Here is a 144,179-nt window from a genome sequence, read left to right as displayed (position 1 = left end):
GTTTACGCACTACAAAAATAATAATAATAATAATAATAATAATTCACTAGTAGAGGAAGCTTTAGTTCTAATAGTCCTCATCATCATCAGTCAAGTCAGCCTCAATGGTCTCATCTTTCTCTTCTTCCTCCTCTTTGCTATCTGCCTCCTTATCAAGTAGGTCAACCAGAGATGGGGGCACGATGGGTCGAGTACTCCCTCCTCATTCCTCTCCCATCCCCAGTGAAAATCAAGGTGTAAATAAAAAAGCAAACGCAAATAACAATTGAACCATACTTACCTGATCACAGGCAGTGCTGTGGCTCTGGGGAACACTTGGTCTCGTGCCGTCTCGCGCGAGCTGCGCAAGAACGCCAAGATGGCGACAGCCACACTAGGCTTCAAAACGGGAGTCCAATGGGTGACATCCCGGGACCTACATCCATATCATCTACGCTCCATGACATTTACAAATATAAGAACTCTCTCTCTCTGTGTGTCTTGTTGTGTGTCTTGTTGTGTGTCGTGTGTGTGTGTGTGTGTGTGTGTGTGTGTGTGTGTGTATGTGTGTGTGTCAGGGCGCGGCGGCGGTGGACGGGCGTCTGAAGCGAGGCGACCAGATCGTGTCGGTGAACGGAGAGAGTCTGCAGGGAGCCACGCACGAACAGGCCGTCAACATCCTGAAGAAACAGAAAGGAAGCGTCACGCTGGACATCCTGTCCTAACACACACACCAACACACACACACACACACTAACACACACACACTTACACACACAGACCTACAAACTCTCTCATGCATAGATCCGCACACGCATAATATGCTCACTCACATGCATGCACAAATATGAATTAACTGCACATACGCACACACACACATATATATATATAGAGTGCCAAAGTCGCTCCCTCTTCCGGGTTGGGCATACGCACCAAGGGATTTTCCACCATTCATTGTTTCCATAGACATTTCGTAAACTGCTTATAAAAATGGTTTTACTTTAATCAGGGGAGACCATATAACATTTCACTCAGACCAACAACAACAACAACATAATTTGTAATCAGTTTTTATTATTATTATTATTATTATTATTATTATGATTGTTGTTATTGTTATTATTATTGAATGGCGAAAATCCCTTGGTGCATATGCCCAAGCTCTCTATGAACATAAAAGCCCTTGTGTCGTATAGAGATACTGGTACATTGACAAACACACACACCCTTTATACACACACACACACACACACACACACACACACACACACACACACACACACACACACACACACACACACACACACACACACACACACACACCAACCACAGACTGGACTCCTGGACGAAGGACCATGGATTGTGAACTCTGAACTTCCCAACATGCAAAAAAACTAGAACCGCATCAGACGGTGCCAACACACACACACACACACACACACACACACACACACACACACACACACACACACACACACACACACACACACACACACACACATGCTGTCTAAAACCAGTTTAAGACAATTTATTACCCTTCTACCAATACACACTGGTCTAATAACCAGTAAAACCACCCTACAACACAGACTGTCATCTAATGCTGCGTTCGTTTATGGCCGGAAGTGCGTCGTGTTCAAGCTTCAAGTCGAAAAAAACCATAGATGCTAATAGCATCGGCTATTAGACAGCTAACAGCTAATAACAACATGAACGTTTAACTGTATGGGTTTAACCAACTACTGTATCGGTATGCGGATTGTCTGAAAGCTTACTATTGTGCTCCATGTTGAAATGATGTCAAGTGACCTGCTGGGACCCAACTAGGGGTTGAGAAATCATACCCGAGTTTGCGAGTAGGAACTCCGAGTTAACATGGCGTTTTATTTGATTTTTGTTAGTAGCAAGTGGCAATTTGCGACCTCCCAGTTATAATCGAACGCAGCATAAAACCAGTCTAGTTAGAAGTTCCTACTTACATTCTACCAACACACACTGCTGCGCCTCGCCCCGGTGCTCCACCTCCTGATCGTTATACATATCAATCAACTGCAAATACTTTAAGTTCAGCTTTTTTTTCATCATTATTGTCTTAATTCTTGGTACTTTATTTGTAGATGAGATGAAATGTAATTTATTTTTTGATGACAATGAAAATCAACATTGTATTTTTTTTAACGAGGTTCTGTTATGTTTAGCCAATGTGTGTCTGGAGTGACGACATGTTGCCAACTGTCACGCTCAAAAGCACCTCAAAGCCGTCACAACTTCCCCATAGCCAGTGTTGTATTACTTGAGTTCAGGACTTGTGACTCGACATGGACTTGAGCACTCATGTATTCAGAGTCACAAGTTGGATTTGATTTACTTTTTCATTGTTTGTAATAGGCCCCAATAATCTGGCATAAGCTATTGATAGCTATATTAATACTGTAGATTCACGCTCATGTTCAATTACTCCGGACTGGGACTCAGGTAACGGGGACTCTATTAGGACTCTTCTTTGGTGACTCGGACTTGGACTCGAGATATAGTCAGTCCCTCCAGGATTTTGTGGAGTTTTTGTGATTGAAAACTCAGCTACAGCTATAGGAACACGTAGGCTAGCGCCAGTGGTGACAAAAATGCAAGTGGTCTCTTTCTGTCTGTAGTGCGTATCGCTCATTCTGCTGTTTGATTTGTGGTTATAATCTTTGTTTTATTAAAATGTACAGAGAGCACAATCTACCTGCTGTGGGATTCTGGGTCACTATCTGTGGGCCGTCCCGTCCTGGAGAGTCCGAAGTCTCTTCCTGAGTGGCTGGAGACAGTCGGATGCCGAGTGAAACCCAGAAAAAAAATCTCCACTTCAGTAGCACTTACATACACCAAACTTTCCAGTTTTATTCTTATCTATATTCTGAAAGTTTTTAGAGAGGGGTTTCTCTTATATATCATTCATAGCCTGATTTATAGAACATTTTATTCATTTCTTTCTCAAAATCATTTTTCTCAGAGTCTGAGCCAGAAATGTCCACTTCAGTGGCACTTACACACACCAAACTTTCCACTTTTATTCGTATCTATACTCTGAAGTTTTTTTTTAGGTTTGTTTATGTTGTTTTTTTCCAAAGGGCCATAGTGTCACATAAAGTAAGCGAAGGGCCACACATTGGACATCATACATGCCAACACGTGACACGCGGGAGTCTCCCTATTTTTAACCCTCTCCCCCACTGTTATTGGTATTTTCTCGTTAATCTCCCGATATAATAGTGATACAAATCCAATGGCTGTAGCAGATGAGATTTGCTAACATAATTCTGCCTTTTATTGAGTTTTTGGGGGTTGTTTTGTTTTTCTTTGAGGATGTTGGGGGGCCGGATTGAGATGGTCCAGGGGCCGCGGGTCCGGCCCTGGGGCCGCATTTTGTCCCTTGTATGCACTAGAAGTTCTGGTGGGATGCCGTCTAGTCCTGGTGACTTTGCTTTTGGCATTGAGTCCAGAGCATCTTTCAGTTCACATAAAGTGATTGGAGCCGACTAGCTTAGATGGCTGCTCTGCCGAAAGTGCAAGTAAATTCAGAGAATGTAGAAATGACAGCATTGCATAGTTGTCCTTCTGAGACTCAGATGTGTATCGCTTAATAGAATAAAAAGAGGTAAAAATGTCATTAATCTGTGAAGGAAGAGTGCATAACTCTCCATCAGAGTTTTTGATCATATCTATGCTAGTTGTTCAGACTGACTTAAGTTGCTTAAGTTTCAATGCCAAACGTCTACTTGGTCTCTGCATTTTTGTAAGTATCTTGGTGGGTTCTGAGATGCAAGAATTCAGCTTTGGAGGTAGTTAGTCATTTATACTGTGATTTTACCGTAGAAAGTTCCCTCTGTCCTCAGATAAACAAGATTTCTGAAGAGAAACGGGGCATGATATTTCATTCTCCAGAAGTGAAGATTCTGCATTGCGTTCTTTACTCAAATGAGAGGAGAAAGAAGTGCATATACATGTATCTCTCTTATGCACCACTGTTTTACTTCCCAAAGAGTATGGGGGTTAACCCACAAAAAATTATCTGACTTCATTGTTAATTTTGCTGAGGAACTTGGCATTCTGAAGTAGAAGGGTGTTGAAACGCCATCTTTTTGACCGAGAGGGTCCAGGTGTGGATTCAAAAGAGATGAGAGCGGGGGAGTGATCAGAGATAAGCATTGGTAAAATAGAAGTATGAGAGATACATTTGAGAAAGATAGGTGAAATTAATATGTCTATTCTGGAGAGTGAATGACGAGAAAATAAATAAAATAAGAGGATGCTGTTCTGCGGGCAGAGGTCAGGGTTGGTTGAGTCCATGGAATTGAAATGGCCCCCTACAATATGTACAGAGTCAGCAAGGTCCAACGGTTTCAACTTCACAGCATCAAAGAATGTAGGGTTGGGTTAAACACATTTACACACGCACACACACGCAAAACTTGTCCCATTAAGAAATAAACTTGCATTAGCTATTTACTCGCTGCAGTTTGGTGTGACAGGTTGAATATATAGCTGCATTGCCGACTTCAATGGCTATATTGTAAGATTTAACCACTGCCTCTGTGACGCAACAGGTCTTACACGATACAGAAATATATTTTACATCATGTATGTTAAACATTTATGGCACAAACGTGTTTTTATATTTAAAAATGGGCATCAAGTATAAGTCTGTGACGATGTTTGGTGGGGAAAGTCAAATGAGGTAATAATGAAATGCCTTTTGCACGTTTGACAACGTTGGCTCATAACCAATTTCCACGTTGTAGCTACATTTGGTTTGAATTCCTTATCTTATGATGAAAGACAAAGAAAAAATACATAGCCTATTTATCTAGGCTACATACATAGTCAGCACTACCCACGGTCAGCACTATTTCCTAATGCTTCCAAATGCAAGTCAAGCTATTAAAATAAATATATGTATGTATATATATATATATATATATATATATATATATATATATATATATATATATATATATTTGCAAGTCATTTAGTCCACACTCCATAATATCAACAGGTAATGAATTCTTGATTTCAGAAACTTAAAATTTGCGAATTAAGAAACCAAACAACTTGTCTCAAATCAAATGTATTATTTATTAAACTAATAAAGCAAAACAAGATTAAATTAATTCAGCAAGATGAAGCATTCATATTAACCACCAGAATAAATCAATGGCATTTATGAACTGAACTTACACATGAATTGCAATGAATTGAATGACAACTAAACCAGCATGATATGTACTGTAATGAACAGAAATTGGTTTCAGTCAGTATGGGAAGATGTAAGCTGGGTTAAAGATGAGAAAAACGAGAAGCGAACTCGGGATAGAGGTGCGAAGGAATTTGGGGCCAGATGCACTTTCGCAAATCTTATCTTAACATATTTTAATAATTACTCTAATAAGATAGATTATGCTTACACACATGGGTGCTGACGAGAATTATTTTGCCTGAATTCATTTGACTGGTGTCCAGGTTGTGCAGTGAAGCTTCGTTGCACCCCTCACTTATCGAAACTCCTTATCTGTTCAGTTCTTTATCAATACTACTTATTGGTTATTTTTCATTACTAAATAATTGCTTTTAAAAATTTATTTAAATAAATTCAGAACATTATTTGAATACATTTTATATTTTAAATATAACTAAATGCTTCTAGAGCAGCAGCAGTAATGTTTACAAGAGCATAGTCACATAAACTCAATATCTCACTGGAAACCAATTTAAAATGTCAATAAAATAAATGATATTCTTGACATCACCATACTCAGTAGGCTACTCAGAGTTCCAGACTAACTTTTCCACCTGTAGCACAGTGCAACTCAATGTTTAGACAGATCACTCGTCCTGTTTCAAGCAATGAGCGTTGTGCACATCGATTCTGCTGAAGTATAACCACACTTTAAAATGTGTAACGTTACTTATCTGTCGCTTCGGTGTGTGTATCCGAGGCAGGGCTGGGAGCCGCAGCCTGTCTGACATAACTGTGCTTTGTGAGGGCCTCAGCTGACATGAACTAGGGTCCTTGACATAGGAGATTATCTATTAGCAGAAGACTGAATAGATAATTAACATTTAACTCAAATCAGTCTGTAGACGGAGCTCTGCCACCGATGGCTTACATCTTCCCAATTTACTGATTACCAATTGAAAGGAACAACTAATCTTAAGTGTAATTCTTAGGTTATTATACAACACACTCATTAAATCTCATTAACATGTAAGCTTCCACGTCTAATTGTGGGACATACAATAAACCAAATCAATCAAACAAGTAACTTATTTCTACTACACGACTACAATCATATAATTAATCCTAGAACTACTTAAGGAGTGCAATTTTAACTATCTTAAGCCCTATTCGCACAGGACTGGTATTACCTGGGGACCTCATGTGATTTAGAACCCCCCCCCCCCCCAATTTACTGACATCCCCGTGGAGTTGCAGCCTCCAGCTGGCTGGCCCGTGCGAATAGGGCATTCTACAATCTACACTGGAATAAACACAAGTATGCTGTAACTATAAACACCCACTAGAGGGAACTGTTACTCCATGAGAGCGATATGAATGCATCAGGAGATAAGGCAGGAACTGCAAAACATCCAAATACATCGTCTGTGTATATTTATGAGTAAATATTATCACATACGTGTGATCTGTGGTCAATATTCTTTTAACTTCTTACACTACTAGCAATGTCGCGCGCTACGTGCGCTCGCCCGCCCTGCGGCCATAAGCGGCCTCGCCTGCTCTATGACATCACTGATGACATCGTCAGGTCACCCGCACGGGTGCTCTTTACACCCCCTGAAAGTTTCAGCCCGATCGCACGTAAAACGGCATAGCTGTGGCCGGCCGGAATTGTTCTCTCTCTCACACATGCGCGCGCACAGTACACGCACACCTCATTCTTATTATAGGATTCTTAAATGGAAAAACACATTGACACAAGGGAAATGACAGATTAACGGCTTTGCCATTACAGGAAGAAAGGAACCTTCTGGACAGGATTAAAGGAGGCAATTCAAACAGTTCCAAGACAGAGTTCTGTGATCTTTGAATGGCTCAATGGGGAATCTGATGATATTAGCACCATGTTATTCTGCTGGAGTATTCACAAATGAGACACTTGGCCATCAGTTTCACAAGCTCTCCATCCAAATGACATTATTTACTACTACTTATTTACTTGCTTACATTCTAGCAATCCGATGCCAATATATATGGGTGAGAATTAAACATAATTCTGCACAGTCAAAGTTTGCTGCCACTGAACTTATTTATTACATTGTGGTTGGACAGAGAGAAGTTTGTTCCCCCTGCAGACAGTGGGCGGCGCTCTTCAGCAGGTTAGATGCAGCGGTGTGTCTTCAGCTGAGATGACCACGTTAACATTTTCTTACAACGGACACACCAGTAGCCCGTTCCATTGTGAATGCGTTGATGTGTTTTTAGAGAAGCTGAGGTACTGAAGTTGCCCCCACATTGGTCACAGTGATACGGTTTCGCTCCAGTGTGACTGTGTTTGTGTTGTTTTAGGGATTGTGAGTGAGCGAATCTGCTCCCACATTGGTCACAGTGGTAGGGTTTCTCTCCAGTGTGAATGCGTTGATGTATTTTTCGGTGACCTGAGTGACTGAATCTCTTCCCACATGTATCACACCGGTAGGGTTTCTGTCCAGTGTGAATGCGTTGATGTTGATGTAGGTGACCTGAATCACTGAAATTGCGCCCACATTGGTCACAGTGGTAGGGTTTCAATCCAGTGTGAATGCGTTGATGTCTTCTTAGGCCACTTGAATTACTGAAATTGCTCCCACATTGGTCACAGTGGTAGGGTTTCTCTCCCGTGTGAGTGCGTTTATGTTTTGTTAGTTGACCTGACTCAGTGAAACTGCTCTCACATTGGTCACAATTGTAGGGTTTCTCTCCAGTGTGAATTCGTATATGTGCTATTAGATTACTTATATCACTGAAAGTGCTCCCACATTGATCACATGAGTAGGGTCTCTCTCCAGTGTGAAGGCGTTTATGTACTTTTAGGTGATCTGCACGACCGAAACTGCTCCCACATTGGTCACAATGGTATGGTTTCTGTCCAATGTGAAGGCGTTGATGTCTTGTTAGACTACCTGGGAACTTGAAACTGCTCCCACATTGGTCACAGTGGTACTGTTTCTCCCTAGTGTGATTGAGTTTATGTAGTTTTAGGCTACTTGTCTGAGAGAAACTGCTCCCACATTGGTCACAGTGGTAGGGTTTCTCTCCAGTGTGAATGCGTTTATGGTTTATTAATTGACTTAATTGAGTGAAACTGCTCCCACATTCATGACAGTGGTAGGGTTTGTCCCCAGTGTGAATGCGTTTATGTGCTTTTAGGGTATTTGACTGACTGAATGATTTGCCACACAGCTCACAGGAGTAAGGTTTCTCCCCTGTGTGAACTCTCTGATGGGTCTTTAATCCCTTAGCTGTTGTGAATGCTTTGCCACACAGCTCACAGGAGTACGGTTTCTCCTTAGTGTGAGTGCGTTGATGTCCTGTTAGGCCACCTAACTGACTGAAAGATTTCCCACACAGCTGACAGGAGTAAGGTTTCTCCCCTGTGTGAACTCTCTGATGAAGCTTTACGGCTCCAGGTGTGGTGAATCCTTTGTCACACAGCTGACAGGAGTAAGGTTTCTCCTCTGAGTGAAGTCTCTGATGAATCTTCAAGGGTTGAAGTGTTCTGAATGCTTTGTCACACTGCTGACAGGAGTAAGGTTTCTCCCCTGAGTGAATTCTCTGATGATTCTCTAAATGTCCGGATCTTTCGAATGTTTTGTTACACTGCTGACAGCGGTGACATTCAGGTCCGTTGGTGTCTCTCTGTTTCCATAGAGAATGACATAAAGAAAGAATCAGGGCAGATGGACAGAGTGTGTGTGTGTGTGTGTGTTGCAACAGTAGTGATACAACAGTGATATTTTTTCTCACCTCTTCTGAAGAATTAATGTCGACAACGTTCCTCCCCTCCTCTGTCAGATGTCTCTCTTCCTGCCTGTCAACTCTGACATCATCAAAAAGAGACAGTCAGTAAGGCAGCGAACACCCCCCCCCCCCAAAAAAACAACAACAACAACAAACAGCAATAATAACAACAATAAAATAATGTAGTTACAAGCAGTGATTGTAGACACCGGCCCCCTGCAAAATCTGGCCACGGTGTGCTGCTGCTGAATGCACTGGTATTGAACCCTGGGAACATTGAGCCCTGGGAACATTGAGTCCTGGGAACATTATGCTCCTGTATTCCGTTGCTTCCCAACCCTGCTCAGTGTCTCCTTACCTTTGAGAAGACTGGCAGGGGCTCCTCTGGTTGTGTTTTCGACCACTCTCCATCCGTGGACTTGTCACCCGTGCTCCATTTCCCAATGCTGGGCTCTGCATTTTCCTGCCCAGCTCTGTCTTCAGGACATCTGTGAGGATCAGACAGGGCTTCCTGCTACAGGATGGAACAGAGAAGCCACTTCTAAACTTGAAGTCTGGACCATTGTCGGTTAGTTCAGGCAGGTGATTTTCCAGTTTTACCCTTCTAGACATGAGGGATCTTTGTTGGTCAGTTTTTTCTGCCGATTAGAGTAGAGTAGAGTGGGCGGGGGGAGCAACAGAATTGGGCAGACAGGCAGACAGACAGGCAGACAGACAGACAGGCAGGCAGGCAGGCAGACAGACAGACAGGCAGGCAGACAGACAGACAGGCAGGCAGACAGACAGGCAGGCAGACAGACAGTTAGACAGACAGACAGACAGACAGACAGGCAGACAGACAGACAGACAGACAGACAGGCAGACAGGTCGGGAGGAAAAGAAACCATTCAAGCTGTTTGCAGCACTTGAGGAAACCGAGTTTGCTCGTTTAATTCATTGATATAAGCGTTTGCATGAACGATTAATTAATAAGCTACGTGAACGTCAATAGCGGGCACTTATCACCCAATAGCCTAATGCAGTAGTAGGCTATCATCTCCTTGTTGCATTTTCAATGCAGACGGGAGAAAAGAAACGATTCAACTTTTACATGTTTACTGACCAATTTGGCTCCCTTCCAAATAATCCAGCCACGTAACTACGTCCATTCATTACATTACATTACATTACATCATTTGGCAGACGCTTTTATCCAAAGCGACTTACATTAACACATTTTTGTCAGCAATAGAGCAATCAACTATGCAACACAGTCTATGACAACTACAACCTCTGAAGGAACAGTGGTACAAGTTTAGTTTAGTTTAGGTTAGTTTTTTTTTTTTTTTTTTAAGAAAGAGAGAGAAAGAAGTTATTAAATAGCACGGCGACATTAATGGTTTGTAAAGTGACATTTAACCACCCGCCCACTCACAGCATGTTCCGGAACATGAGCTGGAGGTGTTAAATCACAGCCACTTTGCCAACGATGTGGATCCTGTACTAGGGGCTCGGATGGTCTCGATCCGCACTCGAGTGCGCACAAAGTGGCTAATTGTTTCTAACAAGCAGGCTGACCGGCTAGCAGCTGGTAATAGTCAGGACTTCAGTGCATGTTTAGAAGGGGCTAGAGAGAACTATTCTCCTATTTATTTTATTTAACCTTTATTTAACCAGATAAAAGAAGCTTGAGATCAAATAACTCTTTTTCGAGCAACACCTGCCCAAAAATGGCAGCATAAAAACAAGGAACTAAAAAACAAAAATAAAAAACAGACCAATAAAGAACACAGATGGACAAAACATCAGGATGGACAATGAACACAAAAGTAGGGAGGGAAATAAAAAGCAGTAGCAAAATTGGGGGGGGAAGGGGGGGGTTATAGGGGACGCCGTTGGAGGGTCAAGTTGGATTAGCATCGCACACATGCAGCAATCAATACACAGTGTACAATGCCCACTAAGCATTATGTTGTGAAGCAATTATACACTCCCAAGTCAGCTGTTAAAAAGTCTGTGAGTTGTGCTTTAAAAACGTGCACTGCCACAACCTTCCTAGAACTGTATCACCTCCAACCCATTACAGCAGTCCTATTCAACTGGTGGCCCGGGGTCCAAATGGAGACGACTCTATATATGAATATTATTCTCCGGGGTTTACTGTCAGAGAGAAAATGGCCGTACGAGGGAGAAGGGTGCAGACTTCATTCTTCTTTTTCCAAGAAATGCAAACCGATGACTTGCACCTTTTTTTGCGACTGTGCTGCCTTTATTTATTTTGTTTTACTTTTTTTGAGGGACATTACTGTAAGCGTGCCAGCGTTACCCAGACGGCTCATTTTCAACTGTTGGATTTTTTTATAAACATCATTTTAACAATAGCCAAAAACTGACCCACCCTCCTCTGCCTCTGATTGGCTAGACTCGTTACTTTCATCGGTTGGATTGGTCAGGTTATCGCCACAGGATGAAGTAGGATTCACAACACATGACACGCTTGAATATTGATATATCGGACATGGGCATTGTTGTGCCTGGCAGGTGCAGCGCACGCACACAAATTGTTGCACATTCTTAAAATTGGTTTATAGAAAATGCTTGCCTCATGTGAATGTTACAGCAAATTAAACAAAACAAAGTAATCCCTTAATGTAATCTATTTTTAAGGACAGTAACTGTATTCAGAATACCACCCATTTAAACTATAACTGTAATGAATACAGTTACCGTACTCATATTTTCTATTTTAAATACTGTGTATTCTAGATACCTGTATTCCATTACTCCCAAACCCTGCTCATAGTGTCTCCATCCTTACCTTTGAGAAGACAGGCGGGGGCTCCTCTGGTTGTGTTTACGACCACTCTCCAGCCGTGGACGTGTCAGGTTCTGCATTTTCCTGTCCACATACGCCCTGCCCAGCTCTGTCTTCAGGACATCTGTGAGGATCAGACAGGGCCTCCTGCTACAGGATGGAACAGAGAGAGAACCGTTCAATAAACCTTCCTAGAACTGTGTCACCTCAAACCCATTACAGCCCATCAAGCTATTCTCACTTGTAGCACATCATCTGCGCTGTCATTACAGATCAGACTGTATATACCATCAGCTGACCAAGAGGGGGCAGTGAATGGCTGCAGTGAGGAGATGTAGGCAAGTAGACCGGGATAGATGAAGACATGTGGGCCAATGTGCAGTCATAAGCTTGGTCTTGGGGCGTGGGGCTTATAAACAGTGTTTCCTTTTAGCATGGCAGGTTGGAGCACTGTGTGAACACATGATGTACACACAGACAAGAGTGTGGGTGTGGGATGATACATCGATATAGGTACATCAATACATCATCAATATTGTATCGTGTATCGATCCAAAGTGAAGACATCGATATATGTATCGCCATATCATCATACGCCTTGTCAATCCAAGGTGATGAAGCATAGATGTGCACGGCTTATTGTTGATAATTGAAAGGTCATCGAGGGCTGTTTAAGTTAACTGATCAAAATCCTTTGCAAACGTGAGAAGCTTGGTGGCACTTTATAATGAACAACAGATCTATTGCTTTTCATTTCAATGTCTGGAAGAGCTCAGAAATGAAACTGTCAAATCATATTGTTGAATGGGGTCGGGGACACTCTGCTAACCTGTTACAGTCCTGTGGCCTCCTCCCACAGGGACGCTCTGCTAACCTGTTACAGTCCTGTGGCCTCCTCCCACAGGGACGCTCTGCTAACCTGTTACAGTCCTGTGGCCTCCTCCCACAGGGACGCTCTGCTAACCTGCTACAGTCCTGTGGCCTCCTCCCACAGGGACGCTCTGCTAACCTGTTACAGTCCTGTGGCCTCCTCCCACCAGGACGCTCTGCTAACCTGCTACAGTCCTGTGGCCTCCTCCCACAGGGACGCTCTGCTAACCTGTTACAGTCCTGTGGCCTCCTCCCACAGGGACACTCTGCTAACCTGTTACAGTCCTGTGGCCTCCTCCCACAGGGACGCTCTGCTAACCTGTTAACATTGATTGATTGATTCGCCTGACGTAGGTAAAAAGGCTTTTTACCTCCGCTAAATTGACAGCCTACGTTGGGTCTCTTTCGCTTTTGACGGCGGCAGGCACGCTTCTGTTTCTATGCTGCCGTCTTGCTGGCCTCGGCTGAAGTAGGCTACTTGTTGCATGATCTCGATTAAAAAAAGGACTGGCCTAGCAAGGGATGTCTGTTTTGACGTTTCGGTTTCGGTTTCCTTCCTCATGGCGGGACTGATGCTGCTTGTTGTGCGGCTTTTAAACGGCGCTCTACAGTAATGAAAGCGTCTGCTATATTTTTCTTTTTCACAAACACTCAACATACAGGGGGGCAGAAGAAATATGATGTAATAAGTCTCTATTTAAGTCGTAGCTTATTGGCAACATCACTTAGGCTATAGGTCACACAATATTAGGCTATTTTATATAAGGAATTTATTTATTTGGCATATTTTCAGCCGGCCACTTGAGCCGGTGACCTTTCAATTTGCCGGCGCACGGCAACAAATACTGGCTAAAAGCCGGCAATTGCCGGCTAAAGGAATCCCTGGAACTGGGCGAAGGCGAAGGCTGAAATCCCTAGAGAACTGAAGTCCTCTGACTTCATGGAAACTCACAGGTCCCGAGGGTGGGGGCTATCCCGGGGTATGAGACAACGAGCTAGGAAAAGTTAGGTGCTATTCTGGTCAGGACATTTCAATGTCTGGGAGACTCTGTATTAGGGATGTCACGATACTAGAATTTCTACTTCGATATCGATACCCAGAAAATATCGATACTCGATACCATTTTCGATACCACAGGAAGGGGGGGATGATGACACATCAAGAGGCATAAAAATAAAATTAGACAGATGGACAGACAGACGGACACTTCTCCATAGTCTAGTCCTGATAAAACTTTGAACTTGGACAGCATATTACCGCCACTCTAGCCACCAGAACACGTTTAGCTTGTTGAAGCAACAGATACCCAATGATAGGGAGGGGAAAATCAGTGATTTTTCATTAAAAGAAAGCACTGATAGTATTGAAACTGTTGCAAATGAGTATTGTATCTATTTAAATTTTTTAGTATTGATACTTTCGATACTTGTTGCAAATGAGTATTGTATCCGATTCAAATTTTCAGTATCGATACTTTTTGATACTATCGATACTTTTGACAACCGTACTCTGTATACAGATGGATAATTTCATGGAATAAATCCTCCTTTATTCACTTTCAACGAGCAACTGATGTATGAATCAACAAAGCATTTTATTTATTTCCCATTACACCAGGTGTTATGCTGAGTTTTGCACCCCCGCCGCTAAACGCATCCCCACCTCACGGGAGCATATTGTAATGATTTATACAGAAGCATAACTGTTTAAAAATGATAAAATTGTTTGAGGTAGACGTGACCTCCCTGTTTTTAAGTTAAAACAGCCCCAAAATATGGTGGGGATGCAATACTCGGCAGGGGTGCGTAACTCGCCACGACTGGTGCAAGGCGCAAATTGGAGGCATGCCAAGTCATTTGTGCACGGTGCAAACGGGATTTGGGCGGTGTTATTATTCACAGGTGTGGCCTGGCAATGCCTGGGCGTTACATCAATCAAACAAATCAGATTCCCATCTTGCAGTCCCTGTAATATAGTTTGCGTGAGGCATACGTGCTGTAATTCTCCCTATGCGTAATTTGGATAGGCCTATCTCCATTGACTATATATTATCCCTATCTCACAACAACACCATCAGATCATATACCTGTTAAAAACATCTGTGATTTGATGCAATTCGGGTTCTTTTGTTGACTGGAAAATAAAAACGTGTTTGCAGCGGGGAAACCGTGGGAAGATAAAATAAAAAATGGGGGGATTTAGAGTGGACTCAATTCAAACTTGGTGAAACAGTGAGAGCCCTGGTGTGTGTACTGCAGAGTGGATTTGAAGTTCTTCTCACCTGGCTCTGGTGGTCCCGACAGCTCTCGGTGGAGCTGTTGCTTCTAAATCAGACTCCGCACCAGACTCTGAACTGCTCTCCGTCTCGCCCTTCCTCCTCCTCTTCATCGTCTTGCTCTTGTGCTTTCTCTGCTTCTTGCGTTTCTTACGGGCCGTCTCGTTTCCTTCCTCGGCATTCACTTCATCTCTCTCAAGTGCCTCATCCTCACCTGCACAGGGGAACCCAGCATTAGAGCTTACATGAGGGTTTGGCAAAGCAGAAGTCCTACACTTAAACTGGACACATTTAAGTCTTGGCCTGGAGGGATATTAAATAATACTAGTACTTGCCTTGAGAAACACTGTTCAATAACAAAATATTTGATCTGATGCCCTTCATTGTTTGTCCTATGAGACCTACGTTGACCATTCTGCTTAACATGGTATCATTTTAGCAAGAGAAACAAGGATGGTTTATAAAATCAAACATAAAATCTAATATTTTTTTTTTAATGAATTCATTGGGGTCATGATCCATCACTCACCTGAGGGAATGTCCACCACACATTCCATTATAGCGGACAGTCCCAGAGGTGCGTGTGACTGGTCACTTCAAAGCCCCGCTCTCTTCTTGTCCCAGAGGTGCGTGTGACTGGTCACTTCAAAGCCCCGCTCTCTTCTTGTCCCAGAGGTGCGTGTGACTGGTCACTTCAAAGCCCCTCTCTCTTCTTGTCCCAGAGGTGCGTGTGACTGGTCACTTCAAAGCCCCTCTCTCTTCTTGTCCCAGAGGTGCGTGTGACTGGTCACTTCAAAGCCCCTCTCTCTTCTTGTCCCAGAGGTGCGTGTGACTGGTCACTTCAAAGCCCCTCTCTCTTCTTGTCCCAGAGGTGCGTGTGACTGGTCACTTCAAAGCCCCTCTCTCTTCTTGTCCCAGAGGTGCGTGTGACTGGTCACTTCAAAGCCCCGCTCTCTTCTTGTCCCAGAGGTGCGTGTGACTGGTCACTTCAAAGCCCCTCTCTCTTCTTGTCCCAGAGGTGCGTGTGACTGGTCACTTCAAAGCCCCTCTCTCTTCTTGTCCCAGAGGTGCGTGTGACTGGTCACTTCAAAGCCCCGCTCTCTTCTTGTCACTGGTGTGCTGCCCCTTCACTGAAACACTGCATAGAAAACAAAGATAAGCTCATTAAAGCAAATGGAGTATCTGGCTATTTGTTTCTGTATTGAAAATGCCCTCATTTTAAATTACACAGCTGCTAACATGCAGCAAAGGCCCATCAAATACATTTACACATACACACGGGTGTTTTGTGCAGCCGATTCTATTTTATGGACACTTGAACTCTGACCCTAAGTCTTAACCTAAGGTGCTTTGTGCAACTGGGACCAGGGAAATAACAAGGCTTGATGGCAGCTTTTTAATTGGCAACTTTGATACTCATCTCATCTGCGCATTGAAGCTGTGGGTCTTGTAATGGCAAAAAAAAAAGCTTGTTGTTTGTAGGAGCCATATACAGTATGTTTGGTGTTGGCATGTCATATTATTTTGTTTAGATATCTTGCACTATTATTTTTGGACACTTGGTGGCAGTCACGAGATCACATAGTTGTATAAGATGGTGTCGAGAAGGTCGCCACCGATGAAAGGTCAGCGACCTAAGATTACGAGGTCAGCTCACTGGGCACCTGATAAGAACCGCAGGTCACCTGACAAGGGTCGCCACTCCGCGAATCGGACGGATCCTGTACGCCATGTGATTAAAAGGAGATGAACAATCCCACAAGAACGGCCGTATGGTAACCAAATGCTTGATGCTAGAAACTAAAATATGAGCGAGTGATTAATGGCGATTAAACAAATGTAATAACCTTTTAAATAATTAACAAAGGTAACATCCTCTTATAACCAATGTATTAAATATATCCTGAGCAAATGTAATAGAGAGAATCAACTGTACTATGAATGAAATTCAGAGAACAAGGTTAAGAGTCAGGCCGTGTGATTAGTCCCAGATATGGGGAAACTGCATGGAGGTATATTCGATTACTGTGTTGTCATGTAAACTGTAAAGACAGTGTCTGAGGAGCTGGGCGGTGAACAATGGAGTTCAGTGTGCTACATTCTCAATGAATGATTCTCCTATGTGGGGAGAGTGGGAGGAAGGACGTAGCCATTCCCAGTAGACCATGACTAACAAGGCAGGATGTACAGTCCATAGCTAACAAGGCAGGGTGTGCCATACGTGAGGGGGATGAGTCGCACAGGAATCACGTAAGAAGGAAGAACATAGTACAGTTGATTCTCTCTATTACATTTGCTCAGGATATATTTAATACATTGGTTATAAGAGGATGTTACCTTTGTTAATTATTTAAAAGGTTATTACATTTGTTTAATCGCCATTAATCACTCGCTCATATTTTAGTTTCTAGCATCAAGCATTTGGTTACCATACGGCCGTTCTTGTGGGATTGTTCATCTCCTTTTAATCACATGGCGTACAGGATCCGTCCGATTCGCGGAGTGGCGACCCTTGTCAGGTGACCTGCGGTTCTTATCAGGTGCCCAGTGAGCTGACCTCGTAATCTTAGGTCGCTGACCTTTCATCGGTGGCGACCTTCTCGACAATGGGCACAGTGTGGCACAGGTAACAGGAGATCATTATTAGGCACAGGTGAGGTGGAGCTCACACAGTTCTCACCAGACAGACAGACAGACAGGCAGACAGACAAGGCACAGACCACAGAGACAAGAACACCATTGGAAACTTGTACTGCAACCAACTGGTATGCTCATCTATCTACAATAAACCACCAAACTAAACCACATATCACTGTCTGGAAAATCTGTTTATTTTATTGGGTCTGCGTAAGATCACTCCAACCAACCTACCTGTGTATTATGGCAAATGGACAATTAGGAAAATTCAAAATGGCCATAACATTGTTTGAAACAATCAGTCGCTCGTTGAAATGAACAAAGGAGGATTTATTTCCAAGTAATGGTCTGTCTGTATACAGAGAGTCACACTCGATTGGAAGTTTCAGAAGAAGTGCCCCCAAAAGCTAACTCATATCTATATCTCATAACGAGCAGTGGCTGGCCCCCACCCTCCAGAGTCTGCTGTAAAGTTCCATCACCTCACCAGGGAGGACTCTCACTCTGGTCAAGCAGACCTGGACGTTATCTCCCTCACATGCCTGAAGGCCTTTGAAGCTCACCAAGCAGAGATGATTCATCTTAATGATGTTTTTAATGATGTTTTGGAACTACAGCATATCTCAGATGGGGAAAGCCACTCACCAACACTGAACACAGACAATAATGATCAACAATCAATCGATCGATCAATCAATCAATCAATAATTTTCACACAGTCTCCTCCTGTGCATGCGTAATTTAAGTGGAAGTTGAGCTGTTGCAGCCCCGAATCGCTCACTACAAACCGAGAATATTAACTTGTATATTGCTGTAACGCTCATTATTAACAGTGCGTCAGAATACATTCGCCTCGGCAACGTCGCAATAAGACAGTATCATGTTTTTTTTTTTCAGTATCATGTGTTGTGCCCCTGAAAATGGGGATAAATGATCACACAGTGATATGTGGCGTTTCCTCATCAGTGCATTTACTGGAATGAATCATATAGCCTACACCCAGCTTACAAACGTACACAACAGGTTAATTGCAGTAATGTCATATAACCATAATACTGTAACTTGCAGCAATAATTATACAGTATTCCCTAAAACATATTTCCCATTTACTATAATGTTAACATTCACTGGTAAATTATATGTACCCCAGTAAACACTCAACACATATAAAGTAACAGAATAAACAAAGATATTGTAACGGACTGAGTTATGGGATAACTGTTATGTTTAAGTCTAATATTGTTAATGCAATGTTCTGTGCATGCACTAGTCTTTACGAGTTTCGGAGGGACTTGAACGTTACGGGGATTAACTGTAAACTAGAGGCTGAGAGGCCTGTCAGTCATGGTAGCACCTATGAGAGCGAGTCGCGGGGGAGGAAGCGCCGGTGATTGGCTAAGACTACAGAGGGAGGGATCTGAACGAAGAAGTGAGGGAAGGCCGGAGAAGAGTGAGAGGGAGACGGCTGTGTTTTTGGGAAGAGACTGGGGGATTGTTTTGGCGTGGGCTACGGCCGACAGTAGTTCCTGGCTGTGTAACAGAATAAAGTGCGGTAAGTATATCCTGACTCTCGACTGGTTTATAACAACGCTACAATATAGACAACTGTGCAAAATACATGTAGGGCCTACAATCTGTGGAAGTGTATAACACAATTTGTGTTTTATTTTCTCAAAATGGTGGACGCACTCGGCGCAGTCACGGTTACGGTACTGGCTCTGGCTGGCACCAAAATGTTACAAAACTCGGTGAAACGTATCTTTTAACTGACTGAAAACGTCACGTGCACAGCTCTAGACACCCAAAACAAATTAGAAAACTATTACAACCCTTTACACCGTGAAATACTGACAAACATACCTGAAAATGGGGATGATATGTGGTGTTTCCTCGTGAGTCTAGTGTCTATTGAGTGTCTCGCAAGGAACTGGCATTCTCCTGGTATGTGGGCGGAGCATTGAGATATGGGACGGAGACGTCATAGATTTATTTAGGTAGACATTCAATTTTTGATGGCACAAGGGTTTTCTGGTCCAATTTTTCCCCCGCGAAAACTGCCGCGCTTAATATTGTTTGACCCGCGACTCCTTATATTTTTCTGTATTTTCAGACTTTGAAAACCTATAAAAATCTCTCTCTCTCTCTCTCTCTCTCTCTCTCTCTCTCTCTCTCTCTCTCTCTCTCTCTCTCTCTCTCTCTCTCTCTCTCTCTCTCTCTCTCTCTCTCTCTCTCTCTCTCTCTCTCTCTCTCTCTCTCTCTATGAAGTTAGATTGCCCTGCACAGCTCAGATCTTCACATTGGTGCCGGTGGTGTCGGGAAGGAAGTCCATAGTAAAAAGGAAGAAGTTTCACCGCACACAATGTGGAACTTTAAGTTGATTTATTCTCTAAAAAAGCAACGCGTTTCGCCACTCAGGCTTCATCAGGCTCATATCCATATGATATGGGTAATATACGACATGTAATATGTTACTTTTGTAATGAGTTACCCCCAGCACTGATTAAAATGTAATAAAGCTGGGGAATACCAGCCACCCCCGTCTGAGTCATCATGATCGGTCGACCCTGATCTTATGGATGAAGTCATCAGAGAAGAGGTCGCAGTTGCTGAAATGGACCCAGACGTCCAGACAACAGGGGGAAATCAGGACTCCCATCGGGAGCGTCGCCAGAATGGATAATACTCCATGAATTCAATGAAGATGATGGTGAATTCAGCTGGGAGTTGGAAGACGAGTTCCAGCCGGAAGGGACTGTTGAGGCAACAAAGGTCACTCAGGAAGGGACTGTTGAGGTCAGGAAGGGACTGTTGAGGTCACAAAGGTCACTCAGGAAGGGACTGTTGAGGTCACAAAGGTCACTCAGGCCGCAGAAGGCCGGGGCTGGTACTTAAAGGATGTACTGAGCGTCTATGCCCCAGACATGGAAATGTGAGGAGCACAAAATGAGTTAAAGTCCCTGGAAACCAAAATCCACAAAAACCTTCTAACTATTAAATTTAGGGTCTTATGTGAGTAATTGTGTGCCTCAGAAAGTAGTTGACATTACTTTCAACCCTAACCCCAAAAATCGACACTTTTCTACAAGGTCTGGATTTCCATTTCCTCATTGAAGAGAGCGGTGCACGCGGTGCTAAAATGCATGATCTTATCACATCATAAGATTTAATCGAATCACACACACGCATGCACGCACGCGCGCACACACACTGACACACACACAGTAGCGCTGTGCACTCGCAGCGGCAGAGATCTCTTCCTCTCTCTCAGTAGGCTATGCGCCGAGCAACGCGCGAACACACACACACACACTCCATCTCTCTTTCCTTCTCTCTCTCTCGGAGACCTGCTGCAGACGGGACACGCCCACACAGTCCGCGGGAGAAAATACACTCTAAAATCTAATTGATTCTCATGACTTTTGCCATGACTGTCAAACCTAAATTTATATACTTTGCGACGTTCATCATCGTTCAGATTTGGCTGGTGGCTTATTAACATAGGTTCCTGTGATGTGATGAACTCAAAATCCTAAATAATAAAAAAATATTTCTGGTTTCCAGGGACTTTAAAACCAAATGTAACCAAGCATATAAGCATTCAAATGTATCCAAGTATAACTGTATGAAAATAATCAGTATTACCCAGAAACATGAAAATGCACTTATTACCATGAATAATGGAACCTTGTACTGTAATGACAATGGATGGAAAAAGAGATGGCTGTAATCATGACATAACAAACATTTGTTGTGAGTGAAAATTAATGATTGATTGATTGATTGTTTATCATTATTGACTGTGCTCAGTGTTGATGAGTGGCTCTCTCTCATTGAACCTCTCTGGTGAACTATTTGGATGAAACAGGGAATTTCACAGTTTCTGTGGCAATCTGTGACAGTCTTCAACAGGAAGACAGAGTAACCACAAACTGTCATCTTGAAACATGGGTCACACCCAGGTGGCTGCAGACATTCCAAACTGCACGTACAGGGCTGACCCAGGAAGCTCTCATCTTGATAGGTTTTAACTGTCAAACTGCACGTTCCAACGGTACATATATGATTATATTAAAATGCCAACATACTAGTATATTTTTTTATCACAATATAACGTGCGAAAATGCCATTGCAGTTTCCTGTTTCCCAAGAGAGTGTTCATGAGAGAGGGGGTGAACTGATAACATTGTATTCCAGGGAGCCGTCCATGGGAAGGTTGAACTCCTATGAGTAATGGAAAGTTACCAGCTTCAAAAGGTGGGGGCTATCTCGCTGTATAAGACACAGAGCTATTTGGCTCGGGCACTTGGTTGGAATTTGCACCGACACCCCACTCTGCAGACTAGATTTATGCTTTGGAATAAAAATACATCTCCTAGACATTTTAAACGAGCAACTGACCTTTGACCATAATCAGAAATTGCCTTTACATTGTTTGTGCCTTTAATTTGAACTTGTCTTTGATGATGTCACTGTTAATTCATGTTAGTAAGCTTTAGGGACAATATATCTAATTTCAATATATCTCATTACAAATATGTCAATCTGTATGGTGGGTCAGGAAAAAATAATGGTGATATTGGCTCCATGTTATTCTGCCAGAGTAATCACAAATGAGACACTTGGCCATCAGTGTCATAAGCTCTCCACCCAAACTATATTTAGTTTGTAATGACATTTTTACATTGTTTACAAATGGTTCTAGCAATCAAATGGCACGATTAATGAATGAGAAACAAACACAATTCTGCACATTCAGATTTTGCTGTCATTGAACTTTTATTTATTACGTTTGGTTGGACAGAGAAGCTTGTTTCCCCCTGCAGACAGTGATGTAACATGTAGAGTTAAAATGATCAAATCTAGTTTAGTAAAGGTAGGAAAATATGAACTTTGATCCAGATATCAAATTAACACTCACAAGGGGCACCATAGGTGAAGGGAAATTAGACGCTTACTATTTCAATCAGTCATCAATCTAAAGTTGAGTTCAGGGATTACTTTGCTCTGCAAACAAACACAAACAACTTCTCTGCAATACATTTGAATATTTATTTAACTATAATCAAGCATGTCCAATGAAATTAGTAACATAAGACACAGATTGATCACCAGAATGAGGTAGGCCTGTTGAAACTATCGACAAAAAAAAACATGAAATGCAATGAAACAAAATAAGTAGGCTCTGATGGGGAAATTGCAATGAAATGAGGAAATAAATTGGCAACAGTAAAACGCAGACCACAGTAGGTTATGGGTCAATGAACCTTGGGTACCGAGTAGGGAATTATAAGCCACGTTAATAGAACAGAACTCTCACTTAAATAGTGAGATTTATCAAAATAACCCTGGCTTTTCCTTTATCCGCCTTGATGGAATACCACCCATACGTTTCCAATCCGGGTCAGACATGCTAACAACAGATAACTTAGCGATCTATAGCAATGTCTTTGTTTGAGAAGATTTCACCTCGGGCTGAGGGAGAGAATGGGGGGCGGAGGAATACAAAAGGGGAATGATTCCTTTACTTTAAAATAATAGACAGAGGTTTTACATCTGCACTGATTACTGTTGTCAACTGAAAAAAAGAAACATAACCTGTTAACTTGTATTCAAACTTATATGGCACACTAACATAGGACATCAAATACACCTTTGTTATCTAATTATGTGGCTATAAAGCCTTCACCAAGTTGACTCATATGTAACATGTGTTTCTAATATTATTAACATTTCAATCAGGACTCATGACTGGATTCCAGACTACCACTGCGGCGGTGCCCAAAAGTAGTGTTTTATATAGGGGAGGGTGAGCCGAGAGGAAGTGTGTTAAGATATTTGAAAGTTTTTACAAGAATGTGGGGAGATTTATGGCATTCCTCTCAGAGTAACCTTGCAAGCAAGCTGGATTGGTTTGTGAAAACAAACAATACCGCCCCCATCTGGCAATGTCAGGTTAGTGTCAGAGAATGAGAGGACTGAAACTCTGGAAACAGTCACAGCAGTTCCTCCATGGTGATTCCAGTCTCACACAATGGTGACAGACTTTTCTTTAATTAATCAGAGCATTCTGGCACTCCAAATGTATATTGTGCGTTATATTATGTGTGCACATTAGGGGTACGTTTCCATACATGTGCAAGTTAGGGGTGTGTTTCCATGTGTGTGCAAGCTAGCCGTGTGGTTCCATACATGTGCAAGTTAGGGGTGTGTTTCCATGTGTGCAATTTGGGGGTTGGTGATTGTGTGTAGTCCATTAGTATTTCTTTGTTCATTAGTAGTCCTCATCCTGATGGATGATCGATACCAGTTGTTTATGCTGGAATGTGCAACCTCTATTGCCATGTTAGTAGTTTAGTTGAACAAAATGAGCATATAAAAACATTTTAAGTAGAAAAAAAGACAGTAGTTACAGCACTTCAGAGAAAGGAAGCATAAAAGGCTTGTTCAGAGTACTATTGAGACAAATCAAATAGTATTGCTGAAAAAAATGGAAAACAAAAAACAAATAAAGACAATCTAAAAATAATCACACAGAAAACATCAAATAAGCCTAAAGTGTATTACTGCTAGAACGTGTAACTTTTAGATACTGTATAAATGAACATAGGTTGCATTCAAGCCCAAATGAGTTCCCACAATGCTGATTAACACTCTCTGTATTCCACAGAAGAACTGAGTTTTCAATCTGCCATCATCCGGGGACATTCCCGCACTGTGCACAGAATTACGCCCGGGCTAGCCAGCTAATTTCCGGGTTAGTCTTCTGCTCACTTGAATGAGGATAAATAATTAAGTCGTGCAGCTCTTCTAGACCTTCCAAATGTTATCAGACCGAATTGATCCAATTCTGAAGTGAAACTAGTCATTTTGCAGCCAGGGCCTGTGTGACGTTCAAAACAATTAATCCACTCTTTGCTGTACATTTTTCTGTGACAACAAAGAAAAAAAGCAACGGTCTGCAAGTATTTTTGCCAACACCACATGAATGCAGCACACGTTCCTTAAGCGCCAGAAGGGGGATCAAAAGGTTTGGCACGACCAAGTTACACAAAAAAATGAAAAATGAAAATAAAGAAAAAAGTAACTACCCAAGTAGCTACAGTATATACATTACATCCAAAAAGAAGCACCTTACCAGTAGGTGCATAATAAAATAAGAATTTTGTTTTAACTAAGTCCAAAAGGGTGGAAAAGAAGATAATGACTTCAGTGTAGGGCCATATGATTTCCACAAAACGGGGAAAAAATGGACGGAATCATGGATTTTGGTAATACAAATGGAATCAAGTGTAAAACATGGAATATTGCCGAATTTCCCATAGTTTGGCTGAAACTGATCAAAGTAGGCCTAAATATCAAAATCAAAAGCACACCTAATTATTGTACTAACCTAAATTATTTCATAATTGTAAAATAGGCCCAGAGAAATTATTCAGTTTTCGATTGGGGTGTTTTGAGAGGGGGTGGGTCTTGATCGAGGACCCTTACGTCACCTCACAACTTGGTTTTCACTTTGAGAAACATCTCAAAGAGGCCATCTCAAAGAGCCAAGTCACCGAAAAAGCAATAAAATATTGATCCTAATCCCTAAATTTAAATTTAAATAGAAACAATTGAATTTGGGGGAAAATAAAATGGAATTTGGAAAAAACAAATTTGATTTCATATGGCCCTACTTCACTGTCATATTCAGTTAATTCCATGACTTTTGACCTAAATTTAATTTGACAAAAATGTATGTCTTGATATATGACAAAAACAGTAAATGGAAATATTTTTTTCAAGTCAATGTCTGATGATACAATAAAATAAACTTGTGAAAAGTATCTGGAAGGTCTTGCTTTCAATTTATGCATTTAAACAAGCATGGTAGATTGAGCGAGTGCTACTTGCGGTGGAAGCAGACACTACTTCAGGTCGACACGAGTAAAGCTGAGTTGAGACGAGCCGTACTATGCAGTACCATGTGGTGGAAATGAGCCATAAAAGGGACACATCAAGGTTGTAGGACTTCTCCAAATGTCTCTCTGGTCTCGCTAGAGTGGAGGCACTCTTCACCACGTTAGCTACAGCGGTGTCCCTTATCGGGGTGGCGGACTCTCTTCCCACATTTGTCACATGAGTAGGGTTTCTCTCCAGTGTGAATGCGCTGATGTGATGTTCGTTCACTTGAGAATCTCTTGTCACATTGATGTATTCTTAGGGAAGTTGACTGACTGAAACTCTTCCCACATTGGCCACAGAGGTATGGTTTCTCTCCAGTGTGAATGCGCTGATGTACTCTTAGTTCATATGACACACGGAAACTCTTCCCACATTCATCACACCGGTAGGGTTTCTCCCCAATGTGGTAAATACTTTGATGTGTTCTTAGGTGACTTGACTGATTGAATCTGCTCCCACATTGCTCACAGCTGTAGGGTTTCTCCCCAGTGTGAGTGCGTTGATGTGTCCTTAGGTGAACTGACTGACTGAAATTCTTCCCACATTGGTCACAGTGGTATGGTTTCTCTTCAGTGTGGATACGTTGGTGTTGGACATATGAATTTAAGTGACGGAATCGCCTCCCACATTTATCACACCAGTAGGGTTTATCTTCAGTGTGAGTCAGTTGATGTGATGTTAGATGATGGGGCTGCTTGAAAGATTTCCCACACAGCTGACAGGAGTAAGGTCTCTCCTCTGAGTGAATGATCATGTGATGCTTCAAGGTCCCAAGTGATGTGAATGCTTTGTCACACTGCTGACAGGAGTGAGGTCTTTCCCCTGAGTGAATTCTCTGATGCATCTTTAAATCTCTAGGTGTTCTGAATGCTTTGTCACACTGCTGACAGGAGTGAGGTTTCCCATCAATATGAATGAGTTTATGATGTATTAGGCTACCTAACTGTGCGAAAGACTTCCCACACAGCTGACAGGAGTATGGTTTCTCCCCTGAGTGAACTCTGTAATGAACCTTTAACTCTTTACGTGTTCTGAATGCTTTGTTACACTGCTGACAGGAGTAAGGTTTGGGTTTATTGTCTGAGTGAACTATCTGATGCATCTTTAACTGTTGAAGTACTTTGAATGCTTTGTCACACTGTTGACAGGAGTAAGGTTTCTCATCTGAGTGAAATCTCAGATGAAGCTTTAAGTTATCAAGTCTTTGGAATGCTTTGTCACACTGCTGACAGGAGTAAGGTTTCTCCTCTGAGTGAACACACTGATGATGACGCTTTAAGGTTGTTGGTGTTTTGAATGTTTTATCACACTGCTGACAGGGGTGACGTTTGGGTCCGTGGGTGTCGCTCTGTTTCAATAGAGAAATAAGTAAAGAATCAGTACAGAGTGTCTGTGTGTGTTGCAACATCAGTGATACAACAGTTATATTTTTCTCACCTCTGCTGAAGAATTTATTTCAACGTTCCTCCCCTCCTCTGCCAGATGTCTCTCTTCCCGCCAATCAGCTCTGACATAATCAAAGAGATACAGATAGGTAAGACAGGAAGACAGGGAACATCCACAAAAACAACAATAATTTCAAATATAGCCGCAAGCGGCAATACCAGGGGTTCAAGCCTTGAACAAATGTTTAAAGTCGAGCTGAAGCCAAAAATGACTTTTCTTTTCTTTTAGTTCAAATACCTGGGTATGCAGTGCACCTATTTAACTCATTCAGTGCCAGCCACTTTTGGAGAACGGATGCTCCCAGTGCCAGAGTTTTCAGAGCGTTTTCAGTGATTTCTCGAGGCCCACAGAATATTGTGTGATATTACTATGTAAACACCGAACACGCACAAGAACGAGCTGGCTCTATTGTATCATCAGCAAAAAAAAGTTTATTGATACCATTTTCCGTTCTTTAGTTATGAGCCGGAGAAGATAGGTCGTTTTCAGCGTTTTCAGGCTTTTCAAATTATTAGCTGAGATAATCCGCCTTTTGTGAAATGCAGCATTTCAAGCACATTCACTGAGTCTGAAGATAATATTTTCTGATGTAGTGACGTAGTTGTTGTGTGATGCCCTGCGTGCACCACCCGGCACCACCCCCCTCCCCCCCTCCCCCCGTAAACTCCTCCCCACACTGCACACAGCCTCACGCAACCATTATATTTTCGGAGTGCTGCATTTGTGTGCTGCTGTCGGCTCTCAGCGCCACAGCAGGGAAGAGCCAACCCGGATTGCTGAATGGTTTGGCGTCAGGGGCTGCTTTCCTGTCTGCTAATCGGTTGGAGAAACTATACAGACAGACAGACAGACAGACAGGGACAGAGGGGCTCAGTTGTGAGCGCGGATTGACTCCTGTTCGGAGCCAATGTCAGCTCCCGCGACAGAGCAAATGGCTCTGGGAGCATGCATCGGGTTGTCTTTGATCCACGGCTTTTAGGCTGTTTCTCGGACCTGTCTCTAATCTGGACTGCACCGAGCAAGCACTGTCGCCACCTAATGAGTCCGTAAAATAGGTTATACACCTCCAATAGCTTCTATAGTTGTACAGGAGCTGCGGAAGGCTTTGATCGACGTCCCACCGTCAAAAAACGCATTGGACGTCGAAGGACGTCCGTGGCATTCTACGTCACTATTTAATTGGACGTCGAAGGACGTCCATGGCATTCAATGAGTTAATAATGTATGCAAACAAAATCCCAACAATCTAATTTCTTTAGTTTTTCACACTTTTTCACATCAAAAGTTCATTTTTCAAGATTTCATTGATAACAGTAATGTACAGTTTGCTGACGTCACCTAGTACTATCAAATTTCTACCCCATTTCAACCAATCATATCACGACATGCAGCTGTCAATCAAATCATTTCAGGATAATTTTCTCTTCCAAATGAAGTCGAAAATGGCCAAAGCCCAATCCAGTCCCCAGAATTGTCAAATAAAATCATCGACATGATACTATGACCCGCCTCTCAACCTGTCATCTTAGACAAACTATGTTTTCAGTCTGAAATGGACTCATTATGCACGTGACGAACAGGTTCAGTTCGACTTTAAGAAAGAAGAAACGCACTTTCTGGATGTGGAATGTATTATGTGACATCATAGTTGAGCAATTGCAGTATGGTGAGCTACAGTCGTCCAGTTAGTTAGTATCGCCAACGAATTGGAGGAAACGGTACACCTACTTCCAGGCATGAACTGCTCACCTACAGATGCGTACACTTTTGTTACACGAGATTGAGATTGAGGTCAACTGCTGACGCATCGAAGCGGCTTCGCCACTTAAAAATTTGGAAAGAAATCAGCCAACATGACTTTCTATGCAAATGATAGCCATTTTCTAACTCATTGTTCACAGTTTGATGCTGAATACTTGAGTATTGAGTACTATTCCATCCCCCTCTACCTGCGGACCACCTCCTGATTACTGGGGGGGTTCAGATGTGAGGAGAATACAGCCACTCTCTACTTCAGTGTCCATCGTGTCTCCTTACCTTTGAGCAGGCTGGCAGGGGGTTCTCTGGTTGCGTTTAGGGGTAACACTCTTGTTCCTATGTGCGGACTCTTTGTTCCTGGCCTCCCTGTGACCTAATTTCCTGTCTCCACAGATGGGAGATTCCTTTCTCGACCGATGACCACTCTCAATCTGTGGACTTGTCAGCCGTGCTCCATTTCCCAATGTCACACTCCGCATTTTCCTGTCCAGATACGCCCTGCCCAGCTCTGTCTTCAGGACATCTGGGAGGATCAGACAGGGTCTCCTGCTACGGGAAGGAACAGAGAGAGAAGCAATCAACCTTCCTTTAATAGAACTGTCACCTCGGGGGCGTCTGATTAGTGTAGAGCAGTGTTTCTGAAACTTTTTCAGACCAAGGACCACTTAAACCAATGAAAAAAAACTCAGGGACCACCTAACTCCCAAAACATCCCCAAAAACAATAGGCCTACTATTTCAACTGTAAATTACAAATTACAGGCTAATTAAATGACAAATACAGTACAATTAATCAAATTTTTGGCCTCCCACAATTATGAAAACAAGATAACCGATATAAAAAATATATAGGTAATTTATTTTAGTTAGTCCATTTACCTTTTTTTTTTACATTTATTTCTCCTGTTCAGTTCAAATATATTCAAAGTTCAAAGAAAGTTTTTTCAAGTTCAATAAATGCACAATGTTGCCAAAGTCAAATAGACTATATTTTGCCATCTTCAAGTTGCATTCAGTGATGTTTTTGTGTTCAAATAAGTGTTAAATAGCTCTATATTCTGACAGCAATTACTGAAATAAGAGTGTTTGGTCAGTAACTTGGAACTCCCAACCACCCACTGTACTCTGTCTCTCTCCTGTAGCCCTGCAGGCAGAGTGGACGTATATCCGCAACCGTAAGTCGGAGAGAGTCAGGGGTGGTGGCGTTGGATTCGGGGTGAAAAAATACATAATAGTCCTTTAGAGTAGGGATGCACCGATTGCGATTTTGTTGGCCGATTCCGATTTCCGATTTTTGAATAGTCTGACTTGCCGATACCGATTTTTGCCGATTCCGATTTTCTTTCTAAGAACAATAATTGACGGGTTATTTTTTGACGTTTTTTTTTTTACTTTGCTTTAATAGAAAATTAACATTCATGTCACATTTCTTATCATTTGCATGAGGTAGGACGATCTCACTCAAAAACATCTCAAAATAAAAGTGCTTTTCTTTTTTGTGTAAATACAATGAATATAAAACAATTAATTCCAGTATATCCCACAGGCCACAGCTATCATGCATTTACTTTTCCAAAAGAAAAAACGTGCAACAGAACAGGGGCTCCAGATGAAAGTAGCCTATGGTTGAATCTGTTACAAAGCATCTCTTCCCCTATGGGGTTTAATGTTTTTTTTGTATGTCCCTGCCAAATAAACGAATAAAATAAAATAAATAAAAGTCAAAATGTTATCCATGGACAAGGAGTTTATAGCCTATAGGTCTGGAGCCCAGAGACCTTCGAAGCCATGCCCACTCTACAGTTGTGGATTTGGCTGTTATTGATTAGCCTAGATGAGGAAATGAGTTTGAGTTGTTTAGGGGGAAGGGAACTGAGGGGAATAGCATGATCCTCCCACATAGAGTAGTGGGCTGGAGTAGCTTGAAGACCTGGTTGCTTGTTTTTCTCATGAGATCTGAGCACTCTGAAAAATAATTTCTGAGCGACAATTCAGATGATGCTCTGACCAATTCAGATTGAATTTAAGCACAGATGCATAGTGAAACAGTTTGGTAAAACACATTTTAATAGGTGTAAAAAATAATTGAATAGAAAGTTTAATATCACCTCATGTAATATCTCATTCAATGGAATGTTACAACAGAACATTTGAGTGATTGTCTACCCTCTAGTGGACAGAACGGTACATAAAAAATGCTGATAGTGTGCGCATTAAAATGTCATAAAGATTTTCAAATAAAAATCTAATATGAATAGAATAAAGCACTGAAAATCGAATCGGATTATAGAGGAAGATTGACAGCGCTAGATACAGTGAGGTACAGAGAGGTCCTTAAGCTGGAGCCCTGGTGTGTGTAGTACAGAGTGGATTTTGAAGTTCTTGTCACCTGGCTTTGGTGGTCCTGACAGGTGGAGGTGGCTCTTCTAAATCAGACTCTGAACCTCTCTCCTCCTCCCTCTTCTTTGTCTTGCTCTTGTGCTTTAGCTGCTTCTTGCGTTTCTTACGGGCCGTCTCGTTTCCTTCCTTGGCATTCACTTCATCTCTCTCAAGTGCCTCATGCTCACCTGCACAGGGAACCCAGTGTTATAGCTCCTTTAGTCTTGCCCTGGAGGAATCCAACACCTATAAACGTTCAGACCGATAATTGCTCAACTGAGCTGGCGGCCGAGGCAGCATTTGTGGCTGAGCTGTGTATTTGTGAGCCTGCTTAGCGGGCGAGCCCTCACGGATCCTCACTCGTTCAAAGGGAGTACTAAACGCTATTTATTTGTGGTAACCAAGCATTTTGGTTCACCTCGCCATATACCAGCGTCACCTCGTCATATACCAGCGTCACCTCGTCATATACCAGCTTCACCTCGTCATATACCAGCTTCACCTCGTCATATACCAGCGTCACCTCGTCATATACCAGCTTCACCTCGTCATATACCAGCGTCACCTCGTCATATACCAGCTTCACCTCGTCATATACCAGCTTCACCTCATCATATACCAGCTTCACCTCGTCATATACCAGCTTCACCTCGTCATATACCAGCTTCACCTCGTCATATACCAGCTTCACATCGTCATATACCAGCGTCACCTCGTCATATACCAGCGTCACCTCGTCATATACCAGCGTCACCTCGTCATATACCAGCGCTTTTTAGCCCCACAAATCACACTTGTGGTTCCCCGACTGCATTCACTTTGTTTCACATGGGTAAAAAGGGGCTTTCCCTTCTACCACCAACACTTTTAACTTAGCTAGGAGAGACATTTATGCTTCTTTGTCTGGCAGTTTCAATTCTAATAAATTTCTTGTTAATTGCTCATTTGCATGCGGTGATGTGATATCAGCTTGAGTCTGCGGTGGGCATGAGTGTATAACGGCGGCGATGCGATGACCATGACAGACCTATAATAACAAACTGTCATTTCAGTTAGACTGTGCATTCTCTGGGAACTTGTACTGTGGCGGCTGTGTGCGGCTTGAATATCAGACAGGCTGCTGCAGCAGGTAAACACAACACTGGCAGAAACACAGCAGCCTAGCAAGTTTCACGCATAACGGAGCTAATTCATATTAACAAACCTGTACTCACATTAGGGTGAAAATAGGAAAGAATGTGTAGTTTCTTCTTTATCGACATTTATTTTCCACAACAACCTCTTATGAGGCTCAGATAAATAAACTGTGGTTTTCATTTGAAGGTGTGTCTCACCTGGCCTAGCTTGGTTCATTATTGGTTCATATCGTCCTTGCCCAGCAAACATTGAGGCCTTGGAGGATATGGGTAACCAGTTTTCATATTGTGCCTGATCTGAATCTGAATTAATCAATTTAGGTGACCTGAACCTTGATTGGCTCACTAGTAAACACTGAACAACTCACCGAGCAAATAAATGGTTTCTCACCTGTGTGGATCCTCATGTGAATCAGCACAGGTCCCTTGGGGTCAAATCTTTTATTACAAACTGTCTGAGCTTCACTTGTCCATCCAATCATCCAATCATCATCACAGTCTTCAGTTTCAGGTTCAGAAGAGTCTGAAGTCTTGCCAGCATTAGTTGGTTGTAAATTACTAGCTGGATCTAAGTTCCTGGCTGGTTCTAATACTCGACGGTCCTCTCCATCAACTTCTGTTTTCATCTGTTCAGTTGAGCTGCTGGCTAGAGGCTCTGCCTCTCTGTTCTCCTCAGTTTGGCTTTGATGAAGCTGTGAGGACTGAGGTTTCTCTTCATCGTCTTCACTCTTCACAGGGACAGAGGTAGATGGGAACTGGGTGATAGCCTCCTCCAGCCCTTGAAGCTGCTCTCCCTCCTGACTGGTCCAGAGTTCCTCCTGTTCCTCTTTAATATGTAGTTCCTCCTCCTGTTCCTCTTTCATGTGTGGTTCCTCCTGTTCCTCTTTCATGTGTAGTTCCTCCTGTCCCTCTTTCATGTGTGGTTCCTCCTGTTCCTCTTTCATGTGTAGTTCCTCCTGTTCCTCTTTCATGTGTGGTTCCTCCTGTTCCTCTTTCATGTGTGGTTCCTCCTGTTCCTCTTTCATGTGTAGTTCCTCCTGTTCCTCTTGAATGTGTAGTTCCTCCTGTTCCTCTTTAATGTGTGGTTCCTCCTGTTCCTCTTTAATGTGTAGTTCCTCATGTTCCTCTTGAATGTGTAGTTCCTCCTGTTCCTCTTTAATGTGTGGGGGCTCTGGGTCCTCCTGGTCCAGACTGGAGCTCCACTCCTGCTGCTCACGGGGAACCTCTTCTTTACAGACCAACAGCTGCTGGAGGTCTGGAGGTATGGCTGAAATACAGACATATTCACATGAAGGGACATTTTTATGGGTGTTTTTTCCATACTTTTGCAGGCCTGGAAAATACTAGAATCAAATTCCATACTTGCGTAGGAACCCTGAAAGTCTTTGAATAAAAAGCTGCCAATCGAATCAGCGTTTAGAACCATTTACAGATATAGCAGACATGATGAAAGCTGATTCAATGTCATGACTGGCATCTAGGGTGTCATACCTGCAAAGTCTTTGGTGTTGACGTCAGCTCCGAGGCTTACGAGCTCCTTGACGTTTCCTCGGATGGCTGTAATGTGAAGCGGAGTCTCCGCCTGCTCCTTCCTCTTGTTCGCCTTCTTCTTCTGTCTGAACAAAGTGCTGCTGCTGACTTTCTTCTGCACAGGAGTCACCTGCGAGGGGTGGGTGGGAGGAGTCACCTGCGAGGGGTGGGTGGGAGGAGTCACCTGCGAGGGGTGGGTGGGAGGAGAGTCTGGACACAAGCAAAGAATCAAACACAAACTACTTGAGAGCAAGCAATGTTGAATGATTTGTCACAGAAGTAGAAGGTCTTTGTAATGTATGCATATATAACCCTCTCTTGTCATTCAACTACTATAGTTATTCATGGACAGAGTTAATGGGGGGTCAGCCCCCCCGCCCCCCCAGTGGCCCAGGCGTTTTTTTCTTTTCTTCCAGTTTTCAGTTTTTTGACACAAGACTGACTGACAGCTGATGCTGCCATATCAGAAAAACACACTTTGATTGATTTATATGGGAAAATAATCATTTCTCATTCTAATCTTTTTATTCGTTTCTGCTGGGTTTTTTTTAATAATAAATCTGACTGTAATTGATAACTATTTGCAAAATCCACAAACACCTTGATTTAAATGGAAAATAAGCAGTTTTCATTCTTTTCTCCTCTATGCGTTGTGCTATGTGTGATTTAAGCCGCTGCTGACAGCCTAAATTGAGCAGCCAGCCTTGCCCTTTTCTCAGGCTCTTATGGATATATACATTATGTGATGATCTCTGGTCGTGGAATCTGAATTTCTATGCTATTGAATTGTACTTTTAGATGTGTTCTGTTCATCAGTTGCTGTCTACTTTGTCATTTGTTGTGGTGTTGGCTAGAAGCTAGAAGCTATTTTTGGCATTGGTGTGTGCAGGTTGTGCAAGTTGCAACATAGAATTGACAGGGATATACCGAATATATATTTTTTCTTGTGGCTGAATGGGTCCTTTGCATCAGATATATTTATTATTTGCACACAGGAGTAAATATAGTAGCGTGTGGTAAAGGGAGAAGGCATGCATACAGACCTGGACTGTTGGCAGTCATCTGCATTAGGAGAGCCATCTGTCTGCGCTCTGATATAGGATAGCCAAACAAAACGTTGCCCTGGGACTTCTTGCCTCCAGCCTGCTTTTTCATCTTCTTCTTGTCTGGTCCAACTTTATCTAGAACAAATCCGGGAAAACATAACATTTAGATCTCATCTCTGTCAGTCGGCTGTTACTAAACACAGTCACAGACATGCGTGAGTTGTGACAGAGGGCAGTTGATTTAAAAAAAAAAGATATATCATATTTTACCCCACCCCACGTACATATCGGACAGTCCCTAGCTTTAGTTTAATGTTTCTCTTTTTTAGTTTAGTTTCTGTTTGATATCTGCCAGGGTTTCTAATTAGTAGACCTGGGATGCAGGTCACACCTACAAGCTTGGTCAGAGAAAAATCAATGTCTCGTTTATGAAATTACACCAAGTGATTAACTCAAATTTAGCGGATGGTTCACCATTATAACAAGAAGTTTCATACGAAAGTAAGATGACAACCAGTAAACCAGTTTTGATTAAAACAGAAAGTTACGAGGTCTACTTCACTTTCCTCCAGACCGTCAGATCACAGCTTTGCAGCCAGCTGCAGAAAGCGTGTGTTCATATTGTTGAGCTCCTACCTGAAGCCATCTGTCTCTGAGGGCCTCACAAAGGACTGCTCGACTTTCTTCGAGGGCCAAGGCCGCTAGAGAGAGAGGGGGAGAGAGAGAGTGATGCTAACGTTACTTTATGCCTAGTCTCGCTTGCCAGACTCTCCCAGCAAAGGGGCTGGGAGAGTCTGGCTGGGGAAGGCTTTCACTGTGGACTAGAGAGGAAAAAGGCTCTTTACAGCCATTCACCGAACGTACCATGCAGGCTGGTAGCAACGAGCTAACGGATGCCGGAAAAAAGTCAGCGGTGGTGGTCTGTCTAAATGCATTGTAGAATAATGTATGTACAAGACAAAATGATGCCAGTGCGCATGCGTCTGGACTCGGTGATTCTCGTCAAACTTTGTCTTAAAAAAAAGAACAGCAGCTCACTTTTTTCCACAACTAAGCTCCCGATATAATTAGTTTGCCCCACCCGACCCTACCTGTGACTTCAAAGTGCAGAAATAAGGTGAGTTTAATGCCCAACACAGATTGTCTAACGAAAATCCTATGCTCGATGAGAGAGCTCTTCTAACTGTAGTGTTGACACGAAATTTAGAAGAGCCTGAGGGTAATAAATTAGCCTACTCCTATTTCCAGACCTAATGTCAATGATCTGCATTGTAAACATTACACAAGGTGACACCATATCCACCTGCTGTGAATTTACTTCTTCTATGAAATGTGTTGTGTAAATAAAGTTGCCTTGCATTGAATGCAAAGTCGGCAGATGCACTCTGCACTACATGATCCACTACTCTATCCGGTGTCGAGAAATGCACCCCACCATATTTTGGGGCTGTTTTAACTTAAAAACAATAAAGCCAGGAGAGATCCCCAGGTCTCGAGGTCCTCTGTACCCGGATTTTAAGCACCAAAGTCGGCTTCCATGAGCCAGAAGAGAGCCCCAAGCATGGAAGTCACCTCCACGCAGATCTAATGCATCAAAGTCGGTCTCTATGAGCCAGGACATACCCCCTGGCTTGGAGATCACGTCTAAGGACAATTATATCATTTTTAAACAGTTAAGTTTCCGTATAAATCATTACAATATGCACCCGGAAGGTGGGGATGCAATTCTCGGCGGGGGTGCAAAACTCGGCATGACACCGGCAAATACTCCAGATCAAAATGAATCATCACAGATTTTGTTTCATATTTTTCGCCAGCTACTTTATCAAATCTCTTCATTCTGTAGCCATCTCCCACTCCTTTACAGTGACTCACAACGCCCTGCTAACGTTCAATGGTCTGTGGTTACTTACAACAAGCACGGGGCCGTAGGACTAGTGAGCTAATTGTGTTAGCACAACATTAGCACCGAGGATCTGGAAGAAACTCAGCGGCTGACTTGGAAACGGCTACGGTAGGCTGCTAACAGCTTTTAACTAGGACTACTGTCAGGAACTACTAGACAACCAGAAAGACTCACAGCGACAAACGGCTTCTCTTTCTTTGTTCTTCTCTAGTCAACAGATCAACAGCAGTCTCCATTCGCGGGACACACATGTGCGGGAGGCGATATTTTTTTTCGGATGATGGCGAAGGCTGGAGGCACCCTCTCTGCCTGTGATTGGTAGTAGAAAGAGACGCAGGATAGCCAAGCGAATGTGATTGGATGAACGTTTGACGCTAGGCCAATCACTACCCGGGGTGGAAGGTGCCCAGACTAGTCTGGGCCAGAGCCGTATAATAGCCAATCACGTTGTCCTGCGTTGTTTGGGAAGTGTATAAAAGGCGACCGCAGATGGGGGTGGGTGGGGGGACCCAGAGGAGAGGAGGGGAGAGCAGAGGGGGATAGGGGAGGAGAGAGGGGGAACCAGAGGAGAGGAGGGGAGAGGAGAGGGGGAACCAGGGGGAGAGGAGAGGAGAGCAGAGGGGGAGAGGAGAGAGGGGGAACCAGAGGGAGAGGAGGGGAGGGGAGAGCAGAGGGGGATAGGGGAGGAGAGAGGGGGAACCAGAGGAGGGGAGAGGAGAGGGGGAACCAGGGGGAGAGGAGAGGAGAGCAGAGGGGGAGAGGAGAGAGGGGGAACCAGAGGGAGAGGAGGGGAGAGCAGAGGGGGAGGGGAGAGGAGGGGAGGAGAGAGGGGGAACCAGAGGAGAGGAGGGGAGAGCAGAGGGGGAGAGGAGAGGGGGAACCAGAGGAGAGGAGGGGAGAGCAGAGGGGGAGAGGAGAGGGGGAACCAGGGGGAGAGGAGAGAGGGGGAACCAGAGGGAGAGGAGGGGAAAGGAGAGCAGAGGGGGAGAGGAGAGGGGGAACCAGGGGGAGAGGAGAGAGGAGGAGAGGGGGAACCAGGGGGAGAGGAGAGGAGAGCAGAGGGGGAGAGGAGAGAGGGGGAACCAGAGGGAGAGGAGGGGAGAGCAGAGGGGGAGAGGAGAGGAGAGCAGAGGGGGAGAGGAGAGGGGGAACCAGGGGGAGAGGAGAGAGGAGGAGAGGGGGAACCAGGGGGAGAGGAGAGGAGAGCAGAGGGGGAGGAGGGGAGAGGAGACAAGAGGAGAGGAGAGGGGAGATGGGGAGAGGGGAGAGGGGAGGAGGGGAGAGGAGAGGAGAGGAGAGAGGGGAGGAGAGGGGGAGAGGAGAGGAGCAGAGGAGAGCGCCGCCAGCGGTGGGGGGCGCCCCTTGATAATCATTACTTACTGGTTCGTTAACATGGTAACTAATGGTCAGTTCTTAAGTAAGTACCATGGGAACTAATGGTCAGTTCTTAAGTCACTACCATTAAGGATCTTTAAGGAACTACCGATTAACTATTAATGAACTAGTGAATGAAAACAAATGAAAAAAAGTTTTTTTTAGGGAAGTAATCATTACTTACTGGTTCGTTAACATGGTAACTAATGGTCAGTTCTTAAGTAACTACCATTAAGGAACTACCTATCAACTACTCATTAACTAATCATTAACTATTCATGAACTAATGGTTTGTTCCTTACTCGTTCCTCAGTAACTACCCATTTTTTGTGTTACAGTATTATGAAGTGTTACCAATTTACCTGTTGGATCAGACCAGAGTAGACTTGAAGCTAAATTAAATTAACGTAGCGTGCACACTGCCGAAGATCTGATAGAAGAAGAAAGAGCTGAGTTTTACTTTGAGTGGGCGGAGTCAAACGCGTTTGACTCCGCCCGCGTTGAGCCACTCCCCGATCTGCAGTCTGCAGTCAGGGGCTTCTCATCAGAGCTCCTGAGACCAGCTGTGGATCCTCCAGCAGGGGGCGCTGGACTCTTTCTACTGTAGCCTTGTAGTTCTGCAGGACAGAGATGTCTTCAGCCCTCAGCTCCATCTCTATGGCTCTGACTGTGTCAGAAAGAGCTGCTATCTCTCTGCTGAGACCCTCAATCTTCTCCTTCATCGTCTGACTCTTCTGCTCCTATTCCTCCATCTCAGTGCATTGATCCTGGCCTTCTCTTCCTCTTGTAGAAACTCTTGAAGGGACTGCTGAAGCTTCTTAAACTCCTCCTTAATGTGTGCTGCTGTTTGATCACAGTTTCCTTTAACTTTATTAAAGAGCTGCAGTTTCTCATTTAAGGTCTTCAGAGATTTCTGGAGTTTGTTTTTGTGATGCCGTGCAGCTTCATCAATGGATCTGATTCTCTGGTGGTTGTGTGTGTCTGAATCCAGACAGCGATGACACACAAGCTGCTGATGGTCCAGACCATTGGTTCTGACTGAGATTAAAATCAGAATTGGGAGAACGGTCAGCAGAAAAGTCAGCATTGGGCGGCGGGTCATCCCGGGTCTAAAAAAAAAGGAAAAGAAAAGAAACGATCGGGCAAGTGACATCTCGCGTCACATGACCACTTCACAGTTTCACAGGAAGTGGCAGGAAGATTCAACATGGCTGTTGTCTGGTGACAGGAGGGGAGTTGTTTTCAACTCACAAGTAGCGCTTTCACATTATCAACCCAAAATAAAGCCCAATTCACATTTGTTAGCTGGTCTCGACTCTGGTCCGATATGGCCCAGTGTGTCCAATCTGTGCAGGAGTTCATCCAGGACTCGTTTGTCCCGATGGTGGCCGTTTTATGCAGCGAAGATGCGGAGAAAGTGACTCGCAAAAACAACCTGAGTTTCGCCGAGCTACTCAGGCCCTTCTGCAGGCTCACGTCCGAGGGTAAGAGGAGCCACGACTCACAATTGACACTAGATTGCCATTTATACAACTGTCACATAGTTTGCATTCTAGCAAATCGCGTTCTCTCTTTTAGGCTGCTAGCCTTTCTGCCTTTGGTGGGACACAGTTGACGTTAGCTGTAGGCTAACAGGCTAGGCTAGCAGACTGGACTACCGACTTGACATCTGAGAGGGCCGACTGCCACCCGAGCAGTCAGCCTTTGTCACTCGAGAGGCATCTTCTCAGATGACTTGTAGTCAACCCCAACAAACCTTTTGGCACGCGGGGTTAACGTTGACGTAAGAGATCGCTACAGTAGCAAGCAGCTAACGGCCAACGGGTTCTGGTTGCAGTCCATAACGTTACAGGCCCAAAGTCCATCACGAAGGCTCAATTCTGTCGCTAGTAAATTAGACTGTGCAAAGCAGTGTCATACCTGTCAACATGACAGATGTGGGGAGATGGTCATTGTGCTTGTTGTGACATTGCCAGATAGCCCTCAGGCTCTTTCTATGTTCGTGTCAACACTACACTAGAAGAGCCTATTGCCAGATAGAGCGACATGACATGGACTTTGCCATAAAAATAAGATTAAGGACCTTGAGTAGCCTATAATCCTGTGCTGTTACTTTGACTCAGTGCTAGTCAGCCACCCTTTCAAAGGATTCTATTTGTAGACTTGTAATGCATGGTATACTATTGACTAAATGTGCAGTTCTCTCTTGTATGGAGAGATGTCACAACAAACTCAATATGCAATAACCTCTGTTCCATTGCTTGTGACAGAAGTACATACCTGATAGTCCATGCCATACTGTAAGACCAGTCATTAGCTGTCACTTTTCAATTTGGCTTTCATCCAATAACGTTACACCATACATCTGACAAAAATGTCCACTTTTATAATTGGGTTGTCTGTTATTCCCCACAATTCTCTCCCACCAAATACTGTAAACCAACTGTGGTGTACTAAGACAGTGGCTCCCACACTTTTTCAAGTAGGGCTGGGCGATATGACTGCAAAATCAATATCACAATTATTTCAAACGTTTACCTCGATTAGGATTATTCAATGATTATTTATTGTATACGTGTTTCCCCCCCAACACTGCCCTCATAGTTCTGTGACACGGTCTGTAACTGTACTGTGTAGATACGCTTTGACGTATTTTTGCTCCTGTCATCCTCCATGCCGAAAGCTTCGCTTTGAGTGAGCGCCTCCCGAGCTCTATAAGTGGTAGGTAAGTGGAGTGGACTACTACGCTATTTTGTGAAGACAGTCTATCAGCACTCAGCAGAGCAGATCAGACCTCGAAATACTGGCCTTACTACTCCAAAAATAATAAGTCTTTTCCTGGAGCAAACAGAAAATGTATGAACAAGCAGTTCTCTCGCTGTTTCTGCCCCCCAGCAAATGAATATGTCATCTTGTGAAATGTGCTTGGTTCAGTCTAGGGCTGGGTAAAGTTTGGAAATTTTACAATTACTTTTTTAAAGTAGTATTTAAACATATCTTTCTATAACTACATCATGTTTCTACTTGTTTGCTTCTGCAAATAAATACATGTCACACATATTTTCCACAGAAAACATTTGATTGTGTTTTTATTAAATGTTTAAAAAAGGAAGGGTGCAATAGTTCACATATTTTTCTCTGTATTCATTCGGTACAGGGCCTTGGTTCATGGGACACGGTATGCCTTTAATGGACTGGGGCATGACATGGCTCAATCAGTCATGGGAGATGTAGTTTTTGTGTGTATAATGAAATACTTTGTTGTCACAAACTGCATGTTGTTTTCCAGGCAGGTGCTTTAAGACTACAGCTGCCCCTACATTCACAGCTGCAGCTGTCTGACCATTATGTAAAATGAGCGTCAATAATGAACGTCAGTCAAATAATTTATGTTGAAATTAAATTAAAAGGTAGTTTAAAAAGCATAAAAACTGACTTAAGTAATTATGTTAGCCATGTCAGCCATGCTAGGTTATGGAGCTTAGGGGGGAATTCTGTAGCCTATGTAGACAGCCCTGTAGACTGATTTGTCCATTCACAAACCGATTGTAAACCGTCTATCATCGTGATCTGCAAGCTAAACTGATTTGAGCTGTGCTGTACTATTTACATGGGTCAGCATCATAATCACCTAGCCAGTAGTGAGTAGTGACTATGGAGTCATTAACCAGATCCATTCTCCATGGTTGCTTAGGAGCTGCTATATCTTCTTAAGTGTGAAACGGTACACCTGCCACCAAGGTCAAAAACCTAAAGAAAACGTCAAAACGGTATACTCCTTTCCTTTATTATATAGATTGTAACCCATTGATACCTGATGCAGCATTTGTGTGTGTATCCCTTTAAGACAGCGAACCGCATCACGCGGTCTTAAAGGGATACACACACAAACAAGGGATATACACGCAAATGCTGCATCAGGTATCAATGGGTTACGCCTTGAAATGTCACTAGCTAGAGAAAAACCTACCGACTTCTCCAGAGCGGACATTCAGACAATGAACTCAACATAGTAGACTAGTCCGATAACATTTAGTATCAGCCGACAAGACTTGTTAACTAGCCTGCAAGCGACATCTTTCATGAGCATAGCTAATGGCCCATTTCCACCGCAGGTAGTAGCGCGATCCCGCTCCGCTTGACTCGATAAATGGTCTCATTCCACCACTAAAAACTATCCCAGCCCGGGTTGTATTGGGGTCGAGTCGTGCTACTTTTAGTACCTGCCTCGTCGTGGTTCTATTCTGTGAACCCGGGTTCATACGGTGACGTGAAAACATTGTTGACGACTGATTGGTCAGGCAGAATCGTGTTTACTCTGTCTACTGACTGTCAATGCAAAGCTGGCGGCTGCATACCAGTTTAGTGGGCTTACCTTCTCTTCTGTTATGTATATTTCCATCAGTCTTTTGTGTTGCTGCCTTCGCCTCCGGTGAATTAAAATCGTGGCGGGTGTTCAATTGTCTGAGAGAGAGAAAAGTCAGCTGCTCAGGGAGCTCTGTAGCTGAGTGGAGGCTGCAGCGCTCCGCTAGGCCGCAGCGGGTGTTTGGTGAAGCCGCGGTCTTGCCTGGTGAGAGGCCGCGGGGTACAGGCTTCACTCTGTTGCGCCTCTCCCGTCCCCGCACAGCGCAGCGCATGCCTGTGAGTTTGACTAACTACAAAGTGATATCCATTCTCCTGGCCGATTGTCACATTTGCCCATGTACACTGTAGGTCATTTAGAGGCACCAGTATTTCATAAACAGTTTAAAAGTTCTGTGGATGGATTTAATTGTAACGTTATGTATGTTATAGCCTACTTCGGCTATAAGCGAAGGACAGATATGCGGTCACTATGACGACCAGCTGTGGGCGGGGGTGGGTGGGGGCAGATGATCCGCGGTGGAAGCAAAACGTCCATCGGGCCGAAACGATTAGAGCCGAGTGGTGACGAGCTGTGCAGGGCAGTAAAATGTGGTGGAAATGAGCCATAACTAGCTCCACATAGCCTTATTCTACAGTTCTGTGCTAATGTTACACAAATGTGAGTGAAAGTGAATAGACTTTACACAAGTCAGACAGCATCTTTAACTTCCCCTGTAGATCCAGGTTCAGTCTGGTGGTGAGATAATAATAATAATAATAATAACTTTATTTATAGAGCACCTTTCACAGACCGAAATCACAAAGTGCTTTACAAAGCAAAAGAAAATACAGAGAATACAAATTAGAATCGAGAATAAAAATAGAGGTCACTGAACTAGTGTTCAGGACAGTAAACAATACTGCAAAATATCTTACACAATACAAATGGACCACGTTGTTAAAGATACATCTTTCAATAAAACATCAACAATCAACAATCAACAATCTTTGAAAGCCTCTCTAAACAGGTGAGTCTTTAGGAGGCGTTTAAAGGACTCCACAGAACCAGCCGATCTAAGGGGCGGAGGCAGGCTGTTCCACAGTTTAGGGGCCATGGCCTCAAAGGCTCGGTCGCCACGGGTCTTGAGGCGTGTCCGAGGAACCTGAAGCAGGTTTAGATCATTGGATCTGAGGGAACGAGCAGAAGTAAGGGGGTGAAGTAGGTCCGAGATGTAAACAGGTGCCTGAGAGTGTAGTGCTTTGTAGGTGAGGGTGATGATTTTGAACTGGAATCTATAGGCAACAGGTAACCAGTGAAGTGACTTGAGTACCGGGGTGATGTGACAACTCCTGTTTGACCTGGTGAGCAAGCGCGCGGCAGCATTTTGAATGGCCTGCACGCGGCGTAGAGCGGATTTACTGAGCAGTGGGAAAAGAGCATTGCAGTAATCTAATCGTGACGATATAAAGTAGGGCTGTGCCGATTCACTTATCTCCCGATTCGATACTATCACGATACTTTGGTGCCGATTCGATATATATTGCGATTCACGATTATTGCGATTCTACGATTATTGCGATTCGATATTACGATTTATTGCGATTTTTGTTTATTTTTTTCTTTTCTTTTTTCAGTTTGTTTGCTTTTTTACACTAGATTAGAACATGGGAAAAGTTGAATCATACACTAGAGACTGTATATTATATATCATGAGTAGGGCTGGGCGATATAGTTAAAAACAGGGGCGGACTGGGATCATAATTCAGGCCGGGCATTAGATACCAAGCAGGCCAGGCCGATATGGGCCAACGCGCGTGAAATTTGGGCCGTTTGAAGCCAGATTTGGGCCGTTTGAAGTCCAATTTTACAATGAGATGCACCCACTTTAACCCTGAAGTGTAATTATTACTTCAGACTAACTAATAAAGTAATAAAACCACTAGTAAACCAGTAGGCGGCGCCTAGCCTGCTGTTCAGTGAGTGGCCTGACTGCAAGCACCCAAAAATTTTTTTTTTTTTTTTTTTTTTTTTTTTTTTTTTTTAAATTTGCGATTATCGATTCTGGAATAAAAGATCGATCCAAAAAATCGTGACATTAAAAATCGCGATACTTAGGTGAATCGATTTTTTCTCCCGCCCCTAATATAAAGGCGTGAATCAGCATTTCCATCTCAGGAAGAGAGAGTGTGGATCGAAGTTTGCCAATATTTCGTAGGTGGAAAAAACATTTTTTAGAGAGCTGTTTTATATGGACGTCTAGTGAAAGAGAGTGGTCAAAAAAGACCCCTAGGTTACGTAGGCTAGGGCGGACGGCAGAGGAGAGAGGGCCAATCCTATTTTTTATCGTGGATGTGACACTATCCGGAGCGATAATGAGCACCTCGGTCTTGTCCTTATTTAGCTGCAGGAAATTTTCAGCCAACCATGCATTGATCGCACTAATACAGTCTAGAAGTCTGGAAATCTGACCTATCTCGTTTGGTTTGAAGGAGAAGCGGAGCTGGATATCATCAGCATACAAATGATATGAGATATCAAAACTGTGGATTAGTCTCCCCAGTGGAAGCATATACGTTCCGAATAGGACAGGCCCCAGGATCGATCCCTGTGGGACCCCACAGAACAGGGGAGCGGAAGAGGAAACAAAATTATTTATCTGTACACTAAAACTGCGACCTGATAAAAAAGACCTAAACCAATCTAAGGCAGTGCCTGAAATGCCCACCCAGTCACGAAGCCTATCGATCAGGATAAGGTGGTCCACAGTGTCGAAAGCGGCACTGAGATCTAAGAGAACTAAAATCTGGTACTCTCCAGCATCGGTGGACATAAGCAGCTCATTTGTTACCCTCAGCAGGGCGGTCTCAGTGGAGTGCCCCGGCCGAAATCCAGATTGAAATTTGTCGTAGATGTTGTGCATCACCAGCACCTCGGTGAGTTGCTGGGCGACTACTTTTTCTAAAATCTTAGATAAAAAGGGGAGTTTTGAAATGGGTCTATAGTTTTTAGGCACAGAGGGGTCAAGGTTTGGTTTTTTTAAGATTGGCTGTATGGACGCGTGCTTGCCGTAGGATGGGGCGTAACCTGACGACAGTGATGAATTTACATAAGTTTGTAAAACAGGACCAATAATTGGTAGAATTTTGAAAAATAAAGATGAAGGGATGACATCTAGAGGACTTGATGACGGTTTTAGTTTGCTGATCAGTTTCACCAGGTCAGCCAAACTAATGGGATTAAAGGAGTTTAAAGTTGAGGGACGACTAAAAGTGCTGGTAAACGGACTGCAGGGGCTAGGAAGAATGCTAGACCTTATGTCCTTAACCTTATCAACAAAGAAGGCCAGGAACTTATTGCATTCGGCAACCGAGGAACATGGGGGGGCAGAGGGGGGGGGGGCAACCAGGTTATTAATAGTGTCAAAAAGAAATTTTGGGTTATTTTTAGAGCAGGAAATCAGGTTTGCAAAATATGCAGACCGGGAGTCCTTTACCAAGGCATTAAAAGATACTAAGAGTTCTTTAAGATCAAGACGATGCACTTCTAGCAAGGTGGTTTTCCACAGCCGCTCAGCTTTGCGACACCTGCGTTTTAGACGACGGATGTCTTCCGTCATCCACGGGGTGGCGTTACAGATGGGTTTTACTCTAGCTTTAACAGGGGCCACCTGGTCTAAGATGGAGAGGCAGTAGTCATTAAAAGACAGCAATAGAGTATCCACGCTAGGGTCACTGGTGCAGCTTTCACCAGAAAAGCAAAATCCACTTGAGAGCTCAGGATCTCCGTCGTGCTTCTCTTTCGTAAGAAGCTCCAAATACTGTAAACCAACTGTGGTGTACTAAGACAGTGGCTCCCACACTTTTTCAAGTAGGGCTGGGCGATATGACTGCAAAATCAATATCACAATTATTTCAAACGTTTACCTCGATTAGGATTATTCAATGATTATTTATTGTATACGTGTTTCCCCCCCAACACTGCCCTCATAGTTCTGTGACACGGTCTGTAACTGTACTGTGTAGATACGCTTTGACGTATTTTTGCTCCTGTCATCCTCCATGCCGAAAGCTTCGCTTTGAGTGAGCGCCTCCCGAGCTCTATAAGTGGTAGGTAAGTGGAGTGGACTACTACGCTATTTTGTGAAGACAGTCTATCAGCACTCAGCAGAGCAGATCAGACCTCGAAATACTGGCCTTACTACTCCAAAAATAATAAGTCTTTTCCTGGAGCAAACAGAAAATGTATGAACAAGCAGTTCTCTCGCTGTTTCTGCCCCCCAGCAAATGAATATGTCATCTTGTGAAATGTGCTTGGTTCAGTCTAGGGCTGGGTAAAGTTTGGAAATTTTACAATTACTTTTTTAAAGTAGTATTTAAACATATCTTTCTATAACTACATCATGTTTCTACTTGTTTGCTTCTGCAAATAAATACATGTCACACATATTTTCCACAGAAAACATTTGATTGTGTTTTTATTAAATGTTTAAAAAAGGAAGGGTGCAATAGTTCACATATTTTTCTCTGTATTCATTCGGTACAGGGCCTTGGTTCATGGGACACGGTATGCCTTTAATGGACTGGGGCATGACATGGCTCAATCAGTCATGGGAGATGTAGTTTTTGTGTGTATAATGAAATACTTTGTTGTCACAAACTGCATGTTGTTTTCCAGGCAGGTGCTTTAAGACTACAGCTGCCCCTACATTCACAGCTGCAGCTGTCTGACCATTATGTAAAATGAGCGTCAATAATGAACGTCAGTCAAATAATTTATGTTGAAATTAAATTAAAAGGTAGTTTAAAAAGCATAAAAACTGACTTAAGTAATTATGTTAGCCATGTCAGCCATGCTAGGTTATGGAGCTTAGGGGGGAATTCTGTAGCCTATGTAGACAGCCCTGTAGACTGATTTGTCCATTCACAAACCGATTTGTAAACCGTCTATCATCGTGATCTGCAAGCTAAACTGATTTGAGCTGTGCTGTACTATTTACATGGGTCAGCATCATAATCACCTAGCCAGTAGTGAGTAGTGACTATGGAGTCATTAACCAGATCCATTCTCCATGGTTGCTTAGGAGCTGCTATATCTTCTTAAGTGTGAAACGGTACACCTGCCACCAAGGTCAAAAACCTAAAGAAAACGTCAAAACGGTATACTCCTTTCCTTTATTATATAGATTGTAACCCATTGATACCTGATGCAGCATTTGTGTGTGTATCCCTTTAAGACAGCGAACCGCATCACGCGGTCTTAAAGGGATACACACACAAACAAGGGATATACACGCAAATGCTGCATCAGGTATCAATGGGTTACGCCTTGAAATGTCACTAGCTAGAGAAAAACCTACCGACTTCTCCAGAGCGGACATTCAGACAATGAACTCAACATAGTAGACTAGTCCGATAACATTTAGTATCAGCCGACAAGACTTGTTAACTAGCCTGCAAGCGACATCTTTCATGAGCATAGCTAATGGCCCATTTCCACCGCAGGTAGTAGCGCGATCCCGCTCCGCTTGACTCGATAAATGGTCTCATTCCACCACTAAAAACTATCCCAGCCCGGGTTGTATTGGGGTCGAGTCGTGCTACTTTTAGTACCTGCCTCGTCGTGGTTCTATTCTGTGAACCCGGGTTCATACGGTGACGTGAAAACATTGTTGACGACTGATTGGTCAGGCAGAATCGTGTTTACTCTGTCTACTGACTGTCAATGCAAAGCTGGCGGCTGCATACCAGTTTAGTGGGCTTACCTTCTCTTCTGTTATGTATATTTCCATCAGTCTTTTGTGTTGCTGCCTTCGCCTCCGGTGAATTAAAATCGTGGCGGGTGTTCAATTGTCTGAGAGAGAGAAAAGTCCGCTGCTCAGGGAGCTCTGTAGCTGAGTGGAGGCTGCAGCGCTCCGCTAGGCCGCAGCGGGTGTTTGGTGAAGCCGCGGTCTTGCCTGGTGAGAGGCCGCGGGGTACAGGCTTCACTCTGTTGCGCCTCTCCCGTCCCCGCACAGCGCAGCGCATGCCTGTGAGTTTGACTAACTACAAAGTGATATCCATTCTCCTGGCCGATTGTCACATTTGCCCATGTACACTGTAGGTCATTTAGAGGCACCAGTATTTCATAAACAGTTTAAAAGTTCTGTGGATGGATTTAATTGTAACGTTATGTATGTTATAGCCTACTTCGGCTATAAGCGAAGGACAGATATGCGGTCACTATGACGACCAGCTGTGGGCGGGGGTGGGTGGGGGCAGATGATCCGCGGTGGAAGCAAAACGTCCATCGGGCCGAAACGATTAGAGCCGAGTGGTGACGAGCTGTGCAGGGCAGTAAAATGTGGTGGAAATGAGCCATAACTAGCTCCACATAGCCTTATTCTACAGTTCTGTGCTAATGTTACACAAATGTGAGTGAAAGTGAATAGACTTTACACAAGTCAGACAGCATCTTTAACTTCCCCTGTAGATCCAGGTTCAGTCTGGTGGTGAGATGATGCAGCTTTCACCAGAAAAGCAAAATCCACTTGAGAGCTCAGGATCTCCGTCGTGCTTCTCTTTCGTAAGAAGCTCCACAGTATCCAAAGGTTCAAACAAACAAGAAAGCGCTTTACTTTGAGAAACCATCTCTCACAGTACACTGAAGAGCTTTGAGAAACCATCTCACAGTACACTGAAGGGGGTCTAAATTAAGCCTTTTACACACCAGTTGCTCCCGCTTCGATGATGTTGGTGCTGAGCATGAGGACTCAGATGATCGATGATGTTGGTGCTGAGCATGAGGACTCAGATGGGCAGCACTGCAGCATGTGTCTCTTTCCCCCAGTGGTCCGGGAAAGAAACACACACACAGCAAAATCCTATTAGCATATATAGCCTAGTAAATGACTGAATGATTAGAGAAATATTCTAGGCAGCATTGTGTCTGTGTGCTGTGAGCAGGAGTCAGGAAGGACTCTGATCCATCAGAAACGATAGATTTCTGTCCGTTGGGTTGTTTGTTTTAGAACGTCCAACACTAGTTTTAAGAAAATGCGTCTTATCTGATTTGCGGTGATAATAAATCCCTCGTCCAGAAAAATTGCAATGTTTGGTGTTTCAGCAGCCTACTGTTTCTCCACACCGTAGGTTCAGCTGCTGCAACTGGCTGTATGTCATAACCTGCGCTGCCCGCAGCGTCTCCTACATTGACAATTTCAACCTGCTCTGGGAACGCAGAGTTATTTAGAAACAATGGTATAATTGGCTGGAGGCAAAGCTACTGTAACCATCCTCACACATTTCCTACTTGGTAGCCCACTCAGGTGACAGTGTTCCTCTCTGCCAAAACATTTCCTTGACGTTCACTCGTTCTGACCAGCTTCACTGCTACTGACGTCTCCGGGGTCTTAGCGCCAGTCTAACAAGTGCCTACATTTAGCAACAACAACGAAAATCAATAGATGAAATTATTATCCGAATCCCAAAATTGAAATCTGAATACCTACCTACCCAACGAACAAATATCCAAATAGTTGAATATATTCGGGTCCAGCCCTACTTCTTACACAGTCATCTGACAGACCAGTGTTTCCCCTACCATTCTAAAGGCCTGGGGCCGGTTGCACCAACTGGTCTTACACTGGTCTTAAGCTAAGTTGGTCGTAACTTTATGACCTAACAGCTACGCCGGTTGCACCAAGACGACTTAAGCCTTATTTTCACTAAGACCAGGCGTAACTCCTATGCCTCGTCAGGAGGAGGCGTAGCAGAGATCTCCGCGGAGACCTTTTTGACCGTCATCGTCGTAACACCGCCAGTTCGCCGTCTTTGAAAGCACGACGTTAGATTATAACTAACTAGTTGTGTGGCTTAGCCTTCCCAAATGTTGCCGTTACTTTTTTAGAATGTAATACATAGAATTGGGAACGTTACATTCAATTTCATTCAGACTCCCTGACACTAATCGCCGCCGCCATTTTCCCCCGACGTAGGAGTTACGACCAGGCATAGTTAAGACCAGTTGGTGCAACCGGCCCCTGGGGGGCCCGCCAGGCCAGAAAAATAATTGCTTTTTTTCTTCTGCTCTCCCCAAAATTTCAATATACCTTTATGGCATATTATTACAATACAGCAATACTGGTGTTGACAGTGTTGACAGTAATAGAAGAAGCCAAATCATTCAAAACAATAAGCATTTTGCTTTTAGGAGCATCGTGCCAGCGTGCAGCGCTGTTCCAAAACATGTCAACGTGTCGTTGCCTGCGAAACGCACATCCCATAATACAACTGTTCGCATCGCATCCCATAATAGTATGATGATACTTGGGATGCCATTGCGACCATAGATGCGAACAGGTTAGCTAAAAGTTTAGCGTCGCCAGTGAGGGTCCCCACCGTTGCGGTCGAGGTACGTTTCGAAATTCCTCCAGGCCTGAATATTTTTCTAGGGGAAACACTGCAGAGTCAGACTGTACAATTATTGCCAACTGAGGCTTGATGGATGGATGGATGACTTTGGTCATTCTAAGGCAGTTTTGTGATGTAGCCTGGTGGTATAGCGCCTCCTGTATGGCACAGGGTGAATTCCTGTCTTGTCTGTTGGTGCAGGTCACATACGGGACCCAAACAACCAAGTCCAGCCAGTGAAGAATCTACGAATTAGCGTCAACAACGTGGTGACTCGCCCCACCCCGGCCTCCGGTGCCCTCAGCCCCGCCCAGCGTCGACTGCTGAGTGAAGTGGTATTATCCTGCCAGCCACCAGAGGGCGGCATGGCCAATGTGATCACAGCAGGCGACTATGACCTCAACTTCAATGGTGAGTAACATGAATACCATCAAAGAAGGTCAGACACACATTGCAAGGGCCTGTTACTTACTGTATGTCACAATGGGAGCAACTTTGTTAAAGGGGCCTATTCTTATTGTGGGCTGGACAAAATGATCTGATTGTGCTATGCATAGGTGTAGCAAGGACGGGGGACAGGGGGGACATGTCTCCTCCAATATTAAAAGGTGCTTAAAATGTCCCCCTGGCTGGCTCATGTGGCTCGCAGCTCCTCCCCGGAGCCTCCCCCCGGCTAGGAAGTGAGCGGCTCACGGCTCCTCTCGGGGGCTATGCAACAGATGATACAACGATCATCCATAAGAGACTTGATACTTGACTTGGACTTGTGACAAAAGACTTGATACTTGACTTGGACTTGCAAAAAATGGCTTGTAAGCATCTCTAGTGTGACGCCAGCGAGAGTGAGCCCGTGATAGACGTGATAGACAGATGGTTCATCCAATGACCTGCCAGGTATTTTTCGAAAGTGCCCTTTGAAACGGTTTCCCCAGCTACTCGTTTCCAGATAGTTATGTGAAAACAAACCATCCAGCAGTGTCAGTTTACCGTCTAGACATTTATGCTTATTATTTATAGCTTAAAGACAAAAAGGGGGTGAAAATCCCTAGACATGCATAAGAAGAGGGACTGGATTACCAAGTCCAACAAAAGAAAAAAATCGGAAAAGCCTTCAGATATTCTCCTGTTAGAAAGAAAACCATGCAACCCTTCAAGTCTCCTGCAGAGGGCAACATATTACAGCAAGGAGAAAGTTGGTACCAAGGAGCTTTATGCCATCACTATAGATTTTTGTCTCTGCATCACCTCCTTACTGATGTCTTTCCCCATACGCATTGTTTGATACTCACCTGGATTCACCTTTGGTAAGAGCTTTCCTCAAACACTTAACCCATTGACAAAACCATTCCTGGTCTCTGCATGGAAATGAAACCAATACTTTCACATCTGATTTCAAAAATACATTTATTTTAGAGTTGTGATATTAATTAGGAGATCCAAATCTATGTTGTATACAGACAGACTGGTAATGTTCCTTCAGCAAATCAGCATTGTGGTGTTGCTGACAGCCGCTTTTCTTCCCTTTGTCTTCCAGTAGCTTCACCTGACCAGGGTCATTCCACTCCAACCACCATTTGCCCCAGTTACATTTTTCTATTTCTACTAATGTTACTACTCCTACTACTACTACTACTACTACTTCTAAAACAACAATAATAATATATTTCAATATTTCAATGTTTTCAATGTTTCTCTATTAAAACGAGGGATGGGAACTAGTTTCTCTGCTAGACTCACCCTGATTCATCTCCTAGATAATTGTAAAAAAAAAAAAAGCAAAAACAGGGTATTTAAGACTCATTTTCGGGTTAATAAATAAAAGGTAATCGCAAATGTATATTTATATTGATAAGATTCAAAGTGAAGAAATGGGGAGCTACTTGGAGTTTTTTAGGCAATATTTGATGCGAAGTAATATATCTGTGTACAAGCAGTTACAAAACAGAAGTAATATATCTGTGTACAAGCAGTTACAAAACAGAAGTAATATATCTGTGTACAAGCAGTTACAAAACAGAAGTAATATATCTGTGTACAAGCAGTTACAAAACAGAAGTAATATATCTGTGTACAAGCAGTTACAAAACAGAAGTAATATATCTGTGTACAAGCAGTTACAAAACAGAATATATCTTCAATGTATTATATTGATAAGATTCAGAAATGTGTCTCTCCTCCAATTTGTGGCAACTCTGCATGTAGAGCAGTGCTAGTGAGCCCGACCCAATTCTCCAACCAATTGGCCAAGAGTTAAAGGCAGCAGATCAGGATGACCATTGGTAGCATCAAGAAACGCGCAAATAAAACCTTCAAAATAATAGCGTCATGATCAGAAACATAAATCAACTCTTGACGAATACAGCTGAGGGAACCTGAGTGGAGCCTGTCACAGATTGCATCACATGAAAAAATTAAAATTCTGTCAAAGATGGACATTGTAATAAATACCAGTTAAGCACATTCACCAGTCAAACATGTGTAAACATAACAATAAAAAATATAAGAATGTCAGTTATGTGTACAGTAGTATGGTATGAAATGATCAACAATTATGAAAATAGTATACCAATAAGTGTTTTTCATTCAGGGAATCACTGCACGATTCTTTGTGCAATCTTTTCTCTACTGTGAGCAACAACTGACATTTACTTACCTGTTGTATCTGAAGTGGGGGTTGAATTGACCCGAGGTTTTTTCAGTCTTGAGTCCTGGTTTCCACCTTCCTTCCTGATCAATGAATGCTAACAACCTGTCCTTGATGGAAATGGGATGTTGCTAACATTAGCCCTCGCTGTCTGCTTCCACCTGTCAGATCGCTCTCTTAAAGCTAGTGCCCCCTGGTACAGTGCCTGGAGAGAAACACTGCTGGAGCTCAACAACTCCAAGCTCTATACAGGTATTCTTGTCTCATGGATGGGTGGCGGGCCTCATCTCTTAAACTTTACCCCACCTGCACTCCTCTCCCCCCTCTAGATCTCTGTAGCTATACTGTCTAGTGGAGTGTCTATCCCCCCTCTAGATCTCTGTAGCTATACTGTCTAGTGGAGTGTCTCTCCCCCCTCTAGATCTCTGTAGCTATACTGTCTAGTGGAGTGTCTCTCCCCATGCTTTTTTTCTCACAAGGTGGTGGGCTCTCTCTCTAGAGATTTAGATGTTTCTTCTCTGTGTGTTACTGTGTGTGAATGTTTTTGTTTTCTATCTGCTCAAAATGTTGAAGCTTATTTCTTCATCCACCTTCTTCTTCATCCACTCTCTCCAGTCAACCTGGAGAGAGTGGATGAAGAACGTTAATGGCATCTCTCATTTTGTACCAAAGATACTCTAGAAAGGAAAGTCCACCCTAAAAAGAAGAACATAGCGTAATGCTTATTTGTTCATGTATTATTTGTGAATGGAAATAATGTGAGACAGTTTGCGGAATTGCTGCCATGAATCGTATATTGGGTTTCCAAATTCCAATCATGGAAGTTGGAAACCCTCATTAGTGTTTTGCTTGCACCTGTGTTTACCCTGCCTTTTCGACACAAAATGGCCCCCCTGAAAAGGATCTATTGGGAGGAAGACATTCTGGATTTGTTTGTGCATTCATAGCCCTTCTGGAACACAATTAAGACCAGTCATTCAAACAACCATTGAAATCAATACTAATGAAATATTATTCAATTCAGGGTGACAACTCCCAATGGGGGCTGAGTGTTATGCCGAATTCTGCATCCCCGTCGTGAATTGCATCCCCACCATATTTTGGGCCGTTTTGACTTAAAAACAAGGGGATGCAACCTCAGTAGGTAAAAAAAACGATGAGATTTGTATCGCCCTGGTCACCTCTACCCGGGTTTTAAGCACTAAAGTCGGCCTCCATGTCTCAGGACAGACCTCCCTGTCCTGGAGGTCTCCCAGTCGGCCCCATGGTCGGCCCCCCACCTCCACTTCAACCCCGATTTAAGTCAAAACAAGCTCAAAATATGGCAAAATAACGTTCATAACTATAGCCATCAGATCACTTCTCAACATTGATGAACACCCACAAAGAAGATTATATAATTTTTGAACCGTACGTTACGTTACACTACGTTACGTTATGTTACGTTACGTTGCCGTAGAAATCATTACAATGTGGTAACTTACAACAAGGTAGGGATGCAATTCTTGCCGAGGATGTATAATTCATCATAACACTGGGTATACTATGGCAAGGTTAGTTCTTTTCTAGGGTGGATTTTTCTTTGTGTTACCCCAATGAAGCAAATTGATCTAGATAAGAGTCAAGGCAAATGTATGTCTACTGCAGAGTGTTCAGGATGGGCGGTGCGGAGGGGAGGGGTCTATGCGGAGCTCCGCCCCCCTCCTCACATTTTTTTAAATCTGCAGAGGCCTCCGCAAACACTGCAGTCAGTTCCCAGCCTGATTAGCTAATGGTTGCTATCTTAGTTAGCTTTTACCATGAAGTTCTGTGCCTCTGCGGAGAGAGCAGTCTTGCCGGGAACACCAGACACTGTGCAGTCAACATACATTTGCCGTAAGTCTGTCGGTATTGTGCTGTTATATCATTAGAATGTTTGCAAGACTAACTGACAGTAAGTACATTCATTTAGGTACAGTGGTAATTAGGGGTGTCACAATATATCGTCCCACGAAATTTCGCGATAGTAAAACGTCACGATATGTATCGTTGAGATGAAATCTCATATCGTGAAAAAAAAAAAAAAAAAAAAAAAAGTTTTTTTTTTTTTTTTTCAAAAGTAGACAAAGAAACGTCTTTGTTTGTTGAAGTTCAATGTGTGGAAAGTAGTTCAGTTGAACAAGTCTCTGAAGAGACACATGAGAAGTTATACAGGAGAGAAACCATTCAATTGAGTTTCTGGCAAAACTGTTTACTTGACAGGAAAAACTGAAGATGCATAAAAAATAGACTAAGAAAGGTCTTGTTGTTTGAGTTTGAAGAAAAACTGAAGATGCATAATGAGAATTTATACTGCTGAGAAACCTTTTAGTTCAAAGTAAATCTAAGTGACGGTGTAACTCATTCTATTTGAAGATAAGCCTTATCTCCAATCTCATGTTTTTTCTAGTTGTTATTGTAATAACAATTTCCCACAACAGCATGTTTTGTATTTGTGCATTTCAAATAAAATACTACTTTTCCAGTCATATATTGTCATTATTCAAGTTTAAAAAAATATTGTTAAAATCGTATCGTATCGTATCGTTATCGTGAACCCAGTATCGTGATACGTATCGTATCGTGAACTGAGTGTATCGTGACACCCCTAGTGGTAATGGCTACCCTACATATTATTATAGCTGTGCAAGTGAGCCAAGAATTCCCCACTCCCCACTTTTAGTGATGAAATGTCATACTGTACTACAAAGCTGTGCATGTACCATCCCAATGGATTGTGAACATCTGGTTTGGTGTCATCTTGTTGTGAAAGAGGCCGAAGATTTTTGAAAGCGGGGATCCTGTAAGGTGACAGTTCTCCTTAGTGGAGGTGATGCAGAGGTTCAGCCAGGCCCATCGTTGATGAGTCCAGCGTTCCATTCCGTAAAGATTTCCACTCACCTCCTGACCACCTCCTCACCATGGGCTTCTTCTCGTTCCACTCACCTCCTGACCACCTCCTCACCATGGGCTTCTTCTTGGTCAGTGAAATGCCACAGAGGACACGAGAAGATGATGTTAGAAGGAGAGGAACCGTGTCCCGTGCATTGGAATGTTCTTGCACGCTCCTCCCACACAGGATGATGGCTGTCTAACTTATTCTAAGGCCCATGTTTTATCCAAATAGAACTGTTTAACGAAGTTCATTTTAATGTGTAATTCATTCTAAACAATGTCAACCCCTTATTATTGTCAAACCTTTGTCCGTTTTGCAAATTCAGTTAGGCAGTGAACCAAAGCTTTATTCTAGTGATACTCAACTCACGGGCCAGGGGCCAGATGCGGCTCGTGATAGAGTGCCAAGTGGCCCCCCCGACCATTTTTTAATTCACAATGAAAACTAACGTTAAATAAAGTTTGACTGAGCTCCAGCTCAATTGACAAACATCACCGCCCAGGCACTTCTATGTACTTAACTAACCTAACTAACTATCCTGTGTGCACAAAGTCATGTTTGGTGAATTTTCTTTTTGGAGAGATCCTTCATGGATTTGTTTGGGACAAGGGTTTACAGGCCGCTGGGCCCTTGTCTTTTTGCAAAAGTCCCCCCCCCCCCCCCCCCCGGCAAAGCTGCTTCATTCTGTTTATACCCTGCAAAATAATGCATCTGTCTGTTGTGCCAATAACCAGAAGAGGAAAGAATACTAAAGTTGTGATGAGTACTGTAATATATTATGTTGCTCTTGTTGAACTATTGTTACTTCGCTTCAGTTGCATTAATGATCTAAATGGAGGTCAAATAAATAAAGAATGCAATGAATTCATAATCGCCATGACCGGTATGTAAGAAACAACATCTAGGAAGTGAAAAACAACAAATTGAGCTTTTTAAAACTGGCTCAACTTACTTCCATGGTTTAGCCATTCTTGCACAATGCAAAGGAGTCATGGTTTTACCGACATGAAAGTTGTTGATTGTGTTGTGTTGGATGAAATGGCCTCTCTCATGTTGTCTCTGTGTGTCTTCAGCGACCACGCCTTGGTTTGAAGCCTACAGAGAGAACTTCCTGCAGTCTATGCCTGCCTCGGACCACGAGTTCCTCAACCACTACCTCGCCTGTATCCTTCTGACAGCACGTCATGTGGCCCTGTTCAAAAGTCATGTGATCTACGACCACTCACACTTGTCCCATAGCTTGCCGGGCAGCACGCCGATCCCAAACAGCACCACTAGTAGTAATTATATAGTTCTCTCCTCAGACAATTTGAGGGGAAGATGAAGGAAAATGACAAGAAAAGCTGTTTGGCATTTCTTACTGTTTTAAGCTTGGTGGCTTTGTTGCTAGATTTAGCAGGTTTTCAAACTCCTGGTGACAAGATATGCGTTTTCTTATTTTCTCAATACTGTGATAAAATCATATTTCCAGACATACAAAACTAGACATCGCCCAATCCTAGTTAGTGCTTTGAATGTATGCCTAGTTACTGTAATACCTTCTCTCGCCCAATCATTCTATAGGACTCTGTCCATCGGTTTGTGTCTGTCTCACTTTATGTATTACTCTGTGTCTCTCTCCTGGTTCTCTTTGGTTTATGCTCTCCCTCTCTCTTGTAGCTTACACCTCTGTAGTGCCATGTGTTAGTGAAATAGTTTATCTTGTAGCGTACACCTCTGTAGTGCTATGTGTTAGTGAAATAGTTTAGCAGCTCAGTTCAAGAAGCCGTTCTTTCAGCCTCATCATAGCCCCGGCCTTATACTGTCCTGCTGTCAAAGCTTGTCTTCCTACATTAGCCGTGTTGTTGAGTCCATGACAGCAGCGTCCCACACAGGCCTGCTGGTGGTGTCCTCCAGTGAAGCAGTCCCCGTGGAGCAGTTCCTGAAGCTGTCACAGGAGCAGCACAGGATTCAGCACAGCGGAGATTACACCAACCCCAAGTGGTTTATTCCCAACACGCTCAAATACTACGTCCTGCTGCACGACCTGAGCGAGGGGGACGAACAGAGGTACTGATTATATGCATGTAAGGCTACATAGATAGTATGTAGACAGATGTAACATTTTACACTGTCATCTGATTCACTTAAGCCTCTTCTAAACATGAAGTCTGCATCATGTCCGGCTAGCCAGAGCAGGATATGTTCCGGTTTTACCTTACTAGACATGAGGAGTCTATGTTTAGAAACAGCTGGAAATGGTCCGTATTCTCTCTGCCAGTGGGCGGAAGGAGGGGGTGCGGTAGCATGTATGGATAACAAGAAATGTGATATGGAAACAGCTTTAGCGAATCTTTAACCAAACTCCATTCAAAAACATGCCGTTTTAACGGAGGATTCTTTTCAACAATTTACCCCAGGGGATTAATAAAGTACTCTATCCATTCCGACCATTCAGGCAATAACGAGGGGTGGCAATGTGCCAAAAATGAGCGCTTGCCTTTGTTACATAAAGCTGCCCAGTCAAAATAGTGGTCGCACCGTCGTCAATCACTGGGTGATTTATTTTACAAGTGGCATTCAAGTCATATCTGACTAGTTCTATGTCTCGATATAGGCTGTCAGTCAGTCAGCTCCTCTCATCGACATACCAGTAACCAAATAGGCTCCTCTCCGCAGCTGTGTTAGCTTGGACGCTCACAGTCACACAGCACTGGCTGCCTCACACAATACTTGGCTGCATCCAACTCGAGAAAACTTTTCAGACCCTCCTGGAGACAATCTTTCTCAGAAGAGACTAACGTTAGCGACAAATCTGGAGACTTTTTCTGACATGGGAATGATGGGATTAACATTACCAGCAAGCAGCAGTAAAAGCAGGCAATGACGATAGCTGGGTAAATCCCGCTGGCATCGATGCTAAGTTAGCAAAGTACAGCGAGAGCGCAGCTGAAGCACATGGCTATATATTAATATGGATGTTAACGTCCATATTAATTAGCCATGTGCTTGCGCGATTGACGATCTGACTGAGGTCAAGATCGCGCAACTCTAGTAGGCTATCATCTCCCTTGTTGCATTTTTAAACTGGCAGATGGGGGACAAAAACGATTAAACTTTTAGTTGTTTACTCACCTAATTTGGCTCTCTTCCAAATAATCCAGCCACGTAACTAATGCTACGTCCATTCATGAAAATAATGATGGGACATTCATGGTTTGTAAAGTGCCACCACCCGCCCACTCAGACATAACGGCTACATGATCTGGATCATGAGCTGCCAGTGTTAAACAACAGCTGCTTTTCCTATAATGCGGATCCTATACTAGGGGTTGAGATGGTCATGATCCGCACTCGCGGGAGTGCGCATAAGCCGGCTAATTGTTTTTTAACATGCAGGCCAACCAGCTAGGAGCTGGTTATAATCCAGATTCCACTGCATGTTAAGAAGTGGCTTTACATGCACATCTCAGCCTTCTCCCAGATTATTAAAGTTAACAGTGGCAGACTTTTGAACCCACAGTGCAGTTACTTACGTCTGCTACCCCTCCTGGGGCATGGGACTCAAGGATGAACTGATTTAATTTTGGTCGCCAAAGGTCAAAGTTCAAGGTCACCGTGACCTCACGAACGCCATTCTGTAGCTCCTTAATGCGATATCTCAGGAACGCCTTGACGGAATTTCTTTGAATTTGCCTCAAACGTCCATTTGGACTCAGGGATGAACTGACTAAATTTTGGTGGTCAAAGGTCAAGGTCACTGTGACCTCACGGTTCACGGACAGCATTTTAAAGCTCGTTAATGCAATATCTCTAACGCCTTGACGTAATTTCTTCACATTTTGTTCAAACGTCAAAGTCTGGACAGACATGGGTCTCGACTGCTCACTTATTGGCGGAGGCATATAACCACGGGGCGGTCGTTATAGCTTTTTATGTCTGACTGAAAGGAACTACAGTATTACTTTAATGTGAATTGTAATGAAATATAAATCTGTTTGAACTTTGTAAGAGTACATTAGGCTCAGAGTACAATTTTGATTATTATGAATTCTTTTTTTCGTTACCCACCCTCACCTCTAGGGCAGATGCTGTGTATGAGGAGATGAAACAGAAGTATGGTGCTCAGGGCTGCTTTCTGTTGAAAGTGAACTCTTGCAGCCTCTCAGCTGGGGCAGATGAACAGATCCCAGACCCCTGGAGTCAATACCTGCACAGGAACAATATGCACAACCAGGTAAGCCAGCACAGCATCCTCTACATTCATTCATTGGTGATGGACCACTACCAATTTATCAGGCTTTCATTGATTACCCAAAACCTCTGCAAGGTGATGTCAGCAGCCTAAGGGTTAGGCTTCACTGTTTAATCTCACTGCAAATTCCCCCCATATATTTTTCTCTTTCTTACACTCTTCATTGAATTTTCCAAGTAAAATGTCCTTGTAACTATTGAATTCTTCCAAAAACCAACATTTTCTGCTCGAGTACACAGAGCTGAGCATTTGGGTGCAGTTTCTCGGTCGGCCATGTTTTCTACTTTGAAGTAGAAATCATATCGTCAATCATATCGTTATCGGCAGATGTTAGTCATTTCTTAACATATGGTCCGATGTTGCCATGTTAATATCGGTTATCAGTATGAGCCTAAATTTTCACATTGAGAGGAAACAATGCAGTAAATCTATGATTTATGGGCTTTTCCAAATGTTTTGGAAATAATGAAATGCATTACTTTTTCAAATTCAGTGTTTTACGTGTTTTTCAGTATGAACCAAATGTTATTATTATAAAAATGTGTTTTTTATAGAGATCATATGTCAATATGATATACGGTATATCTGTTATCGACCATAACAGCAATGTTATGGTCAAATTTTCATATCGGTGCATCCCTACTTTGAAGAGTCTTAATTTACCCAGAATTCATTGTACCATAGTCCTGCTTCAGATAGTCAAGAACTAAACGGCTTTGTGCAACAGAGTAATTTAGACATCTATGTGAAGTCTGATTATTTGTTAAATCGAAGCCAGAGTCAAAGTCAGTCTTTGTGAAATCGGCCCTGGGTTGACGGCTAAAAGCGGTATGTGGGAAGTCAGGAAGTAATGGGAGTAGAGCAAACACATTGTTGATTTTTGCTATTTTCATAGGATTTGTTGAGTGTAAGAAATGTATTGTAAAAACACCAGTATTATCCTTTGAGTATATCCCTGGCCGAAACAAAAGTGAGCAAGCCATTTGGAGCCACTGACGTGTGAAGTTGTCTCGCTCAGCTTTGATACGTGCCATCATAAAAGGTGCCATACTGTACGTGCCATAGAGACACTGCATGAAATAGGCCACGCCCATCACGGGCGAAAAGCTCCGTTCACTTCCACACACCAGCGTCATTTTCCTTGAATTAAACATAGCTAAAAGCTGTTGTGTGGTGGGCTGCGCAGACAACAAATGTTTTTTTTTTACTCCCGAGCAAAACAAGGAAGCCATTGAGAATTGGCGACAAGAAAAATGTGGATGTTGCTGTCAATGAAGTAAGTTGGAGTGTTCATCTTCCGTATATACGATCTTTGTGTGCAACACCCGACCATGCACGCGACATAGGAGAATGGCAGGATTGGACGGGGAGTTTGTGGTTTCCCCCGCTTTGGGCGTGGTTTCTGAATGATGACGCGCTCCGCAGTGTCTCCATCATAAGAGGGGCCATCATAAAGAGGTGCCATACTGTACGTGCTAATATGGGGACTGTTATTCCAGGACTTGTATGAAGATGTTGCTCCAGCGGCAGTGAACAATGCTACAGTTGAAAATAACGTCAGTGCAGGTGAAGTGGACTGGCATCATGACCCAGCGGAGAAAGGTCAGTCCGTGCAACAGCTCTTTACTCGACTCATGTTGGTTTCCACTTGTCTGCCGGACCAGTACTAATGTCCTGTGTTCACCTAGGCTGGAGATATACTTGCTTTTGGCTTTGCGTTCACATGCGTATCCTGTGTCCATTTGGAGAGTTGGTTGTGAACATCCTATCCAAATCAATACCACGCATAATGCTCCAAACGGACGCAGGATATGCATGAGGCAGTGAACGCGTAGTTCAAAACCAGTTTATCTCTGCCCCTTACTCAACCTTTATGGTACATTGACACTGCAGGCTCTCATGCTCAATTCTGAATTGCTGCTCATATCTGATTTTTGGCGGATGACTGTTCACTTCTATTCTAAGATGTACCCTATATCCCATACTAACATGGACCTTCCATTTTCTGTTTCTAACACATTGCACTTATGGTATATGCCTTTTGAGTTTTGAATGAATTGAAAATAACAATTATAATTGTATGTTCTTTTTCTAAATAACCGTGACCATATCTGTGCCTTTTTAGATCTTAACAAACCACATGTTTGGTTAAGGATGTCACTTACAGCCCTATGGTCACAATCATTTCCCACACACACACTTTAACGCATGATTATGCTCTTTCTCAACGACACTATTAATATTAAGCGTACAGATTATAAAAACAAGGGGTAGGACTTGATAAGTATTCACTTTTTCATACTCCTTTTTGGACATGAAATATTCATTTATATTGATTGAGAATTTGCTGTATATGCTTGCTGTCAATTCAATTGTCTATTCTTGTTTGGCATTCATTTTCTTGTCAATTTCTTTTCTTGATGATTTATTTTTTTCCCTTTTTCTTTTTACATGTTCAAAATAAAATAAAATCTATACTACTCGGGACAAGGAATGATGACCTTTACAATGTTTTTACTGGGGGGACCCTACATGGAGACCATCATCCAGAAGACAATAGAGAGGCTAAGTGACCGCCTACTTCCTGCTTCAGCTTCTGTACCAGAGATCTTCATCTGCCATTTATTTTCCCATACACATTTTGTAAAATGCGTATAAAAATTGTTTTACTGGTTCAAACCAAACGGTACAGATATATTTAGAAACAGGAGAGATCGCATAACATTTCACTGGGACCAAAGCGTTAAAAAAAATGCGGGTTTAAAGAAAATCTTTTTTCAATGTTTTTTTTTAGTTTTGGTCCGAGTGAAATGTTCTATGGTCTCTCCCGATTATAGCGTTAGCTGAACCGTTTGGTTCGACGAAGTACAACTATTTTATAAGAATCTTTACGAAATGTCTATGGGAAAATAAATGGCGGATGAAAATCTCTGGCACAGTGCTGAAGCAGGAAGTGACGTTCCACTTTGTCTCTCTATACATATGAGCAATGTAATGCATGGACCTATGATAGCTTACTAGATTACTCCAGTGCCCCCCCCCCCCCCCCCCCCCCAATTGCAGAGCAATCATAAACTGATGATTATATACAAGCTCCACCCCACTAGTTAAAGTGAATGAACATTACAGGGCCATGCTGTTGTGACTTAACTGGGATCATGTGACACTGCTTTGCCATCAGATGGAGTGTCCAACAGCCTGGACAGCCATCCTCTCCAGCTGGACACGCCCACTGACTCCGGGAGCCTGGACACCCTCAGCACCGCCCTGGACTCTGACCCCAAGAGAGGCACCCCAGCGGGGGCAGCGGCGAGCCACGGGGCCTGCCTCACCCTCAACGATCACGACCGCGTCCGACAGTTCATACAGGAGTTCACCTTCAGAGGCCTGCTGCCGCACATCGAGAAGAACATCAGACAGCTCAATGACCAGGTGGATGCATCATATACACACACCCCATCGTCACGCTCATAAAGCACGTCATGGTTATTTCTAGAGCTGGGTATTGGTTCAAATTTCAAGAATCGATTCAATTCTGATTCACAAGGTTGCAAATCGATTAATTTCGATTCGATTCGATCAATTTCAATATTGATTTGGTTAGTGATACCAAAACGTGTTTTTTGAGCTGTACCCTGAATTACATGACTGTCCAGTTATGTAACACAGGGGTTCCCAACCAGCCAAGTAGATACATGGGGGAAAAAAGTTGCAGACCTGTTGTAAATTTTAATGGTTTTAGTTACACATTTACTCACCAGGTGGTGACAAAGGGTAAATAATAGCCTTTTCATCTGTCAATAAAGACACTTTCACAATTATGCACAGTGATTTGATTTCAGCCTATATAATTTCTAAAAGTAGATATTAATGATCAAACATTTCCATTCATGTAGCCTACAGTATTTATGTTTTTGTTTCAACTACAAACATAAATAAACGTCAACTTGAAACTATGTTTCAACTACCACACACTGCATACAATTTTATCCTGTTTATTCATTTTTATTTTTATTTTTTTTAATTAAAAAAAATCGATCTCTGGACATATGAATCGATAATCGAGGATTAAAATAAAAATCGATTAAAAATCGGAGAATTGATTTTTTTGAACCCAGCCCTAGTTATTTGCCACAAGTCATTTTACTGAGCGTTTTTTTTCCCAAACTATCGACTGTAGAATAGAGAGCCGCAGGGACGAGTCCGGAAATCATCGATGCTAACACTCCCGGTTCTTCACTGTTTTCACCTATGGGATTTTTGAATGGGTTTTTGGCGCGATACTTCAAATGAGGTCTGTGGGCAACACAAGCTTATTCAAACGCGAACCAGTGTTCAGCAGGATAATCTTCACACATGAGGACCACTTTTATGAGTTTTTAAGCTTTTACGTGCCGTTAAAAGGGCGGTTAGCTAGCAAACGGCTAAATGAGACTACACTGTTGAGTCGACAGGGATATTATACGTCAATAACGTCATCACTTCAAAGGACGAACACGGAAATTCTCTTTCCCTCACCTCGTTCAGCCCGGGGTAATCAGTGCACAGCAGCGCACACATCAACAACACTCCAGGTTGAGTGGTGACGTGACTTGGAAGCCTATGCGACACTGTGTGTAGTTCTGGATTAGCTTAGCACAAGCTTTTTACTTCTAGGGCTCGCATTTACGCTTCAAAACTCATGAAAGTGGTCCTCATGTGTGAAGATTATCCCGCTGAACACTGGTTCGCGTTTGATTAAGCTTGCGTTGCCCAGAGACCTTATTTGAAGCATCGTGCCAAAAACCCATTCAAAAATCCCATAGGCAGAAACAGTGAAGAACCATGAAGTCCGGGACTTCCGGGTTCTGACTTCAAAAATACGTCATCCCTGCGGCTCTCTATTTGTCTGCCTACTGACAAGATGAAAACTGTGTAATGTATCAATAATATGTTTCTCTTCTGAAATACATCTCAACGGGCGTTCTCTCCCCCCCCTCTCTCTCCCTCTATAGCTTGTCTCCAGGAAAGGTCTGAGTCGATCCCTGTTCTCCGCTACCAAGAAGTGGTTCGGTGGAGGGAAAGTTCCAGAGAAGAGCATCAGTGAACTAAAGAGCACGTCTGGCCTCCTGTAAGCTCACCAACACCAAAGCCTAACACGCTGGACAGGTTTCCAGTCCATTACAGCAAAGCCTAACACCCTGGACAGGTTGCCAGTCCATTACAGCAAAGCCTAACACCCTGGGGCCAGTTGCACCAAGTGGTCTTAACTATGCCTGGTCGTAACTCCTACGTCGGTCTTAGTTAAGACCAGTCTTTAGAGTGGATTTACGCCTGTTGCACCAACAGGGTTTATGTCTGGTCTTAACTACGCTGGTCGTAGCAATGCGCGTCCATGTGAATTGCCGGGGAATGCCCCCTGATTGGGCCAAAAATGTGCCTCGCGCCGTCACCCACTACTGTATGTGCGTCACTACACCCTCCCTCCTCCCACCCCCCTCCTCCTGTAGAAGCCCCGGGGGAAAATGGCGGCGGCGATTAGTGTCAGGCAGTCTGAATGAAATTGAATGTAACATTCCAAATTCTATGTATTAAATTCTAAAAAACGACCCTCAACATTTGGGAAGGCTAAGCCACACAACTAGTTTGTTATAATCTAACTTCATGCTTCAAAGGCGACTTTACGACGATGAGGACGGTAAGGACTCAATTACAGCAGGTCTCCGCTGATAGACACGGAGATCTCTGTTACAGGCAGGCACTTCATTACGCCTCCTCCTGACCAGGCGTAAGAGTTACACCTGGGCGTAGTGAAAAGAAGGCTTAAGCCCTCTTGGTGCAACCGGCGTAGCTGTTAGGTCGTAAAGTTACGACCAACTTAGCTTAAGACCAGTCGTAAGACCACTTGGTGCAACTGGCCCCTGGACAGGTTGCCAGTCCATTATTAGCCCATTTGACCGCCATGTACATCAAGTGTCATGTGACTTACATGCCATTATGTGATAGGCCACAACCACATTAGCCTGGTAAACCGCCCGTCACGTGAACTCACATTTCATTTGGTTCTCCGTGACGGTCTGGACCCGCACAGGCAGTTTAAGATGATTGGTCGAGCCATGCCGGCCATTGCCGGGCCGACGAATCAGCGGCGGCCGTAGGCGGGCAGGCTCGTCTGGGCAAGTAGTGGGTACATGGTCTTTGTAGTTCTTTTCACTCGTCAACATCGCGGAAGTGACAGGCAGTCTGAATGAAATTGAATGTAATGTTCCCAATTCTATGTATTAAATTCTAAAAAACGACCCTCAACATTTGGGAAGGCTAAGCCACACAACTAGTTCGTTATAATCTAACTAAATGCTTCGAAGGTGACTTTACGACCGCGAGGACTCAATCAATGAATACCACGGAGATCATCCACAGGCACCTTCCGCGATCTGATTGGTTGAAGTTAACACCCACCAGCGGTGATAGACAGATGGGTCATCCAATCACCTGCCAAGTAGCTTGGACAAAGTGCCCGCCTCCGTCAGCGGGTCTGGTGACTTCAAACCCAGATCGACTGGTTTAGTGAAACCTATGTGGAGCTATACCGTCCATCTGGCAGCGTCAGGTTACAACCACATGTGACCTTCATGAGAATTTGTGGGAGGGAAATTCAACTGCTTTTATTTATGGGGGGGAAATGTTTGGAAATACATGGCAACAGATTTAAAAGAATATGATGATTGCTGTCCTCCCAGCTATCCCCCAGAAGCCCCAGAGCTGCAGATCAGGAAGATGGCCGACCTGTGTTTCCTGGTCCAGCACTATGAGCTGGCCTACAGCTGCTACCACACTGCCAAGAAAGACTTCCTGTCTGACGCGGCTATGCTGTATGCTGCAGGAGCACTGGTGAGAACACACACACACACACACACACACACACACACACACACACACACACACACACACATGTTGTGTATATCCATGTATACAGGAGGAGTATATCCATCTTCTGCCCCTCCCACACTGTACACCCACCTCTTTCCATCTGCCTGTAGGAAATGGCAGCAGTGTCGGCCTTCCTGCAGACTGGAGCTCCGAGGCCGTACCCAGCACATTATATGGACACCGCAATACAGACCTACAGAGATGTCTGCAAGTATGACTTCACATTTGCTCTCTGTTTCCTTGGTTACATTTGTATGTAGACATGTTTTCTTTCAGCCTCATGTTTTTATCAAGGTTTAGTCATGTCATAAAAACTTCAAATGTGCCTTTTTATTGCATTTTAAGACATGAAAACAGCATTGAATCGGTCAAACAAAGAGGGACATCAACATAATCATAAAACACAAAAGCATTTGTCCACAAGAGGGCGTTATGGTTCCAGTATGGCTGCCGGAACCGACTTGCAAACATGTAATCTTGCAAACAGATCTGGTGAAAATAAAATACACCACATATTTTTGTCGGATCTGCTTGCATCTGACAAGATAACATGGGTACCGGCAGCCATACCAGAACTGTACAGCATCTGGTGGACATTGGCCCTTAAGGTTCACTCCCCCCCCCCCCCCACCATGGTGAACCTGTATAGTTATATGGAAGCACCTTGAATAAATGGCTGTATGTTAATGCTGAGTTAATAGTAATGAGTTCAGTAACATGAATGACTTATCTGCCATGCCAATCTAAAGCCAGTTTTATGATCAAATGGCCAATATCCCTAGGCTGGTGCAGTTGTCTGTTGTGTTTATTTTTCTCCTTCTCGGGCATAACTCTCTGACTCTCCTCTTTTGAACACCTTAAAGATAGTTTCAAATGCTAATATATTTCTTAGCAGCATATGGCATTCAATATTTTTTAATGAGCTCCCATTTTGTCTAATATACACATAATTAATGTAAGGCAGACAAAAAACACAAGTTGGCTCCAACACCAAGCTCAGTGTTTACATAGTGCAGGCAGGTGGAAGTTATAGTCTCAAGTTATAAATCACTTGTCAACATTTGGGGCAGCAAAGCCAGAAGAAGCGACCTGATGAAATGGCCTTGCACTGTGGTGTGCTCTGCTTGCACAGATCATGTAATGGGCCTTAAGCTTCTGGCATACTCTTCGCGCCCAGCCAAGCGCATAGGGCGCACGGCGATTATGACGACATCGCACGGGGCGTGTCGGGGGGCGAGGCCTGAGCGCAGCGCGGCGCGTCCATGGAGATTTTTCTATCAGCGCGTCGGTTTTGCTGCCTGTGCCTGAGATCTCCGTGGTAGGCTATCAGCGGATATCTGCTGTGATTGAGTCCTCACCGTCGTAAAGTCGCCTTCAAAGCATGCTGTTCGATTATAACGAACTAGTTGTGTGGCTTAGCCTTCCCAAATGTGGAGGGGTCGTTTTTTATAATTTAATACATAGAATTGGGAACGTTACATTCAATTTCATTCAGACTGCCTGGAGCTGCGCACTGAGTATGTTCTGTTTTGGCCCGCGCAGAGTGCGCGCGCCCTCCTCTGAGCCCCGCCTCCAGCGCGTGCGCGAAGAGTATGCCAGAAGCTTTAGGCTCATACTATCTACTTAGAATAGGGCCTTTTTCACAGCAGCCATTTTGTGTCTAAAAGGCAGGAAGTAACACAGGTGCACCAAAACATTAATTAGCTGTGGCAAAAGGCCCATTGTCTACTATCAGAAATGCTACCGGAATAACATTTATTGTTTCTAATAATGTTTGTGGTCCTAACCCTCCACCCCTCCACTCATCCCACTCAACAGGAACATGGTGCTAGCTGAGCGCTGTGCTCTACTCAGTGCTGAGGTGCTGAAGAGTCAGGGCAAATACTCCGATGCTGCGACTCTGCTCATCAAGATGACCAGCGAGGTGAGAAAACGCAGAAACCTCACAGTCCTTTTCTACATCTTGTGTTCTCATCTCAACTCAGTTAATTTGCGCTTGGAGTATATCATGATTTTTAGACATGTACATTACTGTGTATGGAGAGACATTGAGACTGCTTTTGAATCTACTATTATTTTTTATTTTGAATCTACTTGAATAAGTAAAGGTAAAGTCCCACTGATTGTCACACACCTGAGTGTGCGAAATTTGAATCGTGGTTTTCCCACAGGACTCTGATCTGCGCAGTGCTCTGCTGTTGGAGCAGGCAGCCCACTGCTTCATTAACATGCGTAACCCCATGGTGCGCAAGTTTGCCTTCCATATGATCCTCGCTGGCCACCGTTTCAGCAAAGCAGGACAGGTGAGCCTTTCACTTTCACCTACAGCTCATCTCTGCTGTCAGGTGATAATATACTGGTTGATGTGTCTGTCTAATAGCTCATCTCTGCTGTCAGGTGATAATATACTGCTTGATGTGTCTGTCTAATAGAGTTGTCTTGGTTGTGCCATTTGGTGCTTCCCTCCTCAGCCCCAGTCATACTGGTCATACCACCTTTTCCCAATAGAGGGCAGTCTATCAAAGCGAGAATCACAAAAGTGAAAAATTCTACAATTTGCATTAAACTGTGTGGAAACTGCACAACAGTCAGATAGTTAACACGAGTGCACTGCAGAGACTGGCATATTCCCCCTGTTCACTATTGTATTGTACTGGTCACTGCTGTGACCTAATAGGTAAGGACAAGGAATGAATGCTCTCCTCTCTCTCTCTCTCTGCAGAAGAGGCATGCGCTGCGCTGTTACTGCCAGGCCATGCAGGTGTACAAGAAGAAGGGCTGGTCTTTGGCAGAGGACCATATCAACTTCACTATCGGCCGCCAGTCATTCACACTGCGCCAGCCGGAGAATGCTGTGTCAGCATTCAGACAAATCCTGACCAATGACAGCCAGCAGACGGCCACACAGCAGGGCGCCTTCCTCAGAGAGTACCTCTATGTTTACAAGGTGACATGAGTTAGTACGTCTAGATCTGTATGCTAACATTACTGACTAGAAAGTCACTATACTGACTAGAGCAGTAGTTCTCAAATGGGGGTCTGTGGCACTTTGCAAGGGGGTCTGCAAAAAGTTTTCAGGAAAATAAAAATAAAAACCTTTTGTTGTTGCGAAAGCTTCCATAGTTCAACGAAAATATTTTATGCTTTAAATCTAAAATGGTTCATGGATTACATTCTAATCTAACAAAACTATCCATTTAAAAGTCAAGTACATTACCATGGACACAATTAAGCTCAGCCCAAAATCACAAATCAGAATGAGGGGGTCCCCGGTATATTTTCTATCTTGTAATATAAGGGGTCCTTGGCTGAAAAACATTTGAGAACCTCTGGACTAGATCATCTCATTGACTTCAATTCTGATAGGTTTACAGTTATCATTTTCACTTTTGGTTTGTGTTGCGAGTATTATTACAATGATCTTAGATTTGGTACTTAAACTAAATGTCACTTGACACAGACTTACGTGTGTGTGTGTGTGTGTGTGTATGTTTCAGAGTGTGACGGAAGGAAGTGAGGTTGCCCTTCCACAGCTGCCCCTGCCCTGCATCCACAGCTCAGCCACACGGGTCTACTTTGGCCATGAACGCCGCCTTGCAGAGGGTAAAAAACACACTCTCTTACCTGATGCTTCTTCTTCTTCTCTTTAAAACACACACTCTTACCTGATGCTTCTTCTTCTTTTTAAAACACATACTCTCTTACCTGATGCTGCTTCTTCTTCTCTTTAAAACACATACTCTTACCTGATGCTTCTTCTTCTTTTTAAAACACATACTCTCTTACCTGATGCTGCTTCTTCTTCTCTTTAAAACACACACTCTTACCTGATGCTTCTTCTTCTTTTTAAAACACATACTCTCTTACCTGATGCTGCTTCTTCTTCTCTTTAAAACACATACTCTCTTACCTGATGCTGCTTCTTCTTCTCTTTAAAACACACACTCTTACCTGATGCTTCTTCTTCTTTTTAAAACACATACTCTCTTACCTGATGCTGCTTCTTCTTCTTTTTAAAACACATACTCTCTTACCTGATGCTGCTTCTTCTTCTTTTTAAAACACATACTCTCTTACCTGATGCTTCTTCTTCTTCTTTTTAACACATTCACTGCCAGCCGTTTTTTTTTTACTGTAGGTAGGTTCTGCCAGAGGGTTTTTTTGAGGATTCTGGCTCATCTTTCAAGACCCGAGGATTCTTTTCTGCTAAGATTTTGTGAACACACAATATCTCAAAAGAACTAATAGAATGTGTGCTTTCTCTGTCTAAAAGAGTTAGTTTGTAGAGTTAGTAGTTATGTAAGCATTAGCAGTTGAATACAGCATGGTTTCAGCGTCTGAAAAATTATTCAGAGATAAACGGCTTTTTGTGAAATTCGATAGAACAGTCACTTTAACCATTCATTTTTGGCATCAGTAAGACGTCAGACATCTAAACAATAGTTTTGAACAGTAATTTCCTCCATAACAGCAGGAAACCCCCCTCTGCTTCCAACTCCTCCCTCCGTGTGTGTTCTTCTTGGCTGCAGCGGCCGTGTCACAAGCTCGTTGCTGCTGCTGCTGTAACCTCGCGTCACCAGTCTCACTGCTTTGCTGCTGCTGTGCCTGTCTGCGTGGCCGCTCTTTGAGGAAGTCTGGATGGACTCGCTCGTTTCTTGGAGTTTTGGTTGAGAGCTTTGATGAAGCTTTTGCGATTCTGGTCATATTTATGCTGCGTGTTTCAAAGTGTGTTCCACCCGTAATCTATTATGCAAATTTGCAATCCCGCACCGCCAGCAATCAGCGCGAAAACGAAAGCGTTTTCGCCAATCCATTTTCATGAGAATGGCTTTGAGGAAGCCATTCTCATGAAAATGCTTGCCTTCCTCTAGTCAGGAGAGCACTGTCGCCACTTAGTGGGTCGGTGGAATGGGTTGTAAACGTTCGGTGGTTCCAATAATTATATAAGAGATGTAAAAGGGTTAGATGCACATCCCACGGTCAAAAAAAAAAAAATCGTTTTTTTGACGGAGTAATACGTCATTGGCAGTGAACCGTTGGATTTTTTTTGACGGAGTAATACGTCGTTGGCAGTGAACGTGTTAAAACACACTCTCTTACCTGCTGCTTCTTCTTCTTCTCTTTAAAACACACTCTCTTACCTGATGCTTCTTCTTCTTCTCTTTAAAACACATACTCTTACCTGATGCTTCTTCTTCTACTCTTTAAAACACACTCTTACCTGATGCTTCTTCTTCTTCTTCTCTTTAAAACACATACTCTTACCTGATGCTTCTTCTTCTTCTCTTTAACACTTTGAGTGCCACGGCCCTTGGGCAAAAGGTTGCTTGCTGTGCCACATAGGCCGCAATGCATTTTAAAACAGTCATATAATTTCTTTAATAATTACTATGTAAACACTGAACACGCACAAATAACGATGAGACTCTCTTCTATCACCTGCAAAAAAAAGTTTATTGATCCCATTTTCCGTTCTTTAGTTATGAGCCGGAGAAGATAGCTTGATTGAACCAAAAACAGCCCTTTTTTTCTACGAGCTGAGATAATGAGCCTTTTGTGAAATTAAACATTTCAAGCACATCACTGACTCTGAAGCTAATTTTCTGATGTCTGGGTCTGTCTGGGTGAAGTGTATGCTGATCTGCGTGCTCTGCGTGCCCCCCCCCCCCCCCCCCCCCTCTCAACTGCACACGCCTCCTCCTGGGTGTGTCTGTTGGCTCTCTGCTGAGTTTGCTGTGCACACACAGTGAATGGTGCGCGACATCCAGCTTTTTGGTTCCGCGTGTGTTTGTCACGGGCTCCCATGCTTCGAGTTGAGAATAATAAGGCTGATTATGCGAATGTGCTGTCGCAGCAGACACGGAGGTGCTCAGTTGTGACAGCGGATGCAGCTGCTGCGGGCACAGCTGGCGTTTGGCTTCATGCATGTCGATGCATACGGACGGATGCGATGCGATTTCCTTTTTCCCCAGCGACTTCTTCTGTGTGTTTGGCTCCACTTTCTCTTATCAGGAGAGTGCTGTCGCCACCTAATGGGTTTGTAAAATAGGTTATAGACCTCCAATAGCTACAATATTGTAAGAGGCGATGTAAGAAGCTTAGATCGACACCCCCCCGTCAAAAAAACAATTTGGAGTTACTGACGCCATTTGGCGTCGCTGGCAGCCTACGGTAAATTTCTAATGACGCCATATGGCGTCGCTGGCACTCAATGTGTTAAAACACACTCTCTTACTTGCTGCTTCTTCTTCTTCTCTTTAAAACACACTCTCTTACCTGATGCTTCTTCTTCTTCTCTTTAAAACACACTCTTACCTGATGCTTCTTCTTCTTCTCTTTAAAACACATACTCTCTTACCTGATGCTTCTTCTTCTTCTCTTTAAAACACACTCTTACCTGATGCTTCTTCTTCTTCTTCTCTTTAAAACACATACTCTCTTACCTTATGCTTCTTCTTCTTCTCTTTAAAACACATACTCTCTTACCTGATGCTGCTGCTTCTTCTTCTCTTTAAAACACATACTCTCTTACCTGATGCTTCTTCTTCTTCTCTTTAAAACACATACTCTCTTACCTGATGCTTCTTCTTCTTCTCTTTAAAACACATACTCTCTTACCTGATGCTGCTTCTTCTTCTCTTTAAAACACATACTCTCTTACCTGATGCTTCTTCTTCTTCTCTTTAAAACACATACTCTCTTACCTGATGCTTCTTCTTCTTCTCTTTAAAACACATACTCTCTTACCTTATGCTTCTTCTTCTTCTCTTTAAAACACATACTCTCTTACCTGATGCTGCTGCTTCTTCTTCTCTTTAAAACACATACTCTCTTACCTGATGCTTCTTCTTCTTCTCTTTAAAACACATACTCTCTTACCTGATGCTTCTTCTTCTCTTTAAAACACATACTCTTTTACCTGATGCTTCTTCTTCTTCTCTTTAAAACACATACTCTCTTACCTGATGCTGCTTCTTCTTCTTCTCTTTAAAACACATACTCTCTTACCTGATGCTGCTTCTTCTTCTCTTTAAAACACATACTCTCTTACCTGATGCTTCTTCTTCTTCTCTTTAAAACACATACTCTCTTACCTGACGCTTCTTCTTCTTCTCTTTTTGCTTCAAATTAGTAAGCAGCTAGGGGGTTCAGTGTCTTGCTGGAGGACCTTTGCCCACCTTGGAAACTAAACCCACAACACTACTGGTTGTGTGCTTTATGTACACCGTGCCTGTCAAACACCTTGTTGAATGTACAATGTTTTTTCAATATCTTAAAGCCATTTTGATCGAAAGGCTTATGCTTAAGTGCTTGAAATGTATTTCTGAAGAATTTCTTTCTGAAACCTTTGCCTTGTTGTCTACTTGGTCACGAGTCACTACATAATTCAATTTGTGTCATTTCATATTTTTATGTATTTACTATTACGGTATTCTAAAATGTGGAAATATTGAAGAAAGATTTTTATTATGACATTATAGACATAACATTCACATTAACATGTTGGCTGCTTTCATTCCCCTTCCCTATTCACCATCTCCTGTACACACCAAAACATATAAAAGAACATATATACAATCACATATACAGTGCAGATATACACATGCATGCAAGCACGCTATACAATATGATACACTTTACACCACTCGACATATCGTTTTACTAATTCGATTGCATCTGTAAGAGCTTCAATTGTTTCCCTTTTTGCACCATTTACCCTTGCTATGGATGATTCTAAAACAAGAGTACTATGAAATAAAGACATCCACTGATCTACTTTAAGGACATGGGGTGGTTTCCATCTCATTACCAGAATCTTCTTTGCAGCTGTAAGGCCAAATAATTTTTTTTTTTTGGTTTGAATGGTTTGGAAATATTGAAGAAAGATGTGGTGTCTCTTGACTGGTAGTGTGTGTGTTTGAATCATCACACTGAGTGCACATTTGACAACTCCCTTAAGTATAGTCAAGATGCCCTCACGCTGACATAAACCTAGGCTAATTTTAATTTTAATCTTAACCCTCAACCTATTGCCAAGACCTAATCCTAAACTACCCTCTTGTAGAAGTGAGGACTGGCCAAACATAACGCCTACACATTATGCAAAAACCCAGTGGACATAATTGTCATTGTTGTATTTCTAATATAATTGATGGTGAGCAGGTGAAAAGCAGGCAGCCACTCATGTGTCGCTGGACCAGGAATACGACCAGGACTTGGCCGCCCTGTGGCGCCACCTAGAGGAGCAGGTCGTGGCCGCTGCCAACCGGGGTGTCGTCCCAGCCACCTTCCAGCCCACCCAGTGCTGCCTGAACAGCCAGACAGACAACCTGCGCTTCCCCCTGGCTGTGGTAGAGGGTAAGAGCACCTCTCATTGGCTGTGGTGGAGGGTAAGAGCACCTCTCATTGGCTGTGTTAGAGGGTAAGAGCACCTCTCATTAGCTGTGGTAGAGGGTGAGAGCGCCTCTCAGGAGATGTGAAGCATGGATGAATAAGTGGGTGGATAATAGGGCTGGGATTATGGCACGAATCACCCATGCCAAAATTCAATACAATACACACATTGAAATACAATACACATATTGAAAAGGCAACACATATCGAAATACAATACACATATTGAAAATACAATACAGTTGTATTTTCGAGATGTGTATTGTATTTTCAATATGTGTATTGTATTTAAGCATTTCAGTATTGTATTTATTGTTACACATGTATTGTATTCTTCAGATGTGTATTGTATTTTCAATATATGTATTGTATTTCCAATATGTGTATTGTATTTCAATGTGTGCATAGTATTTCAATGTGTGTACTGTATTTGATTTAGGCACGATCCACCCTCCATAGGATTGGGGCGGGCCTTAAAAAACCCTGACCCGCGCATCGCTAGTAGCCATAGAAAAATACTTTTCTTTTATTTCGTTTTTTTGTAACTTTTGTGCAGTTTCTTCAAACCCCATGCTTCATCTCTCTGTCTCTGTCTCTATAGAACCCATCATAGTGGAGGTGACGTTCAGAAACCCTCTGAAGGTCCCTCTGGTCCTGTCCGACCTCTCCCTGCTCTGGAAGTTCACCGCCAAGGACTTCTCTCGACCGCAGGACGAGTCGGCGGGGGAGACGGCCGGAGAGACCATCACCAACGAGAAGGAGGCGCTGGCTCCCACGGTGAGGACGCTCATGCTTTCACATAGAATAACCCAATGTTTTCTTCTGACTATTTTGAAAATAAATATTGAAAAAACAGACACATAGTTCTTTTTTTCTTTTTTCTTTTTTTTCCATTATAGTTTTTTATTCAACTCTTGACATTGCCACTGCAGTTGACTGTCGTGCCGTCAATGTTGACCCACTTACAGGTTATGGAATATTTTGAAGGTTTGAGGTGTATTCTACACAGGGAAATTCAAGGGTTTAGATAAATTCTCTGGGGAATCAGGGACATTAATAAATGGGTTAATTTACAGGAATATAGCAGATGTGTTTTCCAACTTGTTCCACACATTCTTCACATTCAGCCCAGCCGTAAAGTCAGAGTGAAAAACAATAGGAAGGAAGAAGATGTTGAGGTCATGGAAGCACTCTGACTTACAGTAGTTATGGAAAGTGAAGGACATGTCTTGGAATTTGACACCATGGCCACTGTGGGAATCTTTCACTTCAAAACTGTTCTAAGTGCAAAGCAGGAGGAGTTCCTCAGCCACTGTGGCAGATTTTATGTTTTGTCTGCTCACTCCTTTTCTCACTCTGTTTTATCTGCTCACTCCTTTTCTCACTCTGTTTTGTCTGCTCTCTCCTTTTCTCACTCTGTTTTGTCTGCTCACTCCTTTTCTCACTCTGTTTTGAATGCTCACTCCTTTTCTCACTCTGTTTTGTCTGCTCACTCCTTTTCTCACTCTGTTTTGTCTGCTCACTCCTTTTCTCACTCTGTTTTGTCTGCTCACTCCTTTTCTCACTCTGTTTTGTCTGCTCACTCCTTTTCTCACTGTTTTGTCTGCTCACTCCTTTTCTCACTCTGTTTTGTCTGCTCACTCCTTTTCTCACTCTGTTTTGTCTGCTCACTCCTTTTCTCACTCTGTTTTGTCTGCTCACTCCTTTTCTCACTCTGTTTTGTCTCCTCACTCCTTTTCTCACTCTGTTTTGTCTGCTCACTCCTTTTCTCACTCTGTTTTGTCTGCTCACTCCTTTTCTCACTCTGTTCTGTCTGCTCACTCCTTTTCTCACTCTGTTCTGTCTGCTCTCTCCTTTTCTCACTCTGTTTTGTCTGCTCACTCCTTTTCTCACTCTGTTTTGTCTGCTCTCTCCTTTTCTCACTCTGTTTTGTCTGCTCTCTCCTTTTCTCACTCTGTTTTGTCTGCTCTCTCCTTTTCTCACTCTGTTTTGTCTCCTCACTCCTTTTCTCACTCTGTTTTGTCTGCTCACTCCTTTTCTCACTCTGTTTTGTCTGCTCACTCCTTTTCTCACTCTGTTTTGTCTGCTCTCTCCTTTTCTCACTCTGTTTTGTCTCCTCACTCCTTTTCTCACTCTGTTTTGTCTGCTCACTCCTTTTCTCACTCTGTTTTATCTGCTCACTCCTTTTCTCACTCTGTTTTGTCTGCTCACTCCTTTTCTCACTCTGTTTTGAATGCTCACTCCTTTTCTCACTCTGTTTTGGATGCTCTCTCCTTGTACAGTACTTCTTGTCTCTGTCTCTTCGTTTTCCTTTTTCGCCAACTCTCACTTCTTCATTCATTCATTCATTCATTCATTTATTTATCTCTACAGGACTCAGTTCGTTAAATTAAGATCAACAAAATAAAATGTGAAGATATAACACTTTTATAACCTCCCCTATGTCGATTTCCTCTTGCAGACGGCACAGAAAGCTGATGTCATTACCAGTGAAGTCATCCCAGAGTTTTGTCTGAGCTCAGAGGAGACCAAAGTGGTGAGCTGTTCTTTCTCCTCACACTTTATTTTCCCTCTCTTTTTGCTCTATATTTGCTTAAATGGAGACTTTGACTTTGACTTTGACTTTGGGTTCAGGTTACAGAGTACTTTAATGACTTGAAAAGGTTTCTAAAATCTCCACACAAGAGTGTGTGTTTGTGTAAATGACTTAGATTGAAAGTGATGAGATTTGTCCCAGCAGGCTACTGAATTTAAATTCTGTTTTCATAATTTGTATGAAATTATTTAATTTATTGAAGTTGAAACTCATTATAGGAAGCAAACTCATTATGCTAAACAAGTTTTTAACCATATTGCATTGAAAAGTCCTAGATATTTTTGTTTTCTTGAAATTGATACAGGACTCTTGATTTGAGTTGGTGTTCGACACTTAAGCTCCTTGCACACCGGGTGTGTTTCCCCCCCCTCGTGCAATTCATTTGCACGTTAATAATATTTTTCGAGCCTATTATCAGTCAATGCAACCATGCATACTGTACCAACGGTGACGTTTTGCTGAGCAATATTGCAGCGTTTATTTTTTTGAACCAAGGTGGAATTTTCAGAAATTAGCTTCCGACATATACACACATCTGTTGCTGTGTTAGAGGTGGGTCAACATTTGCCTCGCAATTTACTGCTGTATATTCACGTCGCTCTTGGTGTATAATGGCCCTTAGACTTGAGACTTGATATTAATGCCGTGGGCTTGAGTTGGTAATCTACATATAGACTTGGGACTTGACTTGGGACTGGAGCAAAATGGATTTTGTCATACCTCTGGATTCAGGCTAATGGCCTGCTGCTTAGGACTTGGGCTACATTGCAGCTGGAAATTTCTCCTCACCCTGATCAGAACTCTAGTTCTGTTCTCTTCACATCAGTCACTGTGACTTTGACCTGTGTCCCAGGCCCGTCTGAAGCTGCTGCCGCATGTGACTGGCCAGCTCAACATCCTCGGTGTGGCCTACAACCTGGCTTCCCCCTCCTCTGGAGAGATGGATCAGAGCACTGAAGGTAACATGCCATCACCACCCTCCTCTGGAGAGATGGATCAGACGATCGATATCGATATTTTAGTTACAATACCAGTTTTGCTTTGATAATGGAAGAGATTCTCAAAGAACTAATGCTGTAAATTGTACAAGGAACCCTTTAACCTGGTGCATTATTAAAAAATAGGTTAGTGCAAAACACACATACAGTGAGACTGATGAAACATGTGATGTGTCCTGTATGGTTCATTTTCAGATCTCTGTTGAAAAAGCTGAATAAAAGATAAATAAATTAAATGCAAACAAACCGATCAGCCATGCTCCTCTGCCTTGAGGAACCTATGTTTTCCAGCTGCAGTAACGCTGTGTGCTTTTCTTCTTGTCTTCAGGCCAGCAGACATTGGATCTGTTGGTGGTTCGTGGCAGACAGGACCTGGAGATCCGCGGCCTGCGGCTCAACCACACCAAAGAGGACAAGACGTCGGTTCAGCATGGCCCCGACCGGCGGCTCGACCCAATGATAACAGCAGCCATGCCCCTGATGGAGGTACTGCTGACTCCCCTCACCATACACAGTACACACACACAGCCCATCCTGCATTACAGCATCTAGCCTTTCTGATCTGAAATCTGAAAACACAAAGATATCAAATCACTTGCTTTGATGGAATAGACTGATGAGAGGATTGGTACCAAAATGGCACTAATATTTCTAAGACACCTTTAGCAACCGTAATAAGGTCGCACTTGAAAATGAGATCCAGGTCTCAAGGTGATTCACCTGTATAAATAAAGGTTAAATAAATAAATAAAATAACTGTAATAACTGCCGGATAATAATAGCTTGTCAAAATCTAATAAATTGCCAGATAATGGAACACAATCCCTTGACCGATATTGTAATAACTTTTTCCTTTTAACTGAAGATTTTTCTGTGATGGTTGAATTGGATTGGATTTATTATTTGACAACTGTAAAAAGATATGTATTCTGTACATCTGCCCAGCAGGAATACATACAATTAAAAATCGTCAAGGTTAAAAACACAATAAAGCCAAAAGGCTTATTTCCATTGTGGACCTCTGGGGATAGGGAGTGGGGAGGCGTACAGTAAGCAACATAATGGACAGTGAGCTACTGTACTTTGAAGCCCAAAAAACAAACATACAAGACAAATCAGACAATTAACAGTACACAATGTCAGCACATCCACACTCAAATTCAATTAATCTTCCAAAATCCCTTCAGTCAATCAAATTAACACTATAAAAAACACTATCAAAATAAAGCTTAATCTGAAAACAATCTGAATACACTTCTGTATAATCAACTCAATCTAACCGTCCTAACTTCTATGTAGATCAATAGATCGAGGCGGACACTAACCACTTTTTCAATGCGGCCTTAAAGCGTCTTTCCCTGGGCAGTTCCTTACAAGCGGTAGGTAACTGGTTCCATAGAGCTCCTGCCATAATAAAATGAATTTTGCCCCATAGAGCTTCTACACCTGTATGGAATTACATCTGTCAGGCTCCCTCTTGTGGAATAATTGTGTCTCACACACCCCGCTAAAGTGATTGACCAGATAAGAAGGGACTGTAGCTTTCCTTATTTTGAAGGACAGCCCCAATTTGATCTGAGCCACTTTCTTTCCCACAGGTAAACCAGTTCAGCCCCTGTGTTGGTTACCGTAGGAAGTTGGTTAGGACTGTGCTCAAACTTCCCCCACGTACACAACCTCCAGATGAGCTGAGATGTGTAGATTGTGTACGTGGGGGAAGTTTGAGCACATTCCTAACTAACTTATTTTGTGATGTCTGCTACACCTTTCCACCAAGTTTCATGAAAATCAGTCCAGTAGTTTTCCGTAATCCTGCTGAGAAACAAACAAACAAACGTCACCAAATACATAACGTCCATGGCAGAGGTAATAATGACAAGATGATGCAGTTCTCATGCCTTTGCTGTCTGTCTCAGGTCTTCTTCCTGCAGTTTCCCACTGCTCTTCTGTGCGGCGAGATCAGGAAGGCCTACGTCGAGTTCTGCAATGTCAGTTGCGTTGCCCTGTGCGGCCTGCGGGTGGCGTCCACACACCCGGATTTCTTCACCTTCGGTGGCCAGGCGACAACGCCCCTCACCCCCCTCAGCCCGACTTCGGCCGAGAACTGTTCCGCCTATAAAACCGTGGCCACGCCCCCCAGGGCCCAGCCAGGCTCGGCGGCGGCGGTGATGCTGGTGTCGGCGGAGGGTTTCGGCCGGCCGGCCAGCGTGGTGGACATCCCCGTGGAGGGTGGCACTCTGCAGCCGGGGGAGTCCGCCCAGTTACCCCTCTGGCTCAGAGGACCGGACCAAGAGGGGGTCCACGAAATCAACTTCCTCTTCTACTATGAGAGCACTGAAAAAAGGGGCAAAATCAGGTAGAATCTGATCAATTATTTGTGTTATTTCATAGCTTTGGTGTCTTTCGTATTATTCTAAAGTTATGGAAATGGAAAAAATAAAGAACATTTTGATGTGTGCAAACTTTTGAGTGGGTGCCAGGTGGGAGAGTTGAGAGAAGCACACACACTCCTCTCTCTCCACTGTCGTGAATGTTATAGCCCAATGACACCTTTTAAGCTGCATTGTTTTCTCATCAAGGCAATGTCGAGGAAAAATTGGCTCATATTTGTGTCCGCAAATGCAGATAGGAGCGTGCATGTTGTCTGATAGGAGCGTGCATGTTGTCTGATAGGAGCGTGCATGTTGTCTGATAGGAACGCGCATGTTGTCTGATAGGAGATTTCTCCTCCGTGGTATCGAAAATGGTATGAGTGAGTGAGTGAACTCTGAGTGAGTTCATGTCAATTCTGCTAATAAATACATAATACCTGCTTCTTGCCTTTTAGGGGTATTTTTTTCTCTTCAGTTACACAGATATCGTGATGTATCGTAGGTTAAATTTCTTCCAATATATCGATTATCACAGAATCGCTGTATCATGATAATATCGTTATCGAGGGCCAAGTATCGTGACCGTATCGTGAGTTACTCCGCGATTCCCACCCCTACTGCAAAGTGAATCTCTTAATGAGAACATTGGAATAAAGATGGACTAGTATAGAGCTATAATAAGTAGACTACTAGAGGAATAAATGCATTCGAAACATTTATTTAGGAACCAATTATTTTATAACTTTCTTTTGGTATGATTGATCTGGAGCTCGGTCCGGACTTTGTGAAGCCCTGAAATTAGTTTACTGACTTATCCTCCTGGCCCACCCCTTCCTGTTTCAATACCACCAATCATATCCCTTCATTTTCTCTTTCTCTCAATATGAATTCACTCCTACCATCTCTGTCCCTCCCCCTTCTAGCCACCGGGTGTTGCGTCACACAGTGTTCATCTGTGCCAGTCGGTCTCTGAGCGTGCGGGCGTCGGCCTGCCGCAGTAACGTCCCTCCAGAGCACCAGGAGGAGGAGAGCAGTGGCAGCATGCTGGTCTTCATCGACGTGGAGAACGTCAACACGGTGAGACACACAACTAACAGGACACTGCCACGGCCCCACTACACTACACTACACTTCTAATTTTCCCTTCCTGTCACATCGCTGTCAATTGTTTTCCAGTGAGATGTTCTCTCACAAAATCCAAGCGAGCTTCAACATCAGTTAGGCGATCCAAAATGGTCTCTTTCTGTTCTTGGATCTGCTTCAGTGGGAGCTGCATACTTGAAAGTGTGGTGTTGGCGTGATATATCAGCCTCGTGTTAGTACAACCTTAAATGACAGTGTTGCTTCTCTCTCCTTCCCTCTTTCAATCACTTTCTCTGCCTCTCTACCTCCTCCTTTCCACTCTGTTCCTACCTCTCATCAGAGTGAAGCTGGAGTGCGTGAATTCCACATCATCCAGGTATCCAGCTGCAGTCGACACTGGTGGCTCCACAAGTGCATCAACCCAGCCAAGGATAAAGGTTTGTCTGGCGCTCTCCACACCCTCTCGCTGTTTTTCTACTCTCATAAACACTCCAATGATTCTCTGAACACAGGTGTGATGCAGGTGTGGGTAGCATGTATGCCCAGCAGAGCACAGCAATGACACAGCAAACTGTCTACAAAGACACTGCAAATGTTTTCTCCAGGATTGATGTTTTCTTTCTGAGGTATGAATAAGATGGTCATCTCCTCTCTTGTCTTGTTTCTTCAGACTGTAAACTCAACAGCAGAGAAAGAGCCAAGCTGTGCTTCAGGGCCATGCGATGCAAACCACATCAAGGTACTTTGATATATAAAATACAAACCACATCAAGGTACTTTGATATATAAAATGCAAACCACATCAAGGTACTTTGATATATAAACCACATCAAGGTACTTTGATATATAAAATACAAACCACATCAAGGTACTTTGATATATAAAATGCAAACCACATCAAGGTACTTTATATATAAACCACATCAAGGTACTTTGATATATAAAATACAAACCACATCAAGGTACTTTGATATATAAAATACAAACCACATTAAGGTACTTTGATATATAAACCACATCAAGGTACTTTGATATATAAAATACAAACCACATCAAGGTACTTTGATATATAAAATGCAAACCACATCAAGGTACTTTGATATATAAACCACATCAAGGTACTTTGATATATAAAATACAAACCACATCAAGGTACTTTGATATATAAAATGCAAACCACATCAAGGTACTTTGATATATAAACCACATCAAGGTACTTTGATATATAAAATACAAACCACATCAAGGTACTTTGATATATAAAATGCAAACCACATCAAGGTACTTTGATATATAAAATACAAACCACATCAAGGTACTTTGATATATAAACCACATCAAGGTACTTTGATATATAAACCACATCAAGGTACTTTGATATATAAACCACATCAAGGTACTTTGATATATAAAGTACAAAGTAGAGCTACTTTGATCAGAATAGTGTCATTTAATTTGGATCTGTTTTGTGTTTTTCCCCAGCTACCTCGGATGCCGTAGAGAAATACACTTTTGCAGACCTGAATCTGGGAAACGAACGGGTAATTTTGAAACTACTATACAACAATTGCAAATAATGTAGCGGTGTTTTAAAAGTCAGTATTTTGTTGAACATTTGAATTAAAGTCCCTGGAAACCGAAAATAAATATGCAGTTTGAGTCACACCACAGGAACCTATGTTAATAAGCCAACAGCCAAATTTGAACGATGATGAACATCGCAAAATATATAAATTTAGGTTTGAAAGTCATGGACAGACAAAGCAGAATTCTCCCCTCTGGCTCCCTGGCGGATTGTGTGGGTGTGGCGTACGCATTGAACCTGTGTGTGTGTGTGTGTGTGTGTGTGGTAAACACTGTTTGAAAGCGGAGACTACAGTAGGGCTCTCTGAATCGGCTTCCCCCTGAGAGCTATAAATGCCGTAAAATAATGGAAAGCGGCCCACAAACATACAACAATATCTCCTCCCACTCCCTCTCTGCATTCTGCTTCTTCTCTCATCAGTTGTTCCTCTCTCCTCCCGGCCCCTCACCTCTCACTCTTTCCTCCCTGCAGATCATAAGCTCCGCCACACCGTGCGGAGACTTCTTCGTCCGTTGCTGTCAGCACTCAGAGTCTCGGCGAGCAGGCCCGACATCGGCCGCCTCGTCTTCTCACAGCAGGAGTCAGGCCGTGGTCCCGGCCGGAGGCGACATCACCAGCATAGTCAAGAAGTGTAACGAGTTGGACCTCGACATCATCGTCCTCTGGAAGGTGCAGTCAGGGAGTTGGGGTGGCTTTCGCAAGAGTGCCAGAGAACAGTTCATACCAAAATGAAAATTCTGTCATGTACTCGCCACCATGCCAGTGGAAAGTGCATTGAAGTTTGTAAGACCAAACCAAACGCAGAATGGGTCAGTTACTGCAGTTCGATCTCACCCTTATAACACACAGTTGAAGTGAATGGCTGTGAGTGTCAGAGCCTTCATAGTACTGCGCAGTGATGTAAATGAGCTGTTGGAACTGCAGGAACTATCAGAACATATGGGCACACACACGGACAGCAAACACACAGAGGGAGAGAGACATCAGAACATATGGGGACACACACGGACAGCAATCACACAGTGATGAGACGAAGCAAGGCCAACAAAGACAACAAATGTTACAATGTTACTGCTAGTTTGTGATTAAGAAAATATCTGGAATTAACGTATCTGTATGATCCCAGAGGTCCACAAAACTCATCCGACGACCGAAAAGTTCAGATTTTGTTCACCGATTTTGTGGAGTTATAATGAGGATCTAGGAGTAGAGGGTGTGTGTGTGTGTGTGTGTGTGTGTGTGTGTGTGTGTGTGTGTGTGTGTGTGTGTGTGTGTGTGTGGGTGTGTGTATATATATCTTAGCGTCTCTTTGTGTCTGTACAGGCCTATGTAGTTGAGGACAACAAGCAGCTGATCCTAGAAGGCCAGCTCCATGTGGCGCTTCAGACGTTCGGCAAAGAGGCCTGTTCCCTGACTCAGAAAGAGGTACACACACACACGCACACACACACGCACACACACACACACACACACGCATGCACACACACACACACACACACACGCATGCACACGCACACACACACATGCACAAATAGGAGCTAAAAAAGGAGAACTACCGTAAATTCCGGACTATAAGGCGCACCGGAGTATAAGCCGCAGCAGCAAAATTGCCTGTTTGTTACATATATAAGCCGCACCGGACTATAAGCCGCGGGTGTTTTAATGTTTTTTTTTTTTTTTTTTTTTAATTGTGTTTTAATGTTTAATTACCATATGTAAGGGTTCGTGCACAGAGGGGATTGTCGGGAAAGAGATGGCTGTTTGAGGAAGCTCCCATTTATTAACATTTCAACAAAACAACATAACACAACACCACCTGTGTTTTTTTTTACAGTGCACACAGTGTCCGCGGTGTGGTGAAAAGAGGGCAAGAGAGGAAATTAAAACAGAAGTGGATTTATAGTTAGAAAGAGTGCTAAAGAAGAGAGAATTCCGTTTTTTATTTTTTATTTTGCTGAAAAAATCCATAGATAAGCCGCACCGTTATATAAGCCGCAGGGGCCAAAAAACGGGGAAAAAGCCGCGGCTTATAGTCCGGAATTTACGGTAATTGTAATTTTTGTGTCAATATGCCTCCTCCTCCGCCGGCGATAGCTGAGCCGTGAAGGAATTTCTTCACATTTTACTCAAACGTCAAAGTCTGTATCGACTGCTCACTTGTTGGCGGAGGCAGATATCCGCGGTGCGGTCGTTCTAGTTTTAAGAATATGAAGTATCAAGGGGCTTTTGAATAGTCATAAAGTTCTGGCAAATATGAGATTTGGGAGCTGAATGTGTTAAAGTACATTTGGTTTGATTTTGGTTGAAGGATAATTTGTTTTTTAGTTTCAACCTCGTCCTTATTTTTCAAAAACAAAATGTCTATGTCTAATGTGTGACTACTTAAAAATGTAATTGGCTGTCGAAATGCTGAATCCCCAAATGAATGCCCTACAGCCATGTGAGGAGGAAGATCATTTCATGTCCACCTGTCCAGTAACTGACTGTATCTGTTGTGTTTTGGCTGCAGGAGGCTCAGGAGATGGTGCTGCTCAAGTTCAAATCAGAGGTACCTCCTCCACTGGTCCGACCCTCCATAGAACAACTGTCCCACCTCATAAAAACCAACCTGCAATACCCTGAATCCTACAGCCACCCATTTGTACAGGAGAGGTGAGACACACGCTCGCACACTGGCTTCCTCATCAATAACTTTGTTCCCTCTGATGTCACCAACTGCAACACAAACACCCCATACATACATGTTGTCATGTACATACAGTACATGTTGTACAGTACAGTACATACATGTTGTACAGTACATACATGTCATGTACATACATGTTGTCATGTACATGCATGTTGTCATGTACATACATGTTGTCATGTACATACATGTTGTACAGTACATACATGTTGTCATGTACATACTGTACATGTTGTCATGTATATACATGTTGTCATGTACATACATGTTGTCACGTAGATACATGTTGTCACGTACATACATGTTATGTACATACATCTTGTACAGTACATACATGTTGTCATGTACATACATGTTGTACAGTACATACATGTTGTCATGTACATATGTGTCATGTACATACATGTTGTACAGTACATACATGTTGTAATGTTCATACATGTTGTCATGTACATACATGTTGTACAGTACATACATGTTGTCATGTACATACATGTTGTCATGTACATACACGTACCACTGTATCATTCATCGAGCGTTTCCCTTCCTCTGCTAAATCTTACCTTCATCAGGCACCACAGTTCTGCTACTCTTAAAGGGTCATATTATGCATTTCTTAATTTTGTATCATATATATGTTGTTACAATCTTGGATGGTCATATTAAACATGGGCTAAGCTTCAAATAAATAGGTGAAAGTGTTTTAATGTTACCCCCATGAACCCCCCCTCCCCCCCATGAAGTCTCGTAGACGAGAGGACATGGATTTTGTGGCGATTTGTGCGAGAGCCATAGTTCTAGTGACGTCAGTAGAACTTGTTACCATGGTGATGTCAAGCCTAGCCCCTCCCTTCCCTGTTCTGACATTCCAGTAGACTGCCGCGACAGTAACTAACGCTGCTAGTTTCCACTTGTCTCGGCCATATCTGCCTTTCACTTTATTTGTGTTTATCTGAGTATCTAGTAGTTCCTGATAGAAGTCCTGGTTAAAAGCTGTAGCGGTAAGCAGTGTCCAGTCGTTTAAAGTGAGTTTCTTCTGTCTTGGTGCTGGCTTTGTGCTGTGTGCTCGGCAGGACGAACCCCCCGCTCTAATGTAACCACAATGGGAGATTTCTGCATTCTGGCCTCATTTCAATCTAGTATTAAACATACTATTGGTTCATGTTGGAATAGAAACACTGCTTGTATCGATAAATATGCACCATTACTACTACAAAATGAAAAAATAATTTAGAAAAAGACCGAAATAATAAGTTAAATCGAGCTCTGTTTAGAGGGGGGAAATCAGCGTCTCAGGCTGCCTGGAGAAAGACGGCACACCAAAAAATCGTCACTCCTCGCCTTTGACAGTAAATCCCCAACTGGATTTTTTGCTGCAGCCAAACACAGCGTCCTCTGCCCCTTCCTCTCCCTCTCCCTCTCTCTCTCTCCCTCTCTGCACGATTGTGATTTGCAGTGGTTCTCAACGTGGCGTCCAGGTCCTCTGGGCAGAGGTTTGCATTGAAAACACAAACTTTCCCCCCGCTGCCCGCTTGGAGTATTTACCGGAGGGTGGGGGTTCTTAACTCATTGAGTGCCAGCCACTTTTGGAGAACGGACGCTCCCATTGCCAGAGTTTCAGAGCGTTTTCAGTGATTTCTCGAGGCCCACAGAATATTGTGTGATATTACTATGTAAACACCGAACACGCACAAAGAACGTTGAGACTCTCTTCTATCATCTGCAAAAAAAAGTTTATTGATACCATTTTCCGTTCTTTAGTTATGAGCCGGAGAAGATAGGCTGTTTTGAGCAAAAAGACAGGTTTCAAATTATAAGCTGAGATATTCAGCCTTTTGTGAAATGAAGCATTTCAAGCACATTCACTGACTCTAGCTAATATTTTCTGATGTAGTGACGTGGTGTAGTTGTGTGGTGCCTGCGTGCCCCACCCCCCTCTCCCGCCCTCAGCTGCAAACTCCTCCCCACACTAACACACAGCCTACACGCACCCAGTCTATTTTCGGAGCGCTCCGTTTTTGTTCGCCGGGCGGCTCCCAGCGCGACACGGAAATGCCAAACCGGACTGCAGGGAAAGGTTTGGCCCTTCGGCGTCGGGTGCTGCCTTTCTGGCGGGTAATCGTGTGGAGAAACTATATGCAGACAGACAGACAGACAGAGGCAGAGGAGCTCAGTTGTGGGCGCGGATTGACTGATGTTCGCAGCAACGTCAGCTGCAGACAGAGCAATCTATATGGCTCTGGCTGCAGCATGCATCGGTTTCTCTTTGATCACGGCTTTTTCCTGCTGTTTTCCGGACCTTTCTGTAATCTGGAGAGCACTGTCGCCACCTAATGAGTCCGTAAAATAGGTTATACACCTTCAATAGCTCCCATATTTGTACAGGAGATGCCTGAGGCTTTGATCCACGTCCCACCGTCAAAAAACACAATTGACGAACATACTCGTCCTTGGCACTCTACGTTACTAAACGAAATGACGAACATACTCGTCCATGGCACTCAATGAGTTAAAGGGGACAGAACCTAAAACCTCTGGTGAAAGTGGGCCGGAACTGTCCGGTGTGGAGTTCCGTTAATAATTTCTGTGCCTGAACGCCGTTGGGGGAAGACATGCAGCTGCCTGTCAATCAAAATCCGATTGCTGCAGAGTGCAGAAGCAATCACGATCCATAATTTCCAACAAGGAAACACATGGCTGATGTTATGTCATTAGGGTAACATAAACAACAGTCTCTCTCATAAATTGCTTCTAAATTGTTGTTTTAGACCTGTCAGTGGTTTTTATAAATAAATGTATAATGTGTAAAATATAAATTATTTTATTTTAGTTTATAAAGCAAGCATTCTCTCTCTCTCTCTCTCTCTCTCTCTCTCTCTCTAGCCTCTGTGTGGTGCCAGTAACTCTGACGTTGTCTAACTGCTCCTTGACTCAAGTCGATGTCATCATCGACCTGCGACACAAAAGCACCAGGTAAATCCCTCCATGCACAGTATGTGTATTGGTATGTGTATTAGTATTAGTATGTGTATGTGTATTAGTATTAGTATTAGTATGTGTACTCAGTGGGTTTTAATCATGTACAGCCTAGTTCCTCATTGCGCGGCTCGCGAGACTAGTTTTTTCCCCACCAGTAATAGAAGATGCCAAATCATTCAAAACAATAAGCATTTTGCTTTTAGGAGTATTGTGCCAGCGTGCAGCGCTGTTCCAAAACGTGTCAACGTGTGTCGTTGCCTAGGAAACGCACATCCCATAATACAACTGTTCGCATCGCATCCCATAATAGTATGATGATACTTGGGATGCCATTGCGAACATAGATGTGAACAGGTTAGCTAAAACTTTAGCGTCGCCAGCGACGGCCCCCACCCTTGCGTTCGGGGTACGTTTCGAAATCCCTCCAGGCCTGAAAGATTTTCTAGGGGAAACGTGTGTGTGTGTGTGTGTGTGTGTGTGCGTGCGTGCGTGCGGAAAACAATAAAACACAAAAAAATGGTAGGCAGATGTGCTTGGTTGGGGTGGCTTTTGGTGTTTTGCGGTAAAAGTGGCTCTCCTATTGACTTTGTCCTGCCAGTGCGGCTCTCATCGAAGAAATAGTGAGGATCACTGAGTACAGTATCTTGGAGGCACAAGAGTCTGAAAAAGTTCACAGCAGCGCATTACACTGATCGACCATGACACAATTAAAGGTGCTACATGTAACATTTACCATAAAAAAATAATTGAAGGCATTAGAATAATTGCCAAAAACAAACACAACCATTTTGGGGCAATGACCGCCTCTAGTACACCAAGTGCCACCAAGTAGCATTTGGCAGAATGTTGCTTGAGGGTTGCTTATGACTGCTTTATGGCACAAAAGGGAGATCGATTCATGGCAACAACATAAAAAAGAAAACTCACTTCCTAAACATGTTAACAACGGGGGGGGAAGGGGATTTTTGTTCTCGCTTAAACCAAATGTTTTATGGTCACTTGCGATTCTCTGGAAGACTTGTTGGCTTGGTTATATATATATTTGGATTTATCGAAATGTCTACAGAGAAAATGGATGCGGAACTTACGTCCGCACCAAATTAAGTCACGAAAAGTCACGTGCCTGTTGAGCTCCATTGGGACAGATACGTATAATAGCATAATTTTCATTTTCCCAGTCATGATGATTCCTCTTCTCCCCCATCTTCTGTCCTCCTGTCTTCTTCTGTCCTCTGTTCCCCAACATCTCTGTCTGTCTCTCTCTCTCTCTCTCTCTCTCTCTCTCAGCCCCCCTTCCGTCAGTCCCGAGTCTCTGGAGGTCCACAGTACATTCACCTGGCTGGGTCAGACTCAGTACAAGCTACAGCTGAAGGCCCAGGAGGTGCTGTGCCTGGCGTTGCGGGCTTGCTTCCTGCAGACGGGTGTCTACAACCTCAACACGCCGCGGGTCTTTGCGAAGCCATCAGCCGCCCAGGGCGCCGTGTGCGAGACCAGCCAGCAGACGGCCAGTCCCGCCCTCATCATCATCAACAACGCCTGAGCCCCCAGCGGGGCGTGGCCGCCCCCCAGCGGGGCGGGGTGTGGCCGCCCCCCCAACGGGTTCTTCATCCAGCAGGTTGTGAGGCCTCGGGCTCTCGGGACGTTGTAGCCGCTACGTAGAGCCCTGGCCTCCAGCTAGTCCTCCACAGACTTGACCAATTTTCTTCTTCTTGACTATGAATACTCGATACTGGACAGCAAGAAAAGCGGTTTGTTTTGTACTCGCTAGTCAAATTGAAGAAGGCTTATTTAAAATGAACTGCTAGACCTTTTTTTTTTTTTTTAGAATGAATCTTGGATCAGTTGAGCTTGTACCCGCAGTGCTCAGGCAGTTTATGGACTAATAGTAACGGTTTTATGTCTCGACAGCCGAGCATCAGAAGAGTTTCAGTCGGACAGCACTTTTTCTGTGCCTGGCTCTGATGCGACAGAAAGGCTCTCCCGCCCTTCCTCCACCCCACCCACACCCCCCCCCCCCCCCACACACACACACACACACACCCCCCGCACCCCCACCACCCACACACCCTGTCCCCTCCGCCTCCCCCTGCCCGTCACATCACCGTCATCACAGCAGCTCGACCTGACATTCCCACAAATGGCAGGTCATGGACATAGACTAGTGTTGCCACAATACCAGAATCTTGATACAGATACTTCATTTCATATCTTAAAAATCAGATCCTGCACTAGGGACGGGGCGATATGCTCACAATGTGTTTCGATATGCGATTCACGATTAAATCTATTATAAGTCAAAGTTCAATGACAACAAAGTGAATGCAGAATCTCACTACTATAACAAGGCGCCTGCTGGTCCCACGGTGCAGGCGAGCACCACACTAGAAATGAGCATGTGAAGCGTGCAATATTTCTAGTTGTGTTTATTTCTGAGCCACAACCCTTTCTAGAAATGGCATTGGCTTAATAGAATGCAAACAACAATTCCAAAATTGTTACTCTTATTGTTAATTGTTAATCGTGATATATTGAAGTTGGATATATCGTCCCGTCTGTAATCATGGCTAATCATGGCTAAGAAAAACAATAAACAATGTCACAGAAAAACCACTGAGGCAACAAAGGAGTGCACATGAAACTGCACGGGAGTTGGGTGTCCATCTTTGTTCATTCTGTACGTTGGGTGAATCAGTTCAGGCGGACCGAAATCCAGTTGAAGACATGGTGATTTCAGCTGTTTGACAGAGTGCAGCAGTCCACTCTGAAGAACGACTCACCCTGTCTATTCAACTCCTCCTCCTTTTAACTCTTCCATTCTGCAAATACATGCACTCCGGAAGCGACGTCGTTGAATTCAAGCTTTTGCAATGGTATTGATGTTTTTTTAAATTTCAGTTATTGTGACGACGCTAATGTTTACTTCCTGGATATCCTGGATGAGAGACAACCCACCTTCCTTTCCACTGGGACTGCACCTTGGCACCTGGCCAGCTAGAGACTCCCACTTCTAAAGTCTTGGGGACAGAGGTTGACCACTAAAGCCCGATTGGCAGACGAGCCTGTATTACTGCCCACTCACCTGCCTGTGTGTTCACCGTCTAGCGCTCTGTCAATTCAATAGATTATGATTCTGTCTTCATGCACGCATTTGATTTTCTACAAATAAACCGAGTGCAACCGATCCAATCAGCATATTACCCCCTCCCTCGAGTCGCCCGGACCCCATCTTTGACCTTGCCATATTGTGATCCAGCTGTTGTATGTATTCTCAACTGCTTTTCTGAAAATGATGTATTATATTTATATAACAAATTGGGTGTAAATAGAAAATAAAAATGTAACCAATGATATGTGATATGAGGTTGTCTGTGACCTGATGTACATCCTGCATGGATCCTGTAGGGAAGGGAAGCTTTGAAAGTTCTGGTAAATTATTTTGAGAATTTCCCGGTAATTTTGAAAAGTATGTGGAAAATATGAAATGCAAAATTAAACTAATTTAAAAGGAACAGTATCCCTCCATAGTATAGGCTATACTGGAGAAAAAGAGAATGGAAGCACATAGGCTACAACATAGGCTAGATAAAATCTTTTCTGAAATAGTAAAACACAGAACACACACACATACAGTAGATATAGACAGTATACAGAGAATGTAGAAGAATGATCTCTTTTCATCATAGTTTTATCTGTTATCTAGAATTATACTCATGGAATTCTGGACAAAAACATCTGATAATAAAATATATTCTTGGTCAGATTTGGGTCAAAGCAGGGCAAAATCTCATCAATTTGGGGTCCGTGCCTTCCAATTTGCAAAATTAGGGATCCATTTTGAAAAAGGTTGAGAACCACAGGGAGCGTAGCCACTAGATGGCAGCACGACACCTGTCCCTGCGGTGCGGTGTGTATCTGACCAAGGAACCTATAAAAGAAGGAAGAGTCAGTAGTTTTGGCTCCACCACTGCACTGCTAGAACCGCTAGAACCCTAGAACCATACACGACCACTAGATTAGAACGTTTTGGCGTGATGGAATGACTCTTCCTTCTTTTATCCAACTATCGGGTTCATTGTATCTGACCCGGAAACAAACAGCGGTTATTCTCCCGGTGTGAAAGATGTCTGCTTCGGGCTGCAGCGGGCTGCCTCAGCTGGTCCAGTATGTGGTGGTCCGGTCGGACCTGGTGCACGCGCTGTCCTGGCCCCTGGGAGCCGTCATCACACAGGCCTGTCACGCCGCTACCGCCGCCATCCACCTCCACTACACAGACCCGGACACACAGCGCTACCTGGCGGAGCTCGACTCCATGCATAAAGTAGTGCTTCAGGTCAGGCCAAACTACATGGAGAAATCAGGGCTGTGTGTGTCATTATAGTTCTGCTCTATCGGCAACTAGTAAAACATACATTATTACACATGAGGCGTTGTCGTGAATAATAGACTGTTCTGGTCACTTCGGCGTGTAGAAAGTCCACTGACCAGCAGTTACCTCATTCATTCATGTTATAATAGGTATCCTACTTGGCAATAAGCGAGGCAGGATTGAACTGAATTTTGAATGGATTTTGGTCAACAAATAGGCAACGATCCTATGACAAAAACACAAGGTAAGAATCAGGTAAGAATATAAGATAAGAAGGTAGGCTATAAAAAAAACAAGGTAAGAAAGCGTTACACTAAAAAGGGAAAAGATAAGGTATTATATTGTGAAAAGTGAATAATAGTAGCTATTCATTTTAGAATCAGTATTATTTAATAATATACTAATTCTAAAATAAAAGTTTTCCCGTTAACCACACACTTTTAACCTAACTAAAAGCTTGCGGAATTCACTGAAAAATTAAAATGATCCCAATTAAAGAATGTGTGTCAGAGTGACTATTGTAAGCTTATGGGGCATTCCTTTTATATTGGGAACTTTGGATATACCATTTGAGTGACGTCACATCCGAGTTCTGTGCAATGCATTTAAACAGTCGGGAAACCAGCCAGGGTTATGGGCCGTTCCTTTAGAACTGGGATTGAAGGATTTCACGTTTGATTGACGTCACACCCGAGTTGTCGACGATCCCAGTACAAAAGGAATGCCCCATCATTATCCTGCATTCCTTTTTAACTGGGAACTGGTAGTCTTACGACTTCAAAGGTCATGAGCTGGGCGGTGACGTCACCAGAGCTGGTATTTCCCATTTCAAACTCATAGGAGCCTCAGCAGCCCCGACCTAAAAAATCCAAGATGGCTGCAACAACAGTAGTTATAATCATAGTAATGTTGTTTAGCACTTCTGTTTTGTTTGTGTCTCATTAAATCAGCTGTACACACAGCACTGCATAACATCTATCTGTGTGGACATGAGGCTGCAGTGTTTGTATGCGCAAAATGCTGCGAAATGCCATGTTATCAACTGTTATTGCTAACAATGGCTAGCCTGGCTAGCGACTGGATCTGACCAATGAACAGTGAACTTCCCAGCTCAAGTTTTCTGCAAATGGAACGCTAACAAAACGGATGTGATGTCATTTAGCCTCAACATCCCAGTTATTTTGCGATAAAGGAATGCGCCATTACACGGCCTTGTCAAATACTCGATTCTGATTGGTCAATCACTGCATTCCTCTAGGTATGTCAGACCGTTGCTATGCATGGAGGCCACGTCCGGTCCGTGGTCCCCTTGCTCGCATCACGCCCATTTTCGAACTCGACCTTCATTTTGAAGTCAACTGCACACCTGTACATTTTCATGACTGCATCTTGCAGTTTTGACGTTTCCGCGTTCGCAAAATCTGTCCACAGACAGACAGACATATACAGTAAACACATGGCAAAGTACTCAAAATGGCTTGTAGTTCCCGCTACAATAGGTGTCTCAGTCCAGCACCATCATTTGCCATGACACACACACAGACTCACAAGGTGAAAACAATACCGCGGCTAGTAATCATCCCATATGGATCGCTGGGACAAAACCTGATCAAATGGTGATGTGGGTCAGTCTGTTTGGACGTCCATTGTGGGTCTATTAGGAGCCTGTAGTCTAATGAGTGATTATGTGAAGTGTGTGTACTGTATTTGCTCCCCAGGCTCCAGACCAAGCGTCGCTCCGCAGCCTGTCGGAGACTCTGACCGAGGGAGGCGTGGCCCACAAGCTTTGGATTGAGCAGCCAGAGAACATCCCCACCTGTCTGGCTCTGAAGCCCTACCCCAAAGACACTGTCCAGCCGCTGCTGCGCAAGTTCAAACTCTTCAAATGACGCTGGACCCACAGCAGAGCGAGTTGCTCTCCTCATCCGGAGAATGTCTGAACTCAGCTCACGCATCTGTGTGACTTCTAAGATTAAACTCTGAAAAGATGTCACAGCTGACGAGTGGACTTTATGACAACATGCCCCATATTATATACAGTGGTGGATGAAGTACCTGAAAGCCACACTTGAGTAAACGTACAGGTACCAGAGAATGACTTTGGTAGAAGTTAAAGCAGTGTTCTATTTGGAGAATTGTCTCAATAAAAATGACGTGTAAGATTCATAGGTTGTTTGTTTTCGCCAGTTTGATCTTAACTTGTTCCTACAGCTCGATACTCAATCTGGGTTTAAAAAATAATTTGTGGGATCGTGGCCATATTGCAGGGTTCCTATATGCAAGTATGGAAAACTGTAATTTGATTTTACATTACATTACGTCATTTGGCAGATGCTTTTATCCAAAGCGACTTACAATAACACAGCAATATTGTCAGCAATAGAGCAATCAACTATGGAGCACAGTCTATGACAGGGGTGGGCAACTATTTTTCATGGGGGTCCACATGAGAAATCCAGATTGTTGCCGGGGGCCGAACAAATATTGTCATGCCGTAATGGATCGGCAACTTTGATGATAGAGAGGGCCACAAAAAAAGTCCTCGCTACCAGATTTTGCTGAGGGCTGAACGGCGCCAGCGCGAAAAGATTGGGGCATTTGAAGCCAGGTTTAGAGGAATAACTAATTTTAAATTAACAGTTGTGATGTCATTATTCAGTCTTAACCACCAATATTTGATCCTTTTCTCACTCACTCCTATGTCACCACACTCTCCCTGCAGGGCTTGAAATTAACTTTTTTCACCACCTGCCAATATGGCTGCTAGATTTTAAAGTTACCAGCCAATTAGAATTTCCACTATCCGAAATGTTTTTCTTGAAATAAACCAGAATATGAGTGGGTTAATTTAAGTATCAGTAAGTGGCCGGGATTCTCAAAGCCTGTGTTGAGGGTCACACGAACATGCACTCTTGAAGCTAAATAAATCCAAAACCAACAAGTTAATTATTTAAATTTCTACCTCAATGTAGAACAGGCATTTCTTACACATGAGATTACTTTTGGCCTTTTAGTCATAAAGATTATTGAAAGATATTCCATATTCCAGACTGAAATGCTATAACAGAAGAATATTGGCCAGAATGACATGAACATTTGGACACTTATTCAGCGGGTATCTTGCATGTTGCGTTCAGGTGCACTGTGAAAAAAAAAAAAACTTTTTTTGCAATTCCATCGCGGGCCACACAGGGGGCCGTATGTTGCCCATGTGTGCTTTATAGTAACGTTCAGTCAGAACTCATTTATAATTAAGCCCATAGTTAATGAACTAATCATGTACAAAACACACACACAGTCACATATTTTATATACTGTATATGTTGTAAGCCTAATTTTTGCCATCACAGCTGCTTTTTACATGTATGGGATAATACAGGCTAATATACAAGGTGTCCCAAGCTCTGAGTCATTATAAACTCAATTAGCTACAGAAGCTAATGTTCACATTCAGTCCTTGTATATTTCTCTCATGTGTTCATCATTCCTTTCCTCCTCTGTGTGTGTGTGATTGAGAAATGAGATGCAGGTGGTGTTCATCCTAATTGGCCTGGTCAGGTGTCAGATTGCTGCTGGCTGATTGGCTGGTGGAGAGCATTTAAGCCAGCTGATGCCATCCTGTCGCCCCTTGCTCTCCTCATTCCCAACGATGATGGCTGCTGTGCTGACTGCTGTGTTCTGTCAGGTAGGAACTGTGTGTAGTCCTACTTTAGTAGTTCTGCAGAACTTTATTAAGATGTGTCTTTATCTTGGTAGACCTGTGCAGTCTAAACTGTAAATAGTTACCTTCCAGATCTACACTTTTGTACACTGTAAATAACACTTACCCAAGGAGCAGAAAGTAGGGGGAGAAGCCCTTTAGTTTTTTGTAACATTTTCTGATGTTTATTTTGTAGGAGCTTATAGTTAAGAGCTGTGTCTCTTGTTTAATCCATCATTTTCTTTTCTTAGGTAAATTTAAGGTTGGGTATTAGTTTGATTGGTTAGTTGTGTTGGGGCCATGCTGTGCTCTGAAACTAAACCTGCTACTTGTGAACTTGTGATGGTGGTTTGGCTGATCATCCTTGGGAGTGGGAAGAGTGGGGGCACTTTTGTGTTGCGGTCCCATTCCCTGAGGCCGGTTCCTAACATAATTGGGTGCTGGTCTGCTTTTCTCATTCGTCAGCACGTCGTCTGTGTGTGTATATATATATTTTATGTTTGTCTGGTGGGCAGTCTTTGTGCAGGTGGTAAATGGTGTTAGTCAAGGTGCCTTTGCATGGAGCTGAGGAAGCTCATGGTGGTAAAGCTGGTGGAGAGGTTTGTTGGAGGAGGAGCCGGTCAGAGGGGACCAGTAAGACTGAGGGGCGTGACAAGGCAGGGCCGTCAGTAGCACCGTTTCTCCTCTTTCTGTGTAGACTGCTACCCTACAAGAGTCTCCGTACATAGACTTGCCTGTCACTCTGACTCCCAAGCCGTCTAAATCAGCGATACAGACGTATTTACAAGTGTCACAGAAACATTTCAAAGCCACATATTGAGAAGAAGAGTTCATAGCTTCTCGACATCGGGGTTAGAAAGCTTGTCGCTGCTCATAAATGCCTCTTCATCTGAAGTCTGTGCTGGTGATATTTTTTACCGAGCTTTCGGCCAGAGTGGCGCTGTTGAGCGCTCTGACGGCTGGGAGCTCTAACTTGGAAAAAAATATCACCAGCACAGACTTAAGATGAAAAGAGGCATTTATGAGCAGCGTCAAGCTTTCTAACCCCGATGTCGAGAAGCGATGAACCCTTCTTCTCAATATGTGGCTTTGAAATGTTTCTGTGACACTTGTAAATAAGTCTGTATCACTGATTTAGATGGCTTGGGAGTCAGAGTCACAGGCAAGTCTATGTACGGAGACGGGACTCTTGTAGGGTAGCATAGTCTACACAGAAAGAGGAGAAACGGTGCTACTGACGGCCCTGCCTTGTCACGCCCCTCCTCAGTCTTACTGGTCCCCTCTGACCGGCTCCACCTCCAACAAACATCTCCACCAGCTTTACCACCATGAGCTTCCTCAACTCCATGCACACCATTTACCACCTGCACAAAGACTGCCCACCAGACAAATATATATATATATATATATATATACACTCAGACGACGTGCTGACGAACGAGAAAAGCGGACGAGCCCCCAATTATGTTAGGAACCGGCCTCGGAACGGGACCACAACACAAAAGTGCCCCCACTCTTCCCACTCCCAAGGATGATCAGCCAAACCACCTTCACAAGTCGCAGGTTTAGTTTCCGAGCACAGCATGGCCCCAACAACAAACTAATCCCCAACCTTAAACTTACCTAAGAAAAGGATGGATTAAATAAAAGACAGCTCTCACCTATAAGCTCCTACAAAATAAACATGAGAAAATGTTACTAAAGGCTTCTCCCTCCTACTTTACTTGGGTAAGATGTTAGTGTACAAAAGTGTAGAGCTGGAAGTAGCTATTTACAGTTTAGACTGCACAGGTCCACCAAGATAACACATCGTAAAGTTCTGAAGAACTAAGTAGGCCTACACAGTTCCTACCTGACAGAACACAGGAAAGAGTCAACAGAGAGCCATCATAGTTTGGCGTACAATGAGTGGACTCAGAGTTCAATTACACACTGAGGAAAGGAATGATGTGAACACATGACACACACTCAAAAGTTTAAATGCTAATAGAGTTTTGAATGATTGCCCAAACTTTTATTTCACCAACTTCCTGTGTCTGCACTGTTAAATGGGTTTGGGGATGCCATCCCTTGCAGTCATTGCCACCGATGATGGCTGCGCTCCTGACTCTTTGTTCTGTCAGGTAGGCACTGTGTGTAGGCCTACTTTCATAGTTCTTTCGACCTTCAAGATCTGTCCTTGTCTAGGTAGACTTGTGCAGTCCAAACTGTAAATAGCTACCTTCCAAATCTATACTTTTTTTACACTAAATAACTCTTACCCAAGTAGTAGGAGGGAGAAGCCGTTTAGTTTTGTAACATTCTCATGTTTATTTTGTAGGAGCATATAGGTGAGAGCTGTGTCTATTTTTTTTTTTAATCCATCCTTTTCTTAGGTAAGTTTAAGGTTGGCGATTAGTTTGATTTGTTGATGTTGGGGCCATGCTGTGCTCTGAAACTAAACCTGCTACTTGTGAAGGTGGTTTGGCTGATCATCTTTGGGAGTGGGAAGAGTGGGGGCACTTTTGTGTTGCCGTCCCCTTCCCCGAGGCCGGTTCCTAACATAATTAGGGGGTCGCCGCTTTTCTCCTTCGTCAGCACGTCGTCTGAGTATATATATATTTTATATGTTTGTCTGGTGGGCAGTCTTTGTGCAGGTGGTAAATGGTGTGCATGGAGCTGAGGAAGCTCATGGTGGTAAAGCTGGTGGAGATGTTTGTTGGAGGAGGAGCCGGTCAGAGGGGACCAGTAAGACTGAGGAGGGGCGTGACAAGGCAGGGCCGTCAGTAGCACCGTTTCTCCTCTTTCTGTGTAGACTATGCTACCCTACAAGAGTCCCGTCTCCGTACATACTTGCCTGTGACTCTGACTCCCAAGCCGTCTAAATCAGTGATACAGACGTATTTACAAGTGTCACAGAAACATTTCAAAGCCACATATTGAGAAGAAGGGTTCATCGCTTCTCGACGTCGGAGTTACAGTAGAAAGCTTGACGCTGCTCATAAATGCCTCTTTTCATCTGAAGTCTGTGCTGGTGATATTTTTTCCAGGTTAGAGCTCTCAGCCGTCACAGCGCCACTCTGGCCAAAAATATCACCAGCACAGACTTCAGATGAAAAGAGGCATTTATGAGCAGCGTCGAGCTTTCTAACCCCGACGTCGAGAAGCTATGAACTCTTCTTCTCAATATGTGGCTTTGAAATGTTTCTGTGACACTTGTAAATATGTCTGTATCGCTGATTTAGACTGCTTGGGAGTCAGAGTGACAGGCAAGTCTATGTACGGAGACTCTTGTAGGGTAGCAGTCTACACAGAAAGAGGAGAAACAGTGCTACTGACGGCCCTGCCTTGTCACGCCCCTCCTCAGTCTTACTGGTCCCCTCTGACCGGCTCCTCCTCCAACAAACATCTCCACCAGCTTTACCACCATGAGCTTCCTCAGCTCCATGCAAAGCCACCTTGACTAACACCATTTACCACCTGCACAAAGACTGCCCACCAGACAAACATATAAAATATATATATACACACACACCCACAGACGACGTGCTGACGAATGAGAAAAGCACCCAATTATGTTAGGAACCGGCCTCAGGGAACGGGACCGCAACACAAAAGTGCCCCCACTCTTCCCACTCCCAAGGATGATCAGCCAAACCACCATCACAAGTTCACAAGTAGCAGGTTTAGTTTCAGAGCACAGCATGGCCCCAACACAACTAACCAATCAAACTAATCCCCAACCTTAAATTTACCTAAGAAAAGAAAATGATGGATTAAATAAGAGACACAGCTCTTAACTATAAGCTCCTACAAAATAAACATCAGAAAATGTTACAAAAAACTAAAGGGCTTCTCCCCCTACTTTCTGCTACTTGGGTAAGTGTTATTTACAGTGTACAAAAGTGTAGATCTGGAAGGTAACTATTTACAGTTTAGACTGCACAGGTCTACCAAGATAAAGACACATCTTAATAAAGTTCTGCAGAACTACTAAAGTAGGTCTACACACAGTTCCTACCTGACAGAACACAGCAGTCAGCACAGCAGCCATCATCGTTGGGAATGAGGAGAGCAAGGGGCAACAGGATGGCATCAGCTGGCTTAAATGCTCTCCACCAGCCAATCAGCCAGCAGCAATCTGACACCTGACCAGGCCAATTAGGATGAACACCACCTGCATCTCATTTCTCAATCACACACACACACACACACAGAGGAGGAAAGGAATGATGAACACATGAGAGAAATATACAAGGACTGAATGTGAACATTAGCTTCTGTAGCTAATTGAGTTTATAATGACTCAGAGCTTGGGGCACCTTGTATATTAGCCTGTATTATCCCATACATGTAAAAAGCAGCTGTGATGGCAAAAATTAGGCTTACAACATATACAGTATATAAAATATGTGACTGTGTGTGTGTTTTGTACATGATTAGTTCATTAACTATGGGCTTAATTATAAATGAGTTCTGACTGAACGTTACTATAAAGCACACATGGGCAACATACGGCCCCCCTGTGTGGCGGGTATGTGTTAGAGCAGGGGTGGGCAACTATTTTTCATGGGGGGCCACATGAGAAACCCAGATTGTTGCCGGGGGCCGAACAAATTGTCATGCTGTAACCCATGGATGGGCAACTTTGATGATAGAGAGGGCCACAAAAAAAATTCCTCACTACCAGATTTTGGTGAGGGCTGAACGGCGCCAGCACGAAAAATTTGGGGCATTTGAAGCCAGGTTTAGAGGAATAACTCATTTTAAATTAACAATTGTGATGTCATTATTCAGTCTTAACCACCAATTTTTGATCCTTTTCCTCACTCACTCCTATGTCACCACCATGCTCTCCCTGCAGGGCTTGAAATTAACTTTTTTCACCACCTGCCAATATGGCTGCTACATTTTAAAGTTACCAGCCAATTAGAATTTCCACTAGCCGAAATGTTTTTCTTGAAATAAACCAGAATATGAGTGTGTTAATTTAAGCATAAGTATCAGTGAGTGGCCCGGGATTCTCAAAGCCTGTGTTGAGGGTCACACAAGAACAAAAATGCACTCTTGAAGCTAAATAAATCCAAAACCAACAAGTTAATTATTTAAATTTCTACTTCAATGTAGAACAGTCATTTCTTACACATGAGATTACTTTTAGCCTTTTAGTCATAAATATTATTGAAAGATATTCCATATTTCAGACTGAAATGCTATAACAGAAGAGTACTGCCCAGAATGACATGAACATTTGGACACTTATTCAGCGGGTATATTGCATGTTGCGTTCAAGTGCACTGTTTTTTTTTTTTTTTTTTTTTGCAATTCCATCGCGGGCCACACAGGGGGCGCCCGCGGGCCGCATTCGGCCCGCGGGCCGTATGTTGCCCATGTATGTGTTAGAGGGTACACACAGGAAAATACTGTCACAGAGGACTAAGAGATGATTTACCATCTATGACAACTACAAATTCTGAAGGAATAGTGGTACGAGTTTAGGTTATTTTTTTATTTTTTTTAGAAAGAGAGAGATTTTAGTATTTTCTAGGTCTGGAAAAGGAAAAGAGAATGGACAAATATTTGTGTTTCCAGACTATTGTCTATTGTGACTATCTGACTATTGGTTTTTCTAAATAATAAAATTCAGAATTTAGAAAAAATTAATTTATAATACAAGTGAGTGTTTATCATGGCATCAGAATGAAACATACATGTTAATGATGTTAATGATGAAGCAACATTATGGCAGATCATATGAAAGCATATTTTTCACTATGAATTGGCAACTGTAATTTCCCACTTAAAATGTCCAATTTCCACCACAGAATTCGATTAGCTTTTTTTGCCCAGCCTTAGAGAGTCTGTGCATGCCACTGTACTAACCCCCAGCCTTAGAGAGTCTGTGCATGCCACTGTACTAACCCCCAGCCTTAGAGAGAATGTGCACGAGACTGTACTAAAGGTTGAGTCCATCTTACCAAAGGAAAAATATCAACCAAAATAATGTGATAATGTTATGTTTCAATTTTGAATTGGTGCCATGCTTGGTGCAAGTCTCATTCAACACCCTCAATAGGTTTTCTTTGTTTCCGCCTGACCAATATGAGAAATATACTCAGCAAATACAAATACTCCTCTTCTATATCATGGAATGGTTTTCTGCTCTCTGATTCAACAAAGGCAACAAATGAGCCAAACACAGGCCATCAAAGTAACTTAGCCTTTTAAATAGGGACAAATATGTGCGGGCAACGAAGTTTGCAGAATGTACAGGGCTGAAAAAAGCTAAGCAGCTCAGTGTCGGAAACTGATCCATCCATTGTGTTTGAATCTGAGGTAGGCCTACCGACTGCCAGATTATCTCCTTACTGTTGCCAACATTTTCTAATTCCTCTGATATTGGTTTTCTACTAAGCTGGATTTGTCTGAGTTATTCATTGTCCAGGTATTGACTTGGTCAACAGAACTGGCAGCAGAGTGGGTGTAGGAGGAGGACGCAGCTTATATAAGACAGCTGAGGGCCTCGCTAATTCTGTCTGTTAATTTGTCTCCAGCAGCAGCATGCTCAAATCACTGCTCAGTCTGCTTCTGACCTCTGCTGTCCTGCTCTGCAATGCTGCCCCCACGGTGAGTGCAATCCATAGACTGTAAACTATTAATATATCATAATGGTGCAAAATCCAATCGGCACAATCAAATGTCAGAATTGTAAATTTCTGCAATGCGTGTATTATGTACAATCTCAACATGATGTTAAATTTGAAACAAATGTAACATCATTTCTAAAACATGGCATTTTTCCTTTCTGCAAACCTATCTCAACATACATTTTGAAACAAAACGGTGGTTAATTTGAAAACCTTGTTGCATTTCCAAAGTTAAATGCAAATAAAACAGCTTTAACAATTTTGGTTATGTTTAGGCAAGTAAAACAACTTGGTTAAGGTTAGGATTATGGTTTGGTTTAAATAATAAAAATGTTAAATATGATTTATTGACATTTTTGGAAACCCTTGAACACCGCCGCCCTCGTGTTCACGCCCTCCATCCACCCGGGCCTCAACGCCCTTACTGGCCACTGCGCTATTTCAATAGCAGACATGTTTATACAGTACATGTATAACATTGATATACATCATATATAGAGGGAATTTAATAGGTAGCGGATGAATCGGTAAAAGCACAATATCGGAATTCACTCACAATAATGCATAATCTAAGATATAATTATGCTGCATATGATTTTGCTCACTAAGTGAAAACATATGTTCATAATTTTGCACTGTGACCTTTGTACCTTGTCACACTATGCTGTTTTCTTTGTATCCATTTTATGTAAAGCACTTTGAATTGCCCCTGTGTATGAAATATGCTCTACAAATCAACTTGCCTTACATGTATTTATAAAGGTGATATGCAACGTATTTTGGTTCAGAAACATGATATTCTACATATCCGTGGATTGCAGGTCTGGATTGAGACCAGGCTGGTGTGTGTGCATGTGTGTGTGCATGTGTGTGTGTGTGTGTGTGTGTGTGTGTGTGTGTGTGTGTGTGTGTGTGTGTGTGTGTGTGTGTGTGCGTGTAGACAACATCATCACCTCAGTGAATTGATTTTGTATTGCTATGGTTGCCCATGTAACCGGTATTGATATATAACTGTAAAAAAAAAAAAAAATGTAAAAAAAAAAAAAAGAAAGAAAAAAAGCGAGCCTCCGAGGAAAAGGCATTGTCACAGTTCATAGCACCACAGGCAGTCAAACAGCAACTTTCTTGACTTGCAAAATTATCTTTTTTTTTTCAATATTATATTTTTCAATGGCAAAGTTGTCTTTTAAATTGACAAACAACATGTTATGGCTCTCAGCTGTCTTTCTAAACTGGACATTTGGACAGCAGACTGTTTCTGATAGTCACCTTTTCTAACACAGTGTGGTGCCCTAGGGTGACCACAGTTGAAGTTACCCCTCCTTCCACGTGAAATTTAATAAGGCGATAAAGACCATAGATTTATATTAGCTTATTGCTAAACTACAGGCTCAACACACACAGTACATACTACAGACAAATGTAAAGGTTGGGAACCCCTGATCTACGCACACAACAGGGAAAAAACATGTGGTGGTCAGTGCTTATTGTGGTGGGCCGCCACAAATGTGTCTAGTTGCAGGCTAGTTTCCTGATTGAACAGTATTGAGGAAAGTAACATGGAAGGCAGGACTGGACCTGTTGGACTCTCTGCAACAAAATGACAAAAGAACAGAAGAGGCTAAAAGCTAAGAAGGAACGGGATAAAGGCCAACTTGATTTTTTTTTTTGTGCCCTTGGTCTTTGCTGCATGTCAGCCTCTCTCTCTCTCTCTCTCTCTCTCTCTCTCTCTCTCTCTCTCTCTCTCTCTCTCTCTCTCTCTCTCTCTCTCTCTCTCTCTCTCTCTCTCTCTCTCTCTCTCTCTCTCTCCTCAGTTTCCTGTCAATACTACTACCCATCTAATAAAGGCAACAAGGCCACACACACAAAAGTCAGTAATAATAGCAAAGATGGTATTAAATGTTGGTCGAGTCCTGACTCATCACCCCATCCTCAATAGCCAATCAGCCCCTGTCAATATGTCAATATGAGGCTATGACGTGGCAGTACATATATCAGCGTGTCAGCATCCTCGTTCCCTGATCCTTCACCTCAATGGTCGCTGTACCTGGGCTGATCGTATCCCATCCTCTGAAGCTGTGTTTCGCCCCACCCACCTCCCCAGTCCACCACCAACGTCTTGACTCCTGAAGAATTCCCTACGGGGGGATTCTCTATCCTAGTCTGAGCAGATGCCCTCCTCTCTCACCACAAGAAGAGAGGGATCTTACCACGGAGTCATTACGCCAAAGAAACAGTTGCCATGCTGCCATGCCATATAATTAGTTGCCATGCCATTTGTGAATAAAGCTTGCTCGTTAAATTTTACCCACTGGTCTCTCATGATTGAAATGGCATTGTGTTTGTGCTGCAGGAGAAGCATGGCGAGTCAGACACCAAATGTCCTCTGATGGTGAAGATCCTGGATGCGGTGAAGGGTTCACCGGCCGGATCCATCACACTCAAGGTGTCCCGTCAGGGCACCAATGGAGAATGGACAGAGATTGCTAATGGGTATGTATGAAACAAGGTTATTATAGTTCTGCATTTTTTATGTTTTTATTTCTATTTTGTTTTGACATTTTGCTTTCAATTTCAGTTGAGGTTAGTTTAGTTTTTAAAGCAGCTTTGCTAGTTTTAGTCGTGTTTTTTTTACAATGCTTAGTTGTAGTCTATTTTTGTCATGGGCGAGATTTAAAAAGGTCCGAAAAAGTATTGTCCAATAAAAACTCAAAGAAAACAAAGTTTTTTTGGTAAGGCCGACAGTCGTTTTTATTTTTTGTGGAAAAGATCTAAACGACCTCAGTGACCTTTGACCTCTTCTTGTTGTAGAGTGACAGATGCGACCGGGGAGGTCCACAATCTGATCACAGAGCAGACCTTCCCGGCAGGAGTGTATCGCGTCGAGTTTGATACCAAGGCTTACTGGAAGGCTGAGGGGAGCGTGCCGTTCCATGAAGTGGCTGATGTGAGTATAAACCCATCATCACAACTCCCATTCACCAGAAGACTCACTATATAGAGAGGCAAAGTGACCGCCTACTTCCTGCTTCAGCACTGTACCAGAGATTTTCATCCGCCATTTACTTTCCCATAGACATTTCTTAAAATGCTTATAAAAAAACATTTTACTTGTTCAAATCAAACGGTTCATTTAGAAACAGGAGAGACCACATAACATTTCACTCAGACCAAAACGTTAAAAAGAAATCTGATTTAAAGAGAATATTTTTTCAATGTATTTTTTTTTTTTTTGTCTGAGTGAAATGTTCTATGGTCTCTCCCGATTCTAAATATAGCTGAACCGTTTGGTTTGACGAAGTGAAACTCTTTATAAGCATTTTACAAAATGTCTATAGGAAAATAAATGGCGGATAAAAATCTCTGGTACAGTGCTAAAGCAGGAAGTAGGCGGTCACTTTGCCGCAGGAATGAGTCCTAAAACCTGCAGGTTAACATCGCCTGGTTCCCTTGTCTGGAAGTCAATGGGTTTTTTGAATGGCATTTTGGTTAGCTGCCTGAAATAGAGATTCAAAGTCGACATCACTTCCTGCTTCACCATGCACACCAGAGACCTTTCATCTGCCATTTATTTTCCTATAGACATTCAGTAAAATGCTTATAAAAATAGTTTTACTTAAGCCTGAAATGCAGTAGGCAAATGAATCTCGGGACAATGTATTCAGGATGGTAAGGGAAGCTATCAACTCGCACTACTAGGAAACCGGCAGCAGACTGTCACCAGTATTGGGCGATGTCCAAGCAGTGTTTGCTTGCTATACTACTGACCCTGTTTGTTGCCAATATGTGGAAACATTTCTCAGAACTCGGCCAAAAGTCATCTGTCATCAACAACTAATATAGCCTCTTTTTGTTCTGTCTCACATGCATCTTTTTGCACTTTGTCTAATACTCATAATCAGGGTGGCAAGGAGTACCAAAATGTCCAAATCAGGATTTTCAGACTAAAGGCCCATTCACACTTAGAGCTAAATTGACCAGACTTCTTTCTCCAGATTGATATTGGACGTGGTCCTCCAGAGTCTATCAGAACGGCGTGAATAGCAGCAGTCTGCTATTCATCAATCTGGGCACCCAGAGTCGATCTGACTAATAAGACGCTGGGAGAGACGGGGATTCCGGTGTAGAGCGGATGTCGCCGCCAAAACTTCCATCATTGTTTAAAGTCCGATGACGTCTCGTATATGTTTATAGAGATTAGTCGAAATTTAAAACACCTATAAAACATACCGATCGATCAACTCCAACTCTATTCTGACAGCGGCGCACGGAAGCGCAAGTCTTGGCGTGGACATCGCCTCTAAACCGGAAGCGTTAACCCATTGATACCTGATGCAGCATTTGCGTGTATATCCCTCATTTGTGTGTGTATCCCTTTAAGACCGCAACCCGCGTAACGCGGTTCACGGTCTTAAAGGGATACACACACAAATGCTGCATCAGGTATCAATGGGTTAAATATTAGCCATCTGTCCCACAGTGTTATTAGTCAGCAGACTGACAGACTCTGGGTTCACAGATTGGCTCTTCATAGCAGCAGTCTGCTATACGAAAATAACAAGATGTACAATGTTGTGATTGACCACCAATCAGAATTGAGTAATAAAACAAAGCTGAGTAATAAAGGGGTTATGATTAGCCTGACCCAGAGCCCAGGGGCGGACTGGGACCATAATTCAGGCCAGGCATTAGATACCATGCAGGCCAGGCCAACACATGTAGACACACATGCCGGTGACTTTAGGTCGCCGTCGAAAAATTTTGGCTGTTTGAAGCGAGATTTGGTGAATATAATGCTAACATGTTACCTGTTACATGTATAATATTAAGACGTAAAAACAAAAACATGCCTCTGTACAAAAGCTTCACAGCAAACTTCATTTAAGGAAGAGTGCAGTGTCCTGTCATGGCTTGTCTGAGGTTAAATGCTAATTCAAAAAAATCAAACTGCTTAATCTCCACTTTAAACTGTATTGTGCAGTCCTACTGATAATCCCATGAAGCACATTAATGTGGAAGCAATAAGCATATAGCCTACATGTTTCACTTTATGCTCTGAAATTGTAGCCTACCTGAAGGTTCCTGATTCTGATAAGTTCAACACCACCTCCAGCTCTGCAGGAGCACCTGCTGCAGTGCTAGTGCTGCTTCTGCCTCCTTCTCCACCTTTGTGAAGAAAACCCCAAAAGCAATCCAACCCATAGTCTCAGTTTAGCCACTACTGTTTACATTTGACCAATGGGATTTTTTATATAGCCTAATATAAATAAATAAATAAATACAAATTAGTGTTAATTTAATTTCTCTCGAATATTCTAGAGGCAATAGACAATTGTCTATGACTGATATTGTAGTTTAGGCCAAGACACAACATAGGGGTCTCAGCAGCTTCTGAATGAAAAGTTAACTCATTCCTCCATGCCTGGCTGCAACTAGGAACACTTCTACATACTGACCTGCTGTTCAGTGAGTGGCCTGAAAAAAAAAAATGTTTTTTTTTTGCAGGCCATGCCAGGCCAGGCCACCGGGCATCTGCCCGAAGCGCCCGATTAGCCAGTCCGCGCCTGCCAGAGCCGTATATATAGAAGAGTTGCGACATCTCCATTCACTCCAATGGACCAGTTTTTTACTCTCAAGAGTTCCAGGAAGTAAGGTCCTGGATTAAGCAGCACTGTCAAGTTGCAGCAAAATGGACAGTTTGTGATGTACTTTGAATTATTATTTATTTTTTTAGAATCAAATTGTACATTATCAGCTTTATTTTAGCATTCAAAAGTAGCGCGAGAACCCTTCCTGGCTGTTCATTGGCTGTTCATGAGTCACACATTTTGGACCTCCGCTGACGCCATTCTCTTACTAGATTGCTCTGACCTGACCATCTTCAGGTCGGGTGGAAATCTGTCTGAACTCTGAACGGGAGGGTGGCCACACACATCTGCCAGAGCAAATAGAAGATGAGCTGGCAGAATGGTCAGGTTTCCCTCACTAGGTTTAAATTATACTATAGGTATTGATTTTGTCTAAATATGTATTATGGAGGTTTTGATCTGTGCTCTTCCTGTGTGCAGGTGGTGTTTTGATCTGTGCTCTTCCTGTGTGCAGGTGGTGTTTTGATCTGTGCTCTTCCTGTGTGCAGGTGGTGTTTTGATCTGTGCTCTTCCTGTGTGCTGTGCTCTTCCTGTGTGCAGGTGGTGTTTAATCTGTGCTCTTCCTGTGTACAGGTGGTGTTTTGATCTGTGCTCTTCTTGTGTGCAGGTGGAGTTTGATCTGTGCTCTTCTTGTGTGCAGGTGGTGTTTTGATCTGTGCTCTTCTTGTGTGCAGGTGGAGTTTTGATCTGTGCTCTTCCTGTGTGCAGGTGGAGTTTTGATCTGTGCTCTTCCTGTGTGCAGGTGGTGTTTTGATCTGTGCTCTTCCTGTGTGCAGGTGGTGTTTGAGGCCCATGCTGAAGGTCACCGTCACTACACCTTAGCCCTGCTGCTCAGCCCCTACTCCTACACCACCACCGCCGTCGTCACCAACACACACCAGTGACCCACAACACACAACACATATTGACACAGCATGCTGGAAGTATTGGGACAGTGAGCTAAAGCTGACACACATGTACAGTACAGTGTAATATGGACTTTATAACAAAAGGGGGAGGCTTTATGTTACAGTAACTGGAGATTGAAATAAATGTTCATGTCTAAAGTGTTATTTTGTATGTAACTTTGCACTGCTGTATTACTGTTACAGGGGAAAAGTGAAAGGGGTTTTAGAATGGGGATTTCACTTAAATGCATAAAATAAGGTCTGTGGTTAACAAAAGTGTATGGGAGCGTGAATTTGGGTGGTATATTCCACCCAAATACTACTTTCTGTCCAAGTACTTATAGTTTTGAAGGTATATTCTGTGCTTTAAAACACAAGTACTTAGACAGAATTAGTATTTGGCTGAAACATACCTAAGTACTTGGACATTAAGTAGTATTTGGATGGAATATACCTTTAAAACTATAAGTATTTGGAGAGAAGGTAGTATTTGGGTGGAATATATCTTCAAAACAATAAGTACTTGAACAGAAAGTAGTATGTGGATAGAACATAATACTTAGTCTCGGCTCAAGTAGGCTTTACCAATTAACAGGCTGGTTAGCTCAGATGGTAGAGAACCAGACTTACAATTTAACAATGTGGGGGCTGAGGGTTCAAATCTCATCTGTAACTTTATTACAACCATGTTCAAGTTATTTTCAGAATAAATGCAACGCAACATCATTTTGTTTATCCTCCAAATCATCAAAAATAATAAATCATTTAAATCACTGAACAGCAAGTTTACTGAGGGTGTCAATCACATCTGAAATATGAACATAACCACTCATCAAATGAGATTTATTCTCCAAAATAAAAATTTATTTTTGTCATGACAATGTTTTTTTCTCCATTTCACATCAAAGCATTTTGAACCGTTTTAACGTATTACTTACATTATCGTGCGAAAGGAACATTTCAAAGAAATCCGTTTAGAGGCAAGGAAATGCTAAAACCCTAAAAGATCAACTAAAAGCTCTAGAAAACAAAGCACACACACAGGCTCAGTTTTAAAAGAGAACAGATCAACGAGACCGATATCAAACAAACAAGCATGATGCAGTCTGGATTAGATTAACATAATTATCTGCAAAATGAGATGAAAAATGAGATGGGGGAAAAGTGCTCGATATGACGAAATTATACCAAATGTTACAGGTCTTACTGTACACGTCAGCACATAACTGCAGTCTTTGTTTGACAAAAGTAATCCTTTTTCCAGACTGGATCTTTTGGAGATATTGAATGATGGAGTTCAGTAATGATTTTCTTTCCACGGTGTACATGTCATTGTTTGGGAATAGACATCTTCCTTCATGTTGTGACTCAATCAGGTGGCTGGAGGGGGGGGGGGGGTTACCTACCTGGCCCCAAACAGAGGAAACCCGAAGGTGGGGTTGGGCTGGAGGAGGGGAAGAGCCGGCATACCTGCACACAGAACCAAACAGACCAACAACAATATGACACTGTTTTTATTTGACTAAATATGATCCCCTATAGACCTGTCATTAAAATGCGTTTTGGCTGATCGGATTGCAATCGGATAGTGCTTGACCACATTAACTTGATTACATTTACACCTGGTATTATGTGTCTCCAGTGTCCACTTTGAGCCCACCACTAAAACTGCTCCCATAATTAACCCTAATTCTCATTTAATTTCCATTCCAGTATTTCTTTCCACTTAATTCTATTTCCCCTTCATTCTACTTTTATTTTATTTCATTCTTACTTCATGAGTCAAACTATAGTTCGTGCTTTATTATGGTTTATCATCTGTCCATTTATCCTACATTTCTCTGATCATGGCCACGTTCTTTATTTGTCTATTACATAGTTAATAAATATTTCCATTTATTGCCAATAAGTTGTTCTGTCTTTCTTTAGATGCAGAGTCAAGCAATCCTTGTAACAGAAAATATTTCACCATCTTTAGAATTGACGACTGATATACTGTAAAGGTTTTTTATAGGAAGTTGTGCTCCAAATGTATTTATTTTATTCCATCGAGAGCATCGTTTTTGATATATGTATAAAAAAATCAAAATTTTAGTACCTTTACATAATTCCATAATTACTGTACATACATGCTACGTTTGTTTGTTGACGTTAGCAGACTCCATTTCTAAGCTAACGTTAGCTAGTATTGCATCCTGTGGATATTCTTCTTCTCTAGTTTACTGGGCTGTGCTGCTATAGCAAGGAGGCATGCAGGTGGACCTTTAAGCAGAATGTTTCTTTTGTTTGCACACACACAGAGGCTGCACATCTTTAAATACATACAATGTGTTTATTCTTGTTTTTGCACTTTGTGACGCTTCTGCTTCTGGTTTACAGATCAATCTGAGTTGCTTTTTTCATTAACGGTGTCCAAGTGAATGCAGTGTGTGTAGCAGTGTATCGATATCAGGACAAATGCAATGAAAGCAGCTGGTTGGGTCAAATAGCTCTGGTAACAGGTCTAATTGAATCTGTGTCAGCTTCTCGCTGCAGAACCATCCACTACTGGGAAATCAATATGTCCCATCTGCATCCATACACTCTCATTACACTCACAGCTTGTGTCTGTGTGTGTGTGTGTGTGTGTGTGTGTGTGTGTGTGTGTGTGTGTGTGTGTGTGTGTGTATGTGTGTGTGTGTGTGTGTGTGTGTGTGTGTGAGGGAGAGACTGAGTGCAGGTACTGTATGTACAGGTTAATGAAGGTCATTGTGTAATTGCATTAGAAAATTAGGAAGTGTGTGTGTGTGTGTTTGTGTGTGTGCGTGTGTGTGTGTGTGAGAAAGAGATGTGTATATGAAGACTTTAGTTCCAAGACAAGACTCCCACCATAGAAAATTATTACGGTAATCACACATAAGTGAAACAAATCATTGTATTTTTTTTTAAGACTACACATACATACATACATACACATAGAATAGACACCCCTCCCAACCCTCTGTGTTTGTGTGTGTGTGTACTGTGATAGCAGGGTGTGTGTACCGTGATAGCAAGCGTGGCCCAGGTCGGGGGTGTGGAGGCTGAGGGTTCTCAGGAGTGGAGGCATGGCAGGGACCTCTGTGGTGATGACCCTGCCCACGGTGGCGCGGGAAGTGGCCCACTGCTGCACCTCCATTGAAGCGGTGCTGGGGTTGAAGCTGGGGTTGGAGCTGCTGGTGAAGCTGGTTGGAGTGGGGGGCCGGGTCACTGCCTAAGAATACAGTGACGTGTTTAGAGGATATAGACAAAATACAACTCTTACTCTTATTATTAAACCCCTGGCAAGGCAATTCCGTGCTTTTCTTGTAAATATGTAATTTATGGTCTTGAATGCATATTAGGGGTGTCACGGTACATGTATTCGTCCCGTGAGTTCACGCTACATCGTTTCACGTACCGTGAAACGACACGACGAATACGTCAAATCCAGAAGCACCTAAACGCTGTTTGAACGCCATTTAATTGAATTGAATTAAACGCCACAGAAGAAGACACACCAAAACAACACAAGGGCCATAGAAATCCGCGTTCACAGAATGGAACGTTTTGTGGCGATAAGCTGTTTTGCAAATTCTGTCAACATCAAGCCAACGAGGTAAGCTTGCCAATGTACAGTAATGTTACGTAGCCGCGACAAAGTCCTTTATAGTTGCGCGTTGCGGCTAAACGTTACATAACTCGAAGCTGTTAACTTGTAAACAAGCATGGGATGATGCAAGATGCGGTGCTTAGTGCTTAAATCAAACACATCAATAGGCTACATAAAACAAATACAACAGGGGGAGGGGTTAGTGGGAGTATTAGGCTACTCCACACATGCGCTCTGTTTACAAACTTGTGTACAATAAAGATTTAAAGTGGGGGGAAATGCCTTTGCCCTGTCAAACAGCTGGAATACAGACATCTGAGAGGGAGGCGCACCCCACACTTTGAAAATCACTGCTCTAGAGTAAAACCTTTTTGTGTGGATTGCCTAGATCTTATTAAATAGTGGACATTTATTAATTCCCACTAATTAGACACAATTTCTGATGGTAAAATTAGCGTAAAAAGCAGAATTCAGACAAATTCAAAGGGAAAAAAACAGAATTTGGGATTTGTTGCTTTTTTCCCCCGTATTCGTACCGAACCGTGACCCCAAAACTGAGGTACGTACCGAACCGTGACTTTTGTGTACCGTGACACCCCTAATGCATATAAAAACTCTATAAACTAGAACGTCCGCACCGCGGATATATGCCTCCGCCATCAAGTCAGCAGTCGACATGCATGTCTGTCCAGACTTTGACGTTTGACCCAAATGTGAAGAAAAATTGGTCAAGGTGTTACTGAGATATGGCGTTACTGATCTTGAAAATGGCATTCGTGAGAACACAGTGACCTTGATCTTTGACGACAAAATGTAATCAGTTCATCCTTAAGTCCAAGTGGATGTTTGAGGCAAATTGGAAGAAATTCCGTGAAGGCGTTCTTAAGATATCGCAATAAGCTTGAAAATGGAGTTCGTGAGGTCACAGTGACCCTCCTTTGTCCTTTGACCACCAAAATCTAATTACGTAGTTGATGCTTGAGTCCAAGTCGACGTTTGAGCCAAATTGGAAGAAATTCCGTCAAGGCGTTCCTGAGATATTGGGTTAAAGAGCTTGGAAATGGCGTTAGTGAGGTCACAATGACCTTGAACGTTGACCTTTAACCACCAAAATCTAATCAGTTCATCCTTGAGTCCAAGTGGACGTCTGAGGAAAATTGGATGAAATTCCGTCAAGGTGTTCCTGAGATATCGCATTAACCAGCATGTAATGAGCGGTTGTGAGGTCAGTGACCTTGAACTTTGACCTTTGACCACCAAAATCGAATCAGTTCATCCTTGAGTCTAAGTCGGCGTTTGAGGCAAATTTGATGAAATTCCGTCAAGGCATTCCTCAGATATTGCGTTAACGAACATCGGACGGACGGACGTCCGTACGTACATACGGACAACCCAAATCCATAATGCCTCCGGCCTGGCTATCGCCGCGGAGGCATACAAATCTGAAAATTCAAATATACTCCGATTGTTCAAAAAATCGATTTGCATTTTTTGGGGGGGGATTTTGGAAAAGTAGAGGTAAAGTGGGCGGAGTTATCTCAGGAAATAGCTGACGTCGGCTACCTCACAACCACTATGGGGATGCAGAATTTGCCACAACATCCTCTCTATCTATAAAATAACTCGTCTTTGCGTCGTCTGTTTTGTGGGTTTTGTCAAGCGGTTTGCTCAAAACTATTAAATTAAAGATTTTCATAACAGTTTATTAGAACACTCACTGAAAAAAAAAAAGTATTATTGTGTCACTGAACACACTGCTGTGCAAAAAATGTATACACCAATATATCACAATATTTTTCTGAACTAGCAATAGTATTGCTGAAAAGAATATTGCGATGTATCGCCGTGTCGATTTTATTGCAAAGCCCAAACCTTTCATTGCAGTTTCACCAGACTATTATCTGACCAAAGAATCATCTGCAGATCACATGAAAACAAGAAATATACTTCAACAGTTACAACGCAGAGGAACATCAACTTTAAAGAGCCTCACTTTCACTTCTGCTCCACAGTGAGTGGGGCTCCTCTGGGTGAGATCTGGACGGGGTGAGGAGGGGCAGGGGGCGGGGCTGGAGGCCAGGATGGGGGCGGGGCTGGAGGGCTCGGTAGGCAGCAGTTCGGGGTCCCAGATCGGGTCCAAGTCACTGGAGCCGAGCAGGGTTTGTTTGCTCAGCAGCCCTCTGAACGGGTTGACCTGCTGGACAACAAACAAACTTAAAAAAATATTTTTTTTTGAACCGATAATGAAAAGTGACTTTGCTTCCATATTGACTATGAGCAGAAGCTGCTATTACCAGTAGTGCTGAAACCAATTAATTGATTAGTCGATTGACAGAAAATTAAAGAATCAGAATGTTGATCATTGATTAATCGTTATTTATCAGTAAGAAATACCAAACCGTTGCTGGTTACAGCTTCACATCTGTGAAGACTTGCTGATTTTGTGTTTCATCTCATTATTAAATGAATACTTTGTTTTTTTCTGCCACTGGTCAGAGTGAGGAAGAAATCTGAAGAATCCCTTTGGGCTCTGGTAACTTGAGCTGGACATTTGTTATTATTTCTTACATTTTATAGACTAAATGATTAGTTTAATCGATAATGAAACTAATCGTTAGTTGTAGCCGGTATCCCTGGCATTCTTTTTCTTCTTCTCCTTTACTGAATCAGGTCATGTGACTGAGCAGTGCAGAGCAGAGTGTGATCGTACCTGTTTGAGGGAGCCCAGCGCGCCAACCACCAACTCCAGGCCGGGGGGCTCTTCTTCCTGAACACACACCGACACACGTCATATTCCAACAGCAAATCACACTGAGCAACAGCCTTTTTGAAACCAGCTCATGCACTTTTTAAAGTCACGCTGAAATGAAAAAGGGACTTCAAATCATGAAATCACTCTGACGGCCTGTACCCGACACCTACTTCACCATTTATGACAAAGAAATGACATAAACAGTGTTTTCTTATGCATTTCTATCAAAAGGCAGGCATTTTTCCAAAATCTCTAAAAACTGCAGTTGTTAAGCCCTTGCTAAAGAAGCGTAGCCTCGACCCCTCTATAATCAGCAATTACAGACCAATATCAAATCTTCCCTTTATTAGCAAAATACTCGAAAAAACTGTCTACCAACAACTCAATACCTTTCTATCCTCCAATGATCTCCTAGATCCCTTCCAATCAGGCTTCCGACCCCATCATAGCACCGAAACTGCGCTTATCAGAGTTATAAATGACATCCGAATGAACACTGATTCAGGTAAAATCTCAATCTTAATGTTACTAGACCTCAGCGCTGCCTTTGATACGGTTGACCACGAAATTCTATTGGACAGACTGGAAAACTGGGTCGGGCTTTCCGGCACGGTCCTAGAGTGGTTCAGATCTTATCTGCAAGACAGGAACTACTTTGTCTCCATTGGCAACTACACATCTGACCAAACCAAAATGACATGTGGGGTACCCCAAGGATCAATTTTAGGTCCTGTCCTGTTTAACCTTTATATGCTCTCTCTGGGCCTAATTATGCAAAAAAACAAAATAGCTTATCATAGCTATGCAGATGACACCCAACTCTACATAGCCCTCTCATCGGATGACTATGCCCCCATAGAGACACTGTGTCAGTGCCTTGCGCAAATTAATGATTGGATGTGCCAGAATTTTCTCCAACTTAATAAAGACAAAACAGAGATAATTGTCTTCGGCAAAAAAGAAGATAGGCTCAAAGTTACTGCTCACCTCGAATCCCTATCTTTGAAGCCAAAGGACCAGGTAAAAAATCTTGGCATTATTATTGACTCTGATCTAAATTTCAACTCCCACATCAAGCTTATAAGAAAATCTGCCTTCTATCATCTAAAAAATATAGCAAGGATTAGAGGCTACATGTCCAAACAAGATCTTGAAAAACTAATTCATGCTTTCATTTCTAGCAGGCTAGACTACTGCAACAGTCTTTTCAATGGTCTTCCCAAAAAAGCTATTAAACAACTACAGCTCATTCAGAATGCGGCTGCTAGAGTTCTAACAAGAACCAAGAAAGCTGAACACATTACACCAGTTCTCAAATCCCTGCATTGGCTGCCAGTAAATCTTAGAATAGACTTTAAAATTCTGCTAATAGTTTACAAATCTCTCAACGGGTCAGGCCCACACTACATCTCTGAAATGCTTCTACACTATGAACCATCCAGATCCCTGAGATCTTCAGGCACTGGTCTACTAATTGTCCCGAGGACCAAATCAAAACATGGTGAAGCCGCGTTCTCCCACTATGCCTCTCATAACTGGAACAAACTCCCTGAACACATTAGATCTGCCCCTACTCTGCCTATTTTTAAATCCAAGCTAAAGACCTTTATGTTTACTCTTGCTTTTAACTGCTACTAAACTACTGCCTCTCTCGGCCTGTAATTTAAAAAAAAAAAGATTCCTGTACATTTCCAACAAATGGACTGTACATGTAATAATAATACTGAAGAGTGCCTTGTAACTTATTTAAAACAGAAATAATGTTTCATGTTTGTTAATTTGAGTATATATTTTAACTAAAACTGTCGGCTGTGTTTTTTATGTGTGTTTTTTTTATATGTGCATTGCTTTGCTGCTTGTTTTTTCGATTATTTTTTTGTAAAGCACCTTGAATTGCCTTGTGTATGAAAGGTGCTATATAAATAAAATTTGACTTGACTTGACTTGAAAATGTCATTACTTCCTGGAAAACAGAAAATCTTTAGGGGTGACATCATTGTGTACCAGGAGGCGTCCTCAGACCTCAGGATACAAACCAACCAATAAAAACAAATAAAGAAGGAGAAACTCAGATCTTGTCCACTCTACAGTGGTTCATTTGAGAGACACTGTAGTAGACAGTTAACCCACCTGATCGAATGTCCTGGTTTTATTTTCTTAAAGCCTTCTAAAGGCTTCTGCTTAAATGCCTGAAATGAGTTTTTCAGACAAATAATATAAATAGTGAAGTTGATCTTAGCATGCCTTTCTTTCCAAAGCATTTGGAAGAGAGAAAGGGAGAGAGAGGGAGAGCGAGAAGAGAGAAAGGGAGAGAGAGGGAGAGCGAGAAGAGAGAAAGGGAGAGAGAGGGAGAGCGAGAAGAGAGAAAGGGAGAGAGAGGGGAGAGGGAGAGAGACAGACAGCAGATCCATCACAAACATCCATGTAACTCAATCCTGATTTCTCCTTTCTCCAGCTTGGGTACAAATGTAAATGGCTTGTATTCATATTTGGAAGCCTTGGTAATGTCCATAGGCTGGTCGTAAGTGGCCTGCAGAGGGCAGGACTGACCAGACCAAGAGCCAAGGCACTGGCCAAATTCTGCTCCATTTCTGCAATAATTGGCAATCGCCACATTTGGAGGAGGCGCTGTTTCCTTTATCCATAGATTCAGACTAGATACATTTGTCATTATGAGAATTCCCATTGTTTGTGCATCTATTATTGTTTGTGTTCAAGGATTCTTTGTCTAAATGTGAACACAAATAAGGTATTGAAATGTATGTGTGTGTGTGTGTGTGTGTGTGTGTGTGTGTGTGTACCTGCACCAGTGTGGCTGAGGGGCTGGTTTGTGCAGGTGTGACTTGCAGCTCGGTGGGGGGTGTGGCCTCTTCCTCCTCTTCCGTCAGAAGAAACTGCCCCTCCCCCAGGTAGAGCGTCACTGGGCTGAACTGCTCACACAGCTGAGGAAACACAGAAATATACAAATATCTGATCCATCCTGAAAGTAGCAATACGGACCATCCTGACATTTTATTTACAGAACTGATACTGTAGCAGCGCTAAAAGTATCTATCAATACGTTTTCACACCTGCACTTTTGGTGCGGATCGTTTGGGCAGGTGTGAACACAGAAATCACACTCCGCTGAGGACCAAAAGAACCGCACCAAAACCTGTTAGAGGAGGTGGTCTCGGTCCGGTCCGAAACAAACTCTGGAGCGGCTTGTTTGTGGTTGGACGGTGATCCAACCTCGATACGACCCAACTACAGCAGCATAGTATTACCACTATAGTATTACACTATAGCGGTATAGTATTTTTCCTCCACATACTTTATTGCAGAAAATGCAACAGGATGCTGTACAGAAACACTGGAGTAGCCAGTAGAGTATTTTCAAGACGTTTCCTCAAAGTGCATTCGGCATTCTGCTGGTACAGTTTGGCCTGGTACATTATATTGCCCAGTTATGAGCAAATGCCTACAGAGCCCCTAAAGTCCCAAAAGGTGGTATTTTTTTCATCTTGTGTGCAACACAGGTGCAAGCAAAACACTAATGAGGGTTTCTAAATTCCAATGGACCTTTTTTCATGGGGGCCATTTTGTGTCAAAAAGGCAGAATAAACACAGGTGCAAGCAAAACACTAATGAGGGTTTCCAAATTCCAATCGTGGAAGTTGGAAACCCTCATTAGTGTTTTGCTTGCACCTGTGTTTACCCTGCCTTTTCGACACAAAATGGCCCCCGCGAGAAGGGTCTATCATGGAAGTTGGAAACCCTCATTAGTGTTTTGCTTGCAGCTGTGTTTACCCTGCCTTTTCGACACAAAATGGCCCCTGTGAGAAGCGTCTATTCGCCTCTCTGGTAGTTTAGTAATCCAGTTCGTGAGCTCTCACACCATGTAAATTTCAACAGGTTGATTAGACCTGCAGACACGGACAACCAGTAATAATATCCATACTAATTATACTAATGAAATTATGAATACCTACCTACTGTACAGTCAGCTTTTAATGATGAAAAGTATCAGTAGCAATATCTGTAATCCTAGTCTTGGAATTACTTCGTTTCAGATTAAAATCTAAATTTTAATTTAGATAATACAATTGAATTATCTCCAACCTCTAATGTGTATGTATCTATTGTAAATTATCTGTGTGTGTGTGTGCATGTGTGTGCGTGTGTGTATTTATCCGTGTGTGTGTTCGCTGACCCCTGCACTGTGGGCGGGGCTGCAGGTGTGGGCATAGCCTTGGCTGAGCAGGACGCGGTGGACGTAGACGTCTGCGTCTGTGTGCGTGTCACACAGGTAGAGCTGCAGCACGTCTCCGCTGTATCCGTCCAGAGCGCCCACCAGGCAGCGCTCGCCACACAGCTGCTGGAAGCACGCGGCCGCCTCGCCGCTCCAGCTGTCCTGCAGAGGGAGACACAACAACACTATGAGGCATGACTGGAGGTTTTCTTATTGAATTGATACTGTAGTCTGTCACTATGTGACACAAACTGAACCAGTGAAAACAAGGAACTGGAAAACAAACTGGAGGAAAGACATCGCTTTGAATCTTTTGGCACAATGCGGCCATCCAACCAGCAGAGGGCGTTATCGCCATGTTATTGCCTGAATGCTTCGGAATGCATCGGGAACTTCGCAGTGAGACGTGCGTTATTGAATAGTGGCGAAAAGTGTTGGGCAGAGATCTCGTGATGTGGATGCAGTGTATGAGACCTGTGCGCGCATTTTGGATATCCCCCCGCGCGCTCCCCCCGCCGAGTCGATTAATCCAACGATCATTTTTTTAGAAATATACTGAACCTCAAATTCAAAAGGATTGCTGACAGATTAATGTTTAAACTGCAATAATATGCAGTTAAGATCATCACGGGCAAATAAATGTTTTCATTAGTGTGGGGCAAGGAAAGTTATTGAAATAATTTAACTTACATTAATTTAAAGTGACTAACATTACTACTAACACGTTCCACGTGTTGATATATGCGTGGCCAAAAAGTATGTTAAACAGGACTGACTTGGTGCTGTCCGCTGCCCACCAGGATGGGCCCCGCGTGTACATCATATTATGGTTGCGTCACAGAGCAGCACATTGTTTGGTCTCGGTCTAAAATACTCGCACACTTTAGATGATCGTGGTCGAGGTTTTGTAGCTGCAGCTTGTCCAGTCGCAGCCATCTTCTCTACCTAATGTTAGCCGGCAGGCTTCTGCTAGGGACAACAATAACAATATGACTTCCGGTCTGATTTCCCCCCCAAAAAATAAAAGCCATTCTACACAAGTCTAAAGCACACAGAAGCCATTAAAAACTTTTATTTTGAAATCTGATATCGGAACGGAGCTATCTAGTGTATTAATTATCTTTTCTTCATATAATTCCAACGCATCGACACATTATGCAAATCAATGCATTTACGTAGTCTATTACTTGTCGACGTGTTGGGGACAGCCCTATCTGAAACACTATATCAGACTTACAGACGTGGGTTTGATCTGAAACACTATATCAGACTTACAGACGTGGGTTTGATCTGAAACACTATATCAGACTTACAGACGTGGGTTTGATCCCAGCGAGCGATGAAGGAACAGCTTGTGCCGGGAGAGACGAGTAACAGGACCTGGAACCAGGAGAGACGTGGACTGTAGAGAGCAGAACAAACCACACACACACAGCCTTTCCCTTTCTTTAAATAGGTTGGGTGCTGTTTTACTACTAATGTAGTAGTAGTACTACTACTACTACTACTACTAGTACTACTACTACTACTACTACTAACTACTACTACTGTTAAGTTATACAGCACTTCTCAAAACAAAGCTACAAAGTGCTTCACAGAACGGTGTGTGTGTGTGTGTGTGTGTGTGTGCAACGCCCCCCGCCACACTCACACTCACACTCACACACACACACACACACACCCCCCAACATGGGTTTAAAACTCTCTATCCAACCACAGAACAATGATAACATGTGTAATAATAATTATAACAATGGTAACAATAAAACTTTCATGCATATGTGAAACATGTGAAATCTGTCTCAATCATTTCAGGTTCAGGTATTCATCGATTCTGGAATAAATATGTGATCAATCCAATTGCATCATATCAGAGTAGCTTATATCAGCTTTTGAAAACCAATACATTGGTCTAAGTGGAGTGGAGTGTAGACACCCAAAAGACAGATGTTTGTGTCTAACTGTCTGATAGAGCCCTTACTTGAGGAACATGAGTCCGGCCGTCGGCACGACGCTCAGGTCTCCAAAGTCGACATAGTACACCTCCACCTGGGTGGGGCTGAGCACCTGGTGGATCACCACCCGGTAGAACCACATGCCTTTGGGCGACACGCAGCAGACCTGTCCCCGCCGGACGAAGCGCTCCAGCAGGTGGTAACGCTCAGACACCTCGGGGCAGGTGTAGCAACGCCTGCAGAAGGTAGCAGGAAAATGTCATTTGTCCCGAGTGCAGTACAGATTTGAACCAAAATCAACACATAAGACCCCCTCCATTTGGTTGAGGTTAGGGGTGTCACGGTACACAAAAGTCACGGTTCGGTACGTACATCGGTTTTGGGGTCACGGTTCGGTACGAATACGGCACGGTACGAAAACGGGGGAAAAAAGCAACAAATCCCAAATTCTGTTTTTTTCCCTTTGAATATGTCTGAATTCTGCTTTTTACGCTATTTTTACCATCAGAAATAGTGTCTAATATGTGGGAATGAATAAATGTCCACTATTTAATAAGATCTAGGCAATCCACACAAAAAGGTTTTACTCTAGAGCAGTGATTTTCAAAGTGTGGGGTGCGCCTCCCTCTCAGATGTCTGTATTCCAGCTGTTTGACAGGGCAAAGGCATTTCCCCCCACTTTAAATCTTTATTGTACACAAGTTTGTAAACAGAGCGCATGTGTGGAGTAGCCTAATACTCCCACCAACCCCTCCCCCTGTTGTATTTGTTTTATGCAGCATTTGCGTTTGATGTAAGCACTAATTTGGAATCCTATCTAAAAGCGGCCACTAGGCGGCAGTATTTCTTTAGTCAACGTCAAAATACCTACATGTTCAGTAGAAGAATAAAAAAACGACAGAAGAAGAAAAACTTCTAAACCCTGTTGAAAGATACCCCCACTGTCTGACAGACAACGGGGTGGGTTTCACTTTCCCAGTAAGTACGGGAAAGAACCCTGTCAGTGCCTTAACGTTATTGGATGTGAGTTTTGTTTAGCATAATATGATTACGTTCGGTCATCTAATGGATTATTGGAACATGACAAGGAGTCATCCCCTCTTCCTTGCTTGTCTGCATCCGCAGATGTCTGGTTGAGTCTGCTTGACCGCATCACTCATCCCACGCGATGTAAGTTGCTTGTTTACAAGTTAACAGCTTTGTCAGTGTTATGTAACGTTTAGCCGCAACGTGCAACTATAAAGGACTTTGTCGCGGCTACGTAACGTTACATTGGCAAGCTTACCTCGTTGGCTTGATGTTGACAGAATTTGCAAAACAGCTTATCGCCACAAAACGTCCCATTCTGTGAACGCGGATTTCTATGGCCCTTGTGTTGTTTTGGTGTGTCTTCTTCAGTGGTGTTTAATTCAATTCAATTCAATGCCGTTCAAACAGCGTTTAGGTGCTTCTGGATTTGACGTATTCGTCGTGTCGTTTCACGTACCGTGAAACAACGTACCGTGATGCCTGTACCGTAAACTCACGGGACGAATACATGTACCGTGACACCCCTAGTTGAGGTGAACTTGTTCAAAATGAAAGGTTTAGTAAACATAAAGAAAGAGATTCACTTAAAAACATTGCAGTAGCATGATTAGTTTTTTATACATCGTCAGAATATGCTTTGTTGGCAAGACACTACCAGAGTTCAACATCACATTAAAACATCTTTTGTGTCAACATGTCCTTCACCTCATCTCGATCATCATGTCCTCCATGGCTCGGGCCTCCTCGCTCTCGCTGAAACGGATGTAGAAATGTCCGGGTGACTTCACCTGCTCCACGAGCACCGGCTCCAGCTGCCGGGGGGTGCGGCGTGTCGGCGGCTTGAGGCGCTGCCCCCGCAGGGCATCCAGCGGCGCCGCAGGCCTGCAGTGCACCTGGATGGCCGGATACATCTCTGACATCTGCAGACCCCCACACAGAGAGACAGGGGAAAGAGACAGATGGGGAATGAGACAGATGGGGAATGGCACAAATATTCAAATTCAAGGTCATCTATTTTTAGCTGCAACCAGCAGCTCTATAGGTCGCTCTGTACTTTTTGTCCGTCGGACGAGAAAAAGTTCACCACCCTTTGGGGTCAACAGTTTTTATCCCCAGGAGGCTGAAGTTTGACATGGAGGTCAAGTGTGTGTGTAAAGGTGTGTGTTTGTGTTCATGCAAATTTGGTAAAGGGGGTGTTGGGGGCAAATTCCAAAATGCAGGGTGGGCTGCCTCTGCCATCCTGCATTTCGGAAATTCGCATATGTGATCGCAGCGATTGCGATTTCGCGCTTGTTCCCTTACTTTCTTGACTGTATTCAAAAGGTTTTGTGTTTAATATGAAGGCTGCTGATCGTGGCTGCTCAGTATGACTGTTGACCAGGCCATATCACCATAGCATATTATTCTACACTACAACTAATATCATAATATAAAGGATGTCAAATTTGCTACTGTAGCCAATTCTCAACATTTAAAACCGGGTCTGCTAATATCACTGTGATATTAGCATACCCGGTTTTAAATGTCTTAATATGAGCTAAATACACAGAAAAGTGTAAATGCAATAGACAGAATCACAGCGTTTGTTTAGAGTAATGTCCAGGTAGAAAACTCCTGCGTCACATACATACAATTTAATGGAGCAAAGCAAACGGGGGCAAGGAACAACTGAGAGATCAAGAGAAAATAGTTCAGTCTAAAATGCACATTTGATGCTTTCATATCTCACTAATAAGGAGGGGGTTGGCAGGGTGGCTGAGGAGGCGGGCCTGGTTATGTAAAAAAGGTGAATTTGGTGGTGTTTAACCTGCTGGAAGGTCTTGTTGTTATTCATCTCCGGCTCTTCATCCTGGTCCAGATTGAGGTCCTGGTACTCTGGTTGAGTGCTGCCTCCCTCCACTTTACCCTCCCAGGCAGAGTCTCCGCTGCTGAAGTAGTAGCTCCTAAACTGCTGATTCAAATTCTGGCTGAAACTCTCATTCTCGCCTGGATGTGCAAAACACAGAAAAACACGTTCTCTAATCCAGTGGTTCCCAACCACCGGGCCCCGGACCGGTGCCGGTCTGCAAAGCATTTGCTGCCGGGCCGCGAGGAAGCTATCCACCTTATTTCTAGCTGCCATGATGCCTGATGGGTGCTTCTTCCGCTTCCGGTGTAATAGACTGCTTTACAGTCTATGGTTTTAACTTGACAAAAAAAACGTCTATGAGGATTTTACCCTTTTACAGCAGAGCCATTCTGCTCTACAGCCGTGTCGTTCGGGTGCTGGGATAACGTAATGCATTGTGGGTAGTCGGCTACTAACTGTGGCTAATGTTAGCGGCTAGCTAGCTATGTTACATGGCAGTAAAACGCCACCAAATTGATTTAACTTTTAACCATTTCGAGTAACACACATTTCGAGTTTCCATACGGACCTCCAGCGTTGGTTAGTTGTTTATAACGTGACTATATTTATAACTTTTATAACGGACTCCAGTTTCCGGTTTATAATTCGGGTCTGCAGCCAGAGTATAACAAAGGAAATGGCAAGCTGCAACAATGAGTCATGTTAAACCGGACCTTGTACCCACGATTATTTTTTACAGTGGGGCATTCAAAAATAAGGTGGATATGATTCAGCAGAGAGAAAGAGAGAGAGAAGTCTCTCTCGCTCGCTGTCTACATGCACGCGCACGCACGCACGCACGCACGCACGCACGCACGCACGCACGCGCACACACACCTGATTGCATGTGGTTGCTGTCCGGTATTTCTGTGATGATCCAGTGGTGGGTGTCTGCGGTGCCCCCTGCAGGCTGCAGGTGGAAGGTGTCGCTCATGGCGCCCACCAGCTCGGTGACGCTGACGAAGCCACTCTGCAGCAGCGGCAGCTCCTCTCCCAGCAGCCTCTGCTCAGCACAAAACACCACAAGTAGGGCTGGGCAAACTGATATTTAGAACCTTTAACTGACTTAATCTTGCTCATGTGATATTTACATCCGTTTTGTTGATGCGAGCTGCAGGACATTCTTACCTTGTACTCAGCTGGCAGATGGTGAACCGATATCCCTCCGCTGCTCTGAGCCACCACCTGCAGAGTCATGCATGTACGATGGCTTTCATTACAACATGCATCATATGCTCAACAGTGCTGCTGACACCATTAGTCGATTAATCGATGGACAGAAAATGAAGCGGTAATAATTACGATAATTGGTTAATTCATTTAGTCATTCTTCTGCTGTAGTAATCATAAATGAGACTCTTGAACCTCAAAGTTTCACAAGCTCTTCATCAACTCAACTGAATTATGCACAGTCAGACTTTGCTGTCATTGAAGTTGTATTCTTTAAATCCCATCCTGGTTGTATTGGATCCTGAACCACGTAGAGCTCAACAGTGACCGCCCACATTTTCGCTGCTCCGGTTCCATAAGAGAATTCCCCATTCATCCATAGATGTTTTGAAAAATCCTTGTATAACAGGTTTTAAGCCTGGAACCAAGCAAAGCAGTCAGCTACTGAATCATGACTGACCATGAAACATTTCACTTGGAGCAACAACAACAAATCATAACGGGGGAGAGAGATCCCGGGCACAATATCTCTTACAAGCATATAAGCACCTTATGGAGACTGGTAGCACGACGTAATACTGAAAGTCGATAATATATGCGTTTTGTTTTGTTTTCCTGTGTCTGAGCCTGTGTATCCTGTTCGTGTGTTGTTCAAAAAAGTTGAAAATAAAATTGATTTACAGTTTTTACAGTTACAATGTTTACTACAAATGCGACACGTATTAAGAAATCTGGTAATGATAATTTCATTTATGTTTTACTTGTCATGCCCGGATTATTATGTTCATTTCCTGTTTCATGCATAGGCGCTTTACTTTGAAACTCTAAGACGGATGTGTCTGCCTTATGCAGTGAACTAGCTTAACCTCGCTAGAGTGTATTGTGTTTGCAAGATGGACCGTGCGGTCCACTGTTTATTTTCTCATGCTGCAGCTACGTTGGAGAAAATAAAATAATGTTCAGTTCAACCCACCCGTTCTGGTCATTATCAAAGCAAAGAAGAAGCTTCCAATATACAACAGATCTAAAGTAATTTTTTTCATGCTTTTTATTTATTTATTTTTGCTCAGATGTTGTTTCATGGTCACATGATTCAGTAGCTGGCTGCTTGGCTTGTTTCCGGGCTTAAAACTCTTTATATAAGGAGTTTTGAAACATCTATGGAGAAAATAATGGGCGATTCTCTGATGGAACCGAAGCTGCGAAAAAGTGGGCGGTCACTGTTGAGCTCTATATGGCATATAGAATTGTATCAGGAGATAGAGACATATTGCCCATATTGCCATCTTCAAACTGACCTGTCGCAGTTTGGCCTTCAGCTCTGGCTTGATGGTACCGGCAACTCCGTTCTCCAGGATCTGCTTGCGAAGCTCCTCCTCCAGCTGAACGACCAATAGGATTTCAGCAGAAAACAGCAGGGATGAGAAACAATGGTAATGGACTGCACAATACATCACAGATTGTTGCATATTGTGATTTTATGTTTTATCGATTAATAATTCATTCAATGCATATTGGAATGTTTGTTAAAAAAAAAGTACGCTGAAACGTACGGTGTGGTTTATCAAGTGCTTCAAGTTCCACCACTCCTGACTTATTCTTAAATGTGCAATGTGCACCATGTGACAAAACTAAAGTTCACATGAAGCAGTGGAGAAACCGGACAAGAGATCAGAGGAAAACTCTGATGCCAGATTGATACATTGTTTCGTTTTTCAGCTGGTTCAGTTCAGTTTCACACCAGCCAAAATGTCAAACGGTCCAGATTGTGACAGTGTGTGTGTGTGTGTGTGTGTGTGTGTGTATGTGTATGTGTGTGTGTGTGTGAGTGAGTGAGTGAGTGAGAGAGACACTATTTCTGATGGCAAAATGAGCGTAAAAAGCAAAACACAGAATTCAGAACAATTCAAAGGGGAAAAAAACAGAATTTGGGATTTGTTGCTTTTTTTCCCCGTTGTACCGTATTCGTACCGAACCGTGACCCCAAAACCGAGGTACGTACCGAACCGTGACTTTTGTGTACCGTGACACCCGTAGTACTGAACAAAGATGTTTTCTTAAGTCTGTAGAATATGATGTGTAGGCATCTCTGCAGACAAACTTATCGCACAAGAAGGCTGGCTCTGATGAGATCCTACCACGACTTGGTGTCATTTGCCACATGAGACCAGTGAAGTAATTTGGTCCAGTCCAAACTATAAAGCTGCAATAGCAATCGTGCAAAAATCCCTCAAAGTTGATCCATGCAAACGCCACTTTCACCAGTCACCAAAACTGGATATGAAGTTGTTTTTAACCAATAAAATGCTCGTCCTCAGTCCTCATAACGTACAGGAGCTGGTTTCATCCAAAAATGTGCAATGCTTTCTGCAGTTGGGTCAGATCACGTTCTCATCAGAAACGAACCACACCAAAGTTTGTTTGTAACCGGACTCAGACCACCTCTTCGACAAGGTCTCGGGGCGGTTGTTTTGGTCCGCACCGACCGCAGTGTGATTATGATGTTCACACCTGCCCAAACGAAGCGCACTAAGGGGGAAAACGAACTACAATTTGATTCAACCAAACCAAACGAGGCAGGTGTGAAGTGTCCACAGCCTCTCTGTCTTAAATATGAACAAACCTTGATGACAGATTTCTGGAACAGCTGTCCATCTGGGCAGGGATCTGGTTCTGCTTCCTGGTTCTTCACAGAAACCTCTGACTTGCCGATGGCAGCTAACCCCTTATGGACAAGGCTCAAGGGATTCTGGGTAATGGGAGGTGTTGGAGGCCTTGGGTTCACTGGAACTAGAGGTGGAGTAAAACCATTAAGAGCAAAAAGATTTAACAATTGTACATGAGGAGGGAACATGATGTAGCAGTTGCTGACAGCCACTATATTCAGAATTGTTTTTAAACTTTCACTATTCAAATCATGAATTTATGAATCATCAGTATATAAATGGGAGCTAGGGCTCTGTCTGTCTGTTTGTTTCTCTGTCTGTCCCACATCAGTGATGTCATAAATGACATCAGTAGTGATGTCATAAATCCCACTGTGATGTCATCAGTGATGTCATAAACCACTGTGACATCATCAGTGATGTCATAAACCACTGATGACATCATCAGTGATGTTATGAGTGATGATGTCATAAATGATGATGTCATCAGTCTGAGGATCACGGGAGAGACTGAGGAGGCTCACGAGAGAGACCGAGAGAGAAGAGAGAGGGGGAGAGAGACTGAGGGAAAGGGAGAGAGAGGAAAGAAGGAGAGGAGAGGGAGAGAGAGGGGGGAGAGACTGAGGGAGAGAGAGGGGGAGAGAGACTGAGGGAGACGTGCGCCAATAGGGCAGGCAAGGCCACACAGCAGCCGAGCTGCGGGCAAGGCCGCGCAGTGGCCGAGGTAGCGAGCCCGCGCAGCAGGCGAGCCTAGGATTCGAGCGCACGAGATGCCTAGTAAACATAAAGCTGTCCCTTGTTAGTTCAATATAGTTGTAACTAAGATATTCGATTAAAAACATATTTTTTCCAACCACAGATTTAGCTACTACATCAACGAACTTCACATGTAGCTTTAACTACGGTAATCGCTCCCTGCCAACATGGGTTCCTGTTGCCAAATCTCACGAGAGTGTGTTGCTGAGACAGAGACTGGTCTTGAACAATGTTAATTTTCTCCTGATCTGTCCGTCTGAAAAATGCCATTTTAGTGTCAGAATGTTCAGAAGATATGTGGCTTCGGAAAATGGGCAGAATATTTAGTTTGATGAATATGGGGCAAAAGAATTTGTCATAATCTGAGATCACGTTCACTTCTCCCATTGACTCCAATAGACTCAGACCTGCCGAAAGTCTCCTAAGTGGGTGTGTCCGTGGAAAACCATGGGCAAAACCCATGTGACAAAACTACAGGAAGTGAGTTGAAGTTGGGGTGTCTTGCTTGAAATCCCATCGTCTTTGGTGACAGTGACAGACGTAGCTCAACACAGAACATCAGCTTGTTGGTTTTGGAACGACCATTAGGGGGTTGTTTCTGATCTCACAAACTTGTCTATAAAAGGTGACATCCCAGCTTTTGTTGTATATTAGTGTGTGCCTGCCTCTTGAAGGCATCTCACAGTAGATGCTGAGGAACACTTCACTTCCCCAGGCAGTACCGGGACTCAAACCACTGACCTGTGTCACTCAGCCCGTCTATCAAACAACACACCTGCGTATTTTGTGGCCGTTGGTGCTATGGCGCCTCCTGGCCCTCTGGAGGGTGGCGAGGTTCTGGCTGCTTCTGGCTTGAGGGGTGCGCTCCTCCTTAGCACAGGTGGCAGCTGCTGCTCCCTCAGCATCAGGACCGAGCCCAGTCTGCTCTGCTGCACCTGCACCAGGTCGGACGCCACCTGCAGCATCTCCCCGATGGAGTAGAAGCCGTAGTTGTCGATGCGCAGCGGCCGACCGAAGCAGCGCAGGAAGGCTTTCTCCAGCTCCGACAGCCTGACCGGGCCCTGCAGGAGCCAAACAACCCACCGGGCTCACAGGATGAGGTAGGGATGGCTCATGATTTTCTAATAGTCATTCAATTATATTTAGGAAAAAATCCAACTGTTTATGTGGCTATCGTCTTGTCTTGAAAAGTATACTAGTGCAGCGACCAGGACACGTGTATCCTTTTTACAACCTAGTTTAGATTAAACCACGCCCCAAACTAATTTGATTGGTCGCCGCAACTGCTTCTTCCTGAAAACATGTGGCAAGTAAAAAAGATGTGGTTAACATTAGGGTTAGGGTTATTCTTTCTTATTTAACCATGACCACTATACCCATACCCTACCTAAATTGTTCTACTTGTCTAACCCTAATGTTTTAAAATAAGAAAAAATGCTTGTTAAAAATGTGTGTGGTTTGAGCAGGAATCCAACCCCGGTCGTCAAGATTGGAAGGCAAAGGCAAGCACACCTTACGCATTAAGCCACGAGGCCAAGCACAACCTGAGCTGAACTCTTTTCACCCCTGACCCTAATCTTAACCACATTTTGTTACTTGCCGCACGTTTTCAGGAAGAAGCAGTTGTGGCGACCAATCAAATGAGTTTGGGGCGTGGTTTCATCTAAAACTAGGTTGTAAAAAGCATACACACGCCCCAGACACATACCCCTAATCCGGCTTCCCACCCACAGACACGGCCAACTGTGCCTGTATGGATGCCCGACCAAGCCGGAGGTAACACAGGAGCTCGAACCTGCGACCGGGGCTCGAACCTGCGACCCTCGTGTTGGTAGACAGGGAATCTAGCGCTGCACTACCCAGACACCCTACGTGCTTTTCTTTAAATACTTATAGTGCTTTATTTTGTGCTCAATATTGAAATTGCGATAAATGTGGCTATGGGAAATTAAGAAAATCCTGTCAAAGACAGGAACACAATATCCGAATGATAATAAAGGGTGTGATTTGTTTAAATCTTAGGGGGAAAGATGCTTTCAGATGCTCATCAGTTCCTACCTGGGACAGCAGGATGCGGAGCTGGGTCCTCAGCTCGGCGGGGAGCGCCAGCGGGGCGGGGCCCCGTCTGGGGAGGAATGGCATAGGGGAGAAGTGGGTGTAACGGGGCGAGAAATAGCTAAATCTTTTCTTTTGGTCGTTCTTGGACTTGCGCTGCTTGGCCACCAGCTGCTCTATCTGACGGGTCGACTCGTCACCGACAGCTGGAGAGAGGAGAGAGGAGGAGGAGAGAGGACAGAGGAGAGAGGAGGACAGACATAGGTTGAGAGGGGGCCAGAGGAGGAGAGAGGACAGAGGCGGAGGAGGAGAGAGGAGGACAGAGGTGGAGAGAGGACAGAGGTGGAGAGAGGAGAGAGGCAGAGGAGGAGAGAGGACAGAGGAGAGAGGAGGACAGACAGAGGTTGAGAGGGGGCCAGATGAGGAGAGAGGACAGAGGAGGACAGAGGTGGAGAGAGGAGGCAAGAGGCCCAACACATCATGTCTGTCACTAGCTACGGTGACATGAGCCATACTTTTTCATTCTGAATTAAATTATTTTGATTCATTCCCATATACGTGTTTATATGAGTGCTAAATAAAATGATTGCATAAGACGTGTTCACTGCTGTGTGTTCACTGCTGTGTGCCTCTGTGCAGCACACACTTCATAAGACGTGTTCACTGCTGTGTGTTCACTGCTGTGTGCCTCTGTGCAGCACACACTTCATTTTTGGAGTTTCTTGCAAATCCCATTTGTATTTTTCACAGCGAGCATCAAATGGTGGCAATGCTAACTTCACTTCACAGCCTGCAAACTGAGGTCAGACTTTGCCTCTCCATTGCCTGGGTGCCTTGACCTCCTTGCTGTTGGTTACTTTGCATGTTAATGTCATTCAGAATATTGACTCATTCTAGTGTTACACTCATTCCAAGTTGCTCTACAAAGCTAAGGTCAACTAAAGGCCTAAAACATAGATGTAATGAATTGAATAATGCAACGACAGTATGGCCTACTTATATTAAAATTATTTTTTACATCAACGTTTTCCTGAATTGATGCACAGAGAGAAGATGCTAAATGTAAATGTGAGTCGGTAGTACCCTTCAGCAGGAAGTTGCCGTCCGCCTGGCAGCTGATCGACACCACGTCCGGCATCTCCTTGGTCATGTCCAGGACATTCCGGAAGCCCAGGTCCCTCAGGGGCATCGGGTGTCCCAGCATGTTCTTGTAGTCCCGCCTCAGCTGGTCGGGGTCCAGGCCCGTCTTAGAGGAGACGAGCAGGGAGCGGACATCTTTCTTCAGCTTCGACAGAAGCTCATCCTGGTTCATCCTGCCGGCCGACATCTGGAGACACAACAAACAAAATGTCCTCAGAGTAAAAGTTCCTGAGTTTCCTTTTTGAGAAAAGAAAACGCTGTTAGCTGTGATCTTTTCCATGTGACTCGGGACAGAGTTCACGCCACAGAAATCGAACAGTTAAGACTTATTTATGGTAGGGCGCTAGACATTTTTGATAAGCGTATCTCGACAGAAATAAAAGAGTCACACGCCACTTTAAATTTATACTTCAGTGAAAGTCGTCTCCACGGCAACAGCGAGCCGGCCCCTCCCACAGCAACCTCGGCTGAATGGCAAAGGGGGGGAATCGAATTTTTGATTAGGGTTAGGGTCTTTATTTTTGCTCCAAGTGAAATGTTTTTCCGTCACTCACAATTCAGTAGGTCACGGGTTGGCTTGGTTCCAGCCTTAAAACTTGTTATATAAGGATTTTTCTAAATGTCTATGGAGAAAATGAATGGGAAACTTCCGGTGCAAGAGATGTCATGTGACTGTTCAGCTCTATCTATGTCTTGAGATGTGGTGGAAATTAAGATGAGATGAGAGGGTGAAGATGTGTCTATCTTTAACTTCTTACAGTACCTTACTTGACAATTCATCTAACTAAGCTCACGCTCGATTCCTAGGCTCGCCCACTGCCAAGCTGGCCCACAGCTCAGCTGCTGCATGGCCTCGCCTGCCCTATTGGCATGCAATTTTTCCCCTCTCTCTCCCTCTCAGTCTCTCGCCCTCTCCCTCAGTCTCTCTCCCCCTCTCTCTCAATCTCTCTCTCTCTCGTGTGTGTGTGTGTGTGTGTGTCACTGATGATCTCATCAGTGATGTCACAATCCCTATGTATGACATCACTGATGACATCACTGAACTATAGCCTCAGGGCAATTCATCTGCCCTAATTTAAAAAAAAAAGCTGCTCTTTACACAGATGATATATAGATAGATAGATAGATAGATAGATAGATAGATAGATAGATAGATAGATAGATAGATTTCACAACACTGCGAAGAGCAGTAATCATCATGGCCTAGGCCTATAGCCATCACACACTGAATGAATGAATGAAAACTTTATTTAACAGATTGCAGAATGGGTACAATACAGTACAGCTCACTGTACGCTCACTGACGCTATGTTAAGCATTAGATACCATTAACAATAAATTCACAATTCAGTACCACAGCACTCGTTCTATTGCTAGGTTAACAGGAAACTCCGTAGCAGAACAGAAGCAGAGGTTCAGACAGCCAGGTGGACGATACCGTTTCATTTTTCAGTCATTAATATGTGAAAATAAATGACGCTATAACGCACCGCGCCTCCCTTCAAACATCGTGACCTTGGACCTTTCATGTTAACTAGCTAGCATAACGTTAACCTTACTGCTACACACACCATGCTGCACAGCTGTTCGCTAGAGGCTGCTCTGTACCGCATAATTAACGCTAGTTTATCTTGCGAGTTTTTTCACTTTCACTCAGATTTCTGTCTCAACCATTGACTGTATCACGTTACTTACCGTTTCGAAGTCCTAATTTGCTCCAAAACAGTTTAAAAGTAAATACATTCAAAGCATTTTCTTGCAGATAAGACTAATTAGCAAAACTACGTCAAGAATGCGCGAGAGATCTCCGTGAATTGGGGCAGAAAATAATAATCCACAGTTTCACTTCCGGTTTAGTGATTTGCCTTCAAAATGAAAGCGCAATAAAGTTCCGTTTTTACAATAAACATTAAAGTAGGCAGCAGCAGAACAAATACAAGGGTGTGTTATTTCTAGAAATAACAGGCTAAATTTAAGAAGGAAACATTTCCTTATTTAATGGGAAACTGTTCTTAAGACATCTAAACACAGGGTATTATATGTGCAGAAAACATTATAGCCTGGTACCTCTCACCTGATTAAGACCTCTTGGAAGGAGATACATCGTTGTTGCTTGGAAGACATCAAGAGAAGAGATGATCAAGTAGGCTATAGGTGATAGCCATTATGCAAAATGGGTGGTGTGGTGTGAAATATCTGCACATATTCATATGATATGAATGAAGCACGCGCACACACACGCGTGCGCACACACACACACACACACACACACACACACACACACACACACACACACACACACACACACACACACACACACACACACACACACACACACACAAACTCAGAGGCAGTGAATGTCTCTGAAGAGGTTATATCTGACCCCAGTAGGCCTATCTCTATATGAGAGCAACTGTGAATTACCCTGACGCTGCCAAATGGATGGGTTTGTTTCACATTGTTTCACAAACACACAGATCTGATGTCAACATCTCGGACGAATCCAGCTGCCGTGCAAGCAGCTCCTGCTACATAACTGAATATCTGTGAGATAGATCAACTTCCACTAACTAATGCCCGAGGTCACCTCATGAGGGCGCAACAACAAAGACAACGACAACACTGGCCTGAGTTGAAACTTCAAGGGAAGCTGCCATGTCACCCTGCAGCAGATCACTCTGTCTCTCATGCAGTGTTTAAAGAGCATTGTCATCTTCACTATAAAGGCAAGACTGCAGGTTTTACCAACCAAGCTCAATCTTTCCATCTGGCTTCCTGACAGTCAACCTCCTCGGCCTCGTGGTGCAGCAAGAACCACCTAGAGCTGAACGTTCTGAAAACTGTGGAGATGGTGCTAGACTTCAGGAGAAGCCCAGCCCCGACTGCCCCCCCTCATCCTGTGTGAGTCTCCAGTTAACACTGTGGAGTTATTCATATTCCTGGGAACAACAATCTCCCAGGACCTCAGTGGCAAAAGAACATCACCACCAAGAAGGCCCAGCAGCACAGGATGTACTTCCTGTGGCAGTTCAATCAGGAGAGACTAGAGACCAAAGTATGAATAAAGTGATATTTATTACAATAAAGTGAATAATTGACTACAGAAGAATGTTGAGAATAAAGTATTGTTATTAGTCTTTGGCGGTTAGACACCGCAGGGAGATCTTGAGAGAGCAGCATCAGCCCAGATCAGCATCCAGATATATCCCCCTGCAGTGTCTAGATACTGGTGGTGCTGGTGATCTTCCTTCTGAGACTCATCATGAGACTCTTCCGACTGGAATCGGATAGGTCTGCGATGACCGGGAGGAGAAGGGGAGGAGGAGGGTGCGATCCTGACAGCAGCGGTGTTTGAGAGGCTGTATGAGACAGAAACAAGCATATTTAAGGAACCCGCCTCCAAGCAATTGGCTTACGACTGGGTTGTGGAGCAACGTGATAGGCTTATGCTGGAGGTGCGTAGGGTGGGAGGTGGTGAGAGCAGTGATGTGACACTATGCAATTGGTTAACAGAGACTGGGCGGCAACCAGCTGATTGTTCATTGAAACCCGGAAATTGACAGCTTATTATGATCTTGTGAGTAGATTGAAGAGTGGAGATATAAAGTGAATTAAGGAAGTGTAAAAGATATTATAGTCTTCCTGCTTGAACTTACGTTGAGAACTACATTTGTGGAAAAAACAAAGGAAACAAAAGTCCCTGAGGAAATAAAGGTTGAAGCAGACTGGATCGTTAGCCTGTATCCTGCTGGATCCCTGACCTTTACTGCCTCAGCCAATCAGCTTTTTAAAGGGCCTCTAATGAGAAAGCCCCGCCCCCTCTGACAACACTGCTAAATAACCGCGCACACACACACACACACACACACACACACACACACACACACACACACACACACACACACACACACACACACACACACACACACACACACACACACACACATACACACACACACACACACACACACACACACACACACACACACACACACACACACACACACACACACACACACACACCTGTCCTTGTGAAAGCCTGCATGCAGATACACACACACATCAGGCAGTCTCACACACACACACACACACACACACACACAAACGCACGCACGCGCACACACACACACACACACACACACACACACACACACACACACACACACACACACTGCAGGGTAATGCGTCATTAAGCCCAGTAGGGGGGGTTGCGGGGGGAGGCAGACGGACAGTAAACCTTATTACGGAGGAGAGTAATGTGGTTGCAGCAGAATTAGCAGCCGACAGCAGCAGAGCATCTGAGCTGAATGAAGCATGAACTGATGGCTTTGATTTACAGTCTGTCACTATAGTCACAACAACAACAACAACAACAACAACAACAACAACAACACTGCCTCTGTCTGTCACTATAGTCACAACAACAACAACAACAACAACAACAACAACAACAACAACACTGCCTCTGTCTGTCACTATAGTCACAACAACAACAACAACAACAACAACACTGCCTCTGTCTGTCACTATAGTCACAACAACAACAACAACAACAACAACAACAACACTGCCTCTGTCTGTCACTATAGTCACAACAACAACAACAACAACACTGCCTCTGTCTGTCACTATAGTCACAACAACAACAACAACAACACTGCCTCTGTCTGTCACTATAGTCACAACAACAACAACAACAACAACAACAACAACAACAACAACAACAACAACAACAACACTGCCTCTGTCTGTCACTATAGTCACAACAACAACAACAACAACAACAACAACAACAACAACAACACTGCCTCTGTCTGTCACTATAGTCACAACAACAACAACAACAACAACAACAACAACAACAACAACACTGCCTCTGTCTGTCACTATAGTCACAACAACAACAACAACAACAACAACAACAACAACAACAACAACACTGCCTCTGTCTGTCACTATAGTCACAACAACAACAACAACAACAACAACAACAACAACAACAACAACACTGCCTCTGTCTGTCACTATAGTCACAACAACAACAACAACAACAACAACAACAACAACACTGCCTCTGTCTGTCACTATAGTCACAACAACAACAACAACAACAGTTGGTTAGATGATCACTTTGCTGATGCAGTAGGCTATATCGGACAATGTTGGAGCTCTTACTAAAGATCAGACATCAGTTGGTTAGCATTTACCGACAAGAGAAGCTTGCAGCTGTGCCACTAATCTACAGAGGTTTCACCGATGTATCAACAATCTTCCAACAGCTGTGTTTCAATAAGGGAGGAACATTGTAGAATTGAGTTCGTTAATCAAATGTGTAGTGCACACTATCTCATGCCTTCTGGTTTTGTCCTTCACTAACGGGATTATGGGCCAAAATATTTGACTGGTAGCCTACTCTGAGGCCTACACAATAACTCTGCAGCCGCAGGCAGAACTCGCCATCTTCGGCTGCTCGGAATCCTGTCTGGACTTCCCTACAGCTGTGCCACAGTCTCTGACACTACATACATATGTACATAAGATGTACATTATTGTTTAATCCATGTATGGAATGGGACGATCAATGCTCTCATTACTGTTTAATTTGTTTGTTGTATATGTTTGAATTGCTGTAATAAAAAATAAGTATTGAAAAAAAAAAAGTCTTATCTTCTGTATGAATTTGAGGAACAAAGAGCCGAGTGAATGAAGCGAGGTTCTCCCGCTAATCCTCTTCAGCTCCACACACACTATTAGCACAGCCAGTGCTCATAATGAAGCTTCTCCACACATTGGATTAGTGTTGTTCACTGATGGACATGCTCAGTTCACTGTTTCCTCCTTCCTGCTGGGAGCTCAGGGAGAGTCACTTTAAACAACATGGGAATGTCAGGAGTTTGTCCTATAGCATGCAGTCAGTACCTACAGGACGTCCTGACACACCGGACCTACAGTGCCAATAGAACGTTGGCATGCAGTACATTTGACAGCAGACCATAATCCTGACCTTAACCAAGATGTTTTACTTGCCTAAACATAACTAAAGTTGTTAAAGTTGTTTTGATTTGTGTTTAACCTTGGAAATTAAATGAACCGCTGTTTAGATAGGCTGTGACGGACAGTCAGTGAGTCAGCCAGGTTGGTTGTCAGTACAGTACAGTGTGCACTGCACATGCTGAGATGTTGTTTTTCAGGGCTGGGATTGGTGTCGCTGTAGTGTGGCCGGCCGCCGTACAACTTTGTCCATCAGAGAGCTGGTTTGAGTCCCACCGTGTTCTGGTTTTTGTCATGTTTTTAATCCCTAAACCATAACTCTAAACTTCGCCTTAATTGGCCAAGTACAATTGGGGAGAAAACAGGGGAGATCAAGAGGGGGAAAAACTAAACTAAAACTAAACATTTTCAAACAATAAAAGCTAAACTGAAATGAGCAAACCCACTCTGGAAACTAACAAACTAAAGTGAATTGAAAACAAAACATTTAAATGAAATACAAATAAAAAGTAATGAAAAATACATTAATTATAATAACTCTGGCTCAGACTGACCCATGAAGCCGTCGCTGTTTGTCATGTCTGGCTGCATCCAGCACCTAAAGGACAGTGGAGGCTGATGGGGGGGGGGGGGGGGGTGACTGAGGACCCATCCACCCGTCACGATGAACCCCCCCCCGGTGCTGAACCCAGCCAGCTGTGGCAGAATTTATGGTTCTGTCGATTAATGGAGGCCTTGAAGAGACCCAGGGGGTAAGACACAGCTACTGATGGAGGGAAGGGAAGCAGGAAGGAAGCAGGGAGGGATGGTGGGATAGATGGATTGATAGGAGGGATGGAGAGAGGAGGGAGGGAGAGAGAGAGGAGGGAGAGAGAGAGAGAGGGAGGGAGGGAGAGAGAGAGGGAGGGAGAGAGAGAGAGAGGAGGGAGGGAGAGAGAGGGAGGGAGAGAGGAGGGAGGGAGGGAGAGAGAGAGGAGGGAGGGAGAGAGAGAGGGAGGGAGGGAGAGAGAGAGGGAGGGAGGGAGAGAGAGAGGAGGGAGAGAGAGAGGAGGGAGGGAGAGAGAGAGGGAGGGAGGGAGAGAGAGAGGGAGGGAGGGAGAGAGAGAGGAGGGAGAGAGAGAGGAGGGAGGGAGAGAGAGAGGAGGGAGAGAGAGAGAGAGGGAGGGAGAGAGGAGGGAGGGAGAGAGAGAGGAGAGTGGGAGAGAGGAGGGAGGGAGAGAGAGAGGAGGGTGGGAGAGAGGAGGGTGGGAGTGAGTGATGGATGAAAGGACAAACGCAGGAGAGACAGAGCAGGAAGAAGGAGCAGGACTGAATGGGAGAAGATGAGGGAGAAGATGAGGGAAGGAGTAAACGAGGGGGGAGAGAAGGAGGGATTGAAGGGGCCAGAATGAGGAGGGGCTTGATGGAGATGAAACCCAATACAAAATACAATGTAGGCTACATGGTTTGGCAGAAGCATGTTTGCGTTCTGGTATTTGTCTGGTTGTATTGGCCATACCATCATTGGTCATACCTGGCAACCCTGTCATACCATCATTGGTCATACCTGGCAACCCTGTCATACCATCATTGGTCATACCTGGCAACCCTGTCTCTCAAATCCAAACTTTAAAGGTGAAACAAAACAAAAACGTGGTTGTACTGGTTGTGCTGGCTGTTCTGGTTGTACTGGTTGTACTGGTTGTTCTGGTTGTACTGGTTGTACTGGTTGTACTGGTTGTACTGGTTGTACTGGGCAGCTCCCAGGTGTGAAACTGTGAATGTGAAGCAAGACATCACTGGAAAAGAACAAGCGTGCTCAGTCAGACCATCCATCCCGGCTGACTGTATAAAAGTATGGACATAGTCACTGGGACAGCACCTATTGGTTTCTGGAATAAGCGATTTGACAGAGGTTTCTCTGACGCTCTCTCTCTCCTCATCACCACCTGCTGGTGTCCCTGCTGCTCTTCACAAGAGTTTGGCAGCAGCAGAGCGCGGCAGGCCTGGTGCTGCACTTCAGGCTCAGTTAATATGCGACGGCACACGCTGACATTTCCATTTAATACGCCTCAAATATGAGATATGCAGATACACAGGGGGCTGTCAGGGCCGGCTCACACAGGGGGCTGTCAGGGCTGTCAGGGCCGGCTCACACAGGGGGCTGTCAGGGCCGGCTCACAGAATGGTCCAAGGTTCAAGAGGGCAAATGTGCAATGCATCAAGCTGCTATGACAAGTGACAACAGAGACAATCATGCACCGTGTTGTTTGTCCCTGTTGTTTGTCTCTCTCTACTTCCTCTTTCTTATTCTTTCTAGAGCCCGGCCGATATATCGGTCCAGCGATATTATCGGCCGATATTGGCCGATAACCGATATATCGGTATCAGACGATATGTTGGCCGATATTGCAGATGTTTTTTTATTTTTTATTTTTCCAGTTATAGACAGGATATTGTGTATATTTGATCTTTTTTCTAACCTCAAGTTATATTTTATATTTGTTCTATTTGTGTTTGTGTATTTCTAGTTATTTATAATTATTAAATTCCCAGTGAAGTGTTTGATATTTGAGGGATCATTGCAAAAAAATATATACATAATGTGTATATATAATATGAGAATATCGTGCGATATATCGATATCAGATTTTTTTTTTACTCCCTAATATCGGTATCGGCATCGGCCTCAAAAATCCAGTATCGGTCGGGCTCTAATTCTTTCTCCATCCCTCTCTCTTCTTCTTCTGCACTATTTGCACAATCATTTGAGTCTCTCCTGAAAATGTACGATTCTACAAACCTCATTATAAATTCAAGCCATTAAGCAGACAGGAGGCCTCTACAGACACACTACAAAGATATGTATTAGGCCTTAATGATCTTTTAACGAGCTTTTGTCTCGCAGTCAGTCAGCCCTGTGGCTCTCACTGTCTCTCTCTCTCCTCTCTGTCAGCCCTGTGGCTCTCACTGTCTCTCTCTCTCCTCTCAGTCAGCCCTGTGGCTCTCACTGTCTCTCTCTCTCCTCTCAGTCAGCCCTGTGGCTCTCACTGTCTCTCTCTCTCCTCTCAGTCAGCCCTGTGGCTCTCACTGTCTCTCTCTCTCCTCTCAGTCAGCCCTGTGGCTCTCACTGTCTCTCTCTCTCCTCTCAGTCAGCCCTGTGGCTCTCACTGTCTCTCTCTCTCCTCTCAGTCAGCCCTGTGGCTCTCACTGTCTCTCTCTCTCCTCTCAGTCAGCCCTGTGGCTCTCTCTCTCTCCTCTCAGTCAGCCCTGTGGCTCTCACTGTCTCTCTCTCTCCTCTCAGTCAGCCCTGTGGCTCTCACTGTCTCTCTCTCTCCTCTCAGTCAGCCCTGTGGCTCTCACTGTCTCTCGCTCTCCTCTCAGTCAGCCCTGTGGCTCTCACTGTCTCTCGCTCTCCTCTCAGTCAGCCCTGTGGCTCTCACTGTCTCTCTCTCTCCTCTCAGTCAGCCCTGTGGCTCTCACTGTCTCTCTCTCTCCTCTCAGTCAGCCCTGTGGCTCTCACTGTCTCTCG

General features: G+C 43.4%; 6 protein-coding genes across 10 annotated transcripts in view; 4 read left to right on the top strand and 2 right to left on the bottom strand.

Moving 5' to 3' along the window:
- Positions 1 to 2,698, top strand: part of patj (PATJ crumbs cell polarity complex component) — a 130,473-nt gene extending 127,775 nt beyond the window's left edge. For all 5 annotated transcript variants that reach the window (XM_083648471.1, XM_083648470.1, XM_083648469.1 and 2 more), the window contains one exon: positions 558 to 2,698. In XM_083648471.1, the coding sequence (XP_083504597.1) occupies positions 558 to 704 (147 nt within the window). In that variant the 3' untranslated portion in view covers positions 705 to 2,698. The remainder of the gene's footprint in view (positions 1 to 557) is intronic.
- Positions 2,699 to 6,444: 3,746 nt separating this feature from the next.
- Positions 6,445 to 15,539, bottom strand: LOC310786773 (uncharacterized protein). The gene is made up of 6 exons (XM_083648064.1): positions 15,447 to 15,539; positions 14,924 to 15,131; positions 11,775 to 11,921; positions 9,336 to 9,491; positions 8,984 to 9,056; positions 6,445 to 8,875 (listed from the first exon to the last, which is right to left on the bottom strand). Exons 1-6 carry the CDS (start codon positions 15,472 to 15,474, stop codon positions 7,358 to 7,360), a joined length of 2,130 nt encoding a protein of 709 aa, XP_083504190.1. The 5' UTR covers positions 15,475 to 15,539; the 3' UTR covers positions 6,445 to 7,357.
- Positions 15,540 to 39,399: 23,860 nt separating this feature from the next.
- On the top strand, positions 39,400 to 93,529 carry trappc8 (trafficking protein particle complex subunit 8; the record flags this gene model as incomplete). Its single annotated transcript, XM_083647952.1, has 30 exons — positions 39,400 to 39,556; positions 51,006 to 51,215; positions 53,617 to 53,700; positions 57,436 to 57,525; positions 58,237 to 58,411; positions 60,425 to 60,578; positions 62,096 to 62,198; positions 63,778 to 64,028; positions 65,591 to 65,706; positions 67,316 to 67,466; positions 67,616 to 67,716; positions 69,324 to 69,429; positions 69,677 to 69,808; positions 70,228 to 70,452; positions 71,003 to 71,108; positions 75,669 to 75,863; positions 76,501 to 76,676; positions 78,361 to 78,435; positions 79,349 to 79,454; positions 79,822 to 79,979; positions 81,410 to 81,849; positions 82,789 to 82,942; positions 83,289 to 83,385; positions 83,619 to 83,687; positions 84,431 to 84,489; positions 85,005 to 85,202; positions 85,857 to 85,958; positions 87,043 to 87,185; positions 90,103 to 90,192; positions 91,486 to 93,529. The coding sequence occupies 30 exons, from the start codon at positions 39,400 to 39,402 to the stop codon at positions 91,736 to 91,738; spliced, it is 4,476 nt and encodes a 1,491-aa protein (XP_083504078.1). The 3' UTR covers positions 91,739 to 93,529.
- Positions 93,530 to 94,204: 675 nt separating this feature from the next.
- On the top strand, positions 94,205 to 96,715 carry ptrhd1 (peptidyl-tRNA hydrolase domain containing 1). Its single transcript, XM_083648221.1, has 2 exons — positions 94,205 to 94,528; positions 96,283 to 96,715. Exons 1-2 carry the CDS (start codon positions 94,319 to 94,321, stop codon positions 96,451 to 96,453), a joined length of 381 nt encoding a protein of 126 aa, XP_083504347.1. The 5' UTR covers positions 94,205 to 94,318; the 3' UTR covers positions 96,454 to 96,715.
- An 8,089-nt stretch (positions 96,716 to 104,804) lies between these two features.
- Positions 104,805 to 111,422, top strand: ttr (transthyretin (prealbumin, amyloidosis type I); the record flags this gene model as incomplete). The annotated part of the gene is made up of 4 exons (XM_083647353.1): positions 104,805 to 104,870; positions 107,244 to 107,383; positions 107,702 to 107,837; positions 111,315 to 111,422. The coding sequence occupies 4 exons, from the start codon at positions 104,805 to 104,807 to the stop codon at positions 111,420 to 111,422; spliced, it is 450 nt and encodes a 149-aa protein (XP_083503479.1).
- An 801-nt stretch (positions 111,423 to 112,223) lies between these two features.
- Positions 112,224 to 134,864, bottom strand: tdrd5 (tudor domain containing 5; the record flags this gene model as incomplete). Its single annotated transcript, XM_083647352.1, has 18 exons — positions 112,224 to 112,233; positions 112,832 to 112,895; positions 114,450 to 114,657; positions 117,029 to 117,229; positions 117,746 to 117,802; positions 120,589 to 120,729; positions 121,980 to 122,180; positions 123,332 to 123,398; positions 124,000 to 124,209; positions 125,708 to 125,922; positions 126,810 to 126,988; positions 127,728 to 127,893; positions 128,019 to 128,075; positions 129,359 to 129,442; positions 130,684 to 130,850; positions 132,258 to 132,543; positions 133,541 to 133,743; positions 134,621 to 134,864. The coding sequence occupies 18 exons, from the start codon at positions 134,862 to 134,864 to the stop codon at positions 112,224 to 112,226; spliced, it is 2,760 nt and encodes a 919-aa protein (XP_083503478.1).
- Between the last annotated feature and the right edge of the window lie 9,315 nt (positions 134,865 to 144,179).

This window comes from Poromitra crassiceps (assembly GCF_964638095.1).
Source record: "Poromitra crassiceps genome assembly, chromosome: 12".
Taxonomy (NCBI): Eukaryota; Metazoa; Chordata; class Actinopteri; order Beryciformes; family Melamphaidae; genus Poromitra; species Poromitra crassiceps.
The sequence above is the reverse complement of the archived record's forward strand: the minus strand, read 5'-3'. Positions and strand labels throughout refer to the sequence as shown.

Excerpts from the sequence above, each read along its gene's own strand:
- LOC310786773 (XM_083648064.1), bottom strand. The coding sequence starts at position 15,474 with ATGGAATGTGTGGTGGACATTCCCTCAG. Across the intron at positions 9,492-11,774 it reads CCCCGCCTGTCTTCTCAAAG|CAGGAAGCCCTGTCTGATCC; the intron begins GTAAGGATGGAG and ends TCCATCCTGTAG. Across the intron at positions 8,876-8,983 it reads ACATTAATTCTTCAGAAGAG|AGAGACACCAACGGACCTGA; the intron begins GTGAGAAAAAAT and ends CTATGGAAACAG.
- ptrhd1 (XM_083648221.1), top strand. The coding sequence starts at position 94,319 with ATGTCTGCTTCGGGCTGCAGCGGGCTGCCTCAGCTGGTCCAGTATGTG. Across the intron at positions 94,529-96,282 it reads TGCATAAAGTAGTGCTTCAG|GCTCCAGACCAAGCGTCGCT; the intron begins GTCAGGCCAAAC and ends TTTGCTCCCCAG.